Below are 144,179 nucleotides of genomic sequence, written 5' to 3'. Positions count from 1 at the left end.
TTACCAGATATTGTAATAGGAATTGAATCATGGCTCAGAAGTAATGTTATGGACGCGGAATGTTTTCGCGGAGAAAGTTTAGGAACGAGAAGAGGGGGAGTATTTATATTAGTGAAAGAAGAATTTGTAAGCTACGAAAAAGTTAAGGACGACGAACAGGAAATTCTAGGTGTCTCGTCTCTAAAGACAATAGGCAACTTGAGGTTTTCGGGGTGTATAGACCCGGCAAGGCTGTCGCTTACGCTGACGCAGAATTATTTCATAAGATAATCAGCTATGTGGGGAATGACGCAGAAAGGTACGCTATTGTAGCGGGTGATATGAACTTACAAAATGTTAAATGGGAAGGGAATGTGAATGACAGAAAGCATGATCAAGAAATGGTGAATTAATATGGGAAGGATAGCTGAATCAGAAAGCGACGGAGCCATCTAGAGAGAAAAATATCCTAGACGTAGTGCTGATAAAACCAGGTGAGCTCTATAGGGAAATTGAAATGATAGATGGAATAAGTGATCATGAAGCTGTCTTTATTAGAGTTAAAAATGTGTTAGAAAGGAATGTTGTAGAAGTAGAACTGTTAGGCAGTACAATATGGCTGATATAAGGGGAATGGGGATTTTTAAAAAAATCAATATGATCAATGGAAAATGGTAAATTAAAACGTAAACATCCTATGGGATGGGTTTAAAGCAACTATTGAGGAGTGTAAAAAAATTATGTGCCTTTGAAAGTGGTCAGGAATAGTAAGGACCCATTATATTATAACAGAAAAGTAAAGAAATTAAGTAGGAAGTGCAGATTAGAAAGAAATAGTGTTAAAAATGGTTGTAGGAGTAAGAAGAGATGGAAGGAGCTCACTAGTAAATTGAATTCAGCGAAGAAATCAGCGAGGGATAACATAATGGCTAACATAATTGGCAGCCATATGAATGTTAGGGAGCAATGGAAGGATATTTTTAGAGATTTTAAGGAAGAAAAAGGTTACAGGAAGGACATTCCGGAGAAGATTAATAACCAAGGAGAGTACATTTGCGAGGAATTAGAGGCAGAAATATTCAGTCAGCAAAATGTAAAGGTAGTTGGACATAAAGACAATATCCTGATAGAGGAGGCGGCTAATAATGATGAAATACTGAAAATAAAAATATTTATAAAAATTTTCATAAGTTGAAAGCACCGAGCTCGATAGCTGCAGTCGCTTAAGTGCGGCCAGTATCCAGTATTCGGGAGATAGTAGGTTCGAACCCTACTGTCGGCAGCCCTGAGGATGGTTTTCCGTGGTTTCACATTTTCACACCAGGCAAATGCTGGGGCTGTACCTTAATTAAGGCCACGGCCGCTTCCTTACCACTCCTAGCCCTTCTCTGTCCCATCGTCACCATAAGACCTATCCGTGTAGGTGCGACGTAAAGCAACTAGCAAAAAAAAAAAAAAGAAAAAAAAGTTGAAAGCTACAAAGGCAGCTGGGATTGATAAGATTTCTGGGGATATATTAAAGGCTATGGGTTTGGACATAGTGCGATATCTAAAATAATTATTTGATTACCGCTTGAAGGAGTTATACCTTGTGAATGGAGAGTTTTAATATTAGTCCCAGTGTACAATGGAAATGGTGACAAACACAAAGCGGATAATTTCAGGCTAGTCGACTTGACATGTGGTGTTTGTAAGCTCTGGGAAAGCGTTCTTTCTGATTATATTAGACACGTTTGCGAAAATACTAACTGATTTGATAGAAGGCAGTTCGAGTTTAGGTAAGGTTGTTCCAGTAAGATATAGCAAATATTTTAGATTCAGGGTGTCAAGTGGACTGTATCGCTATTGACCTATGCAAGGTTTTTGACGGGGTAGATCATGGGAGATTACTGACGAAAATGAGGTCTATTGGACTAGAAAAAACAGTGGTTGAATGGGGGGCTATATTTGTAGAAAACATAACTCAGAGAATTAGAGTAGCTGAAGCGTTATCTGGTCCTGAAATGGGGAGGATGACCAGTAACTAGCCCAGGCGGCCTCACCTGCTATGCTGAACAAGGGCCTTGGTGGGGGATGGGAAGATTGGAAAGGATAGGTAAGGAAGAGGGAAGGAAGCGGCCGTGGTCTTAAGTTAGGTACCATCAGGGCATTTGCCTGGAGGAGAAGTAGGAAAACACGGAAAACCACTTGCAGGATGGCTGAAGTGGGAATCGAACCCACATCTACTCAGTTGACCTCCCGAGCCTGAGTGCACCCCGTTCCAGCCCTCGTACCACTTTTCAAATTTCGTGGCAGAGCCGGGGATCGAACCCGGGCCTCCGGGGGTGGCAGCTAATCACACTAACCAGTACACTACAGAGGCGGACGAACATTTTACCCACAAAACAAAACACTACAATAAACTAAACTAAACTAAACAGAACACAAGTTATCTCTCGCGTGCGACCTCTTCTATAGCCGGCATACGATTAAAAACCGTACAGTGGTTTTTTTATTTATATTTTTTGCTACCCTAGTTGCTTTACGTCGCACCGACACAGATAGGTCTTATGGCGACGATGGGATATGAAAGGCCTAGGAGTTGGAAGGAAGCGGCCATGGCCTTAATTAATGTGCAGCCCCAACATTTGCCTGGTGTGAAAATGGGAAATCACGGAAAACCATCTTCAGGGCTGCCGATAGTGGGATTCGAACCCACTATCTCCCGGATGCAAGCTCACAGCCGCGCGACACTTAACCGCACGACCAACTCGCCCGGTAAAACCATACAGGGTGAAAGCATGCATTTAGTTACTAGCACCACTGAGTCAACGGCAGCTGTCCATTCCAGTGGCAATGCACGGCTGCTACACGACACGGCAACAGCACTATGCGTGACCGTGTAGTGTGAAAGGTGTAATGAATGCTCTTCTCCAGGCCACTGAAATAAAGTGGCCGTTTAGTGTAGTGTAAGAGGAACCTTACTCTCCACCACAAATCTCACCCTCCATTCGAAAATGCCTGGGAACCCTTTGCCTTGAATACTAATCAAATAAATTCCTCGATAACAGTTGTATCCTAGAAATAATAGTTCCACTATTTTTGTTGTGTTGACAGAGAAGTGTCTTCCTGGGAAGTACGAACGCTCCGATAGGAGATCTATCTGCACCTGTGGGAACAACGGCCAATTTGTGAAGTGTGCTTCCCGTCTGCAAATCCGCTCTCTGGATCACCAACTGCAAGAAGACGACAACCTTACATTTTGGTGGTACAAAACGTTACCAGTTGTCTAGATGAACAGAGTCATATATAAACTTGTGTGTCTCCTTCCTCATGAACGTTTCCTGTTAGTAACTACATTACTTTATGTACGTCAGAAACTAAGCGATTTGTTGAAGTGAAGTGATTCCAACAACAAGCTGTATGTCATCTAACTATGTTCCGTTCTCTATAAGAAAACAGTTTCTGGAAAACATGTAGGGACTATTCTACTATTACAACGAGAGAAAGTTTGTGAGCTTTCTTGTAAGTTATGTGGAGGGTAATCTCCAGAACATCCAATTGATTTCAGTCTTCTTTCACTATCGGAAAGTGTATTTCTTACCGATTATTTCAAGTTTATGATGGAAGCAGGTAGTTTAACAAAAGGTACAGTAAGTCAGAAAATATTTCCGTCCGGGTACCTTAAAAGTGAACACAGTATGCTGTCTGAACTGTTAGTACCATTAAAAATATAAAGTCCACCAGTCTATTCAAAATCCATTTTTGCATCCGGGAGATAGTGGTTCGAAACCCACTGTCGGCAGCCCTGAAGATAGTTTTCAGTGGTTTCCCATTTTCACACCAGGCAAGTGCCGCTTCCTTCCCACTCCTACGCCGTTCCTATCCCATCGTCGCCATAAGACGGTGCGACGAAAAGCAAATTGTCGAAAACATTAAAGATCATATTTTACAGAAAGAAATGTTAATGTGAATTTTCTTCCTGAACTCCGTCATTTTGTCAGGAAAAAGTTACCTTTCTGGCACATGCTTTATCAGATAAAAACCAAAATAATTGGTAAATTGTTAGTCATGTCCAAGAAAGCATCCATGCAAGATTTAAAATTAAATTTCCTACATAATGAACTGAATGGTTCATAATATCTATGATTGTACATTTTCTTTATTACTCAAACGGTTGGTAGTGTCGAAGAGTGTACGTACGTTTTCAAAGCGTTAAATTTGGTGACGATTAATTTCTGAACCTCCCACTTCTTCAATCCCTTTCTAAGATAATCTTGTTAGGCCTGACATTTACGCTACTGTAAATCTTCGTCGGCTGTTCATTTTAACGGAAGTCCTTATAACACGGAGCTTTGCCACGTTGTGGCCTTAAGTATTCAGAAATTTCTCTCTCCTTTACAACAAAGGGGTGGTAGAATAGGCGTATCTCCACGTTATTCCATGTCGTAAGATCTGGCTGGGCCGATGACCTTCGATGTTAGGCCCCTTAAAACAACAACCAAGACCTGACTGAAGTGAAACATTCAAGGATTTCCTCTTAGGAGTGTGGGTTGAAAACCACAAGGACCCTACTTGAGTCTGGTGTTGTTTCCATCCCGACCTTATTTGGTCAACTCTTGTTCTCTTCCAACCCCGTCGTTATTTGAACTGGGAGTCCTAAGGAGTCTTACATTTTCACACCTCTTCGTGGCCCTTCTGTTCCTTTTGTCAATACTTTCATTCTTCGAATTATCAGACCTCTTTCATTTCTGGTTAGTGTTAAGATAAGACGGATGTCCTGTTGTACTTCCTCTGACAACAATAGTCAACATCACCACCATATCAACATAAGGTTCAAGTGTCACAAACAGCCCGCCTCAGTAGCGTAAAGGTAGTGTTATTAGCTGCCATGCTCGGAGACCCGAGTTTGATTCCCGGTACTGCCAGAAATTTAAGAATGGCTGTTATGTGGCTGAAATAGTACATACAGCTCACCTCAAAGGGGATGTGTCTGAAAAGAGCTGTACCCCTCGGTATGAGGACACGAGTTTGCATTTTTACTGTCACAAAAAGAAAAGCAAAAATGGAGCTGTGTCAAACTCGCTCAGTCTGAGAAAGCAGCAACTTATCAGATCAACACTGGAAACGTACAGATAGACAGATTTTTTAGAACACACACCGTCATGGCGACCCCTGCATTGGGCGCTTGGACAACAGACCATTATGTGCTTGTTCTTTGTGCGCCCGATCCACAATCCTTTATGTTCTAGTTGTGCAGCTATTGGCATTCCTAGCGGTTCGTGACCTCTCCAACAGCAGGGGGCAGAAAAGTAGGTTAGATGCTCAATATTCTCTTTCTTCCTGGCCTTCTTTATTTGAGTCAGCGCGTGATATGGATTTGACCCAGTTTTACGGTCGGATACCCCTTCTGACGCCAACCCTATGTGGAGGAATTTAATCACTATTGCGTATTTCTGTGGTGGCTGGTAGTGTTGTATACACATAGAGAAGAGGTGGTGTAAAGTATTCAATCCACAGATAAGGTTTTTTGCGTATGATGTTATACTGAATAGAGTAATAAATACGTTACAGGACTGTGAGCAACTCCAAAGTTGTGAGACAATGACATGCAGATAATCTGGGTGAAAAGTCGGGTTGTAAGTTTCACCAAGTGGGAAAGTCCCCTCGGTTTTAGTTAGTGTTTATGGAGTGGATGAACCACGTCGAGACTGATGTGTACCCGCTAATATAAGGAAAGATCTTCATCGGGGTAGTCACATTAATGGGGTTGGAAATAAGGGATACAGTTGACTATGAGGGTAGTAAGTATTAAAAGGAGAGGGCGTATACGTCACGGGTAAGAATGCAACTGGAGTATGGTTCCAGTGTATAAGACCACACAAGGTACAAAGAAAAGAAGCACGATTTGTTCTGGGAGATTTCAGACAAAAGAGTCGTGTTTCAAAATTGTTACAATCTTTGGGCTCAACAGATTTGCGAGTAAGGAGACGAGCAGCTCGGGCTGTCAGTGGAGAGATGGCATGGAATGACACTAGCAGACGTTAGCAGACGAAGAATAAGCTTGTGGTTTTTTTTAAGTTGCTTTACGTGGCACCGACACACAAATAGGTCTTCTGGCGACGACGGGAGAGGAAAGGGATAGGAATAGGAAGGAAGCGGCCGTGGCCTTAATTAAGGTACAGTCCCAGCATTTGCCTGGTATGAAAATGGGAAGCCGCAAAAAAACATCCTCAGGGCTGCCGACAGTGGGGTTCGTAATCCACTATTTCCCGAATACTGGATACTGGCCGCACTTAAGCGACTGCAGCTATCGAGCTCGGTGCTAGAGGTTTCAAACACGGCCGCTTCCTTCCCACTCCTAGCTCTTTCCTGTCCCATCGTCACCGTAAGACCTATCTGTGTCGGTGCGACGCAAAAAAAAAACAACAGAGAGAGAGGTTTCTATACTATTTACGTCGCACCGACACAGATAGGTCTTTGGCGACGATGGGATAGGAAAGGCCTAGGAATGGGAAGGAAACGCCCGTGGCCTTAATTAAAGTACAGCCCCAGCATTTGCCTGGTGTGAAAATGGGAAACCACGGAAAACCATCTTCAGGGCTGTCGACAGTGGGGTTCGAACCCACTATCTCCCGATTACTGGATACTGGCCGTACTTAAGCGACTGCAGCTATCGAGCTCGGTGAGAGATGTTTCAAAAGCAGGAAAGAAGAAGATATGAAGATAAAGATGGAATTCAGGAGGACTAACTGGGGCACGTATTCGTTTATAGGAAGAGATATTAGAGATTGGAATAATTTACCAAGGAAGGGGTTCAGTAAGACTCCAACTTTATTGAAATTATTTAACAAAAGACCAGGTAACCTGGGCGACAGCTTTAAATGCAAATGAGCTGTAAATTATTATTATTATTATTATTATTATTATTATTATTATTATTATTATTATTATTATTTACTAACAAAAAATTCTCCTTTAAATCGAGAGGATCACGATTATAATGAACTAGCCAACCACGGCTATCATTCTCTTTTCATCAGTCCTCTTTTCATCTGCTCTATTCGGCTTCACTTGGCCACTTCTTGCTCTCTTCCGAGAAGTACTTGCAATTTGCTTTACGTCACACCGACACACATAGGTCTTATGGCGACGATGGGATAGGAAAGGCCTAGGGGTGGGAAGGAAGCAGCCGTGGTCAGCATTTGTCTGGTGTGAAAATGGGAAACCACGGAAGACCCTTTTCAGGGCTGCCGACAGTGGGGTTCGAACCCAATATCTCCCGGATGCAAGCTCACAGTTGCGCGCCCCTAACCGCATGGCCAACTCGCCCGGTTCGAGAAGTACTATTGTGTTATCTAAGGTCTGGTGGTTCTTCAGTCTCCCATCCGGCAGCTAGCGAATAATCAAGAAATGTCGTCTCCGTAGCGTAACGGTTAGCGTTATTAGCTGCCATCCTCGGGGCCCCGGATTCGATTCCCGGTACTGCCAGAAATTTAAGAATGGCAGGAGGGCTGGTATGTGGTTGAAATGGTACATGCAGCTCACCTCTATTGGGGGTGTGCCTGAAAAGAGCTGCACCGCCTAGGGACAAGGACACGAGTTTACTATCAAGAAATCAACCAAGAAAATAATACATTTCATGATGACACGCACGAGCGCGAGATACTTTTCTGGAATATCTTGCTTCGGAAATATCTCAGGCATTGACCTGTGATATTATTATTATTATTATTATTATTATTATTATTATTATTATTATTATTATTATTATGCTAGTTTCTTTACGTCGCACCGACACAGATAGGTCTTATGGCGACGATGGGACAGGGAAAGGCTAGGAGTGGGAAGGAAGCGGCCGTAGCCTTAATTAAGGTACAGCCCCAGCATTTGATAGGTGTGAAAATGGGAAACCACGGAAAACCATTTTCAGGGTTGCCGACAGTGGGGTTCGAACCTACTATCTCCCGAATACTGGATACTGGCCGCACTTAAGCGACTGCAGCTATCGAGCTCGGTATTATTATTATTAGTAGTAGTAGTAGTAGTAGTAGTAGTAGTAGTAGTAGTAGTAGTAGTAGTAGTAGTCATTACTATCAATACCAAACTGTCATTAGTCCTGAAGAGGGTTTCCGTCACAACAGGTAAGTGCTCAATTAAAGCCACGGTGGCTTTCTTCCCAATCCTATATAGTCCTGTCTCATTCCATCGTCGCTCTAACACCTGTCTGTGTCGGTGCGACATTAAAAAAAAAAATCTATGGAAAGGCTTACAACTGTATAGTTACCGTCCATAGCACACCAGAAAACAGTGAAGTAATATACAGCTACCATTTTTTATATTTCACATCTAGAAAATAGCTGAAGACCTCCCCGGAATAAGGATGTAACCAATATTATTTTGAAAAATGAGATTTCAGTGAAAATAGGGTGTATCATCACGCCTCTATGCTGTGGTGTCATCTTGTCTTACATTTGAACTTCAAGCTGATTTACAGCCAGCAGAACTTTGCCCTTCGTGGTGTAAGGATGGACCATCAGTCAAGATGATGGGCAGTGCTTCTGTGGGTCATCATTCGGTGTAAGAGATCCTTTATATAAAGGTCATGGACGAAATTACGTCTATATTTTCAAATATTTTCTTGAGATCAATTTTTGTTATCGTTATATTTATTAGCCGGCCCCGCGGTGTGGTAGTAGCGTGCCTGCCTCTTACCCTGAGGCCCCGGGTTCCATTCCCGGCCAGGTCAGGGATTTTGACTTGCATCCGAGGGTTGGTTCGAGGTCCACTCAGCCTACGTGATTATAATTACAATTGAGAAGTTATCTGACGGTGAGATGGGGGCCCCGTTCTAGGAAGCCAAGAATAACGGCCGAGAGGATTTGTCGTGCTGACCACACGACACCTCATAATCTGCAGACCTTGGGCTGAGCAGCGGTCGCTTGGTAGGCCATAGCCCTTCGGGGCTGTAGAGCCGTGGGTTTTGGTTTGGTTTGTTATTTTTATCATTACACTAATATTATTTGCTATCACTTTTGTTCCAAGTGCATGTACAGGATCTCCTCTATTAAATACAAACATAAGACATACTTGCAGATTATTTTCCATTGAATCAGTTCCAATTATTATTTTATTTTATTGTATATTATTATTAAAACCTTACGTTATAACAATAAACTGTTGTTTTTAATAGATGAACTCATTTGTACAGTTGCATATGTAATTGGTTCAAGTAACGTGTCCATGAAATAAACCCTAAAAATAATTTCCCTTTCTCCTGAAAAATCCTGATTTGTAATTTATTCCGGGGAGGTCTTCAAGTAAGTTTACAGTATTCACTTACAGCCTTCCCGTCACTACAACTAACATGTTTCTTATAAATTATTGCAACCTCCGAGATGTCATATTGTTTGTTAAAAGCACCTGGAGCGAAATAATCCTATAAAGTATAATTTTTTAAAACCTGTCATCTACGGGATTTTTTAATGTACTATTAAACAGACTTGAAAACGTTCACTTTCTGAGAGGCGGATGAAAACAGTATAATCATCTATACTCATCGGAATAAGATCAAGTGACCTCAAATCTGAATCGTACTTATGTTTTAAGTCTGGTAGGAATTAATGCTCAAGTTGTAACTTTTTCAATGTTGTTATGTTTTCGTAGCTGTTAATTTTACTATTTTTTCAGAATTGTTTAAATTTGTGATTTAACTTCACAATCGTTTTTAATTTTCGAGTTCCTTAGAAACTAATTATTTTTAAATCAATGTTTACTGTATTGTGTATTCCTTGCCCTCGAGCAGCCTCTAGGTGAAGGACGAATTTATAGTAATTTAGAAAATGCAGAAGTAGAGAGAGACAAGCACAACGTTCTCAGTTTTTAAGCAATATGTTCGTATATTTTACCCAATTTAACAAGGTAACTGTAAATGTATAATGAGGAAGTAATTATATTATGCACCAAAAGTTGACTTGGTTACACAAAATTTATATACGAGTATAATACTGAGAGCGCTCTCTTTAGTTGTAATGTTATCATTCCAGTTTGTTGTTGGCCACTACATAAATGTTCACACTTCCATGTTAAACAATACCCGATATGCTGTATGTACATAATGTTCATAAAAACTAGAACACCTTGAAAGACTAGAGATAAGAAGTTCATGTTCACAGGACATGTGCATTAGTATGTTCTGAAGAAGTGATTAGCATTTGAACCATGTCGGCCCTCATTTCCAAGGTCCATATCGATATTTCGGCGCACCACCACCAACTGGTAAAATGTGCCTGTGGCGCTCGTTGTCTCTATAAACCGGAGGTAATGGATCAGTGTGACTTGAACAGACTTACAGGATGCCTCGCAGACGTATGCGAGAACCGTACCATCAAATGAGTGAGTTTGTAAATTGGCATGAGAGAACGTGATACATCCATGGGGGAAATTGCTGCCCGTGTGGGACGAAGTGTGTCGACAGTGCAGCGGGTGTGTACAGAATGGTTCACAGAAAGCCATAGAACACGACGAGATGGGTCTGGTCGCACCACCCAGACCACCCCCCCGAGAAGATCGACACCTCATCCGAATGATACTACAGGGCAGATCTGCGTCCTCCTTGGCTCTGGCGCAACAGTGGAACAGTGTAACACATCGTACACTATGAGGAGTGACAATCCGTCGCCGTTTATTACGGTCTGGGTTACCGGCGCGTCGTTCAGTTCTCCGCCTACCGTTGGCTAATGTGCACAAACATGCTAGACTGCAATGGTGTATGGAACGACGTCACTTGGCTCAGGAATGGCAGCAGATAGTATTTTTGGACGAATACAGGTTCTGTTTGTTTGAAAATGATGGCCGCATTTTGGTTCGCCGCAGACAGGGGGAGAGGCATCACGTTGACAGCATTCGCACAAGACGTACAGCGTCAACTCAAGGCCTTATGGTGTGGGCTACCATTGGGTACAACCACAAATCACAGTTGGTGCGTGTGCAGGGTCCTGTGACCAGTTTGACCTACGTGAATGACATCTTGCGACCTGTAGCCATACCCTTTCTGCACGACACTCTAGACGCCATGTTTTGGCAGGACAATGTGCGACCACATGTTGCTGCACGAACACGTGCCTTTTTGTTGTCACACGATGTCAGACTGTTGCCTTGGCCTGCCCGATCACCGGACTTGTCGCCAATTGAAAATGTGTGGGATATTGTGAAACGACGGGTGCGGTGCTGTGATTCAATGCCACCACCAAAGATGAGCTGTAGAACCAGGTGAATGCAGCATGGATGGCTATATCCCAGGACGCCATTCGCGCCTTATACGCGTCGATGCCATCACGCATGTAACAAGTTATTCGTGTCCATGGAGGACCCAGAACCTACTAGGCAACAGGACACATGCTGAACCTAGTTGACTGAAATACTAATGAACATGTCCTGTACATAAACTTCTTATCTCTTGTCTTTCAAGGTGTTCTTTTTTATGAACATGAGTGTATATAAAGACTACTGTGCTCAATGGAAGAGATATAGAATATCTCTTCAGCAATGCACCCATTTTAATATAATTGCGCTCAAACGGGAAGATAAGGAATAGGACAATTTTTCGCGTAGTTTTTAAGTGACCTTAGCCTCTTTCTAAATAAGTAATAAGTCTTGCACTTCTACCACATAGTTCACACTCACAATCTTAGTTGGGGCAGTGCCATCTCTTCTCTTTGCAAACATTTGAATAATGTAAATCTTACAAATCTTGCCTGGTGTAACATGCAGAAGAGGGGATGTGTTCATGACCGAAACTAGAGATCCATAATCCTACAAAGAGCTGAGAAGTAACTGAGTAAATAAATCGAATTAATTTCACACGGTTTCGAACCCCACTGTGGTGGTTGTCTCCTTCACAACAGACAAATGCTGGGACTGTACCTTAACTAAGACCACGGTCACTTCCCACCTAGTTCTAGCACTGTCACATCCCATCGTCGCCCGTAAGATATATTTATGTCGGTGCGGCGTAAAACAAGTAGTTTAAAAAAAGTAGTTGTGAATAAGCCCATTAGGACTACGGACAGTACTTAGTATCTGTGACTGACGAGAAGTCGCGGCAGCTTGTAGGTATGGCACGAGTAATAGATACTACACTCTTAGCTACAAACATTAGTCGTGATAAACAGTGCGAGAGCTCTCTGAAAGAGATGCGTGTTCATTATGCGGTACTTATAGTAAATGTGTCACTAGAGCACAATTATTGCACTACAATTTTGAAACTTCATAACAGCGCCTTAGTTAACAAGAATCACCGCGGAAGGCACCGATATTTATTGTCAGGCCTTGAGATTTTGGATTAACGCATGCGCAGCACCCATGCTTACCCTCCGCACCCTTTACCCTGCATGGACGCGACTTCTCGTCCCTTCCTCTCTAACCATATTTCTGTCATTATTTTGCAGTGGGTCCGCCTCTATGGTGTAGTGGTTAGCGTGATTAGCTGCCACCCCCGGAGGCCCGAGTTCGATTCCCGGCTCTGGCACGAAATTTGAAAAGTGTTACGAGGGCTGGAACGGGGTCCACTCAGCCTCGGGAGGTCAACTGAGTAGAGGTGGGTTCGATTCCCACCTCAGCCATCCTGGAAGTGGTTTTCCGTGGTTTCCCACTTCTCCTCCAGGCGAATGCCGGGATGGTACCTAACTTAAGGCAACGGCCGCTTCCTTCCCTCTTCCTTGCCTATCCCTTCCAATCTTCCCATCCCTGCACAAGGCCCCTGTTCAGCATAGCAGGTGAGGCCGCCTGGGCGAGGTACTGGTCATACTCGCCAGTTGTATCCCCCGACCAAGAGTCTGAAGCTCCAGGACACTGCCCTTGAGGCGGTAGAGGTGGAATCCCTCGCTAAGTCCGAGGGAAAAACCGAACCTGGAGGGTAAACAGATGATGATGATGATGATGATTTTGCAGTGGGCTTGTCTGTTCGAAGTTAATCTTGTCGTTTTCTTCAATTGTCTTCTTGTTCAACTTGTCATTTGTGACTTTAAAATCTAAAGATATCCCTGTTTCGAATGCCTTCCTCTGTGATTCCTGTCAATGTCAAGTCGTTTTACATTTCACCGATCCATTTCATTGTGTTTGTTTTGCTTTTACTCCTGTTCCTAGGGGCTGCCTGGTCGAGGCAGTAAAGGCGTGCTCGGTTCGCCCGGAAGGACGTGGGTTCGAATCCCCGTCAGGAAGTCGTAAAATTTAAGAAACGAGATTTCCACTTCCGGAGGTTCATATGGCCCTGAGGTTCACTCAGCCTACATCAAAAATGAGTATCAGGTTAATTCCTGGGGGCAAAGGCGACCGGGCGTGGAGCTAACCTCTCTACCCCATCACGTGCCGCGGTTAACAATGGTGGAAGCCTTTACCTTCCACTCCTCCAACGGCCTTCATGGCCTGTACGGAGGTGACTTACCTTTGTTTGGCTGTTCCAAGTCCGGCTCCATAGATGAATGGTTTGCGTGCTGGCCATTGGTCACAGGGGTGTCGGGTTCGATTCCCGGCAGGGTCGGGAATTTTAACCGTCATTGGTTAATTTCGCTGGCACGGGAGCTGGGTGTTTGTGTCGTCTCCGTCATCATTTCATCATCATCACGACGCGCAGGTCGCCTGCGGGAGTCAAATCAAAAGACCTGCACCTGGCGAGCCGAACATGTCCTCGGACACTAAAAGCCATACGCCATTCCATTTCACTTCCCGATCCTTAAAATTCGATTAAGCCTGCTGAAGGTCTACTTGTTTTCTGAGTCTGCCAGGGTTTATTCCTTTTGGTGTGTCCGTAAAGTATTCAGCTGCGTTTTTTAATTTCACTCTGAATGTGTGTGTATTTTGTGATTTCCTGTCTGTTTAAAGAAGTTGTGTGTACTGTGCGATTTCCAGATTATTGAAACAAGGTGTGTATGTGTGTGTGTGTGTGTGTGTGTGTGTGTGTGTGTGTGTGTGTGTGTGTGTGTGTGTGTGTGTGTGTGTGTGTGTGTGTGTGTGTGTGTGTGTGTGCGGTATCACCTGTCTGTTTAAAGTACTCGGATATAAAACTTATACCCCTACAAATAAAGAAGGCGCTGTATCAGTGGTGTAGTGAATAGTCTGCTATTATTACGTCAGCATTCCTTCCTCTCCCACTGGGGGAGCTGTGGACCCTGCCACAATGTGCTATCATCCGAACAAGGATAGGGCTATCTAATTGGGAAATCAAGTTGAGGCGTTAAGTGTGACCAAGGTTAGCTGTAGCATTACAGCAGCTACAGTGGAAAGTTATGATGATACACGGTCTGACGAAAAAGTCTCCGTATTTTCTGACACTGATTGTGGTACAATATGACTATGCCACTCAGTTATCACGTCCCTCTCCACTGTTTTTAAAATTATTATTATTATTATTATTATTATTATTATTATTATTATTATTATTATTATTCCAACACCGTGTGAGTCACTACGATGCGCGTGTCTTATAGATGTTACTTTGCATTCGGGATATGGTGTTTCCGAAATCCACTGTCGTTAACTCTGTGGTTTCCCACTTTCAAAGCTGGCAAATTCCGGAGCTGTACCTTAATTAAGGCCACGGCCACTTGATTCCCCAATTCTAGCCCTTTTCCGTTCCATCGTTGTCGAAAATGTATCACTGATAGAACACCGTTCTAAAAAGAATAATGATGGCTTTTCGAGGCAAAGGTTGTATTATATACCAGATGTGCGTTTTACTCAGATCTACCGAATACCTTTATTTCCAAAACAAGAGATGTGTTTGAGAATTCTGGTGAGCATCGCTTGAGAAAGGAACAAGACATATACAGTAGACTATACTGTAACCGCAACTGGCTCTATTACACAAATAAAATAATAATAATAATAATAATAATAATAATAATAAACAGCCAAGAAACAAGTCGAAGAACTACAAAATGTTCCAGTCAAAACAGGGTTAAGAATCTCCTTCGAAAAAACAGCATTCATGGATTCTATAAAAAAAGGCGACACGGACAGACTTGTTACATTGTATGGGGATATCCAGCGTGTGCAAAAATTTAAATACCTGGGAGAAATACTCACCCCCAATGGAGATGAAAAGAAGGGATTAAAGGAGAGGGTGAGAAGGATGGAGTTGGCATTCAGACTATGTCATGACACCTGTAAGTCCAAGTCTCTCTCAATTCAGGCCAAGTTAAAACATTACTGCACAGTGGTTAGAACAGAGTGCCTTTATGGAGCAGAAACCTTGACGAGGATGGCTGACCCACTCCTTGAAAAAAGAGAAAGAAGATTCTTGCGAAAAATCTTAGGCCCTAGAAAGTCGACGAGTGACCCAAACACATTCCGGTTAAGATCGAATCTGGAGCTCTACAAGACAGTAGAAAGAATCACGACTGTGATGAGAAAAGGAGACTGACGTTTTATGGACATATCAAAAGAATGAACCCTGAGAGATTGGCCATCAGGCTACTTCTTCTGCAGGAAAGTTGGAAAAAACAACCGGGATGGCTTACACAGGTGCACAATGACTTGGCAGAAATAGGTATCAAGGAGGAGGATATAAAAGAAAGGACATTAATTAGGAAGAAGGTTGCGGGATTGAGGGATGCGTCTGAAGAGCAATATGCGAAGCTACGGAACATCTCGGTGGAAGAACGAGCAAGAAGTCAAAGACTCAAGAATCTTTGGCGAGAGTGTAAAGAGAAGGGTATCAGTCTGCGTGACAGGAGGAAGATTGTGTAATCGTGGCCCACAGGTGGCCGTATCGATAAATAATAATAATAATAATAATAATAATAATAATAATAATAATAATAATAATAAGGAGAAGAAGAAGAAGAAGAAGAAGAAGAAAGAATGAATGAAATTTTAAACACAGTAAAAGAAAAACTTAAGGTTCAAACAAAAGCATCGGAGCACAAAACATAAGCAAACAGGTTAGGAAACAAGACAACAACAGAATGGATGTGGATAGCGCCATGGAACCCTGAGAGGTAATGGAACGTAGCCTTGTGCAAAGAAAGACAACGTAGAGGGTAATTGCCCTTGGATTACACACATTCATTTTAAAAGGAAACAAAATCAAAAACTCAAAATAGTAAGATCTTTACAAAGGGAAATTAAGCATGCCTGCAGATCTGCGCAGTGAACTACTGAATTTGAATCCATATTAAAACCGATCTAATATGCATGATGATTAAAATGAGGGCTAATCCCAATTTACACAAAAGTAGAAATAAGATCAAACACAGAGGTACAGAAAACTTGCATCATTATCTAAAACACTTCAGGTAATGAGCATGGATTTTTCGTACTAATGCAAGGTGACACAGAAATACCGGGAGGCAAATCCGAGGGATAATATAGTGAACCCATGACCTTTGTGCCCTAAGAACATTATGCGTAATGTAACAATTAAACTAAAAGTTGGGTTCTTGATAGCATGGATTTGACACGTGACGAGGGGGTGATTACCTTCGGTCCCACGCTATGGGGTACGTGACGTCAACCACACGTGTCGACGGCGGAAGAATCTCAAGTCATTTTTATGAACTATTTCAAAGCGCGTGTACACGGCGTGACCACGCCAAGTCAAAAAAATATAGTGCCTATCAAAGGAGGTCAATCATCTCACAAATCGAACCCGTAAAATTTTTAAATGTCCATGAACACTACCGTCAGAAATGTAGCAAGCATGTAGTCACTTTCAAAACTCTTGAAATTACAGTTTAGGTAAGTCAGAAAATTTATAAAATTTTTCTTGGCGGCAAAGGGAGAGATCCGAAGAGAGGGGGTAACTGCTATAAATATGAAGGGACGCCATGACGAAGCTTCCTTCTCCGGCATTTGTGATACAAAGCGGACGAAAAATTGTTGAGCTGCTCTGCGAAATCAAACCAACGAAAGTAGACTGAGTTCGACTGCAGATTTTAGCCATTGCGGCTAAGTCTTGACTCCACGAGGAGATAGTTTTCTTGAGTGAAATAATCGTACCAGATAGGACGGTCAAAGTACTGAAATATTCTAATGTGATTAAGTAATTCGTGTGCGGGAGTAATTATAATCCATCGTGTGCGTTCAAGCAATCAAGTGAAGGGTATTTTCTTTTTTTTTTATGCTTTATTCCAGGAAACCTGAAGAAACATAATGAGATGTACAGCCATGAATGTAAAGATGGCTAAATAAAATGCCAGGGTCACAGGTGAGCCCTAAGACGAATACTGGCGTGACGACATGAGGTAGGTGGCTTTCCATCTTACTACCTCTTATATCTCGTCTCGTGATTTCTAAAAGTGTATTTGCATGGGGATATACGACGCAGTGGTCGCCCTACTAAGTTTTGTAAATGTGAGAGTACGACTAAAAGAGTCATTTGTTTTATTTTCCACTTGGATAAAATTTTGAAGTTTTGCGAGGGCCGTATAATGTTGTAAAAAGTTATTGAATAGGATTCCGAAGTGATATCACGTCCAATGTAGATCGTCATCCGTGTGAGTGTACTGCCTGTATTTTGTGATGTCAAAGTAAGATGTTCATTCGACGTAAAATTCTTCTGACTGCAATTTGACGTTAATAATAATAATCCATGGTTACTCATTTTCAATCGAGAGGAAGAGCGCTGTCGGGTGAGAACCTAGGGGATGAATTTGGTCACGGAGAGAAACGTTTTTATTTAATGCCCATTTTAAACTGTGTCTGACTGACAAACAAAAGATCTAGTAGAATGTTTCAGTCATTTCTCGTAAAAATCAAGTTATTAAATACGATATCATTTATGCGAAGTTATTCATGAGTAATGCATTGTGCGATATTAGATGTCGGAATTTCTAGTGAGGATTTTATTCCAGTTCTTGGTCGATGATAATTGTGGAGCTGGGAAACAGAGGTTAGTTTTGTGAATCAGGTTGGACCTGTCATTGAAGCCGGGACACTGAAGCCCGAGGAATGTTTTATATGAGTTGAGATGAGATGTGCGAATCAGGTTAGAGTCCTGTCATTGAAGCCGGGATATGATAGCCCGAGGAATATTTATAATGTTGAGAATGGAAAGAAATTCATAGAAATCCATAGCGGTATAATTGGCGACGCGTATAATTAGTGTGGGCATCTTGAAGCATATCTGTGCATTTTGTTGGTTAGAATATCGTATTTGTTGAATCATGTCGGCAGAGTTTAAAGGGAGCATTTTGAGAAGTCAGTCATCTGTGAATAAACCAGGTGGTTCCTGTAACTGCCAAGCGAGCATGGGGTGAGAGACCTAAGCGGACAGCGGGGATAATAACGGGAATAGGAGTGGAGTCGAGATTGTACTGCAATTCTCGACCAGGGAAAACGTTAAAATGCTGGATTTAGTTGAAAATTCATAGCCGGTAATGATCTAAGTATTGTGAAATACTGTAATTGGGGACGTAATGAACATTTGAAACCATGAACTTTGAGTATAAGGAACAGAGTAACCCAATTTCAGGGTTGTCCAAAATATAGAGCGATGGTCGTGATGATCGATTTGTCTGTGAGGGGTGTGCAAAAATTCATAATGGTAATGACGAGATATGACATCGTAATTATATGGCGAGTTGTTTGGTTTGTACGTAGATTATTAGGATATCCAAGTGTTAAACGGTTAGGATTAGATTAGATTTTTAAGCATGATATCACGAGATGAGATATATAGCTGGACATGAATGATGTAACAAATTCTTTTCCAGCCAGATAAACATCGCAATATTGAATTCACATCACAGCTGCGTAGAAATTTGTGAGGAAACCAGAGTCCGCGGAGATGAAATTTGTTGTTTGTTAATATTTCGTTAAATCATTTAAATTTATTAAATTATTAAATTCAGTGAAACCGCATTTGAAATAACTTTAATCAAGCGAATAACTTGGAGATGCATTCTGGAAATTTTAGTTTGTTGTCTGGGGAATATTAAAAATAAAGTAAAGATTAAAGGGACATATCCGAAGGAAATGGATTTTACTGCCACAAAGTTTGTGAGCATTGCTATTGTTGTAATTATTGAACTTTGATTGATTGAGCAGTGAATGTGCTGGGGATAGTAAAGTGGAAACTTTGGTCATCAACCGATGTAACTTAATTGTGTTTAGCCTTCAGCCTAGAAACTTGGATGGTCAGGGGGTCATCAACCTCAGTGACTTAGATTAGGGCCATATGCCATTGTAGCATCATTTCCTTGCGGTCATCATCCACAATGACTTTAAAGTAACTTAAAAGATTAGAGGTCGGTCCATGACATAGACGCAGGTCACATCGATTCAATTAAGGGTCCATGCCGTAGAACCACTGTGTGGCACACACCGATTGGACGGCCTTAATTATACTCAGAGTCCAGAGTTCGTGTTACGAGGGCTGGACCATAACGAATCACTATGATGGTACATGTGATCTCACATGGAAGCCGAATTTAAGGATTTCCAGACTTTCCTTTCTTAAATGATTAATAATTGAGACAATGGTTTCTAGTAAGAATGCCCATCAGGCAATTACGTTAAAGTCTCACACCAGTGTTCTGACCATTATGTAAAAATGATTGTGGTGTCCAGTGGATACAGTTGACTTCTATGATACCAGTGACAGATTGCTTCAGAATTTCCTGAATAAATAGGAATCTTTTAAACAGACCTTTCATTCCAGTAGATAGATTAGAATTAATGAACCCTACCTTTACCTCAGCAAGTGACGAAGAACCCGAAACGGCCCAAGAGACAGATCTCATGAACTTTGCTGATAGGTAAGGAAGGTAGGTATCCCTCAATAAGGACCTAAAGGGTTCAATAGATACTGTATAAAATAAAAGTTTTGTCTGTACATTGCTCAGAATTTAAAAAGGATTGTATTTCTGTATCAGCCGTGTCCACAGTAACAAGGAAATGCACTTTTTAATTTTCCGTGATGTCTGTCTGTCTGTCTGTCTGTCTGTCTGTCTGTCTGTCTGTCTGTCTGTCTGTCTGTCTGTCTGTCTGTCTGTCTGTCTGTCTGTCTGTCTGTCTATGCATCACGAGAAAACGGTTAAGAGAATTTAATGAAAGTCGGGGAGTAAGGCTACAGTCTAGGCCATAAACAATTTTATTCTCAAATATTTATGTTATTAGTGGTCGTATCTTAATGAAAACCGGTATGCACAGTGGGGTAATAAGTCGCTATAAAATATAACATAAATAATTGTATTTACGCTGAGTGAAATGGTAGTTTAGGGGAAGGCCTAACATTTAATTCTCAAATATTTATGTTATTAGCGGTCGTATCATAATGAAAATCGGTAGACAAAATCAGAAAATACGTCGCTACAATCTGGGCTATAAATAATTGTATTACGCTGATAAAAAAAGGTTGTTTAGGGGAAGGCCTAAAATGTAATTCTCAAGTATTTATGTTATTAATGGTCCTATCTGAATGAAAATCGGTACGCAAATTCAGGGAATAAGTCGCTATAAATAGGCCATAAATAATTTTACTCACGCTGAGTGAAATGGTAGTTTAGGGGAAGGGCTCCAATTTAATCCTGAAATATTTATATTATTAATGGTCGTATCAATAAATACTACATGACTTAAGTTATTTCGTATTACATTTCCGATCATTTATGTTCTTATACATTGTTACCGCACCGGCTATTATCACAGAGATATTCACGATTTTGGATTTTTGTTACTAAGTCCATATCAGCGCCGAGGAACAAGAAAATAGGTAGGCCTAAACGGAATTTAATGAAAATCGGTATGTAAAGTCGGAGAATAAGGAACTACTGTCTACGCTATAAATAATTTTATAAGACGCCCTAATATCGCAGAGTCGAAATATGTGAAGGGCTACAATATAGAAAGATCATAAAATTGATCAACAATAACATTACAGTGACCATTATTTGCTGTGGTGTGCTTTGTGTCTTCTGTTGCCACTCATCTCCGATAGACAGGATTACTGCTGCGTACCGAGTTTTTATTTTTAAATTGCTACGTCGCACCGAAACAGATAGGTCTTATGGCGACGATGGGATAGGAAAGCGCTAGGAGTGTGAAGGAAGCGGCCTTGGCATTAATTAAGGTACAGCCCAGGCACTTGCCTTGTGTGAAAATGGGAAACCATGGAATACCATCTTCAGGGCTGCTGACAGTGGGGTTTTGAATTAAACATCTCCCCGATGTAAGCTCACAGCTGCGCGCCCCTAACCACAGGCCTGGCCGTACCGAGTGTAACAGGCTGCCTTAATATTGGCGGGAAGTAGCTGGGGAGTTAGATAACTTTCTTCTTTAGCATGCCATTCCTCTGGTTCATAAATTTTCTGATATTACTGGTACGTAAGCACTGTATCATCATAGCATTCGAGCTATTCAGTCCCTACTCTGAGGCACTGATTGGAATGAGCAGTGTGCATATTTAACGGAATAATGGCAGAGAAGTGTTCACGGCTGTCTGCGGCCTGGTCATTCCAGCTGTGGAACTTTGAATTGTTAGATCGGCACCGTAGTACTGTTCGATAAACGTGAGAAAATGTTCAGTTTTTTATTTGATCGAGTATTTTATATTATAACATTGCCTTTAATCGCTACATTCCTACTTACGTTTTTGTAATGACCTATGTTGACTTCAGTTAGAAAAACCACAAAGTCAGTTTTTCTGAGAATCCCGTAGCGAAGCACGGGTACATCAGCTAGTTACATAATAAGTTACACAAAGTTAAGGAAAAGGGTATTGCCTCCGAAACAAATACAGTAGTACATGATCTTACCTGAAAAGCTAAGTTATTTCGACAAATTTAGCGGTGAACGTGAAACTCTGGGATAAACTCCTGCATAAGAAAAGGAAATTATCACATTTAAATGAAGTTAAACACCGAAATAAATGTAGTAACGGTCGGGCTGAGTGGCTCAGACGGTTGAGGCGCTGGCCTTCTGACCCCTACGTGACAGGTTCGATCCTGGCTCAGTCCGGTGGTAATTGAAGGTGCTCAAATACGTCACCCTCGTGCAAGTAGATTTAATGGCACGTAAAAGAACTCCTGTGGGACTAAATTCCGGCACCTTGGCATCTCCGGAAGCCGTAAAGGGACGTAAAGCAAATAACCATTATTATTATTATTATTATTATTATTATTATTATTATTATTATTATTATTATTATTAACGTAGCAACAGTGCTTACCCTGAGATCAGGTTTTCCCACGAGGGGACCGAAGAAGGACCACGTCCGCTCACTAAAATGGTCAGATGATCAAAGACACAGATCCTACCTCGCTCCCAACGAAGGAGCGGGTAAGATCGAGAAACAAGAAATGGTTCGACCACTACAGACAACCAATCAGAATACAGAAATCATCTTCGACTTCCACATTCACCAATTACATTAACTCTTATTTTCTCCAATCAAAAGTCTCTTCGTTCTTGCTGACACAGTGATAAATGTTCGTGTAAAATCTTCATTTACGCAACAGGAAACGCGCTTCCAGAACTGCTCGTGCAGTGTAGAATGTTTCACAAGTTCAGACAACAACAAACAAAATATTAAAATTCACAGATAAATGATAATTTTGGTACAACACATAAATAAGTGTTTCTAAAACAGAATTTAAAATGATCTGGATATATCCAGGTTTACTAGATCGAAACAATTCTTCCAAGACCAAATAGAACGGAATCATATACAACAAAAATATATATCTATTAAAAAAACAATAAATTAAGACATTTCAATCCAGTTCCACTGCTGTCTTTATACTGACACACATACTGTATAACACAGTGAATATTTGAAGGTGCTCAAGTACATCAGCCTCGTGTCGGTAGATTTACTGGCACCTAAAGTAACTCCTGCGGGACTAAATTTCGGCACCACGCTGTCTCCGAAAACCGAAAAAGTAGTTACTGGGACGTAAAGACAATAACATTATTATTATTATTATTATTATTATTATTATTATTATTATTATTATTATTATTATTATTATTATTGCCGAGATCGATAGCTGCAGTCGCTTAAGTGCGGCCAGTATCCAGTATTCGGGAGATAGTAGGTTCGAACCCACTGTCGGCAGCCCTGAAGATGGTTTTCCATGGTTTCCCATTTTCACACCAGGCAGTTGCTGGGGCTGTTCCTTAATTAAGGCCACGGCCGCTTTCTTCCCACTCCTAGCCCTTTCCTGTCTCATCGTCGCCATAAGACCTATATGCGTCGGTGCGACGCAAAGCAACTAGCAAAAATATTATTATTATTATTATTATTATTATTATTATTATTATTATTATTATTATTATTATTATTATTATTATTATTATTCCTCCACACTTCCTTGTCTATCCCTTCCAATCTTCCCATCCCCCCATAAGGCCCCTGTTCAGCATAGCAGATGAGGCCGCCTGGGCGAGGTACTGCTCATCCTCCCCAGTTGTATCCCCCGACCCAGAGTCTGAAGCTCCAGGACACTGCCCTTGAGGCGGTAGAGGTGGGATCCCCCGCTGAGTCCGAGGGAAAACCGACCCTGGAGGATAAACAGATAAAGAGGAAGAAGAAGAAGAAGAAGAAGAAGAAGAGAGAAATTACCAATGTTCTATTTTTAATAAAACGGAAGTTGAGTTCGATATCACCATTATTAGTCTAATAAACTCAGTGGAAAACGTACCATAATGTTTTATGAGCTCCTTAATATCATTTAAGAATATGAAAATTGACTATCAATATCTTGAATGGAGTAGAAGTTGTTTTTGTTGTCTTTAGGGCAATGACCCTGCATATCAGTACGAAAATATGGAAGCTTTAGGGATTTAAGATATCGCTTCGATCTATTCGACGGATATGCTGAGCCTATTTAGTTTGAATGTTGAAATGCGGCCAGTTCCTGCTGTACCTCTCCCTTCTATGTTGAGCTGTTTTGGTCGTCCCCACAGATTTGTCGAGCGTTAGCCATTTGCCGGTGTTGTGATAGGAGTGATCACGTGCTGCAGTCGGCTGATGAATGGCCATATAGCGCATTGAGCTGATCACAGTGGAGATACTGTAGTGTCTGTCTACTGCCGCGCTATGGAGTTGGCCGGAGCTCTTCGCCTTCTGCTACTGGTACTGTGTTCCCTCCTCATCACTAGCGTCTTCGCAGGTAAGTCAGTGGCGTGAGATTATTGCTTCATGCAATAACAGCTGTGTTAAACTAATAATAACAATACAGCGTATTTAACGTCACTTCAACTACTATCGTCTTTAAGACACAACAGACTGCCGGAATTGTATCTTGAAGAACGCTTCTTTAACGTGCAACTGACTCTACTGACACAAATCTTCGGCATTTCATCATTCCTAAATGCCAGCCAAATGTGTTGAAAGTCGATCCTGCAACGGTGAGCAGAGAAAGTCAGCGCCTCGCAACTAGTCTGGTTCATGTAAGGGGCTTGGGACATCTTAGTCAACAGCCCCTGTAAGTGACATGTAGTTGCTCAAAGTCAGTGACATAATGACGTGTATAACAGTAAATAAAAGAAAACAACATGCAGTATATGAACGAAATGAATATTTTATAATAATAGAGAGTATAACTTTCATACAATCCATACTTAGCCATTCATAATTTGGAACAATGCAACAGAAAATTACATTTTGTCATAATAGAACATTTTTTTTGTCTCAAAACAAAACTCATCTATATATTTAAAAAATTTATGAAAACTAAAGTCAGTCAGTCCGGCCATTCTATCCGGTCGATTTCTTTCATTTTTGTTCTAATTTAAAGGTATTCATGCACAAATTTGTCATCAGGTACTATAAATCACTTAACTTCCACCTTCCTCAAATTATTTCATTTTTCAGTTTTTTTGTATCTTTGAAGCAATCATATCTTTAGATCTAATTGAGGTACGGAGTTCGTTTTTGCCTAAGAACACTCAGTGGATCAGGCTCTTTCATTTCAGCTCTTAACTATTCAAATTGGTTCATTCTGAGCAAAGTTATGAGTGCACATTACATTTGACTTCTCATTTCTTCAAAAAATTTCTCATTGACCAGTCACATCTTTCGTTCTAATTGAGGTACGCAGTTCGTTTTGGTCTAAAAACGCTCAGTGGATCAAGCGCTTTCTTTTGAGGTAATAACTACTTACATTGGTAGATTATGAGAATAGTTATGAGTACATTTGTCTCCATGACGAAGATCTTTGAAGGACTTTTTAATAGTTCGTCGCGTAGTGTTGTTCCAAGGAACGTTTAATTCAATTTCTTTGTGTGATGTATTTTCAAGTGTTTTCTTGACACAGTATTACATTAAGTCGGAACTTTGCAAATACATCCGTGAGGATAGTAACGAACAACACCATACATTGTACATTGCGGGCGGAGCCAGCGGGAAACTGCTAGTACACTTGCTAACTATAACAATAGGCCTAATCGTCTTTTGTCACAGTAGATGTTGTAATGAAATGGCCGGGAGTGTCCGAGGACAAGTTCGGCTCGCCAGTTGCAGGTCTTTCGATTTGACACCCGTAGGCGACCTGCGCGTCATGATGAGGATGAAATGATGATGAAGACGACACATACACCCAGTCCCCGTGCCAGCGAAATTAACCAATTAAGGTTAAAATTCCCGACCCTGCCGGGAATCGAACCCGGGACCCCTGTGACCAAAGGCCAGTGCGCTAACCATTTAGCCATGGAGCCGGACAGTAGATGTTGTAAATAGAATACGAATCGAAATAATGAATACTTTGTAGTAAACCCTTTATTGTTTATAACGTGCCTCAATCTCCTTTTACTTAATCTCAATCTCCTTGCTTATCACAGTAAGACAGAGGAATCTTGTTCCATTCTTTTAAAATAGCTTTCCCCTGGTCATTCTTGTTTTTGATAGTGCTGCTGTACTTCAACTTTGAGGTGAGACCATGTATGTTCTATTACATCAATATCCGGTGATTGGGGTGGGGTTTCTAATACCTTTGAGCACTTTTAAGGAAGCCAGGTGCGAACTTTCAAAGTCTGGTGTTTCGGATCATTCTCCTGATAAAATTTGAATGTACTAGTACTAATCCCAAGGTTTTTAGTACTGGTTCCGCATTCTTTCGTAAAATGTTTAAATATACATGTTGCTCCATAATGCCATGCGATCGGATAGGATAGGCTTAGAATAATTACCACCAAGAGATATTAAAGAAAAAAACACTACTTGAGACTGTTGCTACTTTTATATACATTTTGTAAATTTTGTGTGAATTTGGGGGAACCTGCGGTTTTACGATATTAAAATATTTTCTGTAAATTTCGTATCTATTTTTGAACGATGTTACGTTAATCGTAACTACTCATAAGTAATTCTAATTTTCACGTTAATAATAATTTCGTGTGACTATTTCTAGCAGGGTGCAGCCCATGTAAGGCAGACCTTCCGATGAGGGTGGGCGGCATCTGCCATGTGTAGGTAACTGCGTGTTATTGTGGTGGAGGATAGTGTTATGAGTGGTCTGTGAGTTGCAGGGATGTTGGGGACAGCACAAATACCCAGCCCCCGATCCATTGGAATTAACCAATGAAGGTTAAAATCCCCGACCCAGCCGGAAATCGAATCTGGGACCCTCTGAACCGAAGGCCAGTACGCTGACCATTCATCCAACGAGTCTGACCTATTTTCACATTTCTTAAATATTTCTTTACGTCTCACCGACAAAAAAAGTTATGACGACGATGGGAAAGGAAGGAAGCGACACTGGGCTTACGTAAGGTAGGCTTACAACGCCAGCAGTTACCTGGTGTGATATTGGGAAACCACAGAAAACAATCCTCAGAGCTGTCGACAGTGTAGGATTTCAACTCACTATCTCCCGAATTCAAGTTGACAGCTACCGCGTAGTCAACTCGCTTGGTTTAATTGATCTTAATTTTGTACTCCTTTGTCCAAGTCTGTGTCAATGCCATTCAGAAATTTCTCCAGATTGTCTTTTCACTCTAAAAATAAAATTTTAAAAGGACAAAATCATCAGCAAATGAGTTTGGTTTCCTCTCTTAGACCGTGATTCTAGTTCCTCTTCGATTTTCTTTACTACCTGTTCTATGAGTATATAGAAATTAAAAAGGAGACAGTCCGGCTCCATGGCTAAATGGTTAGCGTGCTGGCTTTTGGTCACAGGGATCGCGGGTTCGATTCCCGGCAGGGTTGGGAATTTTAACCATCATTGGTTAATTTCGCTGGCACGGTGGCTGGGTGTATGTGTCGTCTTAATCACCATTTCATCCTCATCACGACGCGCAGGTCGCCTACGGGAGTCAAATCAAAAGACTTGCATCTGGTGAGCCGAACTTGTCCTCGGACACTCCCAGCACTAAAAGCTATACGCCATTTCATTTATTTTATTTTTTTCAAAAAACAAGGAGACAGGTGAGATATTAAATGGGACCCTCCCGCGCTCTTTTCTCTTTCATATACTTTGGTTTTAACAATTGCATCTCGACTTTTATTCATAATATAGATAGTTTCTCTCTTTTTATATCTCTCTCTTTGAATCTGTTCACCTTCAGAATCTCAGAGAGTCTGAACGAATCAGCGAAATGAGCGTATTCAGATGTCTTCTAGACCTACAAATACCATAAACATGTTGTTTTTTTTCGGTCAGTACCGGGCAAGTTGGTCGTGCGGTCAGGGGCACGCGGCTGTTAGCTTGCATCCGGGAGATAGTGGGTTCGAATCCCACTGTCGGCAGCCCTGAAGATGGTTTTCCGTCGTTTCCCATTTTCACACCAGGCAAATGCTGGGACTGTACCTTAGTCAAGGCCACGGCCGCTTCGTTCCAACTCCTAGGCCTCTCCTATCCCATCGTCGCCATAAGACATGTCTGTGTCGGTGCGACACAAAGCAACTAGCAATAAAAAAAAAATTGGTCCGTGTTGCTTGAATAAAATACAATTAATGATGGAATTATTTTGTTCGATTTCTTCGTTTTCGGTTCAGGGGGATTCGATTCCCTGCTGGGTCGAGGACTTTTAATCGCATTTAGTTAATTCCTCTCGGATTGGGTGTTTTTGTTCATCTTAATGCACATCTTTTCATTCACATTCAACCAAATCACTCAGGATCACACAATAATAATAATAATAATAATAATAATAATAATAATAATAATAATAATAATAATAATAATAATAGTTTTACGTGCCACTAATTACTAATCGCGAATTAGTGAATACGGTCTTCCAAATAATGTTGGCACCAGGAAGGGCATCTGACCATAAAACTGGGCCAAGCTAACATGTTGTGCCGACCATAAGTAGTTGGGAAAAAGATCAGAAAGGAGGAGGAGGAGGAGGAGGAGAAGGTGCAGACGTGTTCTTACCATGTCTCTTGCCTTGCTCTAATAATTCACGGTCACTTTAATTGCACAAGAAAGCTCACTACCGCACAAGCAAGTTGTCCCTCCCTACCATGTACAGTAGCCTGTCTACCATAGATTCCACTGCTGCACACAATTTCTCCTTCGTCTCATCTCATATCTACCCTGTTCCCAAGCAGGACAATAGTATTTTCCTCTACACAGTGCAGTAGAACGTATATCTAATTACAGAAACATTACCCACCGCTACCAACAAAGCGATAGCATTGGTTACGTGTTTCACTCCTGAAGAACAGGCGGATGTAATTAATTACCTACATCACTCCATTCCTTTCTGTTAGTCAGTTATTTTTGTTTTCCATTAAAATATTTGGGTACCCATGTGTGTTTCATGTATTTCTTTGTTATGTTCAATTTAATTTCAGGAGTTATTGCTGAATTATTATTATTATTATTATTATTATTATTATTATTATTATTATTATTATTATTATTATTATTATTATCATTATTAATATTATTATTCTTCGATGGAAAGTACGTTTTGATAATGGAGAATGGTTTCTTCTCTAGGAGGTCAGCAGTCCTTATCTGGTAACTAAACAGGACTGTTAGTTGCTGTGATCTTTAAAAACAAAAACAAACCCCATGGCACTACAGGCCTTGGCCTACCAAGCGACCGCTGCTCAGCCCGAAGACCTGCAGATTACGAGGTGTTGTTTGGTCAGCACGACGAATCCTCTCGGCCGTTATTCTTGGCTTTCTAGACAGGGCCCGCCATCTCACCGTCAGATAGCTCCTCAATTCTAATCACGTAGGCTGAGTGGACCTCGAACCAGCCCTCAGGTCCAGGTAAAAATCCCTGACCTGGCCGGGAATCAAATACGGGGCCTCCGGGAAAGAGGCAGGCACGCTACCCCTACACTACGGGGCCGGCATGCTGTGACCTTTGGTCGCGCAGAAAGGTAAACAGCTCAGCTGTTGATGAGCACGCCGCGCCGCACGCTGTGGTGACAGCGCCGTACTGCCCAAACCGAAAACAGCCCGGGTGTCACAAGTAACACACCGTGGAGTGGAGCCGGGAACACGTGGCTCGTTAATGCGAGAGGAATTAGCCTGGTGTGGAAATGGGAAACCACAGAAAACCACGTTCAGGGCTGCCGACAGTGGGGTTCGAACCCACTACCTCCCGAAAAGCTTACAGCTGTGCGACCCTAACCGCACGGCCAATGCTCCCGGTAGGAACAAGAAGAGTACTGACAGCGAGGGTGAGAGAGAGTGAGACAACGAAATCAGCCTTGACCCCTGTTTCTGGTATTAGACGTATTTCATAATTTCATTTGAATAATTTCGACCATGTTAGTAATTTTTATCCAGTTTATCAGAATATTGATTTTCAATTGGAGAAACTCATTTTTCGGATGAGCCAGAACTCGAGTGCGGACTGTTTACAATGGGTTGTTCTGTGGGGTGTGACTATTTCAGTAGCTTAGCTGCTGGCTTCCCACGTGGAAGGCTAAGGTTCGAATCCCGGTCGTTTCTGTGTTGAGAATTTCTTTTTTTAAATCACATGGCGTCAAGAAGGACATCCAGCCTTAAAACCTCCGGCCAAAACAAAAATTAGCGTAGGTAGCTCAAGCGATCCCAAAAATACCTGGAATAAGCTGAGGAATGTTTGGTAAGTCCGGCTCTTTCGCTGAATGCTCAGTATTGAGGCCTTCGGTTCAGAAGGTCCTGGGTTCAATTCTTGGCCGGTCAAAGATTTTAACCTCGTTTTGTTAATTCGTCTGAATCATTTGGCTGATTATTTGTATTAGTCTTTTCTTTATCCACGCACAATACACCACTCTACCAACCACCACAGGAACACGCAATAGTGAAAAGGCTACATCCACATAGAGTTAGCGTCAGGAAGGACATCAGGCCGTAAAACGGCATCAGATGTGCGACTAGGTTCGCACCGGCAATCCCACCAAATAGTGCGTAAAAGTGGGTAATAATAATAATAATAATAATAATAATAATAATAATAATAATAATAATAATAATAATAATAATAATAAGTAATCGGGAGATAGTGGGTTCGAGCCCCACTGTCGGCAGCCCTGAAGATGGTTTTCCGTAGTTTCCCATTTTTACACCAAGCAAATGCCGGGGTTGTACCTTAATTAAGGCCATGACCACTTCCTTCCACTTACTAGGCCTTTCCTCTCCCTTCGTCGCCATAAGACCTATCTGTGTCGGTGCAACATAAAGCAAATTGGAAAAAATCTAAAATGAAAATCCACAGCCTGTTTCCAGTCATTTGACCGGGTCAGGAATGGATGTGAATTGTGCCGGCTCCCGAGGCCTGTCGCACTCCTCTGGGGCAATGATTAATGAGAGATTAATGAAATGAAATGAGATTGGAGAGTGTTGCTGGAATGAAAGATTACAGGGAAAACCGGAGTGCCCGGAGAAAAAACTGTCCCGCCTCCGCTTTGTCCAGCGCAAATCTCACATGGAGTGACCGGGATTTGAACCATGGAACCCAGTGGTGAGAGGCTGGCGCACTGCCGCCTGAGCCACAGAGGCTTCAGGGAAAAAAAATCTAAAATATTCCTCGCTTACTTAAACGTATTGCAATAGTTAGTATTTGATAACAAACTGAAGATAAGATCGCGAAATACTAGATCAAACACCATTAATGGAGAGTAATTCTTCGAAATACCTAGGAATCTACGTTAAAAAATATTACCTCAAGTCGGAAGCGTAATTATTCAAGAACGAAAATCATTACATTTGGGGTGAAGGCAGGGGGCCAGGATAGCTGAGGGCCACAGTTACTAACTGCTCACTAAGGTGACAGCGGTTTGAATCCCGAGCAATGTATGTGGGATTATTGAAGTGAAAAATCATATTCCTGTAGTTTGGACTTCGAGTAAAATCCGACGTTCCATGGATATCATAACGATATTTCGTTTCCAGCAAATACGTTACGCACTAATCGTCACTTATAAAATAACGCTAAATTAATCTTACGTCTAAGTGCTGAGAAAAGTACCTACACCCAATTAATGTAATATCAACTTCTTTTATGATGAAAATATAGCCGGGCTGAGTGGCTCAGACAGTTAAGGCGCTGGCCTTCTAACCCCAACTTGGCAGGTTCGATCCTGGCTCAGTCCGGTGGTATTTGAAGGTGCTCAAATACGACAACCTCGTGTCGGTAGATTTACTGGCACGTAAAAAGAACTCTTGCGGGACTAAATTCCGGCACCTCGGCGTCTCCGAAGACTGTAAAAGTAGTTAGTGGGACATAAAGCAAATAACATTATTATTATTGATGAAAATATATTTAGCTAAAGAAAGGGATGCTTTTCTCCAGGGTGATTGCCAACGTCTGGGGGACCAGTTATGGCACTAGAAGAAGAAGCAGAATGTTGTAGAAATTACCCTGAACGCTAAACCCCAGTCTCAACAAGTCTTGACAGGCATTGGCCTAACAAGTGGCTGCTGCTCAGCCCGGAGGCCTACAGATTATGAGGTGACACGTGGTCAGTAGGACAAATCCTCCCGGTCATTATTCTTGGCTTTCTGGACCAGGGCAGCTATTGCATCGCAGATAGCTCCTCAGTTGTTCTCACGTAGGCTGAGTGAACCTCAAACCAGCCCTCAGATCCAGGTAAAAGAAATCCCTAACCTGTCCAAGAATCGAACTCGGGGCCTTTGGGAAAAAGGCAGACTTTATACCGATAAACTACAGCACCGGCTACTTCTATTACTAACCTATTCAAATTTTATAACGATTCGACAACATGGTCTTATTTGATGGTCAATACACGTGGGAATTCTGACAGTATATGTATATCCCTGTTTTTCGCATTCCACGTAAAACTGGAGAACCTGCAGCTATGAAGATAATGTCAACAGTCACGTAAAACTGTAAGCTGCCGTACCTTTCGTTTGACGGAATTTAGAACATGATTTTTTTTACGTAAACAATAAACGAAAAAGAGCCTATATTATTTTTGGTCCAAACAGTTTAAGCAGAGAATGATGTTTAAAATATTGTATGCAACGCTTGTATGGTGAAAGAAAGTAGATACATGTATATGTAACTAACTGACGTGCTTCACTATGGAATCCTGCATTGTACACATTGTAAGATTTTGTTAAGCTCTTAGCATATAGGGCCTACGATAAATATGTCGTTTCTCATACGAAGAGCAGGTTAAGGAGTTTTCATTGTAATAGCAGGCCTTCTTACCTAATACCAGTCACAAAGGAGTTTGGGAGTTTTCATTATGATAGCAGGCTCACTTGCCTACTGCCAGTTGAGCAGTTTTCATTATAATTGCAGGCACTCACTCTCCGCCTGCCTTTTTATGTCCTCAGATAGACTGTATCTGTGTTTTTCCGAAAGTCTTCAAGGAACTGCCAATAGACAGAAAACCAACATGACAGTAATATTAACGCCATAAAACGCCTTTTAATACGTATCTGCGTAAGTACCAATTCAAAGGAAAAATTAAAATGGCTAGCATGTAACCGCGGCTTCGCCCGCGTTTAATAATTCAACGGCTAGACGTTTTCTAACCTTTTATTTAAAAGCAAAATTAAAACATGAACCCACATTATTTTTACATAATTTTCATGAAATGCATTATTTTATTTTTATTAGAATGTTGTTACTTTTATTGCTTAGATACCTGGTTGGTGGTTGGCACAAATAATATTAAAACAATATAAATGATCATATTATATAAAACAATGTTTCCTTATATAGTTTCCGGATAAACTATATTAGGTGCCCTTCTATCTGGAGCAAACATGTATAGAGACTTGGCCTTTCCATCTCTTGGATAATCCACGTACGGTTGACAATGGGAGAAGCACCGTTTTCGAAGATGAAGTCCTACAAGTTTAAGCGATTGTCTTTGTACCTTCTTGACGTAGGCCTATACAGCGACAATCGAACAAACAGGGAACTGCAGACGTCTAAATTGAAACGGTATATCCGAAAGGATGATTTGAATCCGAGGAATGAATAGTTCTTCGCCCGCGGCATGTGCAGTCATTATGGTGGCTTCAATATTTTTCGGCATCAGTTTCTTGACTGAGAGTCGTGTCCCGCTGCAGAGGGAAGGCGGATTCATATTCCCGAGAAGGATAATCGATGTCACAATTGTCCGCTCCAAGATGTTCGAGGGTACTCCAGGTAACTTCAAGTTGTTCAAAAGCTCTGTCGTGTAGTTGACAGCTTCATCTGTATACAAGTCGTATCGATAGACTTATACATTTTTAAAACACTGGGTAATTATTGCGAATGTTGCTTGTTGATGACGTTGACAGCTTCGTTTCTTGGAGAAAGAATTGCTCTTTGACACAGCCATGCGTGATCGGTGAAATGCTGTTCCTTCCTAAGACAAACATTTCAGATCTTTGCGTTCCGTCGATTTGGCTGGGCATCGCACACATACACACAGACAAACCCTTCTGGTTATAAAGTACTGAGTGAAAATGGCTCCCTATGTCATGGACTTAAAATGGCACCTAGACAGATATATCGTCATTGTGCTCGAAATACCTTGATGTGACAATGTTGAGGGGAGAAATAATGACCCGCAACACATGTATCACTTAAAATGAAAATTATAATAATGCTGTATGTATATGTTGGGTATTCAGCCCGAAGGCTGGTTTGATCCTCCACAACTCCGACAACAGCTGTCATAGATAGTCTAGGCGTTATTGAAGAGTCATACTAGGGAAATGAGGAGTGAGGTAATTTCCTGTTGCTTTCCTCACCAGGCCAAAAGTTGGTATTATATATCAGTCTGCAAGGACCACTAAAATGCATGCACCAACTGACCTTATGATCAATATTTTCACACCATTCATAACAGGGACAAGCTGGATAAGAGATGGTATTACTAGCATCGCTCATACCTCAGTCACTTTCATATTGTCAAAGCCAAGAATGAGACTAGGAGCGCGCAGTTGTGAGCTCGCATCCGGGAGATAGTGGGTTCGAACCCCCACTGTCGGCAGTCTTGAAGATGGTTGTTTTCTGTGGTTTCCCATTTTCACACCAGGCAAATGCTGAGGCTGTACCTTAATTAAGGCCACGGCCGCTTCCTTCCCATTCCTAGGCCTTTCTTATCCCATTGTCGCCATAAGACCTATCTGTGGCCGTGCGACGTAAAGCAAGTAATAAAAAAAGAGAGAGAGAATGAGACTGATACAGGTCAATGAAAGTCATTTATTCTAGCCGATACCAGAAGACGTAGTGCACTGTAAACACTACGTCCTACCAGCCAAGGCATAATAATGTTATTTGATTTATGCCGCACTAACTACTTTCACGTCCGGCAACGCACCCGCCTGTCACCCGGCGGCCCCGAGTTCGATTTCCGGGCGAGTCAGGGGTTTTTAATTGTAATGATTAATATCCCTGGCCTGGGGACTGGGTGTTTGTGACGTCCTTAATCTTTCTTTCCTCACACACAGCATTCCAACTACACGCAGGTTCATACAATATGGTGCCAGTAGGGGCAAAAGATCCACATGGGTCGACGCCCCGAACAAATAGCATTTTTTAAACTACTTTTACTGTTTTCGGAGACGCCAAAGTGCCTGAATTTTGTCGCCCAGATTTTTTCACGTGCCAGTAATTTCGGAGATGCCGAAGTGCCAGAATTTTGTCCCCTAGGAGTTCTTTCACGTGCCAGTAAATCTGCCGACACGAGGCTGTCGTATTTGAGCACCTTCAAATACCACCGGACTGAGCCAGGATCGAACGTGCGAAGCTGCAGTCATAAGGCCAGCGCCTCAACCGTCTGAGCCATTGAGCTCGGGAACGAAAATTCGTTGAAATAGTTCATGCAGTACTGAACCTTAGATGACAGATCATTTCTGGTTAGACTTCTAGGCTGAAATCAGGGCTGCCGACAGTGAGGTTCGAACCAACTATCTACCGAATATTGGATTTTAGTTTTGCCATTTGTTTAATCCATTCACATTCGTTGTCAATCAAAAGCATTTAAAATAAGTTAACCTTACTAGCAGCGCTACTTTATAATCCTCAAATTGAAGAGGCGTCAGTTGTATATGGTTTATACTTGACTAGTGCGAGAAGTAAAGAAAATACTAGAATGTGGGTGGGCACCGTGAATCACATGCGAATGTAACTGTTCTCGAATTAAATGGTGCCGCTTCCTCCATTTTGTGGCTTAATTTATTCGTTCAACCAACCCTCAAAAGTATACGCCAAACCACATAAAAGCATTCTTTTCACGGAGAGGATTAGAGTTAAGAAGAAAATTCATATAGACTTTTTTCTGACAAATCGAAATTTAAATACCTCTGCTCTGCTTCATTGTTCAATAGTACTAACCGTTCAGGCAGCTTATTAAGGGTCCCAGGCGTACACTTTCCTCGCACTTGCTTCACATTTCTTTGGCTACATGGTCCCCATAAGAGATAGTGTGACAGTAAAACATTATGCTTACAAATATTTTTGTCGGAAATCGAATTTTAAGAACATTCGCTGACTCCATTATTTAATAGGACTAACCGTTTAGACAAGGTATTCACTTTTAAGGACCCGAGCAAACATTTTACTATTACTTGCTTCACATTTTATTGCCCTGCATGGGCCCCTTAAGATACACCGTAAAAGTAAATAGCCTTTATCTTAACCAAAGGTTCTAGTTGTATGCTTGCCAAATTTGAGCGCAGCCCGTCAAATAGCTTTTACGTGAAAGACTAAGGAAAGGAGACCAAAAATAAAGAGTGTGCCAAAACACAGCAAAATATTTCTTTCTCGAAAGCCGTTAGAAATACGAAGAAAATTAATGTGGGCTTTCTTATGGCAAATCAAATTCCAAGTACACTTGATGCGCTCCATTGTTCAATAGGATTAATCGTTCAGGCAGTGTACTCAATTTTAAGGATCCCAAACGTACGTTTTCCTCCGACTTGCCTTACATTTTATTTCCCTACATAGCCCACTTAAAAGATAGCGTGACGGTAAGTAGCCTGTGTGTTAACCAAAAGTATCAGTTATAAGACTTCCAAATTTGAGCTCCATCAACGGAGTAGTTTCTTATGTGAAAAAACACAGACCGGCAAACACACAAACTTTCAGATTTATTTATTGCTGTAACTTTTCCTTCAGTCACGGTTCTCACGGGAATCCTCTGATATTTCGGAATGTTACACAACCTATGCTACCCGGAATGGTGATATCTTTCAAATGGCGAAAGAAATATCAAAATCGGTCAAGTAGTTTCTGAGATTGCCAATTACATACATACAAGCAAACAAACTAACTCAGTCTCTTTATACATATTAGTTTGGATTTAATTTTAAGTTGGACTACTCGTTCACCCTTTATTAAGGTTTAAATTCGAACATCATCCGACAGTAGATAGGTATTTCAGCGCCAGAATTCAAACTTCCGGCCGCCGAACGGAGTAGTATGCCATCCTATCGTGCAACGTGTTTAATCGTACAGCTTCGGAAATTAACTTGTATACGTAGATTATAAATTTTAAGAAAAATACTTTGACTCAGCCGAAGTAATGTTAAATGATTTTATTAGTATAGGCAGCTGTCCAGTGATCGTATATGCGGTGTCAAGGTAATGAGGTCCACTTCTTCTTCTTCTTCTTCTTCTTTATCTGTTTACCCTCCAGGGTTGGTTTCTCCCTCGGACTCAGCGAGGGATTTCACCTCTACCGCTTCAAGGACAGTGTCCTGGAGCTTCAGACTCTGGGTCGAAGATACAACGGGGGATGATGACCCGTACCTCGCCCAGTACCTGCTATGCTGAACAGAGGCCTTGCGGGGCGATGGGATAGACATGGAAGAGGGAAGGAAACGGCCGTGGCCTTATGTTAGGTACCATTTCGGCATTTGCCTGGAGGAGAAGTGGGAAACCACGGAAAACCACTTCCAGGATGGCTGAGGTGGGAATCGAACCCACCTATACTCAGTTGACCTTCTGAGGCTGAGTGGACCCCGTTCCAACCCTCGTACCACTTTTCAAATTTCGTGGCAGAGCCGGGAATCGAACGCGGGCCTCCGGGGATGCCAGCTAATCACACTAACCACTACAATGAGGTTCACAATCAGCATTAATATGCGGTGGGTATGAAGGAAAAGCAAATGAACCGAGATGGAGATAAACAGTGTAAATGCAGTCCTTTTTCTGCTAGAATAGGAAGAGGAGAAGGAATGCAAGATTACCAATTTTTTAAAAAAGGTTAAAAATAGAATAGAATACTCCCATCCCTTAGTTTCGTACCTCCTGAAACTAGGAAGAGAGAGTACTCTTTTATTGCAACTCATTGAGTTTGATGCGTGCATTACACTTTCCTCTTATAAATATTTGACTATTACTACACTAAATTGTCTAGAAAAACATGTATCTTCCCTTTTCTCAGCTTATGTAATGCTTACTTTTGCGTCCCGAGTCTTTTGGAGTATCCTACCATTAACAACATCCCTTACTTAACAGCTGAATTAAGAATAGAAGACAATGACACTACGATATAACAATTTATATATTAACTACATTTGATATCATATTTAACCTACTAGTAATTATATTGATTATTATAGGACAAGCAGGCCTCTTATGCCGGTCCCGTGGTGTAGGGGTAAAGTGCCTGCCTGGTACCCAGAGGCCCCGGGTTTGATTACCGGCCAGGTCAGGGATTTTTACCTGGATCTAAGGACTGGTTCGAGGTCCACTCAGCCTACGGCATTAGAATTGAGGAGCAATCTGACGGTGAAATAGCGGCCCCGGTCTAGAAAGCCAAGAATAACGACCGACAGGATTCGTTGTGCTGACCACACGTCACCTCGTAATCTGCATACCTTCGGGCTGAGCAGCGGTCGCTTGGTAGGCCAAGGCCCTTCAGGGCTGTAGTGCCATGGGGTTAGGTTAAGTAGGCCTCTTATCCATTGTATCCTTACCTTTCATTATTCTCGTTCGTTTTTATTTTGATTTTTTTAAATTTCCTTCTTCCATATACTTCTTTAAAATACAAACAAATGTTTACTATTCTTCCCGGTTTAACCCAATCTTTATTTAATAGTTTAACAATTGTATAGAATTTTCTCTCTTTCTATTTTTGTTTTACTGTACATTCACTTCCCAGTTATATAACTCTCAGTTCTTCGGTTGCCCTACAAACTCTTAACAGATGCGCTTCTTCTATTTCTTCTCCAGAGTGGACACTGATTTTCGTTATTTCTCAATCTCTGACCCTTATTTTTATACATTCCCATTAGCCATCACACCATTCCTCTCACTTCTCTGCTAGGAAGCCTTTCTCTCCTTATTGCCATATTATGTATAATTTGACAAAATTCCAGCAGTGACCTTTTAGTTACACATTCTGCCATGATTGTCTGTTTCTCAATATTCTTCACTCTAACCATTACTTTCTTACTGAATTCCTTATCTTTATACTGAATCTTTTTACCCCAGTAGCTTCCCATTCCTATTCTGTCGAGCATCCTTTTCACTTTCGTTAGCCAGTAAACATCCTTTAACTTGTGTATATCCTCAACTCAGTACTTCCCTCCCTTCTCCTCTTCTTTATTACTTTCCTATCTACATCTGCTTGAATGCTTATGTCCTTACATCGACTTCTAACCCCACAATTGGCCGTAGAATCTGGAAGACCCATCATTTTAATGCAGAATTGATTCTTTATTACATCTAATTCTTTCCTCTCTACTTCAATGATTCATATTTCTGCCCCATACAATGCTCCTGAAATCACTAGCGCATTTAAAATATGTTATGTAACTTGTATTCAGAGTTGGGCATCTTCCTATCTAAACACCTTGTGCTGGATAAAACGGCCAACACTTTCATTTTAGCACGTCCTATTTGCTCATTCCATTTCCCATTCGATGTCATTATAATTCCTAGATATTCCATTTTATTTACAACTTCTAGTTCTGTACCTTCTAATCTCCAGAATCTTTCATTTTTCTTTCAGTTATTACATTTATTTACATATCATTATTTTTGTTTTCTTCATATTTATTTTCAGATGCCATATTCTATAATATTGAAGACTGTTTTTCATACCACCTGGTGTTAGAGAGAGTAGAAGGATGTTGGCCGCGAAAGATAGGCCAGGAATTTCTTTCTTACTCATAAATGAGCATCTTCTATCCTCCTTCCCTTGATTATCTAATACATCATTAATGAAAAATATGAACAATATTGGTGATAATTTACATCCCCGCTTACTCTATCTCTCCTACTGCCATGCCTTCCTTTATTTTAATCGTGCGTATCACCTCTGTGTATAGTTCTTCTGTGGCCTTGATCATTCTAGCCAGCTTCACGACAGCCCGCCTGCTCACCAAATCAAAAGCTTTTGGAGATATCGTTGCAATATACAGGGTTATTCACCTAACATGTTACACGGAAATAACTTCTAAACCGTTAAAGCTATCGGCAGTCTGTTTTCGTATTCGTAAATGGTAATCAAGGAATTGCAAAATAACGTGCTACTTAGTCCGATACGGTGATTAATAACCGAGATATTGATACTAACTCCATATTTTTAAATGGAACTCATAAATTTATACAGCTGACCTAAAAGTTCAATTGCGTACAAGTTCAAATATGTAAGTATTTTCAAAATCCGACAAGAACTTTTTGAGAGTAAATAAGAACAGCATGCGCGGTTTCATATGCCGCATCAGACGGCGTGCAGTCAGGCAAGGACGCGCAAGCAGTTTCCTGGGAGTGAGTTCAGCCTCAGAACGGATGTATTGTAAACATAATGTGATGTACCGAGGCTAGGAAAACAACAGATGGGGAATCTGCCACCTGAGCGACTGCCCTAAATGCATATCAGTATTGATTGATTGATTGATTGATTGATTGATTGATTGATTGATTGATTGATTGATTGATTGATTGATTGATTGATTGATTGATTGATTGATTGATTGATTGATTGATACCGTAACATACCCTGGGAGTAAAAAGTTATTGTATGACTGCCAAACACGCAACGGGGAAGGGAGATTTCTTTTTTTTTCTCGTTTTGACATCCATGTGTAATAGGCTGCGCTCAGTTTAGCGTCTTTTCCTACGGATGGTAATGGGAAGGATTTGGAAAGGACGTCGGCCGTAGCCTTTCCCAAAGGTACCTGTCCGGTATTTGCCTGGTGTTGAACATGGGACTCCATGCAAATCACTTTCATGTTGGGCGAGGCAGGACTCGTACCTGCGCTCTTCCGAATGCAGAGCAGACTGTCGAGTTTTTGAATCACGTGTAGCGGTTAGCATTCGTAGCTGTCGCCGCGGTGGTCCGGGTTAAATTTCCGGCTCTGATAAGCCATTTAATTCTGGTTGGAGGGCTGGAACGGGGTACACTCAGCCTCGTGAGGCAAAACGGAGAAGAGGTGGGTGCGGTACCCATCTCACCTATCCTGGAAGTGTTTCCGTGGTTTCCCACCGCTACTCCAGGCAAATGTCGGGATGGTTCCTTACTTATTACAACGGCCGCCTCCGTCCCAATTCTTCGCCTGAATTACAAATACAGTACACTACTAAATACACCACAATAACACAGGTTATCAGACACATTCTAACACACATAGAGTACATACACACATCGCCAAGCACATGGGGCTACACGACCACGATGTCCAAGCCCCGGAAATGAAATAACAACAACTATTCTCTGTACCCCTTCGAGTGTCTTAATCACGTACGTCTGGAGAGGAACCCGAACAATAAGATGCATTACTGAAAGTGCGTATAAGCATTACTGTTCTGGAGTAGACTTAGTTTTGAAAATGTGGATTTTGTTATGCAATCGCAGTGTGAATGACACGCGTCCTGTAAACAAATGCAAATAGTGAGATACGGTAATGTAGCTGCTATTAGAGGGCGTAGAAGTCTTAACGAGATATTCTCCGGTCGATGGATCGGACGTGGAGGCCCCATCAGGTGGCCAGCACGGTCGCTTGATTTGACACCGCTGGACTTTCTCCTCAGGTGTACGTGCACGGACATAGTCTACGCGTAAGCTCCAACAACACCAGAGGATCTCAAGCGACATATCATTGCAACATGGGCTGCAATGTCGAGGGAAACTCTTCGGCCTGTGACATCATCCCTCGCGACAGTGCATTGCCGCTGATGGTGAACATTTCGAGCACGTAATTAAATAGACACAATGTGTTTGCGGATCACTGAGACGCAGTCCGGCTCCATGGCTAAATGGTTAGCGTCCTGGCCTTTGGTCACAGGTGTCCCGGGTTCGATTCCCAGCAGGGTCGGGAATTTTAACCATAATTGGTTAATTTCACTGGCATGGGGTCTGGGTATGTGTGTCGTCTTCATCATCATTTCATCCTCATCACCACGCGCAGGTCACCTACTGGCGTCAAATCAAATCAAAAGACCTGCACCTGGCGAGCCGAACTTGTCCTCGGACACTCCCGGCACTAAAAGCCGTACGCCATTTCATTTTTTACTGAGACGCACGTATTCAAACATCACCCACCTCGTATCTTTGTTGTGATAATTCAGCCTCCAGCCAATCAACGATTGGCCACGCATGACTTTGCCACATAAAGTACTGAACTCGTTGCCAACACGGTCTCTACATACAAAATGCCAAAATGCCCGCCCCATAACAATTACACTGACGAGACGTGTTCCCATTCCTACGCCCTTAGGATCATTTCCAATGAAGTCTACCTCGGACATTATTCATTTGCTTTTGTAGAAGGAACTCTTCCGGTGTTTTGTGTTATGCTTATTTCTCAACTCATACAATAGTATGTACTGTACACTAAAACCAGTGACAATTATAGATTTCGTTATGTTCCTTTCAAGGCAAAGTACTTATTTTATTCCTTTTAAACACATCAACTTTCCGTGTCTTGTCATGACTTCGCTTGTCATACTCACTTTATAAACCCATCACATATGCACGAGGTCCTTACATGCCTGGTATCCATTCTGTGGCTGAACTCACTCCCAGGAAACTGCTTGCGCGTCAATATGTGCTTGCCCGACTTCACGCCGTCTGATGCGGCATGCAAAACCGCGCATGCTGTTCTTATTTATATCTCAAAAAATACTTGTCCTATTTTTAAAATACATATTTGAACTTGCACGCAGGTGAGCTTTTAGTCCAGCTGTATGAATTTGTGCCGTTCCATTTAAAAATATGGAGTTAGTATCAATATCTCGGTTATTAATCACCCCATGAGACTAAGTGGCACGTTATTTTACAAGACCATGAGTACCACTTACGAATATGAAAACAGAATTCCGATATCTTTAATCGTTTAGAAATTATTTGCGCGTAACGTGTTAGGTGAATAACCCTGTATAATCTCCCACCTTTTCTCTTTAAATATTTGCCTATTATTGTTTCAATTAGAAATATATTATATGTGGTTCTCACTCCTTTCCTGAATCCCGAATGATACACTGAGAGTATAGAATAATATTTTGCCCATTTCTTAATTATTTTTTCCAGAATCCCAGTATAAATCTTATTATGTGTATCCAGAAAGGTAATACCCCTATAGTTGTTGGTATTACATCTTTCCGCTTTCCTTTTGTATACTGGACATATACTTCCTTCTTGCCAGGAACGTGGAATTTTTCTACCATCAAAAATGTTGTTAAGTATTCTAATTATTTCTAGCACCTGGCTGTTTGCAATTTAGTCAGCAAGGTGAAAGGACGCAACAGTGCTGAGCGAGTGACAAGTGTAGGAAGTGCGAAGGCGAGTGACTCAACCGAACATGGGAGTATCAATAGAGCAATACCGGTGCGCTAAAGGCAGGTGGCAATGTAGGATGAAAATGAAAGCAATACAGACCGGAATCAATAACCATATCATGCAGATGGTGTTAATAGAAGTGGTGGTGGTGGTGGTGGTGGTGGTGGTGGTGGTGTTATTGGTGATCAGTGGTATTGAATAAAACCCAGGGCCTAGACTCTCTTGGGAAAATATGGAGAAGCTCAAGGAGGTCTTGAAAGTGGATAAGACGTGGAAAATTCTAATAGAGCAAAGTAGAGAATCTAAGGATTTAAGGACCTTCTTAGAAGCAGAACTCAATGGTATCAACGATAATATTGAAATGGCTGAAATAAATAATAAAGTCCTGGAATTAGAAGAAAGGATAAGAAAGATGGAACTAAAAAAACGGATTCGAGTGAAGGCAGAGAGAAGGATAAATATAATAATATATGGATCGGTAGAGACAGATAAAAAGAACCCAAATGAATTGTTGGACAGAGTACTTTCCTCGATTAGAGAGAAACTAGAAGTTGAATGTTATGACAGTGAAATTGATTGTTTATTAAAATTATGGATGCATACGGGAAGGAGACCTATTAAAGCATGCATGATGTCGAGCTTGAAGGCTCAAAAAATTTGGAGGGTGCGAAAAGCCTGAAAGAGTTAAAAATATGGATCAAGAAAGAATTTGATCAAGAGGAAATTAAAAATATGAAAACACCTCTTTTTTATCTACTAAAAACGCGGCAATCAGAACTAAAAGCTTATATCCGCGGAAACAGACCCGTGGTTGTGAGTGACACGTGGAGGAGGCAGTGGTCGGTGAACCAGCTACGCGAGATGGAGCAACGGCCTTATGTGTCAGCTATGCGGAAATTCGGAGATACAGTCAGCGAGCAAGGCCCAGCTGAGTCAGTAGCAGAGGTAGCTGATCAATGCGGAAATTGGGGCCTTGACGACCCAGTAACGAAAGAGAGTCATCACCAATCCAGACAAGCAGCGCAGGAAGGAGTGCTTCCCAGGAGGGATACCAGCTCAAGAAAAAGAGACAAAACCTAAACCAACGTTAAACTTAAAGGGCATTTGGACTAAGAAAGGGCTGGCGAATACTGAAGAAATCAGGGATGTGGAAGAGAGAGTCGTTAGTTCTCCAAGTGGATCTATTATTCAATTAGAAAAATCAAGAATTACCAGGAGTAGAGTTGCGAGCTCAGCAGATATTCCGTAAATAAATAATTAGGATGAGTTATGGGAGTAATAAATAAAAAGGGTGTACTGAGTAAACTGGGAAACTATGTCAGGGATGTAATGCGGGATAATGAGGTTACGGGGGTGATTGAAACGTGAATGGCTGATGGATATAAGTTGCAAATACCGGGATATAAAATCTGGAGTAAAACGAAGCAAAGGAGGAGTCTAAAAGGGCGCTGTCCTGGAGGGATATCAGTGTTTATAAAAGATATGTAACCAGGCAGAGCTATGGGAATCAGGAATTGATGAAATGATTCGGGTAAAAATAGCTAAAAGAAAGCAGGAGGAAAGATAAATTTTCATACGTTTTTGGTACAACCATCCCTTGGGCTCACTCTTTGATAAAAAATCCTGCTTTGATGATCTTGTTGGAGAAATAAACCAGATCAAATTAAATAATGAGAAGCATAAATAATTATAACGAGAGATTTCAATGCAAGGGTGGGTGAACAATTCAACGTACGATAGAGAAATGGATGAAATTTTTAATAAAAGCCAGGAGAAGCAAAGACGAAGTGTGTAATAATAGAGAAAATATTAGAAAAGGGTACAATAGAGGAATTATACATTCTGAACGGTGGATGAGCGGGGGATACAACCGGAAACTTAACGTATATTACTGTGTCAGGAGGAAGTGCGATAAACCTAGTAATAGTGTTCCGGGAAGCGCTAAATTGTATCAAAGACATTCAGGTACAGAACTGGACAATATCCCATCATTTTTCGGTGGTTATTCGATCAATGAGAGATGAAGGAAAACCAAAAGAAAAACACCACATTAACTATGTACAGAAACAACTGGTTAGGTATAGATGGAGGAAGGAATTTAAAAACAAATTTAGGAACTATTATAGGGGGATAACTTTTGAAATTTTGAAGTTGGGTATTGAGGACATGATAGAGAATAACAACATAGAAGTAGCAGTAAAAATGGTTGAAAGATCAATAATGATATCAGGCAAAAAAGTAAACAAGAGAGAAAATAAACAAAATTTATGGTGCAATGATGGGTGTAAAAAAAAGAAAACTGAAGTGGTAAAAGCACTAAAAGCACACAGAAATTAGGGATCGGAAGACTTAAGGATAGGTTCTTACAAAAATGAGGAGAAAGTACAAAGATTTATTGAACGAAAATAAAAAGAACTTTCATGCCAAAGAGGTAGAGTTTTTAAATAGGTACTGTAAAGAAAACCAAGAAAATATGGAACAAAATAAGCAAAATCTGTAAAGAATATAAGAGTAATAATCAAGCAAGCATAAGCAATGAGGAGTGGTTAGTATATTTCAAAGGTTTATTAGGAGGTAAAGACACATGGAAGATGAACGAAATCCAGATTTGTATACGTAGACATGTGGGGTACACTCTGCCTGCATTAGACGACCCAAAAACAACAGATGACGTAGTAGACACTATTAAAAAAGGTAAGGGTTAGCAACTGCTATCAGTAGAATCACTTATGAATTCTGTAAAGAGTTAGGTATTCTCAAAATATCACCTGAAGGATAAATTCTTAATTTCCATACATGTTCATTAATCATTATATTATTTCGCCGCCCAATAACCCAATATACATGTAATATACTTTCAATGACGCAAGAACAGAAAAGATACGCCAGTAAATAAATATAAATTACATGCTTTTAGGATGAAATGAATTGTTCTGCGGTACAGCATACCCTAAAGAAGGAGCACGTCAGAAATTGAACCCGGAGAAGATCAGGGAACATTTACTCGGGGACTGGGTATTTTCGTTCGCCTTAATACACATCTCATGATGTATACAATACTCCATGCTACCAACCTCCACAGAAACACACGGCAGTCAATACATCCCTCCATATACAGTCAGCGTCAGGAAAGCATCTGTTCGTAAAACAGGATAAACCCACATCAAGTGCATATCTCACTCAATTGGGGAAACATTTCAGGAATAAGAAGAGGACACAGAAATTTATCTACACTTTACCAATAAAAAGATGAACTTCTATATGAAGAACTGAAATGGTATAATCAGATACAAATGATCCTAAACGCTGCAACGTCATAGAATTATGCAAGTTTAGTTGTTAGTTGCTTTACGTCGCACCGACACTGATAGGTCCTATGGCGACGATGGTACAGGAAAGGGCTAGAGGTGGGAAGGAAGCGGCCATGGTCTTAATTAAGGTATAGCCCCAGCATTTGCCTGGTGTGAAAAGGGAAACCACGGAAAACCTTTTTCAGGTTATGCAAGTTTATTGACAAAATGCGTATTAAACGAATAATGTATGTTGAAGATTAAAACAATAAATATGTTATTACCGTAGGAGAAATCATAGCACGAGACGAGGTATATGACCAAAGTCTACATACTGATACCTGACATATCTCGGACTTCTAAAAGAAAGAAACATGAACCAATTAGACTCTCACTTCATAACACTGATATTTTCATTTCTACCAACCTGTAGTCACTAGTGCAGGCTGCGCTTTATCATACTGCTGTCACTTGACCTCAAAGCAGTTCAGAGATAAGGATTTCATAATTTCTTACAGCAAGTGTTCAGCTGGTCGCGGATAAGTTATTTCGAGCACTGAATTTATTTAGAATAAAACTTAATTCTGCTTTTCCCCAATTCGAGATCGCCTAATTGACAAGACTTGCAAAATACAAGCAAATATAAAAAATATATATGTGTGAGAGAAAAGGATTTGAAATGATTATAATAATGATGACTGTCAACACGAGTACTGCCGATTGTAGGCTTGTCAAGATGACTACTACCCAGTTAGATGACTTGGTGATATTGGAGTGTCACATGGTCAGTGCGATGACTTCCTTAACTGTATTACTTTTACTTTATGTAAAACACTTTGATGCACTTTTCACAAAATTGGCAACAGTTAGCAGTAGCGCAAGGCATTTCAAAATACGAGATGCAACAATTAGGTAGGTCAAACTTTCAGGACACTTTCCTCACACGTAGAAGAAGAAAATATGTTATAGGGACACGAGTCTGTTAGAACTTATTTTCTACAACTCTACATGGTACATTAACCAGTACACCACCTGAAAAGCTCAAAATGTCCTCCTTTAACATTGATACATGCATCAACTAGCCGTCGAATTGAATCCCAGATATGCTCATTCAATTGTAAGACTATTAGCTGCTTGGGTGAAAGATCAGCGGTTCAGAGGGTCCTGGGTTCAATTCCCGACCGGGCCGGGGATTTTAGCCGGATAGATCCTTTGGCTCGGGGATTGGACATTTGTGCTCGTCTTAATACATACCTTGTCATATAGGCATAAGGTATCACACTACCAACCACTTAAAACATACACGATAGCGAATACAAGGAATAATCCCTCCAAATCGGGTTGGTGTCGGGAAGGGGATCCAGCCGTAAAACTTGACCTAACATGTACGAATGGAATTTTTTCTGCTACCATATAAAAATACGCGTTTTCTAAACAGTTTTGCATTTTAAAAGTAGGCCTTTACTGGACGCTGTGAAATATATATAGTTATTTTATCGCACACTTCCTGGGCTACCGTAGGTCATTCCAAGTGGGCCCATAGTGGGCAGCCCCGGGCTATCAGAGGTCAGAGAGAGAGAGAGAGAGAGAGAGAGAGACGGAGGCACATTTTATGAAACTGAAAGAATTCAAGAATGAAAAATCAGCCTTTAAAGGAATAATATAACACAAATTTAGGACGGCACCTGATATTTCTTAGATTTTACCAAATTAGTGATGTCATGGAAAATTGTATGAGCAGAATGAATGCGTAATTCTGCTTCCAGTGCAATATAGTAGCCTACTATAACAACGTAAAGGAAGAAACCACAACGCTTCTAATATGTTATGCATAACCTTTCTTTCTTTCTTATTCTGTTTACCCTCCAGGGTTGGTATTTCCCTCGGACTCAGCGAGGGATCCCACCTCTACCGCCTCAAGGGCACTGGCCTGGAGCGTGAGACATTAGGTCGTGGGATACAACTGGGGAGAATGATCAGTACCTCGCCCAGGCGGCCTCACCTGCTATGCTCTCTTGCTTGGGGATGGGAAGATTGGAAGGGATAGACAAGGAAGAGGGAAGGAAGCACCCGTGGCCTTAAGTTAGGTACCATCCCGGCATTTGCCTGGAGGAGAAGTGGGAAACCACGGAAAACCACTTCCAGGATGGCTGAGGTGGGAAACGAACCCACCTCTACTCAGTTGACCTTCCGAGGCTGAGTGGACCCCGTTCCAGCCCTCGTACCTCTTTTCAAATTTCGCACCCCGGGCCTCCGGGGATTGCAGCTAGTCACACTAACCACTACACCACAGAGGCGGACATGCATAACCTTACTGATTTTGAATATGTATCTTCTCATTGAACGGATATTTTGTTATGATAATACAATACTGCTGCTACTACTACTACTACTACTACAACAACAACACTCCGTCTCCCGAATCTAGGACTGTAGAAAAACAGAACAGCCGTGGCCACCGGTAAGTTGAAGCCTACTCTGCATCCGCCGACGTAAGGGGGTGGTACACCATTCGCTAGTGTAAATTTAACGAGATTCAATGTTTTTATTAATTTCTGTAGCCCTATGATTTAAAAAATGGAAAATTTGCAAGTTTAATGTTTACTACTAACATATTATTACGACATTATCACATTTTTAAGAAAGTTTTCCATTTGTCATCAGTACACTGTAAAACACGCTGGTGTAATTTGTGCAGCCAGACAGCGTTTACACAATAATTGCCCCAATTATTTCATTATTTATATTTTTATTGTCTTATGTTGCTTATAAGATCCAAGTCTATGACATATACTAGAATCTCAGATGTGGCACTGGAAACAATATTTATTTTCGGTATTTAAATAAAATGAATAAATATTTGAATATTCTCGAATAGGATGATTTTAATTTAACAAAATTACACATGTTGTGTAAAAGATTCTAGAGTATGTTCTTCATATAATTAAATAGCACAGTCATACAAAAGCATTGGTGTAGCTTAAAAATCGAGAGAGTTATGATGAAAACGCTATGTAAAAAATAAAACTTGTGAAAATGAGTGATAAACGTACCAAGGGGTTGGATAAGCATTGAAACTCCCCTGCTGCATACACAGGACCCCCTTTCTGGTTCATTTGGCCTCCTCTTCCAATTTCAGTCTCTTTTTGTATGTCCCTTCTTACTTTGTAATCTCTAGAACCCTCTTATTTGCCGAAAGTATGCGTTTCTCACCTTCATCTTGAAGAAACTGGGAGCAATTTGTTCCGACCACAAGTCCTAACTCTTGCAACACTTTAATTTTGGCTCTCATTCCATCATTAAAAGTCATAGTAGCATAATTAACACTAATATGAACAGTTCATCTTCCATCAAACACTATTTTAGGGCATACGTTCCAGATTTTAGAGTTGAATGACTTGTTATTATTTTGTGTGTTACCACCAACACAACTTATGAACAGTTCTGTTTTCACAAGATTCTTGAAAACTGGTTTGATTGTCTCCATGATGGCAGGGGAAAGGTTATTTTTATGCTTATACTTGTCTGCAGTGCTTTGTACCTCATGCTGCTCTAAAAAACCCAATTTTCAAAACGAGTGAAATAATTCACAAAGAGACGGTGCTAATATGTGGGCATGAAAGTTCTTCAGATCAACTGACATATATATTTCATTGTATCTCGGAAACTATTACAGATATTTTAAAACTTCTTTTACCACTAGAAAGAGCGAAGTCTATTACTCATTTTAGGATCTGTAAAAGAGTCCAATATTTTTACTTTCAAATGTTTAATTCCCTCCCCCCGCCCCCTCTCCTAATACACTCACAAAAACGTTAAGCATATTTGCAGTTTACCCTTCAGTGTCTAATAATCATGTTCCATTTATGGTTAGATGGTAAGCACATTGTTCAAATCATAGCAATGCTGCTTCTTCAGACATAGGTGCATTCAACTCACGACTGGTAAACAAATCCAGAACACTAGAGCTGCCAGACGTCCAAATAAGCTTGTCAGCGTGCCCCGCTTCTACGCAGTGTGCGCTAAAATGCCTCATCATACTAGTGTTGACTACTGAATGCATGATTCGGAGCAGTGTATCGATTTATTCAAGTGTCCGAGTGAATCGATTCACAGGAATGGCGAGCTCACGGCACACGATTCAGCTTACTCCCAGCGGACAGTGCTGACTGGCGCACTCACTGGACGTTGGCGGGGAGCCGAGCTTCCGCTGCAGCGAGACAGTGAATCATGGCACATCGAAAGAATCGTGAACGAGCGCGGCTCAGTGAGACACAAGATACACACGAATCCTTATCGGCTCACTGGACACTGGCGGAGAGCCGATCTTCCGCTGCAGCGAGACATACAGTGAGCCATCGTACACTGAAATAATCGCATGCTATACTGGACTCTCGAGCTCAGCTCATTTGAAAATAATACCCATTTGCATTCACTGTCCTCTTCTTACAGGGATTTATTTGCAGTGTTGAAAAGGTAGTCAAAACATAATTCTGAAGTAGCTAGTAAGTAGGTAGGCCATTAGGTTATACTATCTATTAGTTGAATTAATCTTAGTATTATAACTTAGTTGACATTTGACAATTAAACTCGACTATAGCCTGCCCTATGACTATGAGTCATGCTCATGACCACTCAAAAGTACCTGTTTTATATTGGGAAGAACGGCTCAGTATTCTCTGAGTTCATATCGTTGCACAAGACTTCAATCATATGTGGACAGACGCAATAACTTAACCAACGGTATGTTGAATCAGAAAACCAGCGGGCTACTGTACATCTCGGGTAGCCTATACAAAATATGACGATTTAAAAAATCCTCAGCTGATAGAAGAATACATATTTTCAAAAATGACTGAGTGAGTTGTCGTGCGGTTAGTATCACGTAGCTATTCGTTTGTATTCGGGGGATGGTGGGTTCGAATCCCACCGTCGGCAGCCGTTAAGATGGTTTTCCGTAGTTTCCCCATTTTACACCAGGAAATGCTGGGACTGTACCTTAATTCAGGCCATGGCTGATACCTTCCTAATCCTAGCCTTTCCCACCCTGCGTTGCCGGAAACCTTCGATGTATTAGAGTGACTAGCATTTTGTTCTAAGAAAGGAGTTCATAGTATGAAGACCAGGTGGCAGCTGAGAGCACTGAATACTCTTGCTGCTGTCTTACCAGCACATACTACATAGATGCAGTAGGAACGGTGACTAATGTGCCGTGATTCGGATCACTGTATACACTGTGACAGAGCAAATGTAACACCAAGAAGGAGTGGTCAGAACTTTATGCCAATTGCAGGGCAGACTGACGTCACTGAGGTATGCTCATGATGTGAAATGCGCCGCTGTGCTGCGCACGTAGCGAACGGCGTTGGCGAATGGCCCACTTCGTACCGTGATTTCTCAGCCGACAGTCATTGTAGAACGTGTTGTCGTGTGCCACAGGACACGTGTACAGCTAAGAATGCCAGGCCGCCGTCAACGGAGGCATTTCCAGCAGACAGACGACTTTATGAGGGGTATGGTGATCGGGCTGAGAAGGGCAGGTTGGTCGCTTCGTCAAATCGCAGCCGATACCCATAGGGATGTGTCCACGGTGCAGCGCCTGTGGCGAAGATGGTTGGCGCAGGGACATGTGGCACGTGCGAGGGGTCCAGGCGCAGCCCGAGTGACGTCAGCACGCGAGGATCGGCGCATCCGCCGCCAAGCGGTGGCAGCCCCGCACGCCACGTCAACCGCCATTCTTCAGCAAGTGCAAGACACCCTGGCTGTTCCAATATCGACCAGAACAATTTCCCGTCGATTGGTTGAAGGAGGCCTGCACTCCCGGCGTCCGCTCAGAAGACTACCATTGACTCCACAGCATAGACGTGCACGCCTGGCATGGTGCCGGGCTAGAGCGACTTGGATGAGGGAATGGCGGAACGTCGTGTTCACCGATGAGTCACGCTTCTGTTCTGTCAGTGATAGTCACCGCAGACGAGTGTGGCGTCGGCGTGGAGAAAGGTCAAATCCGGCAGTAAATGTGGAGCGCCCTACCGCTAGACAACGCGGCATCATGGTTTGGGGCGCTATTGCGTATGATTCCACGTCACCTCTAGTGCGTATTCAAGGCACGTTAAATGCCCACCGCTACGTGCAGCATGTGCTGCGGCCGGTGGCACTCCCGTACCTTCAAGGGCTGCCCAATGCTCTGTTTCAGCAGGATAATGCCCGCCCACACACTGCTCGCATCTCCCAACAGGCTCTACGAGGTGTACAGATGCTTCCGTGGCCAGCGTACTCTCCGGATCTCTCACCAATCGAACACGTGTGGGATCTCATTGGACGCCGTTTGCAAACTCTGCCCCAGCCTCGTACGGACGACCAACTGTGGCAAATGGTTGACAGAGAATGGAGAACCATCCCTCAGGACACCATCCGCACTCTTATTGACTCTGTACCTCGACGTGTTTCTGCGTGCATCGCCGCTCGCGGTGGTCCTACATCCTACTGAGTCGATGCCGTGCGCATTGTGTAACCTGCATATCGGTTTGAAATAAACATCAATTATTCGTCCGTGCCGTCTCTGTTTTTTTCCCAACTTTCATCCCTTTCGAACCACTCCTTCTTGGTGTTGCATTTGCTCTGTCAGTCAGCGTAGATTCAGTAACGTGAACGGAATCAAATGAATCGATTCAGTAAAATGAATCGAATGTCCCATCACTACATCATACGCTGTCTACGGCAGGTCACATCGAAATAATCACTTTTATGCAACCGAACATGAGACAAGCTGACGTTGCCAACATTGTTCACGTGAATCAAAGTGAGTCTCCAGGTTGTGGGAACAGTTCCAAGTTCCATTCAGTAGGAGAACGATACAGTGCGGACCGTCCACGCGAAACATCAGCTCAAGACTGGTATATACGCATATCTGCAAGGGACACCCTACATGCACAGCTGCTATTCTGTGACACGAGCTTCGAGACGCCACAGGAGTTACAGTTAAGTACCCAAACTGTGCGCAATAGGCTCCATGTTGAGAGTTTGTATTCAAGAGGACCCGTCAAGACTACTCTACTTCGATAACATCACAGGGTGGCTCGGTTCCGATGGACTAGAGCACATCAGACGTGGACACGGAATTAAAGGTCCAGAACATTGTTCACTGATAAAGTGCGAATCGGTTTACACCCTGATGACAGCTCTCTGACCCCATGTGGGTGGGGGATGCAGACGAAAAATACACCCACAGTATTCCCTGCCTGTCGTAAGAGGCGACTACAAGGGGCCACCAAGGGATGATTGTGTTAGAACCATGAAACTTCTTGTGATTAGTACCACCACGCGGGGAACACCATGGGTCGCTTTTACTTGCACCTAATACCACTATGTTAGGTACAGAATAGGTTTGTGATTAGTAGCAACAGAGTGCGTTGTCGGCTTTTACAGTACCTGTGATTATTACGTACCACTTTAGGAGCGACTACGATTAGTACCCACATTATGAGGAACACCAGGGGATAGTGCGAGTCCCTGTGGTTAGTACACGTATGTGATGAACACTATAGGTTTGCGTTGCCTCTAAATGGCGCCGCAGTGTGCGAAACACCATAGGTCTGTATTACATGTGTGGTTATTTCATTACCTGTGAGTAGTACCATAATGTGTGGAATACCGCGAGTCTACGCTACTTTTGATTAGTACCGCAACATGAAAAATACCATGATTCTACTTTCTAGCGATCAGTACCATTATGAGGGGCCGATGACTTGGATTTTGGACTCCTTTTAACTACAAGCATCATCGATTCAGTATTATGGCATAGAAGCAGTCCCTTGGTCAGTAATACTATTGTTTTATGTCAGTATCTGTGAGTGTGAGGCATTTCGGGTCGGATCCATTGATTGTTTTAAATTCATATCCATCCATTCATTCTTCGTCCACACGTTATGAATTGTGGTCAGTGGAGGATTTTGGACTTTTCATTTGATATTATATTTCGTCTCATTTCGTACCATTAGGGGCCGATGACCTAGATGTTAGGCCTCCTTAAACAACAAGCATCATCATCGTCAGACAACTCTCTGCGCATATGGGGCACAAGAGGATAACGTCAGTGGTTCATTCTCAGCAGCTTGGAGGTTCAGCACTATTCTGGGTAGGTATCATGTTCGGCCGCCATATACCACCGGCTCACATTCAAGGAAAATAAGACCACCGCATTATACGAACACAACATTCTTCGACCCATAGTAAGAGATTTTGCAGAGACTGAGGGAGAGGGGTTGCTCTACAGAACGATAACGCTCGTCCTCATCGTGCAACAACTGTAAATGGATACCTAGGTGGACGTGGGATCCACCTGAGTCGGTGCGACATAAAACCAATAGCAATATAATACCGTTTGTCTTCGTAGTTTTGGGCGATTTCCAAATTGGGAGCAATGATAGATCTTGCTTAAGTCTGCCATATTTCATTTTTAGGGACTAATGTTACATGATTTCATCTGCATCAGATATAATTCGCATACGAGGATTGGAACTTCAATAGTGGCAACTATTTACTTACAACTGATGCAAAAGAGATACATGTTACCAGGTTTTACTGTCGTACAAAATAGTCACCAGAATTGTGTGCAACCCGTTGCTAGCGATGTGGAAGTCATAGGATACCTTTAGCAGCGCCTGATGTGTTGATAGTTCGAACGAAGCGGTCTACTCCTTGACGAATCTCTGGAAAAGTTCTGAAGCGAATACCGCGAAGAGGTTCCTTCATCTTAGGAATCAAGTCAAAGTCACAAGGGCTTAAGTATGAGAAGTATGGTGGGTGGTACCGCAATTCCCAGCTCCATCAACCGAACAAATAGAAGGCATGTAAATTTCAAGTGTTCTGTTACTCAGGGAACTTATATTCCCTTTTGATGTGTTAGTGGCCTTTATGACTTGAAAACATAATTTTTGTCTTATTTTTTATTATTATTATTATTATTATTATTATTATTATTATTATTATTATTATTATTATTATTATTATTATTATTATTATTATTATTATTATTATTATATGGTTCAGGTTTGTGGATGGTTCAGGTTTGTGGGTTACTGTAGTCACGTCCTAGTTCGTGAACCATGGGCAACGGCTGAGTGGCCTAGTACGTGGTCCTGAGAGTCGGGATACCAGTTGCTATGGAATGGGAGTGGGCATCTCAGACATATTCTGAGTCGTGGCCCTCCTTGTGCTCAGGCGGCTAGGACTACACAATCCACCGGTGGTCCATAACCCGTTAGAGGAGAGATCCTCACTTGGACTATGTGCAAGTAGGGCAGCATCCTGCGTCATGAATTTACCGAGCTCAGAACACTTTAAGCAAGCCTCGGACCTATGGGAGTAATGGAGTCCCACTCTCATTTGACAGGCGAGGGACTCCTTGGAAACAACTTGGCGAACGAAATGGAATTCGATGGGGAGCTATCAATATTAATGGGGCTTATGGAAGAAAGAAGGTAGAACTTGCTGAGTCAGCAAAGAGGATGCATCTGGATGTGCTAGGAGTAAGTGATATTCGGGTAAGGGGAGATAAGGAGGAAGAGATAGGAGATTATGAAGTGTACTTGACGGGTGTTAGAAAGGGAAGGGCAGAGTCTGGGGTAGGGCTCTTTATCAGGAATACCATTGCACGCAACATAGTTTCTGTTAGGCACGTAAATGAGCGAATGATGTGGGTAGATTTGTCAGTGGGAGGAATTAGGACAAGAATTGTGTCCGTGTATTCACCATGCGAGGGTGCAGATGAGGATGAAGTTGACAAGTTTTATGAAGCATTGAGTGACATCGTGGTCAGGGTCAACAGCAAGGATAGAATAGTGCTAATGGGCGATTTCAATGCGAGAGTTGGGAATAGAACTGAAGGATACGAAAGGGTGATTGGTAAATGTGGGGAAGATATGGAAGCTAATGGGAATGGGAAGCGTTTGCTGGACTTCTGTGCTAGTATGGGTTTAGCTGTTACGAACACATTCTTCAAGCATAAGGCTATTCACCGCTTCACATGGGAGGCTAGGGGTACCAGATCCATAATAGACTATATCTTAACAGACTTTGAATTCAGGAAATCTTTTAGGAATGCACGAGTTTTTCGGGGATTTTTCGATGATACAGACCATTATCTGATCTGTAGTGAACTAAGTATCTCTAGGCCTAGGGTAGAGAAAGTGAAATCTGTCTGCAAACGAATAAGGGTAGAAAATCTCCAGGACGAGGAAATTAGACAGAAGTACATGGATATGATTAGTGAGAAGTTTCGAACAGTAGACGGTAAGCAGGTTCAGGATATAGAAAGTGAATGGGTGGCATACAGGAATGCTGTAGTAGAAACAGCAAGGGAATGCCTAGGAACAACTGTGTGTAAAGATGGGAAAAGGTGAACATCGTGGTGGAATGATGAAGTGAGAGCAGCCTGTAAACGTAAAAAGAAGGCTTATCAGAAATGGCTCCAAACAAGGGCCGAGGCAGACAGGGATTTGTACGTGGATGAAAGAAACAGAGCGAAACAAATAGTTGTTGAATCCAAAAAGAAGTCATGGGAAGATTTTGGTAATAACCTGGAAAGGCTAGGTCAAGCAGCAGGGAAACCTTTCTGGACAGTAATAAAGAATCTTAGGAAGGGAGCGAAAAAGGAAATGAACAGTGTTTTGAGTAATTCAGGTGAACTCATAACAGATCCCAGGGAATCACTGGAGAGGTGGAGGGAATATTTTGAACATCTCCTCAATGTAAAAGGGAATCATCATGGTGGTGTTGCAAACAGTCAAGCTCATGGGGAGGAGGAAAATTATGTTGGTGAAATTATGCTTGAGGAAGTGGAAAGGATAGTAAATAAACTCCATTGTCATAAGGCAGCAGGAATAGATGAAATTAGACCTGAAATGGTGAAGTATAGTGGGAAGGCAGGGATGAAATGGCTTCATAGACTAGTCAAATTAGCGTGGAGTGTTGGTAAGGTACCTTCAGATTGGACAAAAGCAGTAATTGCACCTATCTATAAGCAAGGGAACAGGAAGGATTGCAACAACTATCGAGGTATCTCATTGATTAGTATACCAGGCAAAGTATTCACAGGCATCTTGGAAGGGAGGGTGCGTTCAGTCGTTGAGAGGAAGTTGGATGAAAACCAGTGTGGTTTCAGACCACAGAGAGGCTGTCAGGATCAGATTTTCAGTATGCGCCAGGTAATTGAAAAATGCTACGAGAGGAATAGGCAGTTGTGTTTATGTTTCGTAGATCTAGAGAAAGCATATGACAGGGTACCGAGGGAAAAGATGTTCGCCATACTGGAGGACTATGGAATTAAAGGTAGATTATTAAAATCAATCAAAGGCATTTATGTTGACAATTGGGCTTCAGTGAGAATTGATGGTAGAATGAGTTCTTGGTTCAGGGTACTTACAGGAGTTAGACAAGGCTGTAATCTTTCACCTTTGCTGTTTGTAGTTTACATGGATCATATGCTGAAAGGTATAAAATGGCAGGGAGGGATTCAGTTAGGTGGAAATGTAGTAAGCAGCCTGGCCTATGCTGACGATTTGGTCTTAATGGCAGACTGTGCCGAAAGCCTGCAGTCTAACATCTTGGAACTTGAAAATAGGTGCAATGAGTATGGTATGAAAATTAGCCTCTCGAAGACTAAATTGATGTCAGTAGGTAAGAAATCCAATAGAATTGAATGTCAGATTGGTGATACAAAGCTAGAACAGGTCGATAATTTCAAGTATTTAGGTTGTGTGTTTTCCCAGGACGGTAATATAGTAAGTGAGATTGAATCAAGGTGTAGTAAAGCTAATGCAGTGAGCTCGCAGTTGCGATCAGCAGTATTCTGTAAGAAGGAAGTCAGCTCCCAGACGAAACTATCTTTACATCGGTCTGTTTTCAGACCAACTTTGCTTTATGGGAGCGAAAGCTGGGTGGACTCAGGATATCTTATTCATAAGTTAGAAGTAACAGACATGAAAGTAGCAAGAATGATTGCTGGTACAAACAGGTGGGAACAATGGCAGGAGGGAACTCGGAATGAGGAGATAAAGGCTAATTTAGGAATGAACTCGATGGATGAAGCTGTACGCATAAACCGGCTTCGGTGGTGGGGTCATGTGAGGCGAATGGAGGAGGATAGGTTACCTAGGAGAATAATGGACTCTGTTATGGAGGGTAAGAGAAGTAGAGGGAGACCAAGACGACGATGGTTAGACTCTGTTTCTAACGATTTAAAGATAAGAGGTATAGAACTAAATGAGGCCACAACACTAGTTGGAAATCGAGGATTGTGGCGACGTTTAGTAAATTCTCAGAGGCTTGCAGACTGAACGCTGAAAGGCATAACAGTCTATAATGATAATGTATGTATGTATGTATGTATGTATTATTATTATTATTATTATTATTATTATTATTATTATTATTATTATTATTATTATTATTATTATTATTATAAATACATCGCAGTTGTGAAATATCTCGGTGGCAATAATCACTTGCAGTAGTGTGGTAATAAAGTAAAGTTAAAACATAATTACACAATAAAAGCAACAACAAGCAATTCCAAGGAAAGAAAATATTACCAGAAATACTACTTCTAAATCCGGCATCATAATATACAAATTCACACGTACCTTACGTTTTTCAAAATTTTACACCATGACGTACAGTGGTTTGAGTCCGGCCCCGTGATCTAGGGGGCAACGCGTCCGCCTGTCACGCGGCGGCCCCGGGTTCGATTTCCGGCCAAATCAGGGTTTTTAAATTGTAATGATTAATATCCTTGGCCTGGGGACTGGGTGTTTGTGACGTCCTTAATGTTGCTTTCCTCACACACAACATTCCACACTACCGCCATTCCAGTAACACACAGGTTCATACAATATGGTGCCAGTAGGGGCAAAAGATCTACACGGGCCGACGCCCCAAACAAGTAACATTTGAAAAGAAAAATACAGTAGATTGAGTGATCCAATTACTATTACATTAGCATTGTAAATGCAGCACGTTCATATACAAATTCACACATACCTTAAATAATTAATATGCCTTAATACTGCAATTTACAGAGCTTTCAGCGTTTCATTAAAATATGACACCATCACGCAGAAATGTACACACAATTTAAAGAATGATGGAGTCTATTCTTGAAGCATCATATATTTTTGGGAAAAGGCTCTAAGACAGCTGCAGGTAATGCATTCCAATCATCATTCCCCCTATTTGCAAATGAATATTTACCACAGTTATTTGCACAGCTTTATCTAATGACTCTCCAGGGGCGTAGCCACCTTTACACTCTGCGTGCGGTCTGCGATCTACCTTTTACTTTATACAGATGATCTGTCCTGCTTATGTAACTGGGCTTTTCTAGTCGACTGTTCAACTCTCCCCAAGCTGGTTTATCGCACATGACCGTATTCGTTTCCTTCTAGTTCCCAGTGTCTCACACCCAAGTTTTTCTATCACACTTGTCACACTATTTCTAGGATTGAAATCGTTAAGCACGAATCTTGCAGCCTTTTGCTGTACCATCTCACGAGTCATGTTTGGTACGGATCCCATAGGACTGGCCTGATGAGTGATATATAGCCCTGCGACTTCGCCTGGGAACTGCTGCCCTTTAGCACCCTCATCACCAAGTGTAAGGACTTGTACGCTTTAATAATTACACTTCCTACGAGGGTGTCCCATTAAAGATATCTCTTTACGTCGATTCCAAGGTACTTGTATAAGTCACTCTCTACAAGAGCGTCCGATCCAAGACAATATTGAAAGTCCCCTTGCCTATGTTTCTTACCTATTCTTATGAGACTGCATTTCCGAGAAAACATGTTCATGTTGTTATCGAATGCCCACTCATGGAGTATATTTATATCTACTTGTAATAACCTATTATCGCCAACATTCTTTATTTGTCTGTATATTAATGCAGCCGTCCTCAAACAATCTGCATTCACCTCGAATTTCGTCCAAAAGATCGTTGATAAACGCCGTAAAAAAGGAGTGGCCCTATAAAAATACCCTGCACTACTCCCGACGTTTTAGAAACTTCGTCGGAGTATTTACTCCCCACATTTACCCTCTGCGTACGGTCTGTCAAATATTCCTGGGTCCACAGAACCACCCTTTCTAACTCCTCTGTTGAATAAAACATTTTTTTTTTTAGCTTTTTGTTTCCATTTCATTTGTTCAGAGAGGATGATAAATTTGTACTTCATCTTAAAACAAAAATCACCACAACCACCACCACCACCACCACCACCACCACCACCACCACCACCTGATCAATGGCTACTCCATGAATCAGATTGACGAAGTGCTACATCCTAAGCCAAAATACAGGTTTTCACGTGATTGTCGACCTTTTAAACTCGCCGTCTTGCCATACGTACAATGTGTCACGGATAGGATTGGCAAGATTCTCAGAAGGCATAATATCAAGACCGTTTTTATGCCTAATATCATTATAGGAAATTGTTTCTCTACTATTAAAGATCCTATTGGTTTGAACTGCGTTGGAATATATATGATTTCTTGTTCCCGTGAATCGGTTTATGTTGGTCAAACATGTGCGAAGGTAGTAACGAGGGTTGAAGAACATCGCAGGCACTTGCGTCTTTGCCAGCCAAAGAAGTCTGCTGTGGCAGAACATGCCATACATAATGACCATCAAATCATTATGATGCAACGTCCGTCATTCGTAAAGTGAAACGTTGTATATATAGAATCATTCATGAGGCGATAGAAATTGCTAAACACCCGAACGAAGGTGACGACTATATACTGCGTATATCATGGCTACCCTCCATAGTTTTCTCCTTGACTCTGGAGACCACGGTATAAACTATTTTTCTAACAGGGTCTCTCTATCTTGAGTCTACTTACAATGAAGTGGCGATTGCCCCTAACAGTTTTCAATCATCTTTGTCATTGCTCTGAAGACGATCCTGGTTGCAGATTTGAAACGCGTCAGCGTACAATAATTAATACATGACCCACCACCCCCAAAATAATCTAATACAATCTTTAGTTAGCACAAACGAGGAAACTGACGAATACCTGTTCAGAATCAGTCTGGTCCACATTATTCGCAGGAATTAACGTAGTATTTATTACTGTTTACATAAATGCTTTAACTGCGTGTAATCAACTCCCATTAATAGAACTATGACACACACACATAACTGCTCATTTCTCCCATTGCATCTATCGATTGCTTGACGCATACTGGAAATCTGGTTCTCACAATCCTTTTTTGGTCTGAAATAGCGTTACATGCCATCCGACTTACTCCCATCGATTGTACCCTCTTTTCTAAAATGCCCGCGAGCACCTTGCTTGGTGTAATGTTCAAAGAAATGGATCGATAGTATTGTTAAAATCCCTTCTTATACAGTAGCTCAAAAAGTATCGGTCTGTCGAGATATGCTACATGTGAGGACGTGGAATCGAATGAAATGATGATAAAAATTAACATATACTAGAATTCTTGATTATTTATTCTTGTGAAACATTTGCATTGTAAAAAACATAATTCTTCCATGTCCATATAACTAAACAACCATAACTTAAAACAATCATTTTCAATTGCCACCAAAAAGGTATTGGTCTGAATTAACACAACGTAGTTTCTTGATCCTTCGTGAACGTTTCAGTACTTGGAAGGTTCTCCTTTCCTCTTTATAATATCATCTAGCCTGTTTGGCATCGATCGTGCCAAGGTTTCCGAAGTTTCCTTTGGTATGTTATTTCATTTGGTGAGTAAAGCTTCTTTCAGGTCATCTTTGTGTGATATTGCATGCTTTATCACGTTTTTCTCCAAATAGTGCCACAAATTCTCGATGGGGTTGATGTCGGGAGATTGTGGTGGAGTTTCCATCCAACGAGGTGTATTATATGACAGCCATAGCTTCGTGTTCAGGGTTGTGGGTTTGGGATCGTTACCTTGCTCAAACGTATACTTTGCTGAGAGTCCCATTCTTTGTACACTTGATGGAGGATGTGTCTTGAGGATGTTAATGTATGCTTTGTGATCCATAGTCCCTTCAATAAAGGCTAATTCACCTACACCGTTCGCACTCATGCAACCCCACACCATCACGGGTACCACCTCCATGTTTCACAGTAGCTGTCAGATTCTTCTCTTCAAGTTCATAATTCGTTTTCCTCCACACATTCACTCATCTGTCTGACCTGAAGATGGTAAATTTACTCTCATCGGTAAAACGGCTGTCTTCCAATCCTCATAGCTGTAATGTTTGTGCTCTTTAACGTATGCAAACATCTTATTCCTGTTAGCCTTACTGCTGCACGGCTTTCTACGGGCTGTTCTGCCCACATTTCATCTTTCGCGTAGCACTTTTTTTTTTTTTGCTAGTTGCTTTACGTCGCACCGACACAGATAGGTCTTTTGGCGACGATGGGACAGGAAAGGGCTAGGAGTGGGAAGGAAGCGGCCGTGGCCTTAATTAAGGTACAGCCCCAGCATTTTCCTGGTGTGAAAATGGGAAACCACGGAAAACGTAGCACATTTTGGATGGTTTCAGATGACGCTTGCACCTCTACATCCTGTCGTAACGCAGTAGCTATCTTCGGCGCACTTAGTTGAGGATTTTGGGTCACTTCACGCACAATTTGCCGTTTGTCTTGTACTGATAACTTCGAGGGGCGGCCACTTCTTGGTCTATTTTCTATTGTCTTTGTTCTTTTCTACCTGTACACAATATTTTTAACAGTTGTAACAGCTCTTCCATTAATTTCATGTCCTTGAAAGATTTACCTTTTTGAAATAATCGCACTGTGGTCCTCCTTTCTTCCACGGTTGTTTCTTTCATTTTCCTTTGCATTGCTAGCTGAACGTGGAAACAATGCTGAATATTACTTTCAACGTGTCAGCACAGACATAATGAGCCCGAGTTGCGGCAGACAGCACGATGTTACGATGATATTGTTTACTAGACCAATACTTCTTTGGCGTGTAATGACACATGCCGTTGTATTACTGGTCCGTTTGCAAACAGCACGAATCTCCTTGGATCCAAATTTAACCTACTAATGTACTAGACTCTCCTACATATCTACATATGTGCAATTCCATTATTTGTACCGCGGCTATGGGTAGACCAATACTTTTTTGAGCCACTGTAGGTAGGTGCAATTATCACGTTTGTGCGAATAGCAGGTACGTTACTCAAATTCCATGCTAAAACCTATTTATCTACGAAACCATTATATTCATTCACATCTTTCCACCGTATTTGACTTCCGGTGTGACTTCCTTTATTCCTACTCTTTTATGACAGTGTAGTTGCTTGACATACTTTTCACATCTTCGAGTGTTGTTTCACTGTCATCATTATTCTTCTCCAGATGAATTCCGTTGTTCGGGACATCAGCAAAAATAATTTTTTAAGTGTTTCAAAGTATTCGGTCTGTCTGTCTAGTAATTTTCCTGGATCTCTAGCTCTCATTATAATAACGTACTTGCTTAATGCTTATAGAAAACTAGCAGCAATAGGCAAAATTGCAAAAAAAATTATGAACTATTGTTTAAAATAAGTAGAAATGAAACACTATCAAAATAGGCTATTTTGGGCACTGTTAGGTCGTATTTCATAAGCTTAAATGTTTCATCGAATATGACAAGTATGTTTCCATTGCATGACAGTGACAATAAATTGCTCTGAATACCAATTCCTTGAACCTCCTTAGACTATGGCATGTGTGTGGTAATCACAGAGAGCGTCCATATGACTTCGTCTCTTTGTTCCTTGGTCTACTCTTAAAATTTTTCCGATCTGGACGGTGTTATATGTCCGAAACAGAGAGGCAGGGTGCGAAATCGCGGGGGGGGGGGATGGAGGGATTTCCCCCACCTACGATTTTATCTCAAAGGTCCCCCCCCCCCTACTAAAATTGCCCGGAGAGGATTCTTTAATTATAAGATAATGAGGAAAATGTAGAACACATAATTTATTACTGAAATTAATGATTTTACTGTCATATTTTCATAAAAACGTAAGCAATAATTCAAATGACTGCCAGATCTTGAGCAATGAAACAACGCAGCAGTGGCAATGCGGACCTGCAGCTTATTGCTCATGTTTCACTCTGACAAGCCCATCTGAAACCCGGGCAAAAGTATAAATTACTTGAAGTTCTACTCCCTTGTCATTGTTCGAGCTTACACCACTCCTGTACTTCTTGCAGAGTGTGCGTTTCCGATAGGAAATAGGACAATATTCCCTTAAGCAGTGTACAAACCGACAAATTTGTTCAGTCAACACTTAGCCCTGGTAGAGGAAGGTTCCACTAAGAAAGCAATAAATCAGGACAAATCGCGCCTCGTCTGTCCATTCTTAAGAAAGCGAAAGTCTCTCATAAACTTCTCAGCTGATTGGAATAACGTTCTAATAATTATCATTTCCGTTATAACAACAAAAATCAAACAGAAAGATCTAAAATTTAGATTGTTCTGGGGGAGGGGGTAATTAAATTACAGGGACATTTTATACCCCCTCCCCTGCTGGATACTGCCTGAAATAAACACTAGTAGCTAAGCCCTATGTTCCTTCTCTCCCCCCCCCCCACCACCACCACCACTTCTTTCTGATTTCGCACTCTGCAGAGAGGGTTCTTAATTTGTCTGGCCTTTGTGGCGTTTGCAACTTAACAGTGTAGTCAATGTACCGTATTCCGTTTCTGTAACAACAGATGTCAATGAGCGATACAGTCGTATCTCTTGTAAATGGTGCTTTGTTGCACGGTAAAAGATGGAGTTGGAATGTCTATGAGGGATGTAACGGTCAATGGAGACAACCTCCTCCCCGGTTGTCAAGAAAATATCTGAAGACGAATAACAACAGGCAGGCTCGGATTTAGAGTGTTTGGCTGCCTTGGCACAGCCCATTCGGCAGCCTCTTATTGTATTTTAAGTGAAAGCCGGATAGTACACGACTATTTAAGGATTAAGGGTAGTTGATTAGTGATTAGCAAGTGAATTGTTATTTGTTCTTGAATTTTAGAATAGTAATATATAACTCAGTGGCGTCGTGTGCTTAAAATCTGGGTGTTCACGCAGAGATGACAGTAGATAAAAAATCCGATGTATTGGCTAAAGTTGCTCCTCAGTCGGTCAATACGTTACAGGAGCTCAGTTAGCCTGTACTGTGCCGTCTCTTTGGTTCATTAAGCAATATTACCGATATGTTCCGGCCCCATGGCTAAATGGTTAGCTTGCTGGCCTTTGGTCACAGAGGTCTCGGGGTCGATTCCCGGCAGGGTCGGGAAATTTAACCATCATTGGTTAATTTCGCTGGCACAGGAGCTGGTTGTAAGTGTCGTCTTCATCATCATTTCATCCTCATCACGACGTGCAGGTCGCCTAAGGGAGTCAAATCAAAAGACCTACACCTGGCGAGCCGAACATGTCCTCGGACACTCCCGGCACTAAAAGCCATACGCCATTTCATACCGATATGCTGCACGCGTGACTGTCAACAGCGCCATGCGGTTAGTCACTTAACCACTCCGGAGTAACAGCTCTGTGTACCATTGCCACGGACTACGCGTTACGTGCTGTCATCTTTGGGATGTCCGGCTCCATGGCTAAATGGTTAGCGTGCTGGCCTTTGGTCACAGGGGTCCCGGGTTCGATTCCCGGCAGGGTCGGGAATTTTAACCTTAATTGGTTAATTCGCTGGCACGGGAGCTGGGTGTATGTCTCGTCTTCATCATTTCATCCTCATCACGACGCGCAGGTCGCCTACGGGAGTGAAATCAAAAGACCTGCATGCCTCGGACACTCCCGGTACTAAAAGCCATACGCCATTCATTCCATCTTTGGGATTTGAAAATAACTTTTAGGAAGGTGTTGGAGGCGGGTCAGCGGCCCGTAATCTACTGCCTGCTCGATATGAAGCAGTCATCGGATGCATATCGAGCAGGCAGTGCCGTGAGCACACAGTAGACTGTGATCATACCCACAGCATTGCCCCTTCAAGCTCTAGCTATGCAATACGCCGAAAGTTGTAGTTCCAAACGGGGTTGTGATCGGCTGGCGTGACGCGCGATTCAAATGGAAACGGAAAGTGAATGGCACCTACAATACGTTCTCACTCAAAGTAGAGAAATCTTGTTCTCATCATCCAATATCCTGAAAATTTCGAGAGTTTTGAGATTACCGGCGTGTTAACGTGCTCATGTGATCTTTAAGACGAGACGCCCCTGATATTACTTGAATAATTAACTCACTGACTTGGAAAGAAGTGACATCTACGTGTAAGCAGCGTAGGCATTTAATAGTACGTATGTATGTGTCAAGTCGGTGAGTTCCGGAGGGGACACACAAACCAAGTCAATGAGTTAGCTGAACAGTAATACTACCGTAAATTACACTCGAACTTCAAAACCTGCACGACCATCTCCCAACTTCCCTTTTTATATCCTTTATAATAGCGCAAAATATTCCAGCATTAGGATAATATTAAAACAGTACACATTTGAAAAATTGAAGAAACTGATACAAAGTAACTCTAATTAATGGTGTTCAAAATCATAAATGTCAAAAAAGTGGAAATATTTTGGTAATTTGATAGTGATAGTTACTGCTTTTATAAAATGTCGCAACTATTTAATTTCACTAACAATTTAAAAAATCGCATTAAAATAATGTTTCTTTGTAGAACAGGGAGAATACATTGTTTATAAATCCGACCCTGACAATAAGGGCACTCAAGGGGGAAGTGAGCAAATAAATTTTATGGAGAAGGTACCCCTTAATAGAAATATTGCTGGCCCTGAAGGATACGTTTTGTAATCCTTTCAACGGAGGAGTTAACTGTTCACTGTTGTCGAAAATTTTAGGGAACTTCGTGTGGACTTGTTTGGCTTGATAGACTTGCACGTCGTAGTGATCAAATTTAAAACTACAAGATGAGTATTAGAGAAGAAATCAAAGACGTCATATGATGACGAAATAAAAGATGGAGATCCTGAGGTGCCGGAATGTTGTCGTACAGGAGTCTTTTACGTGCCGGTGCCGGTAAATCTACCGACTCGAGACTGGCGCATTTGGACCACCTTCCAATACCGCCTGAAAGAGCCGGGATCGAATGCGCCAACTTGAGCCCAGAAGGCCAGCGGTTTACTCTCTGAGCTACTCAGCCTGGCTGAATACAATGGGACGATCATTCTAGTGCTAATTTCTGGAATCATAAAAAATATGCCTGCGCCATTCGCACATTTATATGCCTAACAGAAAATATACGTTGTGCAACGGTTTTCTTAATGAACGATCCCGCTCAACACTCTGTCCTTCCCCTTTCAATAACTGTTCAGAACACCATACTATCTCTGCCTCCTTACCTCCATTTATCCTATTATTATTATTATTATTATTATTATTATTATTATTATTATTATTACTATTATTATTATTATTATTATTATTATTATTATTATTATTATTATTATTATTATTATTATTATTATTAATGTGTACTTGTGTTTGTTTTGTAGATTCTAGCTCTGATGAGGAGCCCACAACGTGCACTCCCGGTTCTACCTTCCCCTTGGACTGTAACACGTGCGTATGTGGTGATGACGGAATTCGAGCTAATGCTGCCTGTACGTTGAAAGGATGTGGGACGATACAAGAAGTTGTCGTAGCAGAACGTATGTATGATTTTTAACTCGGGACTGTAGTAGAAATTTTTACATAGACCTTTATTTATTACAAGTATAAAAGACCTGCTCACTCCATTGCCGGGCAATGCGGGACAATGTATTGTCGTATGCAAACTTAAGAAACGGCACAAGTGAAGGAATGTGTTGCTACCTGTATAAATATACTCCATCTTAGGGTTGTCATATGTCACGGATTTCACGGACAAACCAGGCAGTGGAATAATACCCACGGTATCCCTTGCCTGTCATAAGAGGTGACTAAAAGGTGCCTCAGGGACTCTTAACTTGAAAGCGCAAGTTGGTGACTACGGGGCTCTTAGCTGAGTCCTGGCGGTTTTTCCACTTACTTGTGCCAGGTTCCTTACTTTAATTGTTCCTAAACGACCTCCCTTGGATAGTTATCACGAAAAAGATAAAAACCAATAATATTACTATACAGTTCCTTTTACATTTGTTGATTATTTTTCAAAAATGATCTTTGTTTGAGAGGTTTCCTAGGACATTTTAAATACTTGAGTGGATAAGGAACATTGCTGGTATGGAATTGCACTTGAGTGTTTCTGTCCATCTACCTTCTTCTGTTCAAACTGCGATTCATCAAACTGATATCATAAGAAAATACATAATGGAACCCATAAATAAAAATATCGTTCATGTAAACATATGATTCTTCAGCTCGCACGAGACGGAATTATATGTAAGTTGTCATTTATCACGCCTGCAGTTTTGTACCGTACCCACTGAACTCATCATTGCTTATCACTAGAAAGCGAAGCACTAATCCCGCCAGTTGACTTATTCTGACAATTTGGTGTAATGCAGTATCCCATTTTCCTTAAAAATGCAAATATATTTCACATTATCACGTCGTGCTCGCCCACATAACAATGCATGAAACTCAATATGGCCGTCACCACAAAGGATTGTGGTATCGTGTCCAGACCTTCCTTGGCCGAGAGGGGAGTTAATTAGCGCGGACAGTTTCTGACGAAATGGCTAGATCTTTTATAATAAATGTAGGTCTAGCCCATACTAAGTAATATACTTTAGGTGGTGCAGAAAGTTCACTCTGAAAGCTGGTTCCTAAATGTGGCAACGTCCGGCTCCGTGGCTAAACGAACAGCGTGCTAGCACTTGGTTCAAGGAATTCCAGGTTCTATTCCCGACTGGGGAAGGGATTTTCTTCATTGGTTAATTTTTCGAGTTGTGAGCGTACAGGTGACCTGCACGTCTGTGGGGATGGGTGTTGCAATAAGCACAACCTTGTATTTTAAACTCATTATTACTCGGTTTTAGCGTTGGAGCTAGGTTTCTTCCTTTGTCAGCCAATTGAAAGTGCTTAAATGAAAGAGACTTGTGTCAGTAAATTTGTTGCCATATCAATAATAATGATGATAATGGCGCATTGCCTCCGCAAAGGCCGGGTGCAGGTCAATATTTTTGTAACGCTACTGACTGGTCACGCCTCCCAGACACGTATTGATAGGTAGTCCATTAGAACAATATTCGTAAGTTCATTTTCCTATGGGCGTGTGTAAAGGAAAATGAACCTTAATACATCATACTCTAGGAGTGGGTGAATATGTCATGCAAACATGCATTCCTACAATACGGCACATGAGGTTACACATGCACATTGGAAAATGAACTCAACGGAAATAGTTCTGATGGACTAGGCCTACATATGATTGGGAGGCGTGACCAGTGTTCAATAAATAATGGACAGGAAGAGCATTGTCACATTCGCGATTCTGGCACAGCAGCGACATCCTTACTACAGTCTCTAAATACCCTCATAAAAATGTGAAGAGATCAGTAACCTTTGTTTACAATCCCTTTGATGTGATTACCCCAATGAAGACTTTTCCTTATATTAACACGTAGTTACTTACAACGATCCCCTTGATTAACTTTTCACTCCACCAACGCAGTAATAAAAAATGAGAGGACTTTTACTCTTTGTGAAATTCACAGCCCATTTATCATCAAATATTAGTTTATAGGAAAAGGAGTTAGGGATTGGAGTAATTCACCAAGAGAAATGTTCGATAAATATCCAAATTCGCCTCTGTGGTGTAGTGGTTAGCGTGATTAGCTGCCACCCCCGGAGGTCCGGGTTCGATTCCCGGCTCTGCCACGAACATTTGAAACGTGGTACGAGGGCTGGAACGGGGTCCACTCAGCCTCGGGAGGTCAACTGAGTAGAGGTGGGTTCGATTCCCACCTCAGCCATCCTGGAAGTGGTTTTCCGTGGTTTCCCACTTCTCCTCCAGGCAAATGCCGGGATGGTACCTAACTTAAGGCCACGGCCGCTTCCTTCCCTCATCCTTGCCTATCCGTTCCAATCTTCCCATCCCCCTACAAGGCCCCTGTTCACCATAGCAGGTGAGGCCGCCTGGGCGAGGTACTGGTCATACTCCCCCGTTGTATCCCCCGACCAAGAGTCTGAAGCTCCAGGACACTGCCCTTGAGGCGGTAGAGGTGGGATCCCTCGCTGAGTCCGAGGGAAAAAGCCGAACCTGGAGGGTAAACAGATGATGATGATGATGAAATATCCAAATTCATTGAAATTATTTACGGCTAGGGAAACGACAGAGAGAATCTGCCACCTGGGCGACTGTCCAAAATACAGATCAGTATTGATTGATTGATTGATTGATTGATTGATTCTCCGCTGTCACATTCACTGTTCCTGTCCAATATGTCGGTATGCATTTTTGTGCGTCCTAATAGTATTTCGGCCTTACGATAACCTGTACCATGCCTCCAGACTACTCACCATCCACTCCAATAACATTTTCACATTCAGGACCTTCTTCCCTAGCAGCTTAACAACGTTCACTGGATTAACTGGCTTCAGGTCACTCACGTCTGCCGTTATCTCGTGCACGTAGCTACCGATGTAATCTACTTAAATACTTTGCCTCACGCTTCGGCGTGAATTGAAACATAAAAAAAATATATTAATTTTCGTACCATGATTGTATGTAATTATTACTTGGCGACTTCAAATGAAATAAAATTTATAATAAGTGAATAGATAAAGGACGATAATAATAATTATAATAATAATATAAATGATACGGGGTTTCCGTGGCTCACAGAGGGTAAGGAAGTGCCTGGGTCGAATGGCTGGACAAGGAATTAACTAGAGTAGGATTAACACAACAAATTTGGAAATTTTATTTCTTTCCTTTTCTTTTTTTCTAGTTTAAAATTGATAGATAGAAAATCTGAACGGATAACAGACAAAATTTACAGGTTATTAATGAGCTCGTCAGCTCAAACAATAACAGGGACTTAGAAGTCCGAATATCAGGTACGAAACATGCGATAATTAACAGTTTGGTTGATTTACATAGGAAAGAGCCAAATTGCTCTTGCCAGGTGCAATATTTTATAAGAGCAAGAAATGCTCCAGGAAGGTACACTTCGTAGGAGTCTGCGCTCCAACTATACCATAGTCTAACCTCGCAGAGGCAATCAGTTTCCTTTGCGCATTATAATTACACCTCACATTCAAGTATTCATGTACACGTGCCCCAATGTGCGCTTATCCATTACACAATATTTACTGTTCCCACAATAAAAATTTTACACTCAGAAATGAATATACAGGGACATACTTGCCCATACTACGTGGCCTTAATGGTAAAAGAAAAGGTTACACATGTGCGCCCATAAACAAAAGGCAAGGAGGCGAAACACTTGCACTCCTTCAAGAAATAGTAAAAATCCTAAGTGGGCTTATGGCCCAATGATAAAGAGGCTAGTCCTACACTATACGGGGGTGACTAAATAAGAAACATTAATGCCAAAAAGATTTACGAAATTTAGAGGATTTGAAAACTTAAGGTTGAATGGGATACGGTAGAGGGTCACCACTCTTCGTTCCCTTACGTTACATATTGCCCAGTAGGGAATAGAAACAGAGTCCACAGACTTGCCGAAATTCTACATTTAAACCACCTAACCTAACATAACCTAACCCCATGACACTACAGGCCTTGAAGGGCCTTGGCCTACCAAGCGACCTCTGCTCAACCCTGAGGCCTGCAGATTACGAGGTGTCGTGTGGTCAGCACGACGATTCTTCTCGGCCGTTATTTTTGACCTTCTAGACCGGGGCCGCTATCTCACTATCTGATAGCTCCTCAGTTCTAATCACGTAGGCTGAGTGGACCTCGAACAAGCCCTCAGATCCAGGTACAAATCCCTGAACTGACCGGGAATCGAACCCGGGGGCTCCGGGTAAAACGCAGGCACACTACCCATACACCACAGAGCTGGCACATTTAAACCACCAGTTTTACAAAAATTACTTGCAAAGAAAAGGGATTGAAACCTTCCTCTCAAACTGTCCGCAGGGGCTATCACATATCTAATTAAATTCTACCATTACCTTGTGCCGTTGGATCTGCCTCACGCCGGACTCGCCCCTGCCTCCCTCCAGACACGATGTACTCCCAATTACTGGGACAATTCACACAAGACGGCCCTAAAGTACTCTGTTCTAATAGAATTTAAGGGTTAGCTTCCAGAATTCTTTAGGGATAGGCTGGATTCCTGTACACACCCCTGGTTTTAATTGGCTAGAGAAAATATTTACAAGTTTTTGATAGGTTTATTACAATCGAGGAGGAACCAGATTGTTGGTTACTGCGATACATTAGAAAATAATCCTCAGAATCTGTTTTACAAACATCAAAATTAAGCATTTCTTTATGAAATAATTAGAGTTTATCCCGTGAGAGGGAGCAAATAAACCGATGGTAGAGACATCTAACAGTTGAAGATCAAAGTTTCGTGTAGTCTATCAATCCGACAGTCGCCCAGGTGGCAGATTCCCTATCTGTTGTTTTCCTAGCATTTTCTTAAATGATTCCAAGGAAATTGGAAATTTATTGAACATCTCCCTTGGTAAGTTATTCCAATCCCTAACTCCCCTTCCTATAAACGAATATTTGCCCCAGTTTGTCCTCTTGAATTCCAACTTTATATTCATATTGTGATCTTTCCTACTTTTAAACACACCACTCCAACTTATTCGTCTACTAACGTCATTCCACGCCATCTCTCCGCTGACAGCTCTAGGTACATTTTTGTAACGCTACTCTTTTGTCGGAAATCACTCAGACCAAATCGAGCTGCTTTTCTTTGGATTTTTTCCAGTTCTTGAATCAAGAAATCCTGGTGAAGGTCCCACACTGGAACCATACTCTAGTTGGGGCATTACCAGAGACTCGTATGCCCTCTCCTTTACATCCTTACTACAACCCTTAAACACAATCCCATTTATGTGATTCGTTATATTAAAAACGGCGTATGGCTTTTAGTGCCGGGAGATCCCAGGATGGGTTCGGCTCGCCACGTGCAGGTCTTTTGATTTGACACCCGTAGGCGACCTGCGCGTCGTGATGAGGATGAAATGATGATGAAGACAACACATACACCCAGCCCCCGTGTCAGGGAAATTAACCAATGATGGTTAAAATTCCCGACCCTACCGGGAATCGAACCCGGGACCCCTGTAACCAAAGGCCAGCACGCTAACCATTTAGCCATGGAGCCGGACCTCGTAAAGGAATAACTTACGTTTAAGTTTCACGAACTTGCTCTTCTTGTTCGTTCTTTTGTCATTGAAAGTGGATTCATTCAGTTAAAGTCGCTTGACATAGCTTAACCCTCGTTCTTGTGTGTATGGCCGGTTTAATTTTCTCATTCCTCGTGGCTGCTCAAGCTGATGGTGACCTTTCAAACGGTAGTTCAATTTAAAACAAAAGGAATGTAGTCACTGAATTCTAACGCCATGGTCCAGCAGCAATCGCCAGCCTCTGCGTCTGAAGTCGAGAGCATTGAACAACAGGCTTCTAATTTCTACAGAAATAGGGCTTTCATAAGAGAATGATTATAATGATGATTGCTAATACTAATCCGCTTACGCTTCATTATCTCTGTCTATAAGCCTATCTATGTATTTTTAATAATAATAATAATAATAATAATAATAATAATAATAATAATAATGTCTGGGGTCGCTGAATTCATTCTATCTCATTTTTACCAAGCGAGTTGACTACGCTGTTTGAGTCTCGTAACTTGAGCTTGCATTCGGAATTTTGCGGGTTCGAACTCCACTGACGGTAGTCCTCGAAGATGGTTTTCCGTGCTTTCCCATTTCCACATTAGGTTTCTTTATTAAGGCGACGATCTCTTCCTTCCCAGTCTTAGCCCTATCCTATCCCATCGTCGCCATAAGACCTGTCTGTCTCGATGCTACGTAAGGTAAATAACAAATTATAAAGCTCGTTTATTTGGTTTTGACTGTAGATTTAAAGCGGGATGCTCTTAATTATACCATTTTGTATTTTAGGTGAAAATCTCGCTCTAGGATTGACCTTGAACGAACCTCGATCGTCTATGTCAGAGGTGCTCAGCTTGGCGCCCGTTGAGGCTAGCCCAGTGCGGCCGGGCTGGCGTGACGTAATTGCGGGTAGCTTACGTAGCAAGCATACGTCACAGTGAAGCGAAAGAGCGAACACACTTTGCAGGGAACGGAGTAGTGACGTTCGATTGTGATTAAGAAGCTCTCCTCCACTACTCAGCGAAAATTTACTTTTTCAAGATATCAAGGCTTGATTTATATTGCGCTCGATATAAACAGTCAGTTTTATTTTCTTCATTCAAAGGAAACTGGTACGTTATATTTTGTGTTATAGTCTACAAAGATACAGGGTTTAAGCGTACAACCTACGATTTACAATACCTTGGATGTGAATGACAGTATTTCCATTAAAGAAAGTTAAATTCCTGTTATTCATTAAGCAAAAAGTAATAACATTTCAAAATTCAACAAATTTACTGCTTGATTTTTCACAGTGTTGTAGTGCTGTGTGACTTTCCCTGTTCACTGAATTTCTGAAAATAGTATTTAAAACTTCACAGGCGTCCTATGATAATAGTTAGACTCTACATGGGGAGAGAGTTTCATCACGAGTGGGGATTTATTGTACTTGATTCACTTGGTTCTTCTTTTCATCCAAGTGAGAGCACAATGTTTTTCAAAGTAGCATTTCTCTTCCCAAGAAACGCACACGTCAACTTCATCAACCAATAGGTTCTGAATAGTTTAATAGGTGACAAAATAACGTACATTAGCATTGACTCCATAGTGTACGATGATGTTAATGAAGTTTTAGCAATGGACTGAGAATAAATCTACGGAAGCCATACAAAAATATCGTCCATGCAGAAATTAAGACGAGCACGGATTCAGGAAGAAAGTGTTTTATTCCAAGAATAGATTTAGCACCTGTGAATCCTGGTATACCATTCATTTTTAAATGGAGGCAATTTCCTCTAAATGTAGTTTTCTCTATCACACTGAATAAGTCAGCAGGACAGGACTTTAAAGTTGGGATATACCTCCTCCACACTCCAATGTTAGTTGTATGTAGCTTTCTCAAAAATACGCAGATCCACAGACGTAAAAGTACAACTCTAAGCTACAACTGCACTCAGTGTGGTTTTTAAGGAAATGCTATAATATCTGTTTTGATTCCATTCAAATGCTATATAAAACCTGGAAAGGGTAACTTTTATACATAGGATATATTAATAATCCATTTATAGTTTCGAACTTCGTCCCCGTAGGACCTATGTATCTATGTCGGTGCTACGTAAAGTGATGTAAAAAAATCAAATTACTTTACAGATAGTAATTTCGAATACCTGGATTATATACTGATATATGACATATCGACATCAGGGCCATGTTGATAAGTTTTATTAGCTCTAAGTGGCATCGCAGTTAGTCAACAGCAAGGATAGGATAGTGCAGATGAGCAATTTCGGTGCGAGAATTGGAAATAGAACTGAAGGATATGACAGAGTAAATGTTGGGAAGATATGGAAATTAATAGAAGTGGGAGGAGTTTACTGGACTTCTGTGCTAGTATGCGATTAGAAGTTGAGAATTCATCCTTCAAGCATAAGGCTATTCGCCGTTACTCAGAGGAAGACGGTGGTACATTATCAATAATATATCATTAATGACTTCCAATTAAGAAAATATTAGGAATGTACGGGTATTCCGGGGAATTACGATGAGAGAGGCCATCATCTGATTTGCGGTGAACTAAGTACCGCTATACCTAGAATAGAGAAAATGAAGTTTGTATGCAGACAGATAAGGGTATAAAATCTTCAGGATGAAGAAATTAGACGTAAGTACATGGATATGTTCAGTGAAAAGCTCCATATAATATAGCCTACAATCAATAGGTCCATGATATAGGAATAGAAGGAGTGGCATACACGGATGCTGTAAGAGAAACCGGCGAAGGAATGCCTGGAAAACGCTGTGCGTAAACATGGGAAAAGGGAACATCATGGTGGAAAGATGAACTCAGAACAGTATGTAAAGGTAAAACGAAGGCGTATAAACCTGGCTTTTAACAAGAACTGATGTATATAGGGAACTCTACGTACGTCCAACAATACAGCGAAGTATATTTTCACGAATAAAGCACTAAATTACTACACATAAGTACATAAACAAATAAATTTAATAAATAAATAAATAAATAAATAAATAAATAAATAGCATTGTATTCAACCGTGGATTACTCCATTCTGTTAATTGCTGTTTATTTACAAAGTCTCTGTCCTCCTCAGAGCTCCGGTGTTACCTGGATTGACAAGCCACCTTTTACTTTCGCTCGTGCACACTGTCACTTCACATACATGCTCGCAGACAGGCTTGAACACAGGGCTAATGGCCATCACAACACACGATGGCTGTTCCTTGGTTCGACTCCAGATAAAGCCCGATACTCACAGAATAGTCCGGTGATATTCTGACCCCGGTGGGACACTGATGACAACCAACACTCCTGTCACCCCAGCCCAACTACTCAACTCGATAGTCCGACACAACAACCTAACTGTACACCAACTGGTCCACATACAGACTCCAAGTCCACGGTAGTAAACACACAGTACTCCATGGCAGTACACACACAGTATTCCAAGACAGTACACGACGATTCTCGGACACCGGTGCGAAACTGGCTACAGTCAGCACTACTGCCCCAGTCCAAGTACTGAACTGCACAACCGACTGACTGTTCGCGGCTAGAGGTAGTGGAATTGTATTCTGAGGTAATCTGGTTTGACTGTTTGCAGTATTTTATGAAGAGGAGAAACAGCACGGTGCTTACGTCCATCAACTAATCTTAACCAGGATAGCTGAATGGAGGAATGAGCTGATTTGGGAATGGAGTGGAATATTTATGATAAATCGAACGTAGGCAGTATGCGCCCGCTGTAGTTTAGAGCCAAGGGAATAACTTACGTTATTGTAGACCACATCACCATAGTTGGGAGTATTAGTCCTTGAACGAGCAGTTTCTTAAAATTGACTGGTAGGAAGTCCCGCATTTTGCATAGTGAGTGCAATGAATCGAATACATGTTTACAAATGTTTGTTAAGTGTTCTGACCAACTTAAATAGGTACCAAAAATGATTCCAAGGTTCTTTCAGGGCTATAAGTGTTTCACTTAACTTAATAACTGGTATATTGATACATTATAATTTGGCATGAAAGCCTCCGTGGCTCAGGCGGCAGCGCGTCGGCTTCTCACCGCTGGATACCGTGGTTCAAATCCCGGTCACTCCATGTGAGATTTGTGCTGGACAAAGCGGAGGCGGGACAGGTTTTTCTCCGGGTACTCCGGTTTTCCCTGTCATCTTTCATTCCAGCAACACTCTCCATTCTCATTTCATAGCATCTATCAGTCATTAATAAATCACTTTGGGAGTGGCGACCCCATTGTACTAATAGCCTATATCAGCTTCATTCATTCCATCCCTGACCCGGTCAATGACTGGAAAACAGGTTGTAGGTTTTTTTTTTCTTTATAATTTGGCATGCACTTTAATAGATCCTATAATCGTGACTGATGATTTTAATGGATTTACCTTGAGGCAGTGGCTACTATTCCATTCATCAATGCTTGGTAGGTCTTTATTTCATTTCATAGTTGCTTGTTGTATGCTACTACTACTACTACTACTACTACTACTACTAAAAACGTTTTCATGCCTCCCCTGAAGGGGGAGGCGGGCCTCTTAGGCGGTTACGCCGTCTCTCAGGCCGGGAGATTTGTTACGGTGAAGGAGATGTGCGGAGAAGGTGAGGGGGTGGGGGGCCGTGTCCTATAATACGAACTGTTCCGGCATTCGCCTTAGTGCAGGAGAATGGGAAACCACGGAAAACCATTCTCAGGACAGCCGAAGGATGGGACCAGGCGTGAAGTCCGGCACTGTGCCCCAGGCCGGTCTCCCGAATGCAGAGGAGTAGAGCCACGGTAGAGCCGTGGCCAATTTTCCTCTGCTCGGTTGGTCGGTCAGAGTACAGAGCATATGGGACAACAACCTACTCTGCATCTACAGACCTTGTTGTATGGCATTCGGCTCGGTATGAATATGCGTATGAGTTATATTTACAGTTCGTCAGTTGTTCTAATAGGCCATTCATGTGTAGGGAGAAGAGAAGTGGTGAAAACCCTACCCTATGCTACCCCTACCTCAGCGTTTCGCCATTTAGTCATATCATCTCCCACTGATAGGATTCATTGTTGACATCCACTGAGATAGGAACGTAACCAGCATAAATAGGTGTGTAAGATTTAGAAATTATTTAATTTTCCTACCTTTCATTCTTCTTCTTTTACTTTCTCGTCTCTAGTTAAGAACGTTGAGCTCACTTGCTTCCTCCTGCCTTAGAAATAGGACGAAATAGAAATAGCAGTCACTTCGAGCGCTACAGCTTGTTAGTCCCCAGGACCATGAGCATTTCAAGTTCCCTGGACCGAACTTTTTTATCCCACAATTATTACGGATTTATAATAAATACTTTCTAATGTGCCTGTTTTATTACTTTTCAAGTTAATACATATTTTTAAAAATGATATTTGTTCGTGGCGTCGACTTCTGCAGATCTTTTGCCACTACATTCACCATATGAGAGGAACCTGCGTGTAAGTGTAATTGCGGAAGTGTAAAGTGTTGAATGTGGGGAATGGACGTTAAGGAAGACACAAACACCCAGTCCCCAGGCTAGGGATATTAATTATTTACAATTAAAAACCCCTGACCCGGCCGAGAATCGAACCCGGGGCCGCCGGGTGACAGGCGGACGCGTTGCCCCCTACACTGCGGGGCCGGAGAAGTTAATACATAACTATCGCCGTTTTTTCCATAGTTAGCTGTAGCACATTTCCCGCGTAGCGTTATGGTACTTCATACTGTATATACAGTACACAGCGGCTGAATGCCATCCAGCTGTGGACGCAAAAATTATCTTCTACTTGTCGCAATTTATTTTTACAATTTTGCTTTACGTCACACCGACACATTTAGGTCTCACCGCGACGATGGTGTAGGAAAGGACTAGGGGAGAGGAGGAAACGACCATGGTCTTAATTAAGTCACAGCCTTTGCCTGGTGTGAACATGGGAAATCACAGAAAACCATTTTCAGGGCTGCCGACAATAGGGTTCGAACCCACTATCTCTCGGATGCAAGCTCACAGCTCCGCGCCCCTAACTGCATGGCGAACTCGCACGGTCTCTTTAAAAATCGTAGAAGTACGGTAGATGGTAGGACGTAAAATCAAAACTATGCTTTATTATTATTATTATTATTATTATTATTATTATTATTATTATTATTATTATTATTATTATTATTATTATTATTATTATATTGGCTGCTTTTCACACGGATAGAACAAAATTTGATCACAGAATAGTTACTTTTTATTTTACTAATCTTAAGGTAACCTGTGTGACAACCACATGTTCTGTTTCCAGTACAAAGATGAGTGCATCCTATTACTCCAGATTCTGCTCCTCAAAACTTATTGTTTGTGTAAGAACTGTCATAGCCAGTCTAAATATTATCTTAATTTAGTATATTGACTAGGCGGCTTGCCTTGCAGTCAGCATACAAGCCAGATAAATGGCTTGACTTTTCAGAACCAGGTGGCTTGCTTTGTAAAGGAATATCATTACCAGATTCCTGTATTAAAAATTGTTGTGTTGATTGTCTCAAAATTAATATACATGAGCTAAACAGTATTTGGTTCAGTCGAGGGTATATATTGAATTGCACAACGATTCTAATTGTCAGTATATCACGTTTATCACTTGGTAACGTGTTATACTAGAGGACTTCACTTCAAAACCCTGAATAAAATCATTCTTACTATTTCAAAACTATTCTTTATTAATCTGTTCACCCTCCAGGGTTGGTTTTTGCCTCGGACTCAGCGAGGGATCCCACCTCTACCACCTCAAGGGCAGTGTCCTGGAGCTTCAGACTCTGGGTCAGGGGATACAACTGGGGAGGATGAGCACTACCTCGCCCAGGCAGCCTCACCTGCTACGCTGAACAGGAGCCTTGCGGGGGATGGGAAAATTGAAAGAGATAGACAAGGAAGAGGGAAGGAAGCGGCCGTGGCCTTGAGTTAGATACCATCCCGGCATTTGCCTGGAGGAGAAGTGGGAAACCACGGAAAACCACTTTCAGGATGGTTGAGGTTGGAATCGAACCCACCTCTACTCAGTCGACCTCTCGAAGCTGAGTGGACCCCGTTCCAGCCCTCGTACCACTTTTAAAACTTCGCGGCAAAGCCAGCAATTGAACCCGGGGGTGGCAGCTAATCACACTAACCACTACACCACAGAGGCGGACTTCAAAACGATCACTTCTCCTTATTTATACTGTATCAGGTACCGTAAGACATTCGACTACGGATGCTAGTAAAACTTGAAACGTAAATAACCTATCATTTCTACGCCTTCTGATTTAACGTCTTCTTTGGAATCGAGTTACGACTCAGGTCCGAACCCAAGCACCCGAATTTCATGGAAATTGAGAATGTGTCACGTCCTGCTACGCGGCACCTGGTTTTCTCTGCCGTATGTTTGTGTTCCCTGTCGTCATCAAGCAGTGTGAGTAGAGTATCGTAAATGAGGTCACCTAGATCCTGACTGGGGATGCGAGGCAATTGCTCTTTAAATGGCGATATCCTAATTCCACGAGTTGCCAAACAAAGTGCACCTTTAAGAGCCGAGTTACCTTCACATTCCTTACACATTTCATCACGTTTGAACCCCATAAACGAACTGTTTTGAGTTCAGTATCCCAAGCTCTGGAAAAAAAGAAAGAACATTAAGGTCTTACATATTAATTATTTTGTAAACTCTCGTTTATTAAAATGAATTATAAGAAAAGAACGTGAATTTTCAGTCACCTCCAAATTATATTATGTGGTAAAATATATTTCGTACAAGTCATCCTTGTAGCTTTTCTTAAGAAATATCTTCCTTGTTTGGGTTAGTCTGTGTCAGTTACGGCGAGGGCCGGATTAAGAGGGGGCCGGGCCCTGCGTGCCAAGGGGCCCCGGCCCTTGGCCGAACCTAAAATTGTATAAACCGAGCTCGATAGCTGCAGTCGCTTAAGTGCGGCCAGTATCCAGTATTCGGGAGATAGTGAGTTCGAACCCCACTGTCGGCAGCCCTGAAAATAGTTTTCCGTGGTTTCCCATTTTCACACCAGGCAAATGCTGGGGCTGTACCTTAATTAAGGCCACAGCCGCTTCCTTCCCACTCCTAGCTCTTTCCTGTCCCATCGTCGCCATAAGACCTATCTGTGTCGGTGCGACGTAAAGCAACTAGCAAAAAAAAAAAAAAAAAATGTATAAAAAGGCCTGCTGCTTCATCTCCGTGCATGTATATGAATATTTACGTTCGCAGAATATCGAACACGCACTTTTCCTTCCTTCTTATCAGCTGTCTGCGTCAGTATTTCATCACTGCTAGGATCAGTTACCGTCCAGAGACACGAATTTATCGGAAAAACAGAAAGTGACCGGGTTCCTTTAGAAGTCATTGCGACCTGTACAATAATTGAATATTGAATTTTCACGACCGCATTGTAATCGAAACTGACTTTCAACATATTAGGTCGTGTAACGTACATTTAGTACGTGTTGAAAAGATGTTAGGTCACCAGTGCGATCAGCACCCTCAACCTCCCGAAATCGTACTAAATGTACGTTACACGACCTAATAGGTTGAAAGTCAGTTTCGATTACAATCATTCATTTCATTTCAATATCTGCCACAAGCGAAGATTCATGCGCCACTGACGGCAGTGGCAGTATTGTTAATTACGTCGGAGTAAAAAATAGGTAAACTTTGGATGAAAAGAGTTACAATTAGCTGAAATCGACCTAGATTACAATTATAATATATTTTAACGATATTTCTGTATTTTTTGGATGCGAGACTGCTGACGTAGGAAGGAGAAAACGTTACTGTGTCACAGCACTTACGGATATACATAACGCAGATGTTTGAATTTGCTGACTGGGACACTTTCTGTTAGCCGATTTCTATTGATCGACATTCGGATAATCGATACTTTACTGCAGAGGAACGAGTTTGCCAATGATATAACGAAGGACATTGTAGTATTATAACTTGTAAAAAGGTAGTACAAGTCATAATAGTAACAATGTCCTTCGTTATCTCATAATACCACTTGTGCTAGCTTTTTACATGTTGATTTAGTTTTAAATTTCATCATCATCATCATCATCTGTTTACCCTCCAGGGTCGGCTTTTCCCTCGGACACAGCGAGGGATCTCACCTCTACCGCCTCAAGGGCAGTGTCCTGGAGTTCAGACTCTTGGTCGGGGGATACAATTGGGGAGTATGACCAGTACCTCGTCCAGGCGGCCTCACCTGCTATGCTGAACAGGGGCCTTGTGGAGGGATGGGAAGATTGGAAGGGATAGGCAAGGAAGAGGGAAGGAAGCGGCCGTGGCCTTATGTGAGGTACCATCCCGGCATTCGCCTGGAGGAGAAGTGGGAAACCACAGAAAACCATTTCCAGGATGGCTGAGGTGGGAATCGAACCCACCTCTACTCATTTGACTCCCGAGGCTGAGTGGACCCCGTTCCAGCCCTCATACCACTTTTCAAATTTCGTGGCAGAGCCGGGAATCGAACCCGGGCCTCCGGGGGTGGCAGCTAATCACGCTAACCACTACACCACAGAGGCGGACTTAGTTTTAAATTTTAGATTTTAAATTCATGTAATGCCAATAAGATAATGGGAATGAGATCATAGTAAGTTCTGTTTTGTATGTCGATTTGATAGTGATGATGAGACAAATGTAAAATATGTTTTGGCATTATGAAATATTGACATGAAAAATAGAGAAAAATTGTAGTCTATTCCAACACTTCCCTATTCATCAATTTAAGTTGATGTAGTTCTATAACGACTTCAGTATGCTAGTCTTACGTGATGTTACTAAGAAGGGGCCCCACCATTTTTAAATAGCCCAGGGCCCCCGAACACCTTAATCTGGCACTGGTTACGGCAAGCTCAAATGCGTCCAGAACGCATCCGATGTAAGCGTGGAAGTTCATTGTAGATGACAACAACAAGTTCAGCGAATAGAAACAAAGCATAGCAGTGCATCAGGTACGGTTTATGTTGACGACCATTTGGCTATATCAAAATGTAAAACTTTACTCTTTTTCAAATGCTCTTAAGAAAAGGAAGTAATCATAGGATAACGAGGTCGTATGGCTAGTATTTGATATACATTCACTTGCAAAATTAATTCAAAAACGCGCACCATGAAGAAAACATCACAGGGACACGTAAGTGGGTATGGGCACAGGATATGGTAGTATAAATACGGTGATCATACGTCCCGAAAGTCCAGATTTAAAGGAGCATGTCCCACCATCCCGAATATTAATAAAAGTGTCCCGATTTTTAAGTTTGTAAAATGTAATAATAATTCTCTGAAAAGTATGCGCAATTAAACGAAAAATACGTTTTGTTTCGAAATATCATTTTAACAAACTGTAGTCTTTTATTTGGCTAGTAAACGAAATGGCGTACCGGTATGGCTTTTAGTGCCGGGAGTGTACGAGGACAAGTTCGTTGTCGTAGAGCCGTAGGCAACCTGCGCGTCGTGATGAGGATGAAGACACATACACATACACCCAGCCTCCGTGCCAGCGAAATTAACCAATTATGGTTAAAATTCCCGACCCTGCCGGGAATTGAACCCGGTACCCTTGCGACCAGAGGGCAGCATGTTAACCATTTAGCCATGGAGCCGGACGTTTGGCTAGTGCAATTGACTTTTCCTAAGCACGCAACTCGCACAACAGATGATTTTCTAGCCTTTGTTGGCAACGCAGCGATCGCTTTTACAGGTGGCGGGCAACGCTCTGTGTGAGTGTTCCACCACTCACTCAAGGTCTGCACACACCAACGCGGGACGCGGGAAGCGGGAGCGAGAGCGAAACCTACAATTCCGCGGTCGCCGCAAAGTTCGTGTTTCTGTACACACCAAGGCGAGAAGCGGGAAACGGGAGCGGGAGCGAAACCTACAATCCCGCGGTCGCTCCGAAGTTCGTCCAGTACATTACGTCCTTCATGGCTATCTGTTTGAGGAAGTTCGTGATGGTTTCCTCACGTTCTGTTTCTTCCAGGAGTGAATGTAGCAGGCGGTGCCGATACTTTCTTTTTAGATATTCCAAAACGGCCTGATCCATAGGTTGTATCAAACTTGTTACGTCAGGGGGCAAGAATAAAGCACAAATTCCATCACATACTAGTTCATGTTAATCTGGATGTGGCCCTGCATTGCCCAGCAATAAAACTACTTTAATAGGCAGACTTGGTCTCCGTAGAGGGGACCCACAGCACGATGGCATGGCGAAAATACGCATGGAATGGAATGCTGTAGAATAAAAATCATTTAAAATTTACGAAAATAAAAATGGTTTTCATATATTGCTTTTTTACACTTCTCCTTTCGTTATCACGAAATTCCTGGTTTTGTTATAATTTCTTCCAATGTCTTGCTTTCATATAAATTGCTTGTCGTTAGGTAATTTATGTTTTCATTTAACGTCGTTCCCATAGTTTGTGAAAATATATATCCACCGGGATATCTCACGATTGAAATTTATTTGATATTAATAATAAGAATAAAAAAGAAGTGTGCTCTGTAATTCGACTACCCTTCTACACCTATGCTGCACACCATTTAGCCCTAATAATAATAATAATAATAATAATAATAATAATAATAATAATAATAATAATAATAATAATAATAATAATAATAATAATAATAATAATAATAATAATTGTTACCGTGGTTTGGTGGATCAGCAGAGATGAAAGAAGGTGCCAGGGTGAATGGGTCTAACTACCAAATCAAAGTTAATTTAAAACTTTAACAAAGGTTATATTTTCTGAGTTTTAACAATTAATAACAACAAAAATCTAACAACTTTTGACTAGGTGAAGAAACAAGACTAGGAAGGATCCAAGATTTCAGAATTATAACACTTTTGGGCTACAAGCCCCTAGTTTTACAAGTTTGAGCTCCTAGCTCAGCATTACCAAACAATGATTTGTTCAAAGGGCAGAAATCCCCTAAAACATGGAGCACCAGCTCCGTAATTTACAATGTCAAGCCTCCTAGGGGCACTTTTACAATATTAGAAAAGAGCTGACACTCTCTCAGTTTTTCAAGCCTATTCAAGGCAATATCAGACCTTACAATAACTTGCCATCAAGGCACAATTTACAAAAATGAAACAGGGGTATCTCGTACCCAACCTACAGGGCCTTCGTGTAAAAGAAATAACAGTTAAATAAATGGCCCAAGCACAAAATGAAAGGAGGCGAATACTTGCACTCCTCTATGCAGCTTCTTAAAACCTAACAGGCACTAGGCCGATGAAACAGGGGCTATTCCCAAACTATGGAGGTGATCCGTCTAAGAAAGAAATTTAAAACATTAAGGAAGGGAAGAAAATCAGTTACCAAAACGTAGTCACCTCAAAACCAAAATGAAGGGGAGCTCGAGAGGGTAATCACTCTCTATCCCCGAATTACAGTTACAGATTTTATAAGTTTTTACATAAGCCGGCAGAACTTACATTTTAGAGAAAAAGGTTACATATTAAAGTTTCGGACCTTTCCCGCGGGTTAAACTGCTGAGCTAGCAAGAAATAAGATGTTAAACGGCCATTACCTTGCTGAAGACCTGCTGCCTGATGAAAGAGGCGCCACTCGCCTCCTGCTTCACATCCACACACTTAGATAGACGTTGATCAAATTGCCAAGAAACGTGAAAATCAGCAGTTTATAAACCCTCGGGGAAAGTTCAAGACCTTACATGAATAAAACAGCCACACCCACTCAATTTTATTGGGTAGCTTAAAGTTACACACCAAATCGAAGAAGCAGCCTGTGATTGGTAGGAAATTAATTAGAGAAATTCTTGATTGGTTAAATTCAAAACAAGCGGAAAGAAAGGATAAATATTGCCAACCCAAAAATGAATGAACGAAATTTAGTAAAGGAAAAACTTATGAAAACAAAATTACTTCTGAAAGGTTCTTTCACTTCGCACCAGGGTGCATGATCATAGTTTTTGCAATGACCTCTATGATGGATGGATGAATGGTGAATGGAAAACAAAAACAAGTAGAATTCCACACAGTTCAGGAAACTTCACCATACAAAATTACGGTAGTGACATCTTCTGAGAAAATTTACAAGTTGGTCCAGTTTTAAGTTCAGAGTTCCTCCTGTAGAGGAGGTTTTATTGGCGCAAGATTTAAAAGTGCGGCGTAGGGGTGTACCTCCCGGTACAATAATAATAATACATCTTATATGTATCTGGAAGTTTACGAACGGAGGAATTTGTGCAAGAAAGTCACAAACAAACAGTGACAATTAAGGAATTTATACTTACCAGGTAGACGCAGTTCTTTTCCTATTTCATCCCACAACATATCTTTCTTCCTGTCCCACTCGTTGGCTGAACGGTCAGCGTACTGGCCTTCGGTTCAGAGGGTCCTGGATTCGATTCCCGTCCGGGTCGGGGATTTTAACCTTAATTGGTTAATTCCAATGGCACGGGGGCTGGGTGTAGGTGTTGTCTTCATCATCATTTCATCCTCATCACGAAGCGCAGGTCGCCTACGGGAGTCAAGTAGAAAGACCTACACCTGGCGAGCCGAACCCGTCCTGGGATCTCCCGGCACTAAAAGCCATACGACATTTCATTTCTTTCTTCTTTACAGTCTTGTAATCACGCGGGAAAACGCTGCATGCATGAAATTGGTTCGCAGCAATCCCGCCAGGTAGGCGGGAAAGTGACGCACCGGTCCGAATGGATCCGTATCCCGCTGTACTAATAGTTCGCGACGGGATCGTTCCCGCTCCCGCGTTGGTGTGCGCAGACCTTCAGTGTGTGGCGGGATACTACCCGTGATAACCCTCTCCCATTAGTTTTGAAGGTCACCATCAAGACGAGACGACGCGAATCAGATACACCTGTTGTTAGTAGCAAGTGTCAAATCAAAGAAGAAATACTCAAATAGTGTCTGTGATGTGACTGTGGTTTTTGCTGTAATGTAATCTGCACTTAAACACATAAACTGGTATTATGTTTGTTGTTGTTGATGATGATGATGCTTGTTGTTTAAAGGGGACTAACATCGAGGTCATCGGCCCGGTATTATGTTTGTATAGTGACGACAATGAGTGGCGATAAAAGTAAGAAATGTAAGTATTCTCTTAATAATGAACTCCAATGGAAAAGAGTATCCGTTCTTAAAGAAGCGTGAAAATAACCCGCATCTTGCATTTTGCTCTCAATGTTCAAGTGAGATTAATATCGCACATGGTGGCGTTTCCGAGATCAAGCTTCATTTGAAGACTAAAAAGCATTTGGCTGGTGTTAATGCAGTGGCAATGTCATCATCAATGAGTAAGTTTGTCACTAAGAATAAGAAAAACAAAAAATAGATTTGAGCAAAAGAGGCAGTTTTTGCATATCATACTGTAAAACAATCGTAGTGTCAGATCGTTAGATTGTACATTAATTTCAACGTTGTTTGATCAAAAATTCTCTTCAGCAAGAACAAAAAGTGAAGCTCCTGAATGTCAAAAACAAGTGATGCAGGAACTCGGTGAAACCTCTTGCTTTACACTGTTGGTAGACAGTTCAAACCACGGTGTTCAAAAACTAGTACCGATCATTGTGAGATATTTTTATGTACCCTGTGGAATAAATGTAAAGGTTTTTAGAACTTGAAACATTGCCGGGGGCAAAAAGTGACCAACTGAACGATTGTTGTATTTTCAGTTTTAAGCCGCAATAACCTGGTTAAGAAATTAGTTGGAATGTCAGCAGACAACACAAATACCAATTTCCTGGGTGCAGAGAGAAAAGGAAAAAGTAACCTATTTTGTAAATTATCGGCAAGTACTGAAGAAACCTTAGTTGGCATAGGCTGCATGGTTCATATTGTTAATAACTGCATTAACAATGCTGCTGATACCCTTCCTACTGATGTTGAGGTTGTTAAACTTTTTAAGTTTTTTCATATATACATTTCCGAGTGGCAGAAATGAAAGACTCTTGTGACTTTATTGGTGTGGAGTAGAAAATTATCTTATCTTACTCCAACACTTGATGGCTGAGGCTTTTGCCAGCTTTAGAGTGTGTCCTTCAATTGTTTGAACCCCTTAGAAACTACTTTGCTTCTCAATCGAATCCTCCCGTGGTATTAAAGTCATTCTTTGACGACCCAAAAGCAGAACTTTGGCTTTAGTTCCTACTCTGTGTATCTTCAATGTTTTATGAAGGTGATAAAGTGCCAGCAACAGATGCAGTTAATGAATATTTGCTTTTGTACAAGAACTTGGTTGACAGAAAAGCATCTTCGTTTCTACCTACGAAAGTGAATGAGATACAAATATATATATATATCTGCAGGATATGACTGTGACATGCAAATCCTGAGGGACACGGTTTGTTCATTTTATGATCAGTGTATAACTTGCCTAGAACTCTGGAAGTCAAATGTCGACAACTTGAGTCCTGGATAGATCTGAAGAAATCACTAAAAATAGTATACCACTCATCTCAGTTGACAGCTTGTTTAATGAGCTGAGTGTCCTAAACACTCAGCTCTCTGATAGCACATTAACAGAATGGACGGGAAAGAAAATTTCAACAGGACAAAGATGGCTACTTGTGTTCCAGGATTTGAGCAAGAATGGCATCAAATTCTCTAAGATGTTTGTCGAGTTTGTTCTTTCCCTGCCAGGCACTAACGCTTCTGTGGTACAAGCATTTTCATTAATCAATAACTTTTGGGGCCCAGAAAAATGTTCATTATCAACTGAATGCGTAAAAGCGATCTTGATCTTGCAAATGAACTGCAGCTTCGCGTGCACAGAATGTACGACCAAATTAAAATACGATTGGAGTAAGATCAGCGATGACCAACCATCATGTTCCACGACCCTGTCCTAGTTCGTAAAGACTTCAGGCGCTTTTAAAGACGCAGTAAGAACTTTCTTATTATTGTAATCATAAGGTGTAAAGCAAGAAACTTAAAATTAAACTTACTAATATTTTCTTTTTTCTCACAAAACTTGTAAGGTACTTGCATAAATAAAACAAACACTAAAATAAACTTCGTATTCATATTTCACTCTATATTGGATTTTTGGTGGATCGATTTTTGAGGAACTTCTTAAAATTAAATTTTATAAAAGGCCATAACTTAAAAAAATCTATATGTTAGAGTCAAATTGTAAACTCTCTACTCCCCACCCCCCCAACAAGTCTATCCTGATTTTGACTGTCAAAAATATGGTCACCGTAAGTATAAAGAAATCAAAAGATTTTACCACTCCAAGTATTCCTTCTTGGGTACCAGACACTTGCAGGATGCACTTAGTATGGTGTTGGAGAACCCTTAGCACGGAGATAGGTGTCAATACGGTCGGGCATGCAAGCGAGCACACAGATGTCGGATGTTCTCCTGAGGAAGACCCAGTCACAGTTGGCGCAACTGACCCTTCAAATTTGCCGTAGTTGCCGTTGGCCGAAGTTGCCGTCCAATCTGGTCCCAAACTTTCTCTATGGGCGAGAGGTCTGGAGACTTTTCTGACCAAGGAAGCATGTTCACATCAATAAAGCAGATCGGAGATAACCTTCCTGTGTAAGGCTGGACATTATCTGGCTGGAAAATGGAATTGTCGAGTTACACCATGAAGTGAAGCACACAAGGTCATAGGATTTCCTAGACGTATCGCTATCGGGCGAGTAGGCCGTGCGGTTAGGGGCGCGCAGCTGTGAGCTAGCATCCGGAAGATAGTGGGTTCGAACTCCGCTGTCGGCAGCCCTGAAGATGGTTTTCCGTGGTTTCCCATTTTCACACCGGGCAAATGCTGGGTCTGTACCTTAATTAAGGCCACGGTCGCTTCCTTCCCAGTCCTAGCCCTTTCCTATCCCATCATCGCCATAATACCTATCTGTGTCGATGCCACGTAAAGCAAGTAGCAAAAAAAAACAGACGTATCGCTAAGCTGCCAGAGTTCCTTCAACCATCACCAATATAGAGCGGAACTCGCAGGAAATAGCACCCTCTCGCTGGAAGAAGAGTGCCACTCTACAATGAAACGTGGATCACTGAGTTGGCCAGGACATCTCCAGACTCGAATTCGGCTGTCGTCTGTATCCAGACAGAACTGCGATTCGTTGCTGAACACCACTCGTGGTCATTCCGGAAGCTGCCATGTTGCCCGTTCGTGCTTGGTGATGGTCAAGGTATAATGATAGACATCGTAAGGGACGCTGCGACAATAGATCCTGCTCTGATGGCAGCCACGTAGGGATACAGGCGTAAACGCAGCAATCGTGACATATCTCTGGACGGTGCGCAACGCCTTACTGCCTGTCATATGATCGAACGATCCTCCCTCTAACGGTAGACTCGAGTTCTCGACGCGTATATGTACCTCACACTCCCGCTGGCGGCTGTGAGCTTGCATCCGGGAGATAGTAGGTTCGAATCCCACTATCGGCAGCCCTGAAGATGGTTTTCCGTGGTTTCCCATTTTCACACCAGGCAAATGCTGGGGCTGTACCTTAATTAAGGCCACGGCCGCTTCCTTCCAACTTCTAGGCCTTTCCTATCCCATCGTCGCCATAAGACCTATCTGTGTCTGTGCGACGTAAAGCCCCTAGCAAAACAAAAAAAAACAAAAAAAACACTCCCGCTGCGTTCCCCGATGAACAGTGTAGTCGAAACACTTCAAGTTGTGAGCAATGCGCATTCTCTCGAACATCTAGCTGGTCAGAGGTCCGTCGAATGTGCCATCGGGGTATGCTGCTTATTCATTTAATTTAGCTCTGTGACTTACACTGCTTACTCCACGGCACTTAACGCCCTTGAAAGGGCCTTGGCCTACCCAGCGACCGCTGCTCAGCCCGAAGGGCTGCAGATTACGAGGGGGCGTGCAGTCAGCACGTCGCATCCTCTCGGCCGTTATTCTGGGCTTTCGAGACCGGGGTCGCCATCTCACCGTCAGATAGCTCCTCAATTCTAATCACGTAGGCTGAGTGGACCTCGAACCAGCCCTCAGGTCGAGAGAAAAGTCCCTGACCTGGCCGGGAATCGAACCCGGGGCCACCGGGAGAGAGGCAGGCACGCTACCCCTACACCACAGGACCAGCGGCTTACACTGCTACTAAGACCTTATTCGGTGTGTTGCGTATATGAATAAGGGAGAGATATGTACTCCCCCTAGTGGCACTGCCGCATGAGCAATCGGCATGAAACACATGTCAGCTTATGACGGAACTATGTAGCTCTTTTTGTAGTACTCGTGCAGTTGTGTTCATGGTGCGCATTTTCATTTTTTATTTTATTATTTATGCAAATGAATGTATTTAAAAATATGCTGTATTTTAATATTATCAGTACTATCATTTTAGTAGGGTTTTAATGCCGTACTAATGCACCAAAGTCGACGCAAGGATGGGAAATGACTAGGACTAGGACGTAACGGTCTTGGTCTTAATTAAGATATAGTCTAGCTATCTTCAGAGCTGCCAGTGGTCGGAATCGAACCAACTATTTCCCGAAAGCAAGTATATAGCTACAAGACTTGAACCGTGGGTGTAATTCGCTCATTGTTAATAATAATAATAATAATAATAATAATAATAATAATAATAATAATAATAATAATTTATTTCATAATGCCTTTTCAGGATAGTTTTTACACACTGAACATTATTATTTCCTGCAACTGTAGACAGGTGTAAATTGTCCCACAGAGAATTAATATTTTTCGACAAAGAAGACATATCCACAGGTCGATTGCCACGCAGCTATTATTCACGCAGCAGGCTACCAGTCTCCACTCATGACGTGTTACAACTGCCGTCGCGAGAGGACGCAGGGTTATGGCAAAACGAGAGCAAAAGACACCAGTGACCGTTTTCAACAATGCTGGTCTCTGTCTTCCATACTTCTGCCATAGATAGTTCATCTATAACCCAAAATAACAAATGCTTTTATACTTTCTCTTAATAATTCATTTCCTAATTTGACACCTTAGCATTACCTAATTTCATTCGATTGCATCCTGTGTTTTTATTTTTATTTTAGATTTATTTTTCTTCTTGCACTCCCTCTCCATACCATTCATCAATTTCTCCATATCATCTGAAGACTGACCCAATTTTCTTCTTCTTCTTCTTCTTCTTCTTCTTTATTAATTGTTCAGACAGAGTCCGAGTTTCTGGTGAGCATCTTTCGCCTTCCTCGGTCCCAAATGTCATCCTCCACCAGGCTCCTTCATCGCATCTCTTCTCTCACAAACTCCGTCCACCGTCTCTCTCCTCCTACCCCCCTCCACATTCATTTAAAATATTTTCCTTCCGAAATACCCTTGAACTCGTCTCAAAATGTGCCCATACTATTGTAACTGTCTTTCCGCCACTTTATTTGGTATTTCTATCACTTTTATGCATCCTGATTTCCTTCTTCCATCCTCATAACCCTCACATATCCGCTTTTTGTAACTTCATCTCTGCCACGTCGAATTTCTTCTTCTCAGATTTCCTGATCACCCATGTTTCTGCACCACAAAGCATTGCAGGTCCGACCACCGTTTTCAGTTTAACGGTCAGTCGTTTGTCAAAAAGCCCTCCCGATATATATTTCCAGTTCATCTAATCTGCACTTAAGATACCCACTTTTGGCCACCGCTGACCCCAGGAGCTTCAAAGTGTCAATATTCTACAGCTTGCTGGAAAATGTTATAATATATTCGACAAATCTTGGAGTTTTGATTTCCTCCCCTTGACCTTTGATTCGTTTTCCAAATTTGTTATCGGTTTCATTTGCTGTTTATTGATAGAGACTTGATATCTGTTGAACCGCACTCGCTACCGACTGCTCTCCTGTTGCAGATGATAATCACAGCAGTGACAACTGTACCCCTGGGAGCACCTTTATGGTGGATTGTAACACCTGTACCTGTGGCAGTGATGGAGTCCGGGAGAACGCCGAGTGTACACAGCTAGACTGCTCGGCAGCACCTCAGTCATTCCTGAACCGCGTCGGGAGAGGTATTATACTCTATAAAAATATATACCCTTACCTCCTCAGGACCTCCCTTTAGTTTTGGTGAAATTAATGTACTCCAAACATCATTATTTTCATATTAAAATTTTAATTTGGTCGTTTTGTTACCTTTTATGTTTCAGTTGTTCAGGATTATTTTATATTTTGTTTGCAGATACATAGTTCAGGAATAAATTATACAAAACCAGTACCACAGTTTTTATCAAAAACTATATTTTATCCGAGGCTCCACGTCCTTCGTGGCCCTTGTCTTTCTTTGGATGTACCTTCGTATTTTTTGAAGTGTCAGACATTGTTCTCTCTGATTAGTGACTCCAGGTCTATCCAAAATTGACCTTATTCCTCTACTAGGAATCCTACCTATGGTGGGTAAAAAGAGACGATTCATCCCATTCTACCGGGTCTTTGTGGGAAACAAAAACGGAGCTTAAAGTTACTGGCCCAAAAATAATGATGTGGAGGCAGACACTGGCACTCCTTGAAATTTGCACAAAAGATTAAAACCCTATTTGGGCTTCAGGCCCGAAGTTACAGAGGCTAAGCCTAAACTACTGAGGTGACTAGGTGGAGAAAATTTAAGTTATAAAATCTACAGACAGAAAACGGTTACAAAAACATGGTCACCTCAAATTCAAGTTGCCAGAGAACTCGAGAGGGTGTCAGACTCTCTATTACTGAATTTCGGCTACGTTGTTGACTAGTTTTGAGATTTACATTAGAAGACGAAATTTACGTCATTGAAGATTGCAAATTTAAGCTTACATGATTAAAGATTGGAAACCTTCCCCTCGCGCTAGCTTTCGAAGGCTACGACATAGTTTTTTAAATGGCTGACATTACCTTAATCAGCTGGAATACTCGATAAAGGGCGAGACGCCCCCGCCTCCTCTATTAGCACACACTCAGTAAACTGGACGATCAATAAGACAACCTGGTCGAAAAATGTGCCAGCTTCTATACCCGAGAAAAAGGTTCTAGAGAGCTCTGGGCTAAGGCCCGACACCCCTCCGAATTTTATTGGACAATTAAATAGGTAGAAGATGAATATTATTGGTGGAAAATTACATATACAAAATTTCCTACGGGTCAATTTTGAAGTTGGCGGAAAGAGATCGAAGTATTGACAACTTTAACACACCAAAAACAAAGGACAATCAACTCAGTATAGTAAACCTTAAAATAAATAAAAACTTTAGGATTTTAATAGTTCCTTTTCACAATAGAGGGCATAACACATTTTTTTGCTAGTGACATCTGTGAGGAAAAGTCCAAACTTCTTGCACACGTTGTTGCAAACTTCGTATATCAGATGGCATTCTTAAGGGCGCTTCATTTGAATGAACGGGGCGGGTGTACCTCGCGGTGCACATACTGTCAGTGAGCCGGTGTCAACTCGGATGCCAATCAAGCGATCGGATGTACGATCTACGTGGGTGATTTTCATCTCGTAATCTCTCGGAGGTGGCAATTGCCACGCCATTTCAGCAGGATGTTGTGCCATAGTACGAGAACTTGTACTTCACCAACGTCATGGGCTTTCACACCTTTCCACTTTCCTGGATACATGCAGTATCTACTCGTCGCAGCTTGAGCGATTTGACCAATTCGCGGCTACGTCCGGTGGATGTTCCAATATTGATCGTCACAAATCGGGTAATATGACCTCATTTATTGAACCTGCTCTGGCGATGGGTAGGTAGCCCTCACATATGTTTCGCGCCGACTGGGCGGCATCGGAGCGTGTCGTGAATAACTTAATCTGGGAAGGACACTTGAATTAGAAAGTGATGCGGCCAACTAGAGGGGGACATATTCTAGATGTGGTGTTGATAAAAACTGATGAGTGATAGATTATATAAGAGATCACGAAGCTGTATTTGCCGTAGTTAAACATAAATGTGATAGAAAGAAAGGTTGTGGAAGGAGGACTCTTAAGCAATGCCATATGATTTATAAGAGAGGCACAGGTTAGTTTAAAAAATGAAATTACGATCAATGGACAATGGTAAATAATAAAAGAAATATATCCCTTTGCAAAAAGCTAATGGTCATGAATATATGTCTTTCTTTAGGGCCAGAATGAAATTCAAATATTGATAACGATAGCCGCGGAATCTTTGGTGACCGAGGCATACGGTAATGACTAGTATGACGTCATTGACGGTACATTTCCTATTTCAACACACACTGTGTATACAAATCCACAGCTGCAGCATGTTTGGCGACCAAGGCTTACGGTAATGACTAGTATGACGTCATTGACGGTACATTTCCTATTCCAACACACACTGTGTATACAAATCCACAGCTGCAGCATGTTTGGCGACCAAGACCTACGGTAACGACTAATGTGATGTCACTGACGGTACACTTTCTGTTTCAACACATACATACATTTATTGAACATAACAGGCGACTTCGCCCCTATACATGTTCACATGCAAAGTAAAATAAATAATAAAGAATAATAATAATAATAATAATAATAATAATAAGGATAATAATAATAAGAATAATATCTATCAGTCATTAGCTGTAGCAGTCACTCAATGTTCAAACATAGTCATCCAGTGTCCTTATTGTGCTCTGTACTTGCGTCACATTATTGTTCCTGACCTACACCTAATCAATAAATCAAACAACAACACTCAGCATTTCAGCACTTGCATTCCAGCTAACTTTAAAACAAACAGACCATGCAATCCTGTATCATTACCCAACTCCACATAACTAAGTACTCTATCCCTATATTCCCTAATCCATTAGAATTTTATCATACTATCCCCTTCCCTTATATACATAACTATTCCACCCCCCTATTCCCCTGCCTACCCTCTAACTCACTCTCCTTCATTTTACTCTCGCATGCCTTTTTTGTCGCACATAAATACCTGTTCAATTCACCCCCTTTTTCCCATTGTTTAATAATCCATCTCAGGATTGCGTTCTCATCCCCTCTCCCCAATATTTCCCGATGCTCGGCACTCAATAATCCATGTCTTAACCCCCTCGTTACCTCACAGTCTCTTAGCAAGTGAAAATCATCATTCACATCTCCGCAAAGTACACATCTTGTCTTATCCCCCCCCCCCCTGTATCCACCCTGTATTCCTTTGCAAACCTAAAAGCCACCACATCATCCCATACCGTTTTGACCTATCGACGTATCTAATATTCAACCCTGCTATCTCCTCTATTTTCGTCAAAATGTTTCAACACACTCTGTTCACGCAAATCGACAGCAGCAGCATCTTTAGTGACCAAGGCTTACAGTAACGACTAAGGTGACGTCATTTCCGTAACACATTTTGTCGTGTTACACAAATTTTCCGATGACCTCCAGACATCTATATAAGTATATAAAATCTCTATGCTATCTGTCACTGAGAAAACGAGAACGTTTCAACGCTTGAAATTCGTACCAATCATAGTTCATGTTTTGTGACCGGATGTCCTTCCTGACGCCGACCGTATGTGCAGGAATGTATTCACCATTGCATCTTTCTGTTCAGCTTTTGCTGAAATACCCTGGCCTCTCTAAGGTTTTGATCATTCCTACTAGTTAGATCCATAGATATTTAACACATTGCTTCAACAACAGAGGTGTCTCCAAAATTCTGATTTTTTCCTGAGATACGTTTCCTGCTTCATAAAGAGGACTGAATGGAACTGAAATTATATCTGACCCAGAAGGTTCAAAAACTGCGAACCCAATCAAATCAGGTGATTCTTTACCAATAATTCCCAAGATAATGTTTTATCAGTCTCATCAAAAAAATCAGTTTATTTCCTCCTGTACTCCCAGTATTTGATCTTTCGTCTTTCTTTCTTTTTCGTTTAATCACATGTTATTTTTAAATTAATTTATTGTCATTATATTAAGAGCTATTCTCCATTGGGAGAGGCGCTTGCCCTTTGTTATTATTATTATTATTATTATTATTATTATTATTATTATTATTATTATTATTATTATTATTATTATTATTTTCAAGGTTTCACTACAAGATTAACCATCATCCGTACTTTCAACAGCCTTCTTGTGCCAGTTTTGTTAAGTTTTATCCCTTAAATACTTGTAGTCTCATGAGGTAGGTTCCATGACCTTTGATTTCTCTGCAATGTCTTCCCAAGCTTCAACTTTCTGCTCATTGCTCGATAGAAAATCTACACAAAAAAAGCACATTCTTGTTCTCTATAATCAAGTTTAATATCGTAATCTTATCAAAATTACTTGCTTTTCTGCCTGAGAAGTAATTAAATGTAGATTAAATTTCTGTACTGGATTTTATCGCTTATTTTTTTACGTAATAATAGTCGATCGTTCGTGCGTCATATTCAATGATCGATATCGCTCTTCAGAGTGTAATGCAGTAAACTTTAGGTCTGACATAAAATTGTCGCGTTTATAAACAAGTTCTTTAAGTTTGACAAGTTACAATATTTTGCCTGTCACGTAAGGGAAGCTTGTAAATTTATCACACAGAAAATTGTAATGGCAGCATGATGGAGGGTGTGCTATCAGGCGTATCGTCTTCTGTACATAGGAATCGATTAATGTATTATTTTGTTTATCAACTCCTTTGGAAAATTTTTACAGCCCACGCTCCTTTCTTCATGCCTAGTGAATGCTGATTAATTTCATTACATTTTACTATCTCAAAATGGCTTGCGTTGATATTCTTATGGGTATTCAGCACTCACATGCTAGTCGAAGTTTCTTTTATGCGGTATCTCACGTTTCTGTTATGTAAATGTATACCCTAACGTTTCGAAGGATGTTGCATTTCAGAATATGATTCAAGAGTTCTATGTTTCAGTTTCAGAGCTATGTTTCAGTACACCTGAATTTACAAAAATCTTTCACTGTTAGGGAGAAATAAACGTTATTTTTTCGAAGCTCTGGTATGTCCCTCACTACTGTCCCTTTTTAATTACCAGCAGTAATCAGCCATCACTGACACATCCCGATGACCTCAATAGCAGTTTTCCTTGTGTTAATGTCTTGATGCAACCACTCACCTTGTTCTTCAGTCACAGCACCAAGATTCGCAGGGAAGTAATCAATATGGCTGAGGAAAAATATACTTTAACACTCATTCGATACTCAAGATTTCTAAAATGTTGTACCATTTCCTTCACAATTTCCTTGTAGTTCTCAGACTTCTTGTTGCCAAAAAAAGATTTTTGCCACTTTTTGCATGCCAATCATGATGACTTCTCTAAATCAGACATCGGCTGACGGAAGGTCTCATTCTACATAAGCCCACGAATATGGGGTCCCTCGTTATATGTAGATAATCTTAGCTTCAGTTTTCTGTGTGAACTTTGTAAGAAGAACGTTTAAACAATCACTGTCCTTATTCACAGCAGTAACAAATAGCTTCATCGGGCCTAATTTAATGATGTGGAGTAGTGGAAGAAGGAAATTAGAAGGAGAAACCAATGGTTCATAGGCTGCTTCAAATTATTTTCTCCAGGAACTAAATCGCTCCTCTGTGACCTATTATTTTCTGCTCCAATGCTCTGATTTATTCCTACTGTCCCATCAAGAAAGGAAACAGGGATATTTAGTAAATCCCTATGACTGCCTAGAAGAATGAAGAGAGACCGGGTGAGTTGGCCATGCTGTTAGGGGCGCGCCGCTGTGAGCTTGCATCCGGGAGATAGTGGCCTCGAGTCCCACTATCGGCAGCCCGGAAGATGGTTTTCCCTTGTTTCCCAATTTCACACCAGGCAAATTCTGGAGCTGTACTTTAATTAAGGCCACGGCCGCTTACTTCCCACTCCTAAGCCTTTCCTATCCCATCGTCGACATAAGACCTATCGGTGTAGGTGCGACTTAAAAAAAACTGTAAAAATTGAAGTATGAAGAGCATTTTTATATCACCACAAATGCTCCATTTATGTTCAACATACCTCGCCTTCTCGAGCAGAACTTTCGAAGCATAATGATGGACTGATGACTTACAGGTATAGAAGGTAGGAAATTGCCATTTTGTAATAGAACCATCTTTAAACTTCTTTTTGAACTACCAATAAAATGTCTCCACTGATAAGGATCATATGGTACATTCATAACATTAAAAACACCAACTATGTTGTTACAGAACACCAGTTTGTCAGTGTGTGAGACGAAGGGGAGGAAGGATAGATGACAGGAAACAGAATCCAGGCATGGAAAAGCACTTAAGGAAAAAGTTGTGAGCCATTTGTTATCTTATTTAACTCTCATAAATTTTATTCGATATGTTTTATAAATTAATTTTATACACGATGTCCTTTAAAAAGGTCCTATAAACAGTGGTCGCAAACCCAATATCCTCGGAGCTATGGTCCGCTACCACTACTAGCAGTGATCACCATCTTCCAATAATTTACGTAGGATCGTAGGCAACAGAAGACGGAAATACGTTTCTACGTAAGCATTCTCGCAAACAACTGTGGTGCATACATGATGGGGCTCTGGCCCATTTTCATCGTAGAGTTAGGCGACACCAAACACGGATCTTTCATCAGCGATGATGGATTGGTCGGGGAGGCCCATTACCATGGCCTGTCCGTTCGCGTGACCCTAAACGTTAGGTACATTAATTACTAATAACTTATTGATATACAAACCCCAGATAATGTTAACAGCATATATACTTGAGAGAGAAAAAGAGGATCTTATAGATATTTCTAGCATTGTAGGGGATATATATCTACATATATATATTTAGATTTATATATTAATACATGTTTATATAATATATACTTAGGATATTGGGATTAAAATATAAAAACCTATATTCATTATCTATTTAGTTATTAACAATATATTTAAGTATTTATTATATATATACATTTATAGTAAATACGCTTATTTAAGTATATATTTCAATAATTATACACACTATGATTAGTATTCTTATTAGATATTTATTAAGGGCCTCCGGCAGGCTTTTTTATGATTTATAAGTGGTTGCTAAAGCAAAATATCAGTGTATAACAAACGTGTTCCGTATGTTATTGTGTGAATAAGTAGATAATTTTGATTGTGTTGGAGCGAAAAACACGATGAAAATTCAACGCCAGGAAATACTCAAAATGGATACATCATATTATATATGATTAATTATGTGATGTTATATTATTAGTAATAATATATTTGTTGGCCCATTATCTAATTATAGCCTATGGTTTAAAAGTTTTATTCTTGCTTAGTACTTTTTGTATGTTTTACATGTGAATTTTTGTGAATATGCATATTTATATTTAGATAATAAAAGTATATTTGGAGTATTTAATATTATTTATCAAGGTGACTTGGAGTTAGTAAAACAATATGTAGCCGGCTAAAGTCGTGCCAGCCGCCGCGGTTATACGTAGGCTTAAAGTAAACGTTATTAGTATAGATGTTAGTAGGTTTTTACAAGTTTAAAGGTACATTTTTAAGGTAGAATTTTGAATTTACGTAGAGCTTGAGGAAGAGATATGAAGCTTTGAAAACTGAATTATAAACTAGGATTAGATACCCTATTATTCGAAATATAAATGTTCAGATTTTTGGCTTTGAGGACATATAAAGACTATGGTGTATGCGGTTCCCATTAATGATTTGGATACACTACGGCAGTGATGTGCAGATGCGGAGAAATTGGCAGCGAGCACATTGTATTGGCACAGGAGTGTGCCGTCACAGTCAGCTGTACGCTCGTGTACTGTATGACTGTAGGTTGCATTCGTAGTCAGTCTCATTTAACATAATGGAGGTTACTGCGGAAGGTTCAAAGCGGAGACTCCCGACTTCGTTGTCGTTTCCATATGAATGGGAAGTATTGCACTTATTTATGTACACTCAAGGGTTGACAAAATTTTTAATTTGTCATAAAACATTGAATCAATTGAAGAAATCCAATCTAAAACGACATTATATCGTTCATCATAGTAAAGATACGATCATATAAAGATGAAGACCGTTTAGCACTGATAAAGCGATATAAGGAGGAAATTATCAACCAAGAAGTAGGTATTATATTCACGTATCTCAGAGTTTATGATTAATTTATGTCTAATCATATTAGCCTATTAAATATGGTTGAAAACAATACGCACCAACTACGACGATATAATTCTTTTGCGCATTATTAGCACATTGCTAGATGGATCGTAAATATGATTATTAAAAGAACTAAAACCGGAAATTGCCATGTATAAGAATTATTTGTAGTAGTGGCAAGTTAATTTTAAACCACTCTCTTTACATTCAAGGCAGTGAAATAGTAAATATAAACAGAATCTCTCTTCATTTGACAAAATGATTACGAAGTTCATCAGATGGAGATTTGATCAAAGATTGTTCAAAAATGGGGGTGGAAGAATTTAGTCCAAATCTGATAAAACATTTTAATCAGTAAACCTATCAAGATGGACTGTGAATCGACGAATTCAAGATCTTAGCGAGTAAGTACGGGTTGGTATTGCCAGCCCACCGTACCGCTGGCGCACTGGCAAGAGGCTGCTCGTGGGCTGTTCTAGCGATTGAAGCCTGCATATGCCTGCACTAGGTGAATGCGCAATTTCATGCAACGTAGGCTGGAAGGCTGCATTGCAATGGATGGTGGTCAAATCGAGCACGCCATGTTGTGAAGGGGATTTCTTTTCCTTTTTTGCTAGTTGCTTTACGTCGCACCGACACAGATGGGTCCTATGGCGACAATGGGATAGGGAACACCTAGGAGTGGGAAGAAAGCGTCCGTGGCCTTAAGGTACAGCTTGGTGTGAAAATGAGAAACCACGGAAAACCATCTTCAGGGCTGCCGACAGTGGGATTCGAACCCGCTATCTCCCGCATACTGGATACTAGCCACACTTTATTTATTTATTTATTTATTTATTTATTTATTTATTTATTTATTTATTTATTTATTTATTTATCTATTTATTTATTTATTTATCAATTACGTAGAATTATAGGCTACTCCTCCTCTGAATGACTGATTCGTATTTTTTCAGATGCCGATGGTGTGATTTGCAATCCTCTGGAGAATTTCGAATTGGGCTGTAATACTTGTAAGTGTGGCAGCGATGGGCTGGTTGCGAATGCAGCCTGTACGCAAAACCCATGCCCTCGACAGCTTCTGTCTGCCCTTTCCCGCAAGAAGAGAGGTAAGCTCTACATGTGACCATTACACGCATTCTATACATAGAAATCTATATTTTAGTAACCACTTCCATACAACATGGAGATACGTAGGATAGAGGACAGAGGGTAAGAAGATACTTCTCCCTCAACCGACTTCCATTCGGCCATCGCTGTTCAGTTTTTTCATGCAGTATCATTTTCATTTTTTAAGCAGTAATCACTACAACTACACGAGATGTATTTAGTTACTCGCTGAAGTTTTAGGATGCGCTAATCCGTGTAGTGTTATGCTCAACTTCTCTGCGTATGTGTAAGTTGAGGTACGTTCAGGTAGCAAAATTTAGTATGGAACATACAATTTTCGTGTTGTTGAAAGCGAATCAATTCATTGCTGTCGAATACTTGGGGAATGGGCTGAGTGGTTCAGACGGTAAAGCCCACGTTGGTGAGTTCGATTCCGGCCCAGTCTGGTAATATCTGAATATACCATCATCGTGTCGACATATTTACTGGCAAGTCAGGGAACTCCTGCGAGACAAAATTGTGGCACCTCGGCGTCTCTATAAACCAGAAAAGTAGTTAGTGGGACGTTATTATTATTATTATTATTATTATTATTATTATTATTATTATTATTATTATTCATGGAACGCTTTCCTTGAATTATTATTTTGTATAGAATTAGCTGTTTATATCACCTCTTTCTCTATCCCTCACCATAACCACCATCTCCGTCTGTAGGGAAATTTTTCGCCTATACTCTCAAATAGTACGGCGACTTTCACCTTCCGAGAAAGTTTTCGTACTGCTAAAATCTCTATATACCTTCATTAAACTTCATTCAACGTAGAATGAGAATGTACTACGTTTCTTAGTAAAATCCCAGGATTTCTTAGCAAGAAGAACAGCGTAGACGGCACTACGACTGCCCTTCCTGCTATAAAAGGCGGCTGAGGGCTCGTTGTTGTTTGGTGCTGCGAAATGCCGGCATAATGGGTGAAGGAAGGGAGCTTAGTGACATCGAAGGTGGAATGGTTATTGGTTGCCACATAAGTCAAGGACATTTCCGCCCTTCTCAAGTTGCCCAAGTCCACTGTCGGAGAAGTGATTGTGAAGTAGAAATGATAAGAGACCACCACAACAAAGCAAATGCTGGGTTGGCCACATGCGCAGATACACAGGGATCGAGAAAATTACATGTCATGGTGTAAAACCATCATCCATAAATTTCACAGTGCCACTAATTGTGCAGCTAGCAGCATGATTGTGCGCCGGGACATGGAAGGTCTGGGATCAAGGTTCAGGCACCAGCCGATATAGGCCTACTGCACATTTCACCGATGAACGGTAAGTGCTGTGTTCGGTTGGTTAAAGGGTTTATGGTCGACTGGAGACACGTGGTTTGGATTACTTTTGACCTTTTGCCCCATTTATTGGGGTCGGCACTTGATGTGGACTTGACATACTTTTACGGCCGGATGCCCTTCTTGATGCCAATCCTATGTGGAAGGTTGTATTTACTACTGCGCGTCTCTGAGATGATTGGTAGTGTGACGTGTTCTATGTAAATGGAGAGAAGCGTAATCAGACACACACATATACCCAATCCCTGAGCCAGAGGAATTAATCGTATGCCGTTAAAATACTCGATCCAGCCGTGAATCGAACTCCGGGCCCTCTGAACCGAAAGCCAGTACGCTGACCATTCAACCAAGGAGCCAAACTTTGCGAGCACCCTGAAATTCTGTTTTTATTCAGTTTATATAGTTCCACCATGGTTAGACATATTTAATAATTATATGTTTATTTTGTGTTTTGTTGGCAGCCTCATAGCAGGAAAAGAACTTTGGTGCCTCCAAATATCTAAATACCATAGGTGCACAAGATGAGAGAACAATTAAATGTAAAAGTGAAAATGATGCTCTCTAGGTTTCTGGCCCACGTACCGCAGCAAGAGAAGGTCAAGGGAGGTAGGAGTAGCCGGGATCAAGGTGCAGCAGGGAGACTACTGTCGTACCATATCAGAAGTGATTAGGTATTTTTTAAACAGTGTGAATAGGTTTATTTGAGCAGGTTTATTACTGATTCTGTCATTCATCTCACTGACAGTCAAAATGAAGCATAAGAATATTATTTAAAAATGTTCATAGTTCTATTATTTAGTTGATAACTTGTTTTTATTGTTATCTTTGTCGTATCTTCTCATTTGTTTAGTAGAATCTACTAATAATACATTCATGTTCATCACTTGACAAAGATAGTTTTGCTTCTCTTCTTACACGTTCTTTCATCACTTTCTATGGAATTACCCATGTTTATTAATTTCTGAATTTCTGTTCTCATTAATAAAATATCTTTGGTTTGTTTTAGAACCTACTGCTTCATGTATAATGTTATTACTTTGCTTGAAATTGGTGGCGACTTGTTAGTCTGCATAAGGAAAGGTTAAGCCAGAATATTTCTCAGAATAGAGTTGTTCAAGTGAAAGGTATTAATTATTCATGAAAATATTAAGCTTGTGGAGCTGAATAGACCTTTCTTTATCCACAGACTTATAGCTACATCAACAACGCCACGAGTCGCCACTGAATTGTTTTTCTTTTCACCTCCGGGAAGACTGACAGCTTGATCATAACAGAGTGTCTATTGTAACACTGGCCCATTATTAATTTCGCTGAGTGATTCTTCATAGAGCTCTCGATGTTTTCAGTGAATAAGATGATAGGGAAATGAAATGATTGATTGAGGTTTGTTGTTTAAAGGGGCCTAACATCGAAGTCATCGGCCCCTAATGGTACGAAATGAGACGAAATGAAATGACAACTTGAAAAGTCCAAAATCCTCCACTGACCAAAATTCAAAGCATGAGGACGAAGAATGAATGGATGGGCGGATATGCATTTAAAACGATCAGTGGATCCGACCCACAGTGCCTCACATGCACAGAAGCTGGCACAAAACAATAGTATTACTGACCAAGGGACTGCTTCTATAGCACGAGCTGAATCGATTATGCTTATAGTCGAAACGGGTCCAAAATACAGGTCATCGACCCCTCATAATGGTATTTATAGCTAGGAAAGTAGAACCATGCTATATGTAATGTTGCGGTACTAATCAAAAGTAGCGGAGACTCGCGGTATTCCACACATTGTGGTACTATTCACAGGTAGTGTAATGCGCACATGTAACACAGACCTGTGGTGTTTCGCACGTTGCGGCGCTATTTACAGGCAACGCAAACCTATAAAGGCCACGCAAACCTATGGCGTTCTTCACATAAGTGGACTAACCACAGGGACTCGTACTATCCCGTGGAATTCATCACATAGTGGGAACTGAGCATAGGTAAGGCAGAACCATGGTGTCACTAATCCCATCGTTTCGCTCATATAGGGGTACGAATCACAGGTACTGTAGGACCCACTTCCTGATTCACACACTGTCGCTACTAATCACAAACCTATTGCGTACCTAACATAGTGGTACTACGCGCAAGTAGATGCGACCCATGGTGTTCCCTGCGTGATGGTACTAATTACAAGTAGTCTCATGGTTCTAATTGGATCATCCCTTGTTCGCCCCCTTTAGTCGCCTCTTACGACAGGCAGGGGATACCGTGGGTGTATTCTTCCTCTGCGTCCCCCACCCTCAGGGGAATTTTGTGTTTGGTCCGCGAGAGGTATTTTATTTTCATCAAGTCCGCCGGCAAGCCGGTTAGGAACCCCCTATCCGCCACCTGGGACGCGCGACGTGGAAGTATCACTTCTCCCCCTACTACGCCAGCCTTTAGATGTCTCCCAGCTGAAAACATGCTTTTATTATTTCATATACATATATCACAAGCCTACTAGGATAGAGTTTATTGCAGCAGATAATCGAGTTATTGAAATATTTTAGAGAATAAGCATGTCCCGTTTTCGTATTTACAATGTGTAAAAATTAACTACATTATTTAATTATTATTGTATATTACAGGTTTCGAGTTTTAATTCTCTATAAAAATGAGGTACTCTTAGACAAGTATGTTCCATTCGTACAAAACTATCAAAATGTTACGACGTTAAAGTTAGGTATCTGCATTTCCGTTATAGATTATTATGCCTTTCAGTCTTCAGTCTGCAAACCTCTGTGAATTTACAGTGCGCCTCCACAGTCCTCTAAATGCATCTAGCACTGTGGCTTCATTTTTTCTACACATCTTATCTGTAATCACTAAAAACTCAGTCTCGCCATCGTTATCTTAAGCTAGCCATACACGCACAGGAAATCCTCAAGGAAAAATCCTCCGGGATTTCCTCAACCGAACCTTCGCCCACACACGGAGAGGATTTCCTGGAGCAAGGAAAAGGCCTTGGGGATTTTCTGAAGGTTCAACTCCAGGTCAACACAACAGTTCTGTTGACTGGTCCACGTGGTGTTGCAAATAGTTTTCATCGTGGTAATTTTTTGAACTCACTCATTCTGGTATATTTGTATAAATTCTTTTGAAAGTTCTCGAGACATGACGATATACGACACTCCCCACAATCACTTCACTTCACAAATCCTCAAGGCCTACTGCCATCAACACATACACGCAGCAAAAGACTCGGAAAATCCGGCCTGCTTGGCCTCAAAGAAAAGAACTGAATTTTTTTTCGGGATTTTTGGATCTCTCGCACCCAGCGCGGCCTCAAGGACGCCGCCACACACGTTGCGGAATTCCTCAAGGAATGGACTGTTCAGGCCAGACCTTGAGGAAATCCCGCTCGTGTGTGGCCGCCTTTAGTCTCATGCTTTGAGAAACCTATCCACCGCAGTTCGTCTCACATGACTTCACCACCGAAGCCGGTTTAATACCAACACTGTTATCCATTAAGTTCATTCCTAACTTAGCATTGTAACTCACTATTTCGAATACCTTCGCCGGTGTTTCCTTTATTTAATTTCAAATGTTTTCACTTATTTGTGAACTTCATATACATCGAGGAAGAGACAGAAGAATGTGAAAATTCAATAGAAACTTGAATAAAATCTCAAGTTGTATTGGTAAAGCTTGAATACGTCAAGAATCAAAAGCGCAGTAGCTGGTCCCTTTTCACACACACATACATACACACACAAACACACGCTTCTCCCTTTAGAAAAAGAATATATTCCACTATTTAAGCAATACCTTGCGAATGTCGTGCACAAGAAACTTTATACACTGCCGGAAAAAGAAAACTAGTACACCCTCTTAGAATTTTCCAATTCACTCAAGATTTATTGTTGAAACAGTGCGTATGGATTACATGAAATGAATACATTTACAGATCAATAGCTCAAGCGGAACTGAGGTGCTAGGTGTCGATTCATGCTGAAACACCCATATTAGTACGTGGTGTATCCTCCACTGGCGGCAATGCAGTCGCTGATTCTGGCATCCGTTCGATCATACAGATGGCGAATGCCATCTTGGGATACATTATTCTACGCCTGTTCGACCTGTTCACGTAGTTCTGCAAGAGTTGTGGGTTGACGAGTCACACGTGTCAGTTGTCATCCCATCATTTCCCACACGTGCTCGATGGGAGACAAGTCCAGAGATCGTGCTGGCCAAGGAAGTTGCTGCACGTCTTGCAGCAAGAATGACAAAAGAACGGGTCTTACAACATTCTGCAAGTACCGAGCTCCGGTCAGCGTTCCCTCCTCAAACACCAAAGATGAACGAGAGTAGTAGCTTTTTAAGTAATTAGTTTATTTCTCGCAAATGACAAGATACAGTATTGACATACAAAAGTAACATAACAAGAAAATCACTCCATCTCTTATTACAGTATAATAGTCATTTGTCATATATCCTTTTGCCCTTGAAAAACAAAACAAACAAATTTACATTTTTTCTCGTATTCTATTGTTCTAGAAATTTGTCATTTCATCTGAGAAAAAGAAGAAAAAGGAAAAAAAGATTGGCACAAAACACGTTGTGTGAAAAACGCTGCACTATTCACTGCACGACCATTCGACTGTTATCACGAAACACTCTCGAGTTCCTTAACGTGATGTTTCTCTGTCGGTGGCACACGTTTCATTAACACAAATCACTATCTTCATGCAGATTCTCACCACCATCCAGCACAAAAACAAGGCATTCTCACGACACTCACCAAGAGGGCGAGACGAATTTGTGAGCCATCAAACATCCAGGTGGAGATGGACACACTCAGAGTCACGTTCAAGCGTAATGGTTACAGCGATTTGCAGATTCATAGAGCCCTGCATCCCTGAGAAACGACCAAGAAAAGCTCACAGCAGGAAGAAGTGAAGGGAACTGCCTACCTGCCTTACATTCATAACACCACAAATCAAATTGCCAAGGTCCTCCGCAAACACAATATTAAAACAGTGTTCGGCACCGTCACCAAAATTGCTCACAGTCTGGGTAAAACCAAAGACAAATTGTACCCACTTTTACATCCTGGGTTACACGAAATTCCCTGTACTTGCGGTAAGGTAAACATCGGCCAAACATGCCGGTCCATTGGTACTCGTGTCAAGGAACATGAACGTAATATTCGCCTCAACCAGCCAGACAAATTAGCAATAACTGAGCACGCTCTATCGTCGGGTCATAATGCCATGTTCCAAGATGCTCGAGCTTTCACCCACACAAGACACCACAGGTCCAGATTTATAAGGGAAGCTGTGGAAATATGTAGAAATCCTAACAATTTCAACAGGGACACTGGCTATCAACTAATTAATACCTGGTTGCCAGCCATTAAAGATTTAAGTAGGTAGTTCCCTTCCCTGTCCCTTCACTGTTGTTGTTTCGTTTCGGTGTTTTCCAAATTCGTACGTTCTTCATCGCAAGATGTTTCATTCCAGACTTGTGTCAATGTCATACCTTCATATGTGCGTACGCCTGTTATGTTATGTGACCCTCTCAAACTGATTCTGATGGTTCCGTCAGCTTCCGCTTCGAACGCTAGCGCTGTACCGCGTCCGAGGAGCCATCTGGTGACGAATGAACGTGCCATCTTCACTTCTATTGGGTAACGTCTATATTCAAAGCTCATTGTTTTAGAAGCCTTTCTCGAGGACAGTCGAGATTTTCTTCTGATGACGCTGAGCACAGTTCTCTGCGAAACGTAAAGAATTTCACCTTATTTTCTTGACACAGCATAAGCCCAAAAGCCTATATCATGTCTATAGCTTTATATGCTGCTACTTTCCAGTCAGTTGGTATATGAGGATCTTTGCAATTTCTCCAGATTTCTTTCCATTTCCTATTGGGGTACTTCTCCGTGATCTGGGGTTGTGTTTCGTTCTTCTCTACTAGATGATTGTATATTACTCTTGTAGAAGGTACGTTGTTTCCTGTCACTCGTATCGTATCTATCGCTTGCAGCACTCTTCTACAACATCGTGTCGGCACTGAATATTTTGTGTTTTGCTGACTTATATTCCAAAAGTAAGTATGATGAGCAGCTCCTACTGCCGTCTTTGCAATCATGAACTCTCGCATTAAAAGCGCTTGGCATTTTCACCGACTGCTATGAGACCCAGTCCTCTTTTTTTTTTTTTTTTTTTTTTTTTTTTAACTGATTTTCTCACTTGTGATCTTGCTACACGAAACATATATCCTCGTCATAAATAATAACTAATAAGTCCGACTCGTTGACTGAACGGTCAGCGTACTGGCCTTCGGTTCAGAGGGTCCCGGGTTCGATTCCCGGCCGGGTCGGGGATTTTAACCTTAATTGGTTAATTCCAATGGCACGGGGGCTGGGTGTATGTGTTGTCTTCATCATCATTTCATCCTCATCACGACGCGCAGGTCACCTACGGGTGTCAAATAGAAAGACCTGCACCTGGCGAGCCGAACCCTTCCTGGGATATCCCGGCACTAAAAGCCATACGACATTTCATTTTTCATAACTAATACATAGTTCAACTCGCTTGCTTATTTTTATCGGCATGAGTAGAATTTTGTACCGCATACCACAATTTAGATAAGGCAAAGCAGTTTATATGCCACACCTTTTGAATGATGTTCAGGTTTCAACTCAGACTGACTGACAATGTGGCGCGTACCCTTGAAACTATGGTTGTCCTGCTGGTATACTATAAGAATAACGGTTTGGTTAAACTTTCTCGAATAGTTTCTTAATACGGTATAGCATTACAAGCAACGCACGCCCCATAATAGCTGTTTCTGTCGGGTGAAATGACAAAATGATTAGTGATTCCTCTAGACTGTATAATACCAGAACCACTTTACTTTCAACTTAATTATGGAATAGGGTACCATTCATCTCTCGAGAGTTTTCTACTTCTTGTTCTCCTAAGACTATAAAACAACATACATGCTTGACTTCCGTACATTCATATTATACATACATACAGAAAGATTTAAAAAATAATAATGAATAAGAAGTGTGAAGTGGCCACCCAGCTAGTTAGAAATAGAGGATTGTGGAGATGCTTAGTTAAGTCACGGAGCTTGCAGACTGAACACTGAAAGGCATCATTTTATAATGAACATATCAATCAATCAATCAATCAATCAATCAATACTGATCTGCATTTAGGGCAGTCGGCCAAGTGGCAGATTCCCTATCTGTTGTTTTCGTAGCCTTTTCCTAAATGATTTCAAGAAATTAGAAATTGATTGAACATCTCCCTTGGTAAGTTATTCCAATCCCTTACTCCCCTTCCCCAGTTTGTCCTCTTGAATTCCAACTTTATCTTCATATTGTGATCTTTTATAAACGCCACTCAAACTTATTCGTCTACTAATGTCATTCCACGCCATCTCTCCGCTGACAGCTCGGAACATACCACTTAGGGCCAGTTGTACGAACAAGGAATAAATCTCCGTATAGCTATTCCCGGTATAAGCAATTCCTGGTATATCCTCGAGCAGCCCTCCTTCTTTCTCTCAATTCTACTCAGCCCAAACTTTGCAACATTTAAGTAACGCTACTCTTTTGTCGGAAATCACCCAAAACAAATCGAGCTGCTTTTCTTTGGATTTTTTCCAGTTCTTGAATCAGGTAATCCTGGTGAGGGTCCCATACACTGGAACCATACTCTAATTGGGGTCTTACCAGAGATATGCCCTCTCCTTTACATCCTTACTACAACCCCTAAACACCCTCATAACCATGTGCATACCTAAAAGCCACTACTTGCAATTAGCTCTGTGGCTTTCTTTAGTTCCACACTTCTGCCTTTAAATAATTAAGGACTGATTCTAACTATTGTCGGCTTGTCTCCTTCTGCTTATCTTACCCTCCATGGCCGAATTCATTATTCTCCTCGTTAACCTATCCTGCACCATTCACCTCTCATGCTCCCCAACACCGAAGCCGGTTCATATACTTAGCTTCATCCATCGAGTTCATTCTTTACTTACGAGGGAACGGTACGAAGTCGGACGGCGAATTTCGATTTGATTTTTACATATTCGTGAAGGTCTCTTTAAGCTGAAACAGATAGTGGAAGTCTAATTTTTCGCTGGTTCTTTTTAAGGGGCCATTTGAGATTCCAAATTTGCCGGTGCACGCAATGAATTGTACTGTACATACTGGCACGCGTCAGCGCTCACAGCCAGCGGCTGCCCTGCCTCGCCTTCCCTCTCCACTCCTTCGGTTCTCCTCTCTCCCCCACCACATACGGCTGTCTACAGTTGTGTATATGGAACGGCGAGTCCTATTCTATTCGGTTAAGTTCTCCACGACTGATGGCTATTCCACATACAGGAGATCGCATTGGATTATTCACTTTGTTATGGCCGCTTGCAACATTAGTGCAGCTCTTATTAATGCCTACGGTGTTAATATTCAGAAAGCTACAGGGCTTTCTGATGAACAGCAAATTATGTACTGTATATACAAATAAAGACAAAGTTTGATGAAATTTTGGAGGGAAAATGAGAATTTATTCAGGAGGAAGAAGCCGTTTTCATTGATTCAGAAGACGAAGATGGCGTTGAAAAGGGGACAACATCACCGAAAAAACGCAAACACGGAGATGAGTTTAACGAAGATAACAAGTCTTGTGATGGCCGAGGAAGATCCTGTAAGTCAGTGGAAGATTATGATTCCGAATCATTGCTGGACATGTATCAAAAAATAAAGGAACGAGGACCTATGTACGCTGTACGGAAGTATAAGAAGACTCGGAGACAAATTTTTGGAATCGTCAACCACGTTCAACACAATGGAGAAATTAGGAAATGTACAATGGTTCGAGCTTATGTGAAAGAAGAGTTCACCAAGGCAAGGATGCGTTATTTATATGTCACAAAATCGGACATTGAGCGTTGGATTGGTGAGGATAGAGAGTTGTATTGCCCCAAACACTCTCTCCAAAGCGACTCACACTTGACAAACCATAAGAGGCGTTTGAAAATTCGGTTCCGAAAAGTAACCAAACTAGTGAGTAAAACGTTTAAAACAGACGAAGAAGTTCGACACGAAGTGGCTAAAAACTTTGTAACATTCATTAATGAAGTGTAAGAAAAGAAAGAGATACCGGAGGCCAATATCTGGAATTCGGACCAGCCCCGATTTGTGTACGAAATGGCAACACAGAGAAGTTATGATTTTCGTGGTGTAAAAGACGTTCTTGCTACGGTTGTTTGCCGAAATAGTTTTATGCACTCCCACACAGTGCAATATCACATTTCTAAAGCCGGAGAAATGGGACATTTGTTCTTGATCGTTTTCCAAAAAATTAATGGAAAGTTTGGACATAGAGTACAATAAAGTATCAAAGCCTACATGGATGCCTTTAAATATGTCGTAATTGATTGTTCATCTTCCGGTAAAATGGGGAAAGGGCATGTACGTGACTGGTTCCAAAACGTTTTCCATCCGCAATTACAGGAAGACGGAAGAAATCTTCTTCTCATAGATTCATTCAGTGGCCAGGGCAAAAATGCACAACTTGAATCCCTGACTAACAAACATGTACACATTGAATACATACCGAAAGAAACTACGTATCTTTGCCAGCCGTGTGATCTTGGACTCTTCCGACAACTAAATGTTTAGTCCGTCGAATGGAAAACATTTGCCGGGTAAGGAATTTACACGGCCAGGCAAAATTACAACCAAAAAACAGACTTTTCATTATAACTAATCAAATACCAGCGCATAATCAATTACAAGCTGATTGTGTTGTACCAATGGTGAAATATTGTTGGAAAGCGGGTGGTGATTCCATTAATGATATTATACTACAATTTCATACTGTCTCTCAAACGAATTTTCATGATTTGACTGATAAAAAGTGTGCTGGAAATGATTGTACCAATTTTTCGTTTATAAGGTGCGCACATTGTTGTCTTGTGCTTTGTTATTCACATTTTGTGTTAGAGTTTCACTATCTGCCATGAACAATGAACCAATGCCATACTGTGTTAGAAAAAGTCATTTCTTGAACACTTTGAATGTCATGATGATGCGGATGATATTTGATTATGTATTATTTGTATGTTAAGTAATGATTTGCAAACTATTTTTATTGTTTATCTATTCCATACTGAATTCATCTTTGTAAAGAAAATGTCCCAACTAAGTTAGTTGAACTAACGTCAGCCTTCACCCGCAATCCCGTGTACACAACTGTAGGCAGCCGTATGTGCGTATGTGGTGGGGGACAGAGGAGAACCGAAGGAGTGGAGAGGGAAGGCGAGGCAAGACAGCCGCTGGCTGTGAGCGCTGACGTGTGCCGGCATGTACTGTACAATTCATTGCGCGCACCGCCAACTTTGGACTCCCAAATGGCCCCTTAAAAAGGACCAGCGAAAAATTGGACTTCCACTACCTGTTTCAGCTTAAGGAGACCTTCACGAATATGTAAAACATGTTAAATAATATAGAGGATGTTCCCAAAAATGTGGGAAGTAATCTGGGAGTGCATAGTACACTCCAAAATAAGATAAAAGGTTTCTATGAACATGTGTGCTATAGTTGATCGTTTACAAGTTACAGACTTTCCAACTTTACAAGTTGCTTTACGTCGCATCGACACAAATAGGTCTCGTGGCGACGATGGGACAGGGAAGGGCTAGGAGTGGGAAAGAAGCGTCCGTGGCCTTAATTAAGGTACACACCGAGCTCGATAGCTGCAGTCGCTTAAGTACGGCCAGTATCCAATAATCGGGAGATAGTGGGTTCGAGCCACACTGTCGGCAGCCCTGGTTTTCCGTGGTTTCCCATTTTCACACCAGGCATATGCCGGGGTTGTACCTTAATTAAGGCCACGGCCGCTTCCTTCCACTTCCTAGGCCTTTCTTATCCTATCGTCGCCATAAGACATATCTGTGTCGGTGCGACGTAAAGCAAATAGCAAATAGCAAAACAAAATTAAGGTACAGCCCCAGCATTTGCCTGGTGTGAAAGTGGAAAACCACGGAAAACCATCTTCAGGGCTGCCGACAGTGGGGTTCGAACACACTATCTCCCGAATACTGGATACTGGCCGCACTTAAGCGATTGCAGCTATCGAGCTCGGTCCTTCCAACTTTGTATTGGTATTGTTCTTACCCGGCATATGCCATGACGAGTAGCTGTCGCCATGTTGGCGTGCCAGCAGGGATACTTCTTCTAATACAAGAAGTGCTTAAAATATCCACCATGCGTCTGAATACACGCCTCACCACGCCGCCTCTTGGACACATTCGAACACTCCAGTAATCTATGGCAACCGTGTTCCACACGCTGGCGGCGAACTGCAATGTCCGTGACGGCGTGCTTGACTCCAAACATATTTATTTATTTATTTATTTATTTATTTATTTATTTATTTATTTATTCATTCATTCATTCATTCATTCATTCATTCATTCATTCATTCATTCATTCATTCATTTATTTATTTATTTATTTATTTATTTATTTATTTATTTAACAGAGTTTTACTCCAATTACAGCAAACATTACGTAATTAATCTTACAATAATACAATTAGGAAAAATAATATAAAAATGAAGTTAAAATAAGGAATAGATTTAAAGAAATTGGCATACACAGATCAGAATAAGATTTTACAATTACTGACTATTACGTCTATAAGTTATACAGTATATATGTGCGGTCACGGAGGTTTAAAGACAGATAAGGTACATAATTTCTTAATTACTTAAATTAAATAATGTACCAATGACTACATACGGTTGAAATTCATAGTGATGACACTGAATGAATTTACATAATTAAATTTTCTTTTTAAACCATGTTTCTTTTGTAAAGAGCATTGTATTTATATTTGCTTAACTCTAATACGAACTCTGCCCCTCATTCTAGCTAATAACTAAAACAGGCTTAGCTCGTAAACGATCAACCATAGGACATTTATGTTCATAGGAACTTGTGTTGTTTTGGGATGTACTAATCATCCCCCGATTAATTCCCACATGTTCTGGAACTCCCTGTATAACAGTAAATAATACATATGACCGCGAGGAATACGCAAGCTTTCAAATTCGTAGGGTTAATGATTTTTTAGCCAAACTAATATTAGTGTTAATGAACAATGACGAATTAATAAAATAAGGAACTCGTACATCGTTTGGTTGTCTGTTTCAGATGGTAGCATCCAGTTCTTTTCCCATTATTTTTCTTAATGTCACTCTTGCTGGTGGCTACTGCGATATTCTGACCTAGTCGATCGCGATCTTTTCTAGTTAATTTATGCTAACAAGGAGACCCTCAGACGTTCTTGTATTAATAGCAGATATGGGGTATAACGAAATTTACCTATCTGCCATTCGCAAGAAAATAATAAATTTTATTGGCTTTACGTCCCATTAACTCTTTTACGGTTTTTGGAGACGCCGAGGTGCCAGAATTTAGTCCCACAAGAGTTCTTTTACGTGGCAGTAAATCTGCCGACACGAGGCTGACGTATTTGAGCACCCTCAAATACCACCGCACTGAGCCAAGATCGAACCTGTCAAGTTGGGGTCAGAAGGCCAGCGCCTAAACCGTTTGAGCCACTCAGTCAGGCAAAAAGTTTTAAAAAATGGCAAAATAAATGATATGAGGAAATTATTTTCTCATTATACTCCCACAGCCGGCTCGTCACTGGTTACACAGGTACGCTGTATTAATTCAACATTTCATTATACCTAATATCTCCTATTAATACACGTAATATTTATAAAATTGGTGACTCAAACTTCTGTTGGTCTCCTTGTAAGGGCCGGTATTATAATAGAGGTTTAAACTGTTGGTTCAGTTTAAACTTCTATTTATCTGTTAGTCGCGTATTATAAAACTTAAGTTTAACTAGAGATTAATTTTACTGCCACTCATCTACCGTTTAAACAGTAGTTTAACAATACATAACCTTACACCATGGCAGAATGAATGGATCTGGAAGATATTTTTGAGGCTTTTGAAGAAATATTAAGCGATGATGAAAAAGTGGTTCATATTATTGAGTGACCACGGGCACCACGAGTTTTTCGAGCAAAGGCACGTCACCTTCATATATTGAATGAAACAGGGTTTTAAAATAGGTTTAGGCTTACAAAACAGACTATCATAACCCTATTTCAGCAAATTGGTGCTAGAATAAAACATACAACGAAAAGGTAAGAATGTAAAAATGACTGAACTGTTTGAATGTCAAAAGTGTAAATTTTAGAAAATAAAGTAACTTCCTTTAATTTCAGAATTCATGCTGTAGAACCCCTCAGTCAGCTACTAATAGCATTGTGGTTTTATGCCTCCGGTAGTATGTTTATTACAATGGGAGATTTCGGAGAAATTCATAAGGCCACTGTTTCACGGACTATATAAATATTTCTATACTAATTGCACAAGCAATTCCATTTCCTTACAAGTAAAATTACGACAACGTTTCTTGTTTTTATCCGCCATTTTACTTACAAGAATTAAACAAAACATTACCGATAGTCATCTTTGCTCGCAAGTCACTGCTACGAAGATCGTATATTTCCTTCTTCACCTCAGTTTAACTTAGGCCGGCCATTATACTGTAAGACTCAACATCGGTTTAAACTCAAGTTACAGTTTAACTCAATCTTCAGTTTAAACCTTCATTATAATACCGGCCCTTAGTCTATCATATCGGTTCTCCGTACGGATCATGAACTAGATTATCTGAAATTATTAAGTGCCACTGGAACATTAACGTCTAGAGAATCTGGGGTTTCTTATCTTATTATCTTTGTTCCTATGTTATACTAATGTACGGTGTTTCTCAACAGAAGTATCTTAGTGTTGAGGATGATCAGGTCCTTCTCGATCTCCCAATATTACGTTTGAAAAGCTACTTAAGATTCTTAAAATCTTCATTGGCTGAGAAGTTTATTGGACAAATTACCCCATATTTAAGAATGTAGGCCTATTAACCTGAAACATGCTTGCTGCCATAATCAGCGAAAGAAATAGCAAACTGTGAGCTAGTTATATTTAAAGTAACAAATCGACAAGACCTGACATGAGTAGTGATTGGAAAAATATAAGTATTGATTCACATGTGTTCTGATACAAGTACTCGCAAAGCAGTCGTCTAATTCACCTCTTTTCCAACTTGAAACCAGAAACTTTATTATTATGGAATTTTATTTTATTTGTTACTATGTCGAACATCATACGTTTACGTTCTTCAAAATAATGAGAAACTTTACGATTCTGTAGTTATTTACTACAATCGATTTCTGTTAACCTAAAACATACCATCAGAAGTCGTTTCAATGCATCTAAAACAGTTACTTAGCCACTTAACGGATGGCTACAAAGCGTCATGTGAGCGCGTAGCCAAAATCCAGCTGTTCTGCAGTAACCGTGTGTGTGTGTCGTAAACTCTTGTTTGGTGGTCACTGTATATTCACCGGTCAGTTAATTTATTAATTCAATACTGGAACACAAATCAACACTTTACTTAGCCATCTCATACATTTTCTTTCACCTTTTAATGAATAACATTTTTCAACGTAGATTAAGTGAGATTATCTGACATTATTGAGTTAAGTGCCACTGAAACATTCACATCTAGAGGATCTGAGATTTCTTATTTTATTGATTTACGTTGTTCGTTGACTTCCAAGAACAGAATTGTAATTTTCTTTTTTTATGAATCCCATTTGTTAGGGATCATTTTCCCAATAGTTTCCTCAATTTATCTTACACAGATATTTTGTAGAACATTCATTTCTACGTCTGAAACTTCCTCCCTTATTATTACATCTATCGACTATTTTAATGGTGGGCCCCGAACTGAACGCAATAATCTTGAATCGAAACTGTCTACAATATCTCAGACCGTAATATCAAAATCAAAATCGTACTCATAAGGAGATCAGCTGCCGCCTCTTCGAGGTTACAGCTTCATCTTAGTAACTTTATTTCGAAACGAAAACTTCGCATACTAGATTAATTTCCTACAGGAACTCGAAGATGAATGTCGAAAACATCTACATTATAAACAATAATTGAAATTATGCACAATAAACAAGAAGGAGATTACTAACGAATGCATTAGTTAGGTTAATTCAGTATCTTAGCATCGTTTAAAATATGAATAACACAACACTGACATAATGAAACAGGTAAATAATTACGACATGTAAGTTAATAGATACATTTTGTCTAACTAACAGCTTTGCCTAAATGAGTAGTTACAAAAATAAAACAGAATTACTAGAAAATTCAAAATAAAATAATGTGAAGATTTATACTAAGCATCTCTATTAATCCACTATTTACATATTCACTTCAGAAATTGAGTCGTTCTCTCATAAATGATTGTACCTTCATTCATACCATATAACACATTCATTTTATGATAAAAATTGCCACAGCTGGAACAGCTTTCTGTTTCTCGACAGCTGTGAGGTACAAGGCTTTCTTGGTTACATTTAGAGCAAGCTGTAATTGGGGCAAATATTCATTTATAGGAAGGGGAGTTAGGGATTGGAATAACTTACCAAGGCAGATGTTCAATAAATTTCCAATGTTATTGAAATCATTTAAGAAAAGGCTAGGAAAACAACAGATGGGGAATCTGCCACCTGGGCGACTGCCCATAAATGCAGGTCACTTTTGATTGATTCTTACCAACTAATTCTATCAAGATAGTCATGATGTTAGTTTTTGTACTGATATATAGGCTCCTGGATATGAGTAAGAAACTGTAATAGTCCAGTCCATATCACTCTGGCAAATACTTTGCGTAAGCTGAAGCCAATAATTTCAAAGTTGTTCCAAGCAAATTCTAATTCCTTACGTCTTACTACGTCCATATCGCTATAGGGAATCAAGACATTGTCCACAATGTATAAATCCTTTTGGAGATGGAAATATGTTCATCATTATAAAGAGGAAGTGGTGGTGGTGATTATTGTTTTAAGAAGAAGGTACAACTAGGCAACCATTCTCTACAAATAGAAAGAAGACTCAGCAAATTCACTTTAGACAACAAGTATCATCCATTCAGGATTGTGCTTTAAAAGCAGCCCCTTTGTCAGTAATACTATTGTTTTAAGATAGTTTCTGGAAAGGTGGGACATTGCGGGTCGGATCCACTGACTATTTTAAATTCATATTCATCCATTCATTCTTCATCATCACATTTTGAATTCTAGTCAGTGGATGATTTTGGACTTTTAAATTGTCATTGCATTTCGTCTCACTTTGTAAATTAAGGGCCGATGACCTAGATGTTAGGCCTTTATACAAAACATCATCATCACATTACTGCATATATATCAGAATTTAATTGTCTACTGACTCATATAAATACTTTTGCGCACTTTTATTTTACAAAGAAACTAACAATTATCGTCAAGATTCATGAAATTATACCGGCTGCATATGAAAACAAGGAACCTAAGTTTTTAAAGTGGTAAGCCACTCGAATTGCCATCTTGGAACAATCGAAAGTAAGATTGGAGTTGGTCTTGCTTGAATGGTGTAGACAGATTCTTTCATGGGCGGTGTCCCTGAAATAAGCATAATGTGTTCATCTTAATATTATCTAAATAATACAAAGAAATTTAAAATAAACTACTGTATGTTACACGGGCAAAAGTGTTTCACTTAGATATTCGATTCGAAATTCTTATCTCACCTGACAATTCATACGTAAAAACCTCACTTTCATCCCTCGTAACGTAAATAATTATTACAGTACACAGTGTGTTTATTCTGCAATCACTGTATGGTTGAATGAAACAAGACATTTTCAGTACTAGAAATGTCTTTCATTTGGCATATATATAAGTTATGTATAAAAGTGGAGATCACTCTATTATTAAAAACTATATGCAATACTGTATATTGTATCTCTAAATTTATTTCTTGTTTTGCTTATAAAATGTGTCAGAGCGAGAAGATTAGGAGCAAACTTAAAACTTTTGTTCTGAGAAACATGATGTTCCTAGAATAAGTACTAACTGTTGTTCGTCTTTCAGGAGAAGGCGAGGGGCTCACTAACAGCATGCAGGTGTGAAAAATTAAACCTTGGAGATCAGATTCAGTATATTATTGGCCGTTATTGCTCTCGATTATGCAGCTGTACAACATTCGCCATCATCGAAACCAATGTTAGTTTTCATTTGAGGCCTAAAATCCACATTGAGAATGAGATAGCTTACATATTGTATAGAATGTTTGGTGTTTGTGTAAGAATTTCAAATTTATATGCATTTTTCGCACCACTTGCGTTCCAAGAGGTTTAGTGGAAAATATATTGTACAGTGTTTTCTGGATTCAGCATAATATGCACTTGCTATTGTATACGAGCATCACTGTCAATATCAGTGAAAAAACGACTTATACAATAGTTTATTATGATATACAAACATGAATTTAAAGAACTGCATGTTTGCTGTGCAGCACCGTATCATTTAAGGAGACATGTCTAGCCTAGGTTTATTCAAGTAAGTTTAATACGTTACTTACGAAAGAATCAGGACATACAGGTCAGATGAGAATTGTTAGACATCACTGAAGCTATGTATCGACCTGTTTTACTTGTAATTTACTCATTTAATTAGATGCCCGTGTCCATAACATGCTAATTCACAGTTCGGTACTGTTAAAAGTACAGGTACTTTTATACTGTATCAGTCTACGCATACTTCCCATTTTAAAATGTAACCTCTTTATAACACTCACCTAACAAGAGATAGTTTAAGTTTGAAGGATGACACTGCAAATAGAATAAAGCTGAGTAAACTTAAAGGCATGTGGGTGGTACTGAAAATACTGTTATAATAGACCGATAAACATAACAGATATATCTTGGGTACTTTTATGAATACATCATAAACATCCGTCGTTTATTAAATCTTTCACGAATTGCAATTATATACCATGCACATAACGGAACTTGGTCTGATTTCACCGTTCAAAATATTAAAGTACACTTTGAGAATGAGGTTCGATTAGTAAATAAATAGTATCTGATTTGCATATGTGTCTTGAAAAATAACCTAGTTTCAGTTATTCAGTTTTTAATTTGAAAACGAGGCACTGAGTTGAATATCAGTCAGTGAGAAGTCGATGATGGGGAATGATGTAAACGCTAGTAAGAAGTTCTGATGCAAGCATCACAACGAAGTAAAGAAAATCACACTGATCTCTAAGGTTTCGGACAACAACTAACATTGATATTCCCAGTTACAGGTTGTGGTTTATAAAATATGTTTTTAAATGCATGTGGCTTTGTCGCTTGTAAGCAACGTGATAGTGTCGCATGCGAATGAATATAAAATCACTCTTCATTTCGCATAATTCACTTTTATGAGCTTGTAATTAACTACTCACTGAATTGCTCTCCTGTAGTTGTCTACTGTATGAGTGGCATTAACTGTTATTTGTTGATATTTTCTTTCAGAGTTTCTCAAATTATGACACAATGGACCCTCCCAGCCGGTGCCTGGATTCATGTATATCTTGATATACGTATCTTTAAGATTATATTTAAAATAATATGTGTCAGTATATCAGCTCTTTCTACTGAGACATTCGATGTTTATAGGTTATACTACCTATTGCCTGTTTGTTGTTGGTATCTTTCAGAAGTTACTCCTGGAAAACTGTGAATTCGAAATAATTCCTACAGAAAGTATTTGTTCGTGTTCGGGCTGTAAACGGTAAAGACGGAAACTGCACAAAATCGTCTCGTGAACTAGCTATTATAGATAAGCATATGCTTCTGATTAATTTTTTTATATACATAATATTTGGATATAGAATGATTTCCTTATAGTATTTTCTCTGTTTGCAATCGTTCGAAAATGCCAGAATTTAATTTACTCGCTAATACACACAATGCATGACATAATCAATCATATAACCCTATCCTCCGCTCTCTGTTGAATAGAGTTATTGCTTACCACCTTCTCTTCAGATATAGACATGGTTAAAAGTGATTTGGTAGTATCTGAGGATCTTCTTGTGGAACGAAACATGTCATTCTTTGTTTATTAGTGTGTTTTACAGACATGTTATACGTGTTATAATTACAGTAGTGCTTTGACAGGCTTAAGATCTTTAAAGTTGTAAGAATTTAAGAGTCAAGATCATTTTTTATCAACTTGTTCTACATTTTATTTTGCTGAATTCATCTAGAATTTAACTTTGAATACATATAAATATGCACCAAGTTTCACATATAGCCGTTTTCGAGTTACGGTGGAACAAACCCCCAAGAAAACTTCGCTCCCACTAATAACAAATACAGCGATATTAGAGCTTATCCTTCAATGAAGGTTTCCCTTTGTTTGCATTCAATGTGTATTCAGTTTTCGAAGCGAGTATTAATATTGTACACTAATATCATCAGAAATGATTATATCATCACGGTGTTGTATGTACATTAGATCGTTATTTCTAAAACTTATTGATCGAATAACTCTTGGGAGTTCGATTAGCTCAGTGCTACTGGCTTCCCACACGGAAGCTGAGGTTCGAATCCCGGTCAATCCTAGGTTCATATTTTCATTTTAAAAGTCATGAGGCGTCAGGAAGGGCAAATGGCCTTAAACCTTGGCTAAAACGAGCCTGAGTGACCCCAGCAACCCCAAAAGTAACTGGAATAAGCCGAAGAAAGTTTTACGCCGGCCCTGCATGACACGAGATAAGGCTAGGATAAAGAATAAGATATATGTAAGGCTATAACCGAAGTAGGACGGGATAGGACGGGCCTATCCCAATCGAATATGTAGAGTGATCTAAATGCAACAGAGAAAGAAGAATAGGGAGGGGGGCACATGGGGTGCGGGATTTCCGTTTACGTGTGCCTCGCAGAAATTAGGGAATGGTGAGAAATTAGTGTTTGACAGCTATTAGATCAGGTGGGGTCTTCCGTTTGGGCCTCAAGGGAAAGGGCCGGACGTGTTATCCTTGGGAAGGTGGCTCCTTTTTCTCACCAGGGGTGGATAACACGACCGGGCAGTAGTCATACATAATCCCATCCATGCATTTATCCTGCCAACCGAATGCTCTCTCCTCAGTTGGTGGCTATCCGTGACTGGGAGGGAAGTGTTCATTCATTTATTCATGCATGCATGACAATATTACTCGGTCATGGAATCATTAAAAAAAAAACTCATTCATGCATTTATGTACACCCATGTATAGTGTCTGTGAAAATGGAGGAGAACTCTGTACAGACTTATGATAAATAAATAAATAAATATATATAAAGAATAAGATAGATTGCACAACTCTTTCTCGGATATATAGTCAAAAATATAAATCTACTATGAACGAATTGTTATGTTTCAAATAAGTAATTAATCTTATGTCAATAAGATTAATACAATGGATGTACGTAAGATTCAGTTCGGACGTTTTTAATGAAAATCTCTTTTCTTTAACTATTTAAGTAATGTTTTGTTAGAATCACTGACCAATATTTAACTAGGACTACTAGAGCAGATCATATGTCCTCATTTAAATTTTTCTATCTTTTTTGCTAGTTGCTTTACGTCCCACCGACACAGACAGGTCTTATGGCGACGATGGGACAGGGAAGGAAGCGCCCGTGGCCTTAATTAAGGTACAGCCCCAGCATTTGCCTGGTGTGAAAATGGGAAACCACGGAAAACGATATTCAGGGCTGCCGACAGTGGGGTTCGAACCTACTATCTCCCGAATATTGGATACTGACCGCACTTAAGCGACTGCAGCTATCGAACTCAGTCATTTTTCTATCTACTCTTAAATCTACTCTACGTTTTCATTTTCCCCGTAAGACAGATTCTTTCGTTCTTCAACCCACCAGTTGAATGTCTACTTCGCAAGTATTCTTTATACTACCTCATCAGTTATGATTGGTTAAGTTTACTGTGCGAACAGGTTCTCGATTTTCTTAACATATGAACAGTCGTTGATAAGAATCTCTCTTCTTGCTTTGGCTACAAGCTTTTCGAAAAACGCATAATGTTTCATGAATGCGTTACAAGTGGACTGGCGTGAGCAACCGCTTTCTTAGCTAGTAACAGCTGAATTCCAGATGACTGTGAATTTTGAAATGCCTTGCAGAGAGTTATTTTGAATATGTAAAGAAGGATTCAAACGTTTTAAAAGAACCTCCACAGTAGTTGATGCTGAGATTAACGATATTTCCAATGCGCTGGTCTAGAATGCCCTCGAAGATCATGGAACGTTAGTTGGAGCACAGTGCCAGATAATCATTATTTATTAAAATGGCACTTTAATGGTTGAAACCCAATCAGCAGGAACGCGTCCAGCGCCAACAATTGAAGTAGTCGGTGAGCCAGGTGAGCTCGGAGCTTTGAAGATCATTTAGTTTCCATATATATTAGAACAAGGGTAAATGAGGCCCGGATGCGTTGGCGTAAATTTACTGGTGTGCTATACGACAGAAAAATGTCAATACGTCTCAAATCCGAGATCTACAAGACAAGCATACTATATCGCACCGAGTGCTGGCCGGCAACAGTGGATATCAAAAGACGTCTCCATACCATGGAAATGCATATGCTCCGTTGGATCATAGGTGCTTCTTGGTTTGACCAAGTCACCAATAACAACTTCCGACCTGAACTTCATGTGTTATCTATCACTGAAGGATGAGGGAATTTCGGATGCTGTAGTATGGACATGTTTTCAGAGCAACATCTATTTCCATCACCAAAACTGCCTAGCTCCTCGACATCAACAATAAGCGAGATGGCGGGACCTGGTCAATAAGGACATAACTGTTACCGGCCTCCTCCCTGACGACGCGGTGGATCGGACAATGTGCTCGAACATTCGGAGAACGGATCCTACACCAGGAGGATATCGCGAATATAAAGATGATGATCTGCTGGTAGGTCATCGGTAGGAGCTTTGTGGTTCTTGATGCTTTCGATAGCCTTCATAAGGTGTGTTGCAAGGAATAAGGACAGCACATATTTCTGCATGTGAAAACTCGATGCAAACATCTCTTTAACGTGCTCTTTCCAGCGTTTGAGAATCGTTGTTTTGTCTATTAATCTTTTCTTCTTCTTCTTCTTCTTCTTCTTCTATGTGTCCTGCCCAGTCTTCCGGACGTTGGCGATCAATGTGGAGAGTGCTTTTCTGTCTTCAGCAACACGGTACAGTTCTTAGGTACTTTTTATGCCTGCCCAGTCTTTAACATTCTTAAGGCATGTTGTTCTCCTTCTGCCTACTGCTCGGTGCCCTTCAATTTTGCCTTTCAAAATTAGATGTAAAACTGCGTATTTTTCACCACGCAAAACATGCCCTAGGTATGCAATTTTTCTGCATTTGATGGTGGTTACCAGTTCTTTTTTGCATTTTGCTCTCTGTAGTACTTGTTCATAGGTGGCATGGTCAATCCACGAGACTCTAAGCATTCTTCTATGAAGCCAAAGTTCTAAGGCTTCCAGTCTTTTGATGATAGCCTCTTTTAGCGCCCTCCTTGTCCTTCACAAACTTGTAATGCGCAATGTCTTGGGCAGCCATAGCTCGCGTCCTTGCGAGACGGTAGATTTTCTCTTCACACCCTCTTTTGTACCCAGTTGCTCATATGTATCATGGCAGTGGTCGGTTTGTGATCCTGCCGGTGTCCTTTTGGTCCCTCTCCGACTATCGGTGTATTTAAACCAGTTTTCGTCGTCTTCTGGGGACACCATGCCTTGACGTTTACCTGATATATCTACAGCCAAGCGAACTTGTTTATGTGCCGATTCCCAGACTTCCTGATTCCCAGAACTGCTTTTGCGGCAGAGGTAAGAGTGTCATGAAGTATGAATCACGTGTTGTGTGGTAAGTCCGGGATTATATATCGTGTCAGAAGCATACATAAGTTTAAAATTAAAGATAAGGAAAAACATAAAACATAATATAAATACTCCAATGGCGAAGAGCCACATTAAACTATGTGAGCCCAAAACCTTGCAACATCAAGTGCATTTGGCTTCGCTTTAACCAGGTCTTCTGTTGTGCAGCTGAATGGGCATGAACTGCATTGCAGCAAATGGGCTGTGGTCTGCTCTTCTCCACATACACACAAGGTACTGTCCACTTCGAAACCCCATTTCTTCTGGTTTACCCTGCACCGCGTAACACCAGAGCGCAGTCTGTTCAGTGCTCTCCAATTCACCCAATCTGTGACATGGCCAGGAGGGAGTTCCTCTTTTGGGGTCATCCATTGACTGATCCTCGTATGTTGACTCCTGACGCGCCATTCTTGAATTCTTGCTTGCTGCGCTGTTCCTGCAAGTGTTTCGGTTACTTTCAAGAAGCTTTTCCTAGACTTAAGCCGCTGGCGTGGTGGCTCATATCCAAACAAAGGGTGGGCTTCCGATGTCAACACCTTTCTCTTTTCTTTCTTGGCTGCCACTTCACGGCGAATATCGGGAGGTGCTATCCCTGCAAGGCAATACACTTTTTCCAAAGGTGTAGGTCTCAAACATCCAGTAATAATGCGGCAGGTTTCGTTGAGTGCTACATCAACTGCTTTGGTATGGCAAGATTTGTACCACACCGGGCGTGCGTATTCAGCTGCGGAATAGCAGAGCGAAAGGGCAGATGTCCTCACTGTGTCTGGTTGTGCTCCCCAAAATGTTCCAGTTAGTTTCAGCACAATATTGTTTCTAGCAGCCACTTTCTGCTTGATGTTCAAACAATGTTTTCTGTAGGTTAAGGCACAATCCAGAGTGACTCCGAGGTACTTCGGAGTAGGATTGTGTTGTAATGCTATGCCTTGCCAAGTGACCTTCAGAGTTCGGGAAGCTTCTCTGTTGTTTAGATGGGAAACACAGGTTTTCGTCTTAGTTGGGTTTGGTGTTAGTTGATTCTTCATGTAATAGCCAGCAAGAGTGTCTAGAGCTGTGGACAACGTTTGTTCAATCGCCTCGAAGTTATCCCCCTGAGATGTGATGACACAATCATCAGCATAGATGAAACTATTCGTCCCGGCAGGAAGAGGCTGATCATTTGTGTAAATATTGAAAAGCATTGGTGCCAACACACTTCCCTGAGGTAGTCCGTTCTTCTGTATCCTCCACCTGCTTCTTTTTCCCTGGAACTCAACGAAGAAACTTCGATTTTGAAGTAGGTTTCTAATGGCACAAGTCAGATGGAAGTCCTTTGTCATGCTGTATACCTTTCCAAGGAGAATTCGGTGATTAACAGTATCATATGCTGCCGAGAGATCTATAAATGCAGCTCCTGTGATTTTCCGGCTTTCAAAGCCATCTTCTATGTATTGACTTAATTTCAACACCTGTGATATGCAGCTTTTCCCTCTCCTGAATCCAGCTTGCTGTGGAATCAGAAGTGGCTCGATTTTATCAGTCAACCTATTGAGGATTAGTCTGTCCAGAATCTTAAAAAGATGGCATAATAAGGAGATTGGCCTGTAGCTCCTAGGGTCATTTTTATCTTTGCCTGGTTTTAAAATGGCTATGACCCTAGCCTTCCTCCATATTTTAGGTATCATGGAAGGCTGAATGCAGTTATTCATGAGTTCTAGCAACCAGCACTTCGCAGTAGGACCAAAGTTCTTAATTTGTTCCATTCGAAGGTCATCGAGTCCTGCTGACTTCCCAATCTTACACTTACTGAGAGCTAATTCCAGTTCAGTTAGTGTGAAATGTTTAGATAACTCATTGCTCTCGTCTGGTTGTCTGACTATAGGATTCTTCCCTACTTTCATGGAAAGCTTTGGTTTTCCATTAAGCAAAAGTTGGTGTGCTATTTGATCTGCACTCACATTGACATGTGTGTTACCTTGCGTAGGATCATTGCTCAAGTGTTTTAAAAGTCTCCAAGCTTCTTGACTGCTCCTACCCATATCGACTTCAGACATCATCTTCATCCATGTCTCCTTCTTTGCCTGGGAGATAGAGGAAAGAACACTTTGTGCTGCTTGAATCGTTTGCTCACTAAATGGGTCTTCTTCGTGAAGCCTGTAGTAATCATGCAGCAGAGCTGTTGTTTCACGAGTTATACCTTGAAGGTAGCGTGTGGTCTTATGGGTGAAGAGAGGTGACATATTAGTGGCCGGTGTTGTGTTCTTGGGATTGGTGAACCCATTTCTTTAGAACATTGCTGCACAAAGCAGTTGCTCACAAAGAGAAGATCTGGGTTATACCCTCGGTGCCATCTTCCACTGTTGAAGGAGGAGGGAAGCTTACTGTCATGAATAAGGGAAAGCTCCTGAGTTTCAGCCCATGCAATGACGATCTCTCCATTCTCATCTTCTTGAGCATATCCCCAGACGTGACTACGGCTGTTAAAGTCACCGATTACTATTGACTTTGTTTGATTACCAAAATTTGCAGGTGGTAAGAAAGAGAACTTTTCATTTGGAGGCTTGTACACAGATGTAATGGTCATGTTGCTTAACTCCACGGTGATTATTTCGATGTCGTTATCTTCAGTATGATGAGTACTGATGATCTGGATGTCTGGCTTTACAAATACAGCACTACCATATTTCGCATGAGGCCTTTCTGCAACTAAAATCATTCCTGAAATCTTTGGACGTTTCTGATGTTCATCCCTATGCGTTTCCTGAATGCACAAGACGTCACATTTCTGATCTTGGCATAGTTTTTTCAAGAGTTCCTCTTTGGCAGCTGGCAGGCCTTCAATATTTATGGATATTATTGTCATGGATGGCTCTGAAAAGAGCCGTTTCTTAAAATACATTTTAAGATTGATTAGTTCTGCTTCTGGTGTGAGAGAATCAGCCGTCTAGGAAGAGTCCTAGTCCGTTGCCCAGGAGACACCCGGATGTATAACAATATCACATGCAAATGCACCCTACTGGGAGGTTTCTCTCGTTTCCCCCAGTCCGGGATCATCTCAGGGAACGTTATGCTATTCATGGTGGCTTGTTTCTAGTCGCGCAGTTCCACCACGTGATCGCCTCATGCACTACTGTGCCGCGACTTCTGCTTACCATGATTTTCACATCAGCTACGAGGAGCTTATGTTCAAGAGCCAGGCTGTCACATAGAATATCCTTCGCATCGGTCACATCAGGAAAGTCACGTTTCCGCATGTAGAGAAAGTCAATACGGCTGTTGTCATTGCCATTGGAGTAAGTGAACAGGTGGCTGGTCCGTTTTCTGGAAAATGTTTTAATGAGGAGGAGGAGGTTGGAAGCGTCGGCCATATCGAGGATTCTTCTCTTATAGTCATTCCTCGTGCCATATCTGTTGTTCCCATGTACTCCGTACATGACGGGTCACCACAGAGAAGGATTTCCTCCGTATGACAGTATGAGATATGATCGAATAGCTTATTCCAGAAATGGTATTTCCCCTCTTCATCGTAACTTCGTTTGGGGAGCATAAGTAGAGAATATACGCAAGTGGCGGTCATCAGCGTCAAGGGTAGAGGAGATGAGACGATCGGAACGTCTATGAACTTCAGCGACTCGGCTGCATAGTTCGGAGTTAACTACGATGGCCACGCCTCTACTCTTGGTTGTGGTGTGGTAAATGCGTTTGTAGCCTTCACCAATATTGTAGGATTTCTGACCCTTCCACCTAATCTCCTGTATACAGACGATGGTCACTTGTCGGCGTTTGAGAACAACTGCGAGCTCACTGCATCCACCGCTAAGCATCCTGTGTTGAGCGTGGTGGTGCGCAGTGATATCTCACGGAATAACTTCTTTACCAGACTCCGTTCATGAGTCGGTAGCCCTTGTCTATTCCTCATGTTTGGTAGGCAGGGCTAACGCGCGTCACTTACGGGGAATTCCCTAGCAGTTACACTAAGCTGTACTTACATCTCCATCCATTTAGTTGCGACGATGTTCAATCGACTGGCCTGTCACCCTAGCCTGACGTCGGGCATATTTAAAGCAACTGCCAGCAGAAAATTAGGCCACGCCGAACATGAGCAGACACCTCTCATAGCAGCTCCTCTGGAATACAGACGCTACCTCTAGTGGGATTTCAAAAGTATTTCCTCTAATGTGTCCCAATATCAGTTCAAATATATACGAGTATGCTTAAACTCAATTAGTTACAGTGCTTAGAGGAATGTTTTTACCAGGAATTGAATCATACAAAGCCTTTTCATCGTTATGATCACCCCCTGAGTCTAGTAGTGAAACTGAGTTGCCTTTAATATCAACAGCTAAAACTTGGGAAAGAAATCTCGCAAGGTATGTCTTTTAATGTTATATGGCACTGCGGGCGAAACGTTTGAGTTGACAGGAAGGACCATCACCATGAGACTCGGGGCCATCGGTTTGGTGCAATTAGCCGGGTTTCACTTGTTTTCGAGCATTTAGACCCGGTGACATACCTGGTAAGGTAAGTGATTCTGACCTTTGATGGGTATTTTCATTAGTAAAAACATCAGCGTACGTCTTTCCTGCTACAAACTCAAAAAAGGAAATCGTATGTAAAGGAATATTCGTGTATTAAGTCACGTCTTAATATTTGGTATACAAAAGAAGTAAATTCTTATTGTTCGACAGACGTAAATTTTGATGAGTAATTGTATTTTCTTTCAGCAGATGTGAGTGAGCAGCCTCCAAGAATATATAAGAAAGGTTGATTCAGATAAGATGTCAAGCATATCGAAATATGGTACAACTTACCCTGAAAAATGATTTGCTTTCTAGTTGTGCTGTAAGGAAAGACCCTTTTTGTGACTGGTCAAATACTGAAAAGCAACCATTTACTAGTGTTACTGGATATGAACAGTTTACTATCCAGCTTTAAAAAGGGCCGATAACCGAAAAGGCCGATGACCTAAAACAACAATAATCATCATCAACAACAGCAACAACTTTAAGAAAGCGAGAAGTCTACCACTCCCAAAATGGTTCTAACGTTAATAATTTAACCTGCCACACATACATCTAGCTACCTCGACCACTTATTCCTGCCACATTCCCATAGAGGCACGACATTTGCTACTGGCAATAATTTTCTCTACTTATATAAAAATCACGTCTGTTATCCATCTACTGTTCGATTGTCCTTGGACTAAAAGAATCAGTAAATTACGGAAAATTAGCTGTATATCTTACTTTTACATCAATATATAATCAAAGAAAAACCTCGAAATAAAATTCCAAACATTACTTTACTACATTAGTTTCATATTTATATTGCTTTAAACTTGTTGAGTCGGTGCGACGTAAATCAACTTGCAAAAAGAAATAATAAAAAAATAACTTGTTGAATGTGTCGTATCACCTTCTCATATCATTGCAATTTTAATATTTGTCATGATATGTCAGTATATGCTTAGATCTAGTCAGACATATGCAGCGTAGGGCGTGTAAAAAGATCATTCAGTAATTATAATCCTTTATTCTACATGCATATTCACAGTTCGCTTAATCACTACTTACCCTATGGCTGTCGCCGGTGCGTACATGTAACTGACTTGGAAATTCAGAGTGTGACTTGCAGCAGACATTGCTAGCACAGCCAAACAAATGGTCCAAGTAATACCTCTGCTGTATGTCAAATTGAGAAAAAATTAAGAGTCTTGATTAACTGTGAAGTATTACGAATGTGATGTCTGAAAGCTACCTATATTCTACAAAACAAGGTACGCTCCATGTTAAGTGATGTTTGGTAAACAAAAACACTTGACGTTCCATCGTTCCTAGATATGAAAAAAAGCTATTTCCCTCGTGAAGGGTTGACATTACAAGTTTTATCAGAAATAATTCGTTTTATAACTTTACGAGACACCCATTAGGTACAGTAAGTAGGCCTAATCGGTTTAATGTTTTATTGTAAATTTATTTGATCAAATGCAGTGACTGAGAAGTAAAGTCATTCTTTCCAGCACGTTAACAAGCACTAAAAGTCGAACGTTTGGTTTCTATGGGGATACAAACCGTGACGCAGAGCTTGACAACATTAGTTTATCTGTATGGAAAGAGAGGTTTCCAAGCTGAGGTATGTATCACTGTTATCCATATGGAAACTTATGTCCAGAAGCAACATTTAAAATATGTATTGCATGGCTTTGCAATGCCATTTAACTGTTTTGATTGCGCCATATAGTGCTTATTTTCTTAACTACTGCTTTTAGTTTTACTCACTAATCTCCTTGAGTATATATCAGTAATAGCTTTACAACATAGCTTACATATAAACTTAATTTTAATTTTAATTTCTTACTGTATATGTTTTAATTGTACTCTGTACCACAATGTCTCCTTATTTCTTTTCCTTTGATTAGTAGTTGAGTCGTATTTATAGGTACCGGTACAGAGCCTTTAGACAGATGAACATATAATGCCATATGACAACGTTTACCTCAGTTGGCATTACGATAATAAACGTATGCATTTTTTGTCATGTTAACAAATTCGTTTTCTACACAAGAAAATAAAACACTTCCCCGATTTAAAATATTTTCTTTGTTAATGAAATAATGGTCCAGAATCCTTTGACTGTTTTCGTATTTAAAAATCATTGTTGATACAGACATTGATTTGTGTTTAGAAGAAGCAGTCAAGGTGCACGTGCGTTCAAGACACATGATTTCAAAAATGTATTTACTGTAGTACTTTAGTTTAGCTTATGGTAAAAGTACTATAAAATGTATTATTATTAATTATGAAAAAATTGTAAATTTAAACAGCATGTGTCACTGGTTTGATGCCGATGCCAATGTGTTTCACATTCCGCTGTCTCTGCTGAATATATCTTACTTTTGCCTATAAATACGAGCTCTGCTTATTGGCTTTCATCGTATTATATCATAAAACATGACCCTTTGTCAAATTTCTTCTCGGCTATCTCAAGTGGTTGTTTTGTGCTCTGAGCCTTCTGTTTGCTATTTAGGTATCTCCGTCGAAGTCCTGATTCTTTCCAAAAGAGGTAAATGAGGGAAGAAAAACTACCTACACATATTGTGTTTAATCTTTCAAGTGCTCATGACGACGATCAAAAGGAACCCTAATAACATCACAAAGAATTCACAACATGTAAAATGGATGATATTACGCCAAGTAGAACCAAGGGACATTAATCTGATTTCGAGAAAAAGTGAGAAAACTTGTCCACATTCCTACATCTTATTTACTTAGTGTGAGCCCAATGCATGGCTACTACTACTACTACTACGTTAATATTTTATTCTTTTTACATGGTGCTTAAAATGTTGTAACATCCCAAGTACGTGGTCTGGTGGAGAATAACCTGAAAAGTTTTATTGAATAAGCACTAACAAAATGGTGAGGAAAGCAAGGTACTATATATACCTACTATTTGCAAGGGCAGCATAGGACGTAACGTTCTTCACTATATCAACATTTCCACTACAACTTACGTGTAGGAAGAGGAGGGCACAATTGTCTAAATTTTCTTCATTTCGTTATTTCTACTATAATTTTTCCTGAACTTGCCCAATGATAGCTTTGTTGTTGTACTTTAGAAAAGTATAGCACGTGATCCTACACTTCGCGATCGCGATACCTTACCCCGTCTGTTCACCAACAAGACCAATAAGAAGAATGACATAGTATTATTTCCGCACTTGGAACTGGCTGCACTATTCATCTCATTTACTTCTCTTTATTGTGGAAGTTCTTCGGTATCGACTATCAGTATACTATATTTTCTCTTTCGATATTTTCATTGTCTTGAGCATTTTGTGTCACATATACAGTAAGCATCATTTCAGATAAACCTTCCTCGCACATGTAACAGAGTTACAAACTGCTACCGTATACTAGAAGTCAGCAGAAAAGAGCTCCCAGCCAGGGCACGCTTCCCACAAATTCTTTTCAGGGATATTATGGGGAAATTGGGGCTGCTCTGTTTCAGTTAACCATAGAGAAGAGAATTAGGTTAAACATCAAACCTTCGACAATCCTAGAAGTGGTTATCCGTGATTACCGACTTCAATTCCCCTTGAATGTTCGGACGGTAACCTAACGAGCAAATATATCACGACAGTTTTCTTCCCCTTTCTACCGCTAGTTAATTAGCAGTACAAAAACCACATATTCGACCAGAACAGTGTTGCTGATCACGTTGTCCAACAATAACTCACTGACCTTAAGCCCATGTACGAAATGTTATATTTAACTTCGAAAGGGCCCTTCATACTTCTAGTTGAAGAAGTGACATCTCGAGCATGACGGGTAAATACAACATAGTTAGAAATTAATAATTTCCGTTGTATAGTGCTATATTTATATTATCACTTTAGTGGTATTATCATTTACTGAAAATTCTAGGCTCCATTTCTTCAAATATTGCGAAGTGGACTTGGTTCACCACGGTTCTGAAACTCTCATTTATAACAGCAACATCAGTCTCAAAAGTACAATCACTTATATCTCTCAAACCATATGCAGGATGTCGATTCCTTGTACTTTGTCTACAACATTGTATGATCTCCCATCGTCCGCCTTTTCTTTCTATTGAGATACATTGTAAGAAACTATCGAATAGTGCTTTGATATCCCCATTTGATACTCAGAAAAACTGCAAGTCGTTCGTTACGTTGAGCGGTTGAAGAGGATCGGGACTTTGACATCAGAGTTAAATTACAGTGATCGTTCATTGAAAAATTATTTCCAAGTGATATTAACGGCTTAATTTGTAGTCGTGGTTGTCAAAACTTCTTGGTCTGATATGCCGAGGTGCGGTAAAGGGCCGATGTTTCATGACTCCAGGGCATGGCACTGAGGCTTGGCTGTGTTACAGGAGGACCGATGGATGGAGTCTTGTCGGAACGCTGTTTCCCTGGATCGCCTTTCAAAGTGGACTGCAACCTTTGCCTGTGCCCCGTGAGTGGTATTAAGGAGCTAGCCCCCTGCTCTGACTGGGTATGCCCACCTCCCACATGTTCCCCTAATGACGTGGAATGTGTTTCAGACGGCGAACGGTGTGCACCAGGCATCACCTACATGGACGAATGCAACATGTGCATCTGCTCCCAGGACGGGATTAAGGCCCATGCCTCCTGTACATTCAAACTCTGTCCCAAGTAGTCCTAGCCTCATTTACCCATTTCTTAATTTAGATACGTATATGTATATATAATTCGCACATTGTCATTAAATATATTTTCTCATTTATTTAATGTATTATTGATTATTGAAGACCATAAAATTCCTACAGTAGTAAAAGTTGTATATGGATAGTCCTTGACGCCTCGTGGGCACTCCTAATTTCCTTACTTCTTTCCATAAAGAGAATGATTGAAAAATGAGGACTTGCACAGGTATGAAAAACAGTTATCTAGACATCTTCCTCAGAACAGCACTGTTACATTGGAGATTACGATCATGTTCAGGTGTTTTGTATTGCTGAACGAACCGAGTATTGTAATGAAGAGTTGGCAGCCTGGCTTTGACGAGTGCCCATTGGGATTTACGTTCATAAATATCTGTTATTTATCGTTAACCGCAGTCTTGAATACCGGTACTTCGCTATTGTGCTTTTAGGAAAAAAATAAAATTGCAAATAGATAATGTTTACGAGTAAAATGTCAATTTTCCAGCAAACTTGTTATAAACCTTTACCAGTACTCATCAAGTGATACAACCAGTACCAAAGCCGTTTTCAATCCTACTGCTAGGTCCTTTCTGTCTTCATGTATTTTCCAAAAGTTGGAATGTCAACTGAAAGGACAAAGATTTGAGCAGTATCTACGGTATATAAAAACTAACCCCATGGCACCCGCTGCTCATCCCGAAGGCCTGCAGATTACGAGGAGTCGTGTGGTCAGCACGTCGAATCCTTTCGGCCGTTATTCTTGGCTTTCTAGGCCGGGGCCGCTTACTCACCGTCAGATAGCTCCGCAATTCAAATCACGTAGGCTGAGTGGACCTCGAACCAGCCCTCAGATCCAGGTAAGAATCCCTGACCTGTCCGGGAATTGAACCTGGGGCTTCCGGGTAAGATCTACGGTATGTTTAACTAAAATTATAATTTTGTATGAAAATTTAAATCGGCAGTTACAAAAACAACAATAGTCGAACAATGTAAATTTTACAGGAGCAACATAAAACAATTTAGCATCAAAATGGTGAGTGTGGAAGTGTCTTCAATTAGTTCAATATTAAGGCCTGGTGCTTGCTTACTTTCTGCAAAAATATCAAGGTGATGCAGTTTACTGTTGCTGCTCAATATTTTAAAGAAAATATTGTGGATTAATATTCTTATTGCAAGATATAAATATTTGAATAAAATGTTACGTCATTGTGTATCTAACAAGAAAACCATGATATTATTATTGTTTAGGTATTGAACATTTCTTAACGTAGCTGTTTACAACATTTTAGTCTGTGTTGGAGTATATAATTGGAAATTTTGCTAATAATGATAAATTAATGGATACACTAAACTAGAAGTGTGCAGAAAATAAGTGTGTGGCAGGTTTATGTTTCGACTGCATGCATGATATTCAGATTATAAATATACCTGTCAAGGAAGTAAAATGTTATCTACACCAGCTCACCATTAACGCATTCTGCGTCACAGACATTTAGAGCAATGAGTCAAAATTGTATGTACAGGCCCTACCAGGAAGGTAGGCCTACTGCTCACAAAGGACCCCAGGACATTTTCTCTTTCTTGTTTGATTACATCGAAAAACAGCTGCCATAATATGTTACAGAACTGAACATAACCTGATGAAAGTCCCGCTCAGAAGAAGAAAAACACAATTTGTCAGGGAAATGAACAGTCTCATAATTAGAGGCTGGTACAGAGATACTTTTCAACACTACGTTATTAATTAATTAATTAATTTAATCTATAACAGAGGAAGACTCCTATTACAGTAGACTATACAAAGAAATTGATAAAATAAGTGGGTAACCAATATACAACAAGAAATACAAACAGGGTGCGTTAAATGCAAAATATACAATATAGAAACATTACCATAATATTTTTACAACGTTGCCTAATAATAAATTGTCCTCAAAATTTGCTTTTGCATTGGCGAGAAAACCAATTTCATGACGATGATAGTAATGGCATACAGATATAAAGTAATGGGGTATTATAGAATGTTTACTGAAGTAATATACTTTACAGCTGAAATTATAAATATTATATAATGGAGTTCACTTATTTCTTTAATCAAACACGACAATTTGGAAAAATTTAAGTCAGAATCAATGTGTATTCCCTCTTCATTATTATTATTATTATTATTATTATTATTAACTAGCAAATGTACCCGTGCTTCGCTACGGTGTTATACCTTGTATACGGAGTTCTACGTAAGTTACTGCACACGCAGTGAGTAAGATTATATTAAATTGCACGTCGCATAGTGATATCCGATAAATAAAACCGGGAAGACCCCATGCGTTGTTTCCGATGTAAAGTGCTCGTTGGGAAAATTTAGATTAAAATGGGAGACCACATTTCCTACTGCCATTCACAATCGAGTTCGGGAGTTTCTACAGCAACTGCAGGTTCACTTGCCAGCTGCCATTCGCAATAGAGATGGATAGTTTTCATTATAATGACAGGCCCCTTTTCCTAATGCCAGTCGCAATCAAGTTGGAGAGATTTGATTGTAATCGAGAAATGCTGCGCTAACTAAAGTATAAACAATCGAGATACGACAATAAGGCATAGGACCAAAGTTGAAGATCCTTCTAAGTTGAGTAGCGGTTGTGTAATCTGCTTTGTGAAATGACTTACCGTTTAAAAAGCAGTTACCACGAAACGAAGGTCTGAACCGTCATTGAAATTGCCTCCATATTTCGATATTTTCCGGACCCTAAAAGCAATACATTTGAACAGCCCGGAATATTTCCTCAAAGGAAAGAGTGTGCAGTGACCAAGCGATATTATGTTCATAACAAAGGGACGTACAGTAGAAGCAACGTTTCGATTGTAGACTACGGACTTTACAGAAAATCAATAGTAGGCACTATAAGAGAAAATGGAAGGAAACTGTTGTGGTTTTCCTATAAGCCCCCATTCTATTCAGTGATTTTTAAATCACATGCGTATATCATATGAGTATACTCTATATATGAAATTTGGTTGAGATCTATCCAGCCATTTCGCCGTGATGGTGGAACAGACGGACAAACAGACACAAAAGCTAGAAACCACTGATACGGTCTTGAGTTCACCTAAACCGGATAAATATCTGAAAAATTGGCAAACGAAACAAAATTACAGACAGCGTACCCCCTAGAACTTCATTTATATAGATAACTATGGGCACGTTTATAAGTGCAGACCATCATTTCGAGATGTACTGCTTTTAAACGGTAAGTCATATCAACAAACGGACTGCTCCATCAGACGTCTCTTTTAGTGTTCTACATGGCTGGTCCTATGACATTTTCTCTTATCTCCTGTATTTATGGGTTAGATTGAGTTAGAAACATTAAATATGGTGAAATTTGGATACAGTTTTCACACATTACTTTATTTTTCGGAAACTTATGCAGTAGCTGGAATCATCAAATTTGGCTAACATATGACCACTGGTCGTGTCAATGTGCGTACCGCATTTGATGATTCTATCTTTCCTATAAGTGCGCCAACTCCGCTATTGACGGTCCCAAGCCTGTATGAGGAAAACGGAGGGGAAAGAGTAACACCTCATTAAAAAACCTTGGTTCACCTGTCCCGGGTGATAATACCTTGTGAGGGACCCTTGCCAGCGTTACGGTGAATATCTCAACAGCGTCGAAGGTGGAGATGGAGTCCATTAGTATGGCGGAAACGGCGGAAGAGGCAACCCAAGATGCAGCGGCGGTTCCCAAATATGGCGGCCGCCATCCTGGGGCCTATTCCACAAAAGTATGCTCTTGTAAATTACAAGTAAATTCTCTAGTAACTAGTACAAATACCAGAATTTCTGCTCCAGAAAATAATTTTCTACAGTTGTATTTTACTAACAGTGTTTTGAGTAATCCAGGTGAACTCATAATAGATCCCAAGGAATCTCTGGAGAGGTGGAGGGAATATTTTGAACATCTTCTCAACGTAAAAGTAAGATCTACCTGGTGGTGTTGCGAACAGCCAAGCTCATGGGGAGGAGGACAATGATGATGGTGGAATTACGCTTGAGGAAGTGGAAAGGATGGTAAATAAACTCCATTGTCATAAAGTAGCAGGAATAGATGAAATTAGACCTGAGATGGCGAAGTATAGTGGGAAGGCAGGGATGAAATGGCTTTATAGAGTAGTAAGATTAGCATGGAGTGTTGGTAAGGTACCTTCAGATTGGACAAAAGCAGTAATTGCACCTATCTATAAGCAAGGGAACAGGAAGGATTGCAACAACTATCGAGGTATCTCATTGATTAGAATACCAGGCAAAGTATTCACTGGCATCTTAGAACGGAGGGTGCGATCAGTCGTTGAGAGGAAGTTGGATGAAAACCAGGGTGGTTTCAGACCACAGAGGGGCTGTCAGGATCAGATTTTCAGTATGCGCCAGGTAATTGAAAAATGCTACGAGAGGAATAGGCAGTTGTGTTTATGTTTCGTAGATCTACAGAAAGCATATGACAGGGTACCGAGGGAAAAGATGTTCGCCGTACTGGGGGACCATGGAATTAATGGTAGATTATTAAAATCAATCAAAGGCATTTATGTTGACAATTGGGCTTCAGTGAGAATTGATAGTAGAACGAGTTCTTGGTTCAGGGTACTTACAGGAGTTAGACAAGGTTGTAATCTTTCACCTTTGCTGTTCGTAGTTTACATGGATCATCTGCTGAAAGGTATAAAATGGCAGGGAGGGATTCAGTTAGGTGGAAATGTAGTAAGCAGTCTAGCCTATGCTGACGACTTGGTCTTAATGGGGGTGCCGAAAGCCTGCAGTCTAATGTCTTGGAACTTGAAAATAGGTGCAATGAGTATGGTATGAAAATAAGCCTTTCGAAGACTAAATTGATGTCAGGTAAGAAATTCAATATAATTGAATGTCAGATTAGTGATACAAAGCTGGAACAGGTCGATAATTTCAAGTATTTAGGTTGTGTGTTCTCCCAGGATGGTAATATAGTAAGTGAGATTGAATCCAGGTGTAGTAAAGCTAATGCAGTGAGCTCGCAGTTGCGGTCAGCAGTATTCTGTAAGAAGGAAGTCAGCTCCCAGACGAAACTATCTTTACATCGGTGTGTTTTCAGACCAACTTTGCTTTACGGGAGCGAAAGCTGGGTGGACTCAGGATATCTTATTCATAAGTTAGAAGTAACAGACATGAAAGTAGCAAGAATGATTGCTGGTACAAACAGGTGGGAACAATGGCAGGAGGGTACTCGGAATGAGGAGATAAAGGCTAATTCAGGAATGAACTCGATGAATGAAGCTGCATAAACCGAATTCGGTGGTGGGGTCATGTGAGGCGAATGGAGGAGGATAGGTTACCTAGGAGAATAATGGACTCTGTTACGGAGGGTAAGAGAAGTAGAGGTAGACGAAGACGACGATGGTTAGACTAAGTTTCTAACGATTTAAAGATAAGAGGTATAGAACTAAATGAGGCCACAGCACTAGTTGCAAATAGAGGATTGTGGCGACGTTTAGTAAATTCACAGAGGCCAGACTGAACGCTGAAAAGCATACCAGTCTTTAATGATAATGTATATATATATGTATGTATGTATGTATGTATGTATGTATGTATGTATGTATGTATGTATGTATGTATGTATGTATGTGTGTGTATGTATGTATGTATGTACTTTACTATTCCATACTTACAAATTACCAGTGAAATTTTACGGGTGTGTTCCACGAAAGTACTAGTACTTGTAACTTACTAGTGAATTGGGAAGTATTCCCTGCCAGTGAAAGGACAATAGTATATAAACCTACTAGTGCGATTTAAATATACTTATTCAAATACAGTTTGGTAAATATGTGGTCTAGCAATAGTGATAGTGATGGTGATGAAAATGAAAACTACCGTCTGCATAGGGAAAGAATAAATTTCCAGTTTAACACTGTGTTTGAATACAATGAGCGTTTTAGGTTAAGCACAATACAAGTGGAAGAACTTTTCATGGATATTAGGCATATGTTAGAACATCGTACGAACAGAAATGAATCTCTCACTGCTAAACCACAGTTACTAATTGGCTAGGAAGTGGTGGTCAATACCATGGTATTGCAGGTATGCATGGGATGGTAAAATCTTCTGGCTGCAGGTCAATACATTCTGTGGTAGCTGCATTCCTCAAATTGTTCGTTGGTCTGAAAATACTGAACAAATAGTACAAGCTCAAGTGCCTCAAGTTATGGGCTGTGTAGATGGAACTTTGATGAACATTGATGCATCCCATGTTCATGAAAAGCAGTATGTTGGTCGGTATGGAAAGCATTCTGTTAACTGTATGCTTGTATGTGGGCCAGATATGTTCTATTAAGCCAGCGGAAATTGGCCAGGTAGCGTCCATGATACTCGTGTCCTTCGAAACAGCAATCTCTTTCGAATGATGGAGCAAGGTTGGAGACCCTTTCCGCAGTCACTACTGCTTGGCGATTCTGCTTATCCTTTGAAGGATTGGCTTATTACGCATAATCTAGTCGATTTCGATGAACTCAGAGTGCAGAGGTTTAACAGGGCCCATAAGAGTACAAGGAGATTAATTGAAAATGCTATTGGTATTCTCAAAGAGAAATTTCCCTCTTTTAACCATTTGCGAGTACATCCCGTTTTTGCAGCTAACATTTTCAAGTGTTGCGTAATACTATGTAACATTTCTCATGGAGAGTTACAAATCATTGCAATAGACCTGCTGGAAAACAACATTGTGGATGACTTACCTGAGCCAGATGAAGATGAAGAACTTGCCGGACCCGCTGTAGCTTACAGAAGAGATCAGCTAACTAAAACCTTTCAGTGAAAGTGAGCGATAATTCATCTGTATATCCAATTTATTAAAAGTTATCAAATACTATACTGAAACAAAACCCTTCAATTTATATTATGATATTGTTAAACAAATGCAAGAACTAATCTAAGGCATTATGACCTAACTTTTAACCTATTACTTAGTATTGCTATTTAAATCAATCACTACTTCATTGCCTTCTTCTAAAACTACAACACTGTCCACAGATAATTCAGGATAATATTCAGGATAATATTTTTCACGGTGACAGATGGCTGAACGCAAAATTGCTTTTCCCATTGCCAGCACTTCAAGGGCTAATTTTCTGTGTTTTAGGGTGAAGAAATCTATTTGCAAATCAATCTTCCTCCTTTTCTTTTCTGCCATGCTTTCTTCGTGACTCTTCCTAACTGTTTTCCTTGGTTGCCTCTGTTCACTGCAGGAAAATGTCGGGGTGGAGATATCTACAACGGCTGTTGGGGGTGATTCATCATAAGATTCCAGGACACTGAGGCTGTCAACGGACGGTGATTTTTTTTCCAAGAATGTGCAAAACTTTATTGTCAATATCAGTAAATTTGGCATGTTTTTCACCACCTGTGCCAGTCTGTCTTTGATTATCAATCTTTGCCTACAAAAAAAGAACTGTTATGTAGTATAATGTTAATACAATTACCCTAATAAAAACTATGATTAAACTAAAAATAAACCTAATCGAATAATTTAAATATACATGTAAAAGAATGAGTTAAATAAAATCGTACTTACTAGTGTCACCTTCTTGAAATTAGGCCAAAATATACACTGACAGAGCAAATGCAACACCAAGAAGGAGTGGTCAGAACTTTATGCCAATTGCAGGGTAGACTGACGTCACTGAGGTATGCTCATGATGTGAAATGCGCCGCTGTGCTGCGCACGTAGCGAACGATAAATGGGACACGGCGTTGGCGAATGGCCCACTTCGTACCGTGATTTCTCAGCCGACAGTCATTGTAGAACGTGTTTTCGTGTGCCACAGGACACGTGTATAGCTAAGAATGCCAGGCCGCCGTCAACGGAGGCATTTCCAGCAGACAGACGACTTTACGAGGGGTATGGTGATCGGGCTGAGAAGGGCAGGTTGGTCGCTTCGTCAAATCGCAGCCGATACCCATAGGGATGTGTCCACGGTGC

At 40.8% G+C, this 144,179-nt stretch overlaps 1 protein-coding gene across 5 annotated transcripts; it reads left to right on the top strand.

Moving 5' to 3' along the window:
- Positions 1 to 23,933: 23,933 nt before the first annotated feature.
- LOC136865636 (U-reduvitoxin-Pr21) lies at positions 23,934 to 136,250 on the top strand. Of its 5 annotated transcripts, none has more exons than XM_067142424.2 (5): positions 23,934 to 24,071; positions 67,870 to 68,025; positions 93,448 to 93,606; positions 102,620 to 102,772; positions 136,048 to 136,250. In XM_067142424.2, the coding sequence occupies exons 1-5, from the start codon at positions 23,999 to 24,001 to the stop codon at positions 136,161 to 136,163; spliced, it is 657 nt and encodes a 218-aa protein (XP_066998525.2). In that variant the 5' UTR covers positions 23,934 to 23,998; the 3' UTR covers positions 136,164 to 136,250. The 5 variants fall into 5 exon arrangements, with proteins under 5 accessions (XP_066998525.2, XP_066998521.2, XP_066998524.2 ...); XM_067142420.2 differs by having other exon boundaries at positions 135,877 to 136,250; XM_067142423.2 differs by lacking the exon at positions 93,448 to 93,606 and having other exon boundaries at positions 135,877 to 136,250.
- The last annotated feature ends 7,929 nt before the right edge of the window (positions 136,251 to 144,179 follow it).

Source organism: Anabrus simplex, chromosome 1 (genome assembly GCF_040414725.1).
Source record: "Anabrus simplex isolate iqAnaSimp1 chromosome 1, ASM4041472v1, whole genome shotgun sequence".
Taxonomy (NCBI): Eukaryota; Metazoa; Arthropoda; class Insecta; order Orthoptera; family Tettigoniidae; genus Anabrus; species Anabrus simplex.
The sequence above is the reverse complement of the archived record's forward strand: the minus strand, read 5'-3'. Positions and strand labels throughout refer to the sequence as shown.

Coding starts and splice junctions, on each gene's coding strand:
- LOC136865636 (XM_067142420.2), top strand. CDS start 23,999: ATGGAGTTGGCCGGAGCTCTTCGCCTTCTGCTACTGGTACTGTGTTCC. Junction 24,072..67,869: donor CATCACTAGCGTCTTCGCAG/GTAAGTCAGTGG, acceptor TTTGTTTTGTAG/ATTCTAGCTCTGATGAGGAG. Junction 68,026..93,447: donor AGAAGTTGTCGTAGCAGAAC/GTATGTATGATT, acceptor CTCCTGTTGCAG/ATGATAATCACAGCAGTGAC.